Below are 144179 nucleotides of genomic sequence, written 5' to 3'. Positions count from 1 at the left end.
TGGATTCAATAGTTCCTGCTATTAATAAGTATAAAGTCTAACAAAGAGATAAAATACCCATAGAAAAAGTAAGAAAAATCACATATATATATATACACACACATACATACATGTATGCATGTATATACACATACATATATGTATACATACACACATATATGTGTATACACACATGTATATATGTATATGCTCACCCGTATATATATATATATATATATATGCGTGTGTTTGTGCCCCACCTTCTAACACGTCCGTTCTCCCTTCTCCCACACTATCCCCAGTCTGTTCCCCTTGGAATGTAAGCTCTTTGAGGGCAGGGTGCCTCGCCCTTCTTGTTTTCATTTATATTCCCAATGCTTACTTAGCATAACACCTTGTAAGTATTAAGTACTTAATAATTGCTTGCTGACTTGCCTCACTTGGGGTCACAAGGCCTAAGTGCCAAGGAAAAGCCTTGAAATCAGTTCTAATTCTGAGGTGACTCTCTAGCCATTAGGCTGTGTCTCCTCTCGGGTAGTAGGGAGACAGTAAAGAATTTGAAGCAAAGGAATGGCATGGTAATATATATTCATAAGAAAATCATTCTGAAAGGAGTAGGAAGGATACATTAGGAAAAAGAAAATTTGGAGGTGGAAATATCAAAAGGATGCTATTGTAAAATTCCAGACAGGTTTTTGAACACTTTCTAATTCATAAAGCCCTACCTTTAGAAAACTCTTTATGGGACAGAGTGAAGATATTTTACCTTTGAAGTGAATGAAGGTCCAGAGTAGTCCCTGGTACACAGTAGGTATTTAACAGAGAACTGAATTAAATTGTGACTTCTCCAAAGTCACACAAAAAAGCACCAGAATAAGGATTCAATCTAATGTGCCATTAAGGCAGCTACTCATTCCACTAACCTGTACTTTCTTTCCACTCAGAAACTGTTCGTACTTGATGCTTAGTTACCTAGTCAGCCAGAATATCCCTTTGGCATCCAGCCCTGTCTTTTTAATCCTATCATACAATTTCACTGTTCTCTGAAATTGCATTTGTGAAGTATTAACAAGGAAAATATCAGGAAAGTCAGAGCCATAAAATGATAACAAAGGTAAATGTAATGATGTTGACTGTATGGAAACCTTATCCTTAACAAGTAATGTTTGTTTAGTATCTATTGATAAGCTACTGAGCATCACATTTACGGCCTTTCTAAAAAATAACTCAATTGATGTTTTCTGTTTCTTTTATCACTGTAGTATCCTATATATCCAATATAGCAAATAGCATTTATTAAAAAGAGGGGAAAAATTCAGCACAACTGATTAATACATTGACAAAGTCTAAAAAGGTATAACCTATAACACTTGTGACCTCCTACTTCTTCAAAGTGGTGGGTTGGAGATTTCTTCTCATATCTCTTGATTCAAATCCGACTTGATCTTTGTTATTTTATAATATTTACTTTTGATTTTATTGTGTGTGTGATCTTGTTCTTTTCATTTACAGTGCTGTAGTTACAGTGTTTATTGTTTTCTCGGTTCTGATTGGTTCTATGTGAACTAAACAGTTCATATAGCTCTTTCCAAGCTTCTCTGTATTCATCATACACATGCACACATGCGCACACACACACACACACACACACACACACACACACACACCATTTCTTATAGTACAGTAATATTGCATTACATATGTGCCACAGTTTGCTTAGCCATTCCCCAATTGATGAGCCTTTACTTTGTTTCCAATCCTTTGCTAACACAAAAAGTGTTGCTGTAAATATTTTAAAATATATATCTGCTTTTTTATCAGTAGCTCCTTTGGTGTATAAGCCCAGTAATAGAGTCTCTAAAATAAAGGGAATGGACATTTTAATAACATTAATTGGATAATGAAAAATTGCTTTCCAAAATGGTTCTACCATTTCATAGTTCCATCAGCAGTGTATTAGTGTACCTATCTTGCCATAACCCCTCCAATATTATTGATAATTTTGGTCATTTTCGCCAATTTGCAGGGTATGGAGTGAAATATGAGGGCTCTTTTGGTTTGTATTTTAATTATTATTAGTGATCTAGAACTTTTTCATGATGTTGCAAATACTTTATATTTCTTTAGAGAACTATTAAATCTTTCATCATTTATCTATTGGGGAATAGCTGGCTATTAGTCACATATATACACACACATATATATGTATGCGCACACCTATATGTTTATGTGCATACATGTATATGTACATACATGTATACAGAATATAGATATGCATATGTCTATATGTATGTATATGGGTATACATGCATTTTATGTGTAGATGTATAAATAAATTTATATATAATTACACATATGTCTCTATATACATATCTACATGTACATAAATATATGCATGTGCACACTCACATGTGTATACACACATGTGCATATTTACATATATGTATGAGTTTATATATATTTGTCTTATAGATCAAACACCTAACAGTAAAATTTGATGCAAATATTTTTTTTCCTAATTGACCACTTTCCTTTTCATCCTGTCTTCATTTATGTTGTCTGTGCAGAAGGTTTTCAGTTTCAAATAATTTAAATTATCTATTTTAATCTCTTAAAATTGCCTGTATCTCTTATTTGGATAAGAATACACATCTAACCCATAGCTATGAGAGGTACATGATGTGTTTCTACATTATATATACATTTATGTATACATATATGATCATATACATACACATACATGCTATAGCATCGTTATTAATAGAGAAATAAAGGAAGCTAGGTGGTTCAGTGGTAGGATGCCAGTCCTGGAGTCAGAAAACTAATTTTCCTGATATCACATCTGGCCTCAGACACAAACTATGTTACCTTGGGCAAGTCATTAACCCAGTTTGCCTAAGTTTGCTCATTTATAAAATGAACTGGAGAAAGAAATGCGAACTGCTCCAATATCTTTGCCAATATCTTTGTTTTTCTTAAACCTCAAAAGGGATCATGAAATGTTGGGCATGACTGAAAAATGACTGAATTACAACATTAATATTAAGGGCACATACCATTTAGCATGAAATGTGCAGTTTAGGGTAAGGTGTTGTTTTAAATCTAATTTCTTTTGGTTTGCTTTCCAGTTTTTCCATAAGATTATATCATGCAGAAAAAATTTTCCCTAGGTAACTTAAGCTTTCCACTTTGTCACGCACTGCATTATTCATTTCTATCTATCTATCTATCTATCTATCTATCTATCTATCTATCTATCTATCTATCTATCTATCTGTCTGTCTGTCTGTCTGTCTGTCTGTCTGTCTGTCTGTCTGTCTCTCTGTCTCTCTGTCTCTCTGTCTCTCTGTCTGTCTGTCCATCTATCTATCTACCTATCTAATCTATCTATCATCTATTCATCCATCTATCTATCTATCTTATCTATCTATTTCTTCCAACTACCCTAACACTGAGAAAAGTCTCATGAGTAACAAATATCATCTTTCCATATTAGAATGTAAATAGTTCAACTTGAATAAGTTTCTTATGATTTCTCTTTCCAGTTTAGGTTTTCATGTTTCTCTTAATTCTTGGATATGAAAGTCAAGTTTTCTATTCAGCCGTGGTCTTCTCAGTAAGAATTTTTGAAAGTCCTCTATTTCACTAAATGCCCACTTCTTCCCCTGAACAATCATACTCAGTTTTTCTGAGTAGGTGATTCTTGGTTTTCATCCTAGCTCCTCTGACCTCTGGAATATCATATTACAAGCCCTTTGAACCCTTAATGTAGAAGCTGCTAGATCTTGAGTAACCCTGATTGTATTACAACAACACTCAACTTGTTTCTGGCTACTTGAAATATTTTCTCCTTGACATGGTGTAACAACAAACAAAGTGGGAGTTTTTGTTGTTTTTCTTTTTGGAGTTCAGTTTCCCAGGCTCAGGTTAAATTATGAGCATCTGAAGGCTCATTCTCCATTGAAACATCGTAGTTCACAGCTGTGCTGAGTCACTTAGGTTTCGTTTCTACTGATTCTGCGACAATCAAGAACTGAGTCCTTTATTATCTTTACTCTGAGGTGAGGTTTTGCTTTGGAGTTCACTCTTTGGAAGAAAACTCATGGGCCTAATAAGACTCTGGGTAGCTGTTACGCAGCATTCCAGCTTTGAAAATCCAGATATTAGTGCTTCTTTCTTTGGTATGTATGTAATGGTCAGATAGTTAGAGCTGTCTGTTGATCTGTGATGTATGTATTGTTTACGATCAGCCAATTAGAAGCCCTATCTGCTTGTCTTTACATCTCTGCTTATATTTTCTCTGTATTTTGTGAATGTAATTTGAAAAGATTGTTTTCAAGCAAAACCAGCTATTTTTCTTAGTAAAGCAGACTGAAGAACATGTGCTAGCAGCCATCCTGGGTATGCCAGTGTAGTTTCCATTATACTTGGGAACTCTGGAATTTGGCTACAATATTCCTAGGAATTTTCCTTTTAGGATCTCTTTGCAAAGACGAGTGGTGTATTTTTTCAGTGTATATTTTACCTTTTGGTTCTAGAATATCAGGGAAATTTTACTTGATAATTTCTTGAAAAGATGCTGTATAGCTTCTTTTTTGTTTGTTTGTTTTGATCATAGTTTCAGGTAGTCCAAAAATTTTTAAATTCTCTCTCCTAGATCTGTTTTCTGGCTCAGTGGTTTTTCAATGAGATATTTCACATTGTCTTCTATTTTTTTCACTCTTTTGGTTCTATTTTACAATTCTTGATTTCTCATAAAGTCATTAGTTTCCATTTGCTCCATTCTAATTTTGAAGGAATTATTTTCTCCTGTGAGCTTTTGGACCTCCTTTTCCATTTGGTCAGTTCTACTTTTTAAGGCATTCTTCTTCTCGTTGGATTTTGGACTTCATTTTCCATTTGGGTTGATCTACTTTTAAGTTGTTATTTTCTTCACTATTTGGGGGTCTCCTTTAGCAAGCTGTTGACTTGATTTTCATGATTTTCTTGCATCACTCTCATTTCTCTTTCCAATTTTGCCTCTACTTGTCTTACTTGATTTTCAAAATCCTTTTTGAATTTTTCCATGACCTGAGACCAATTCATATTTCTCTTAGAGGCTTTTGATGTAGAATTGTTGACTTTTTTGTCTTCTTCTGCTTGTATGTTTTGATGTTGCTTCACCAAAATAAGATTCTATAGTTTGAGTTCTTTTATGATGTTTACTCATCTTCCCAGTCAAACACTTGACTTTCTAACTCATTGTCAGTGTAGGATTCTGCTTATAATGGGGGTGGGAGTGGATGTACTATCCCAGGATTCAGGGATTTTGTATCAGCCCCTTGGTTCCCCACTGTCTGTGGACCCAGATCTCCAGAAGCAGCCTCTGTCACTGATGCTACTGCTACTGCTCTTTCTGCTTCCACTGCCGCTGACTGCTACCAGCACCACCAATGCTACCTTGGGGATTGGGCCAGATATGGCCTGGACTCTCTTCTTTTACCCATGTCCCATAGAGTTTACCCACTTACCTTTTTTGGCATTTGTGGGTTGAGAAGTATTGAAACTGTCACAGCTGTCAATTATTCAGTATCCCAAACCCTGCTCCAACCCATTTGTGTCAGTGCAGCCCATACCAGATTGTGTTCGACTCCCTGTACAGTGCAATATACTTTTCCTGTCAACTTTCCAGGTTCTCTTCAGCTGGGGATTTGTTTCACTCTCTCATTTAGTGGGTAGCTCTAGAATTTGCTTAGAGTCATTTTATACAGGTATGTGGAAGGCTTTGGGGGAGAGCTCAGGGAAGTCTTTCCTTTTACTCCACTATCTTGGCTTTGCTCCCCTCCATTTTTTATCATATTAACATGGCTTATTCATCAGTGCTGAATATTCTTCTAGCTATTTAGATTATTCTTTATTTCTTTAAGGAGTGCTTTGTAATTGTGTTTATATAAATCTCTTGTGTGCTTTGGGGATTTGATTTCTGTGTATTTTATGTATTTTGTAAATATTTGGGATGGCATTCCCCTTTCTATGATTGCTTCTTCTATTTTATTATTATCACATAGAAATACTGTTGATTTTTGAGGATTTATTTTGTAGCCTACAACTTTGCTAACACTATTACTTGTCTCAATCAGTATCTTTGGTCATTCCATGGAGTTTTCCAAGTAAACCACCATATCATCAGCAAACAGATATAGTTTTGTCTCTTCCTTATTTGTCCTTATTCCTTTCATTCATTTTGTCTTATTGCCATTAATAGCATTTTTAGACTCATATCAAGTAAGAATAGGTAGAATAATGATCCTTATTTCACTCCTATTTTTATTGGAAAGGTTCCAATGTAACCCCATAGCATATGATACTTGCTTTTAGCATTAGATAGATTTGGTTTTTTTACAGTTCTCCCTCCTGGGTGACTTATGTCTTTCTTTCTTTCTTTTTTTTTTTTTTTTTAAGATTTTGACATTCATTTCCGCAAAATTTTGAATTCCAATTTCTCCCCATTCCTCCCCTCATCCTACCTCATAATGCCTTGCATTCTGATTACCTCTTCCCTCAATGTACCCTCAGTGTACCTTCCCTTCTATCATACCCCACCATTCTCTTATCCCCATCTTCTCTCTTTTCTTCTAGGGCAAGAGAAATTTCTATACCCCATTGCCTATATTTCTTAATTCCCAGTTATGTGGAATAATAATTATCAACGTTCATTTCTAGTACTTTGAATTCCAACTTCTCTCTCTCCCTTCCTCCTTACCCATCCCCACTGAGAAGGAAAACAATTTAATACATGCTGTAAATGTGTTGTTTTGCAAAAGACTTCCAAAATAGTCATGTTGTGTAAGACTAACTATATCACCCTCCATCCTACCCTGTCCCCCCTTTTTTCTGTTCTCTCATTTGACCTTGTCCCTTCCCAAAAGTGTTTACTTCTAGTTACTCTCTTCTCCCATTTGCCCTCCCTTCTATCGTCCCTCTCACCCTACTTGTCCCCTTCTCCTTTATTTTCCTGTAGTGTAAGATAGATTTTCATACCAAATTGAGTGAGCATGTTATTCCCTCCTTAAGCCATATGTGAAGAAAGTAAGCTTCACTTTTCCCCTCTAACCTCCTCCCTTTTCTCCTCCATTGAACAATCCTCCTTATCTCTTTTTATCTTATCTCTTTTATGAATGATAGCATGACCCATTCCATTTCTCCCTTTCTCCTCCCAATATTTTCCTCTCTCACCACTTAATTTTATTTTATTTTTTATGGATATCAACTCTTCTGATTCAACTCAATCTGTCCTCTCTGTCTATTTGTGTGTGTGTGTGTGTGTGTGTGTGTGTGTGTGTATCCCTCCACCTACCCAAGTACTGAGAAAAGTCTCAAGAGTTACAGATATTATCTTTCCGTGTAGGAATGTAAACAGTTCAGCTTTAGAAAGTCCTTTATGATTTCTCTTTTCTGTTTACCTTTTCATGATTCTTGTGTTTGAAAACCAAATTTTCTATTCACTTCTGGTCTTTTCATCAGCATTTTTTTGGTTCTCCTTTAGCAAGCTGCTGACTCACTTTTCAAGTTCTTCCATGTCCTGAGCCCATTTCATATTCATTTTGGAGGTACTGGAAGCACAGCCTTTGACTTCCTCTGACAATATGCCTTGTTCTTTCTCATCTGAAAGGATGAAAGGCGACACCTGTTCACCAAGAAAGTAACCTTCTATTGTCTTATTTTTTTCTCTTTTTTGGGCATTTCTCAGACAGTTACTTGACTTCTGAATCCTTTGTCAAGAGGAGGGTCCCAGTGTTCTTCCTCCCTCCAGTACCTTGCTCAATGCTGAGATTCAGATCAGCTGCTCATTTCCCCCAGAGGCTTCCAGCTGAGCTACCAGGACAATGGACGCAGGCTGCTTCCACTGCCACCACCACTGTAACTGCCCATCCTGCTCCCCTCTTGCCCAGCTGGGAAAGGCCTCCCACACTGACCTTTGGAGGTTTCTTTGTCACTTGTGGATTGAAGGATCCGGGAACCTCCCTGCTGGGAATTCTGTCCCAGAGGTCTGTTCAAGTCCTGTTCTTCCCAGTGCTGTGTGGCCAGGGCTGGGCTCTGCTCTGCTCAGTGTCCTATGAGATAAATCTTTCTTGTTGGCCTTCCAGGTTACTTTTGGCTGGAAACTTCTTTCACTCTGTTGTTCTGTGGCTTCTGAGGCTCTAGAATTTGTTGAGAGTCATTTTTACAGGTATTTTGTGGGCTGTGGGGGAAGCACTAGAGTATATGCATCTTCCTACTCCATCTTGGCTCCTAGATAGACTTTTTTTTTAGAAATTAAAAGTAATCTTTCTGTTCCCATATTTTGTATGATTTTTTAAAACATAAAGAAGTGTTTTTACTTGTCAAAGACCTTTTTTTTTAATCTATTGAGATAATCATATGTTCTGGGATGTTGTGGTTTTTAATATGATTAAGTGGATTGTTTTCCTCATATTAAACCATCTTTGCATCCTTGGTATTAATTCTAATTGGTCAAAATCAATGATTTCTTGGATAAATCTCTGTAATGTGTTTTATAAGATTTATTTAAAATTTTAAAATCAATATCCATTGATGATAAAGGCTATAGTTATCTTTCTGTTTTTTATCTTTCCCTGGTTTGGGTATTGTCCATAAAAGGATTCTGGAAGTGTTCTTAACTTTTTTTTATTTTTTGAGAATAATTTGTGAAGTAGGTATGTATTTGAAATTTTCTTCCTTGGATATATTTTATCTTCCCAAGGTAGAAAATAAATGATTTGAGGTCAAGTTCTGTTTAATTTCTGTCTTTGTATCACCTAAACCTAACAAATGCAACTTGTACAAAGTGCTTAATGATTGCCCTTTGAACTGAATGGAAGATTAAAATCAGATTTATTCTGAGGAGCATGTCTTGATTGTTTTCACTCTTCTGAGAAACAAAGAAAAGCAGAATAATATTGCTTTTATTTTTTCCTCTGAGATTGTTTTCCTGGAAGTCTAGTAGAAGGCAGAATTTCTATCTTCCCATTTTTTTCTGACCTTTCCTAATGGGGAAGAGTAAACTGATGTTTTCTCTCTCTCTCTCTCTCTCTCTCTCTCTCTCTCTCTCTCTCTCTCTCTCTCTCTCTCTCTCTCTCTCTCTCCCTCTCTCTCTCTCTTTCTGTCTCTCTCTCTTTCTCTCTCTCCCCTCCCTTGTTCTTTCTCTGTCTGCCTCTCTGACTCTGTCTCTCTAACCCTCTGTCCCTGTTTTTATCTCTCTGTCTGTCTCTCTGTGTCTCTGTCTCTCTGTCTCTGTATCCCTCTCTCTCACATACACACAAAAACAACTTTTATGTTTAGTATTATTATTACAAATTATATTCCTAACCTATGTGAATATTTTTGATGGATCTGTATGTTTAGACTAGCTACTTAGATTTTTTTTCTGGAACATCCATGTGTTTTTGTCTATCTATTAGAAGCAAATTTGTGTATTTACTCAGTGGGCTTTATTCTCATAGTCCATAATGGATTTTCAGGGAATGCTGAGCAATTTTGAAATATTTCTTGTGGAAGAAATGTGGGAAATAAGTTGTTGCCTGGATGTGTGAAGGGGGATAGTCTTACCAAGATGCCAATTATTCTAGGTTCTCCCTAAATAGCAAAATCTAAGGAACAGTTTTAAGTAGTGATCGAAAAATTTTAATGATCATTTTCTTCATCTCTTTCTTGTACTTTTTCTCATTCTTCTAGTTGTGGTCCTCCTCCTCTTGGTTATCTTCCAAAAAACAGTCCTCATTACTTTACTGATCAAGAGAACTGAGGCTCAAATTGTTGGTGTCGTTTCTTGGTCTCATACAGCGTGAAAGGCCCAATCTATGAGAAAGTGGTACTCACAGGATTGATAGAATTCCTACCGCCTTGTGAGTCAGAATATCTGTCTAATTAAGTACTATGCATAACAAATTTGGAGGCAGTGAGAAGCTAAATTAATGTCGTAGCCTTATTAAACCTCCCTTTCACTTTTAAGTAACTTCATTTTATTTGACATTACACGATCTATGAGTTTTCACTGCATTTCATTGCCTCACTGGAATGGCCTGAGTTAGCCCTGAATTTGATAAGAGGGAACTCATCAAATGGAGTAGAGTGTGCCTTTCTCATTCCAACCCTTTCATAAAAATGATAACTATATGTTAGGTGCCATCTAGCCTTGGTGGAAAGAAAATGAGGTCTATGTTACAGCAGAGGTGTGTATTGATAATACGGTTTTTGTTTTAGTATAATCAAATGCCTCTGATTGAATAATGTGATTAAAGAAGATTTTCCCCACTCATTAATGGGCCTGGAAAGAGTTGTTGGAAGGCCCACACCTTTTGTAAAATTTCTTTTTTATAATGTTTATTTATTTATTTTTCGTTTTCAACATTCAATTCCACACCATTTTGAGTTCCAAATTTTCTCCCCATCTCTCCCCTTTCCTAACTCCATGCCTTGCATTTTGATTATCCCCTCCCTCAATATGCCCTCCCTTCTATGACACCCCTCCCTTCCCTTATCCCCATCTTCTCTCTTTCCTTGTAGGGCAAGATAGATTTCTATACCCCATTACCTGTATTTCTTCCAGTTGTATGCAAAAATAATTCTAAACATTTGTTTCTAATACTTTGAATTCCAACTTCTCTCCCTTCCTCCCTCCCCACTCATCCCCACTGAGAAGGCAAGCAATTCAATATAGTGTAGTTTTGCAAATGACTTCCATAATAGTCATGTTCTGTAAGGCTAACTATATTTCCCTCCATCCTGTCCTCCCCTCAATTATTCTATTCTCTCTTTTGACCTTGTACCTCCCCAAAAGTGTTTACTTCTAGTTACTCCCTTCTTCCATTTTCCCTCCCTTCTATCGTCCCTCTCACCCCACTTGTCCTATTCTCCCCTACTTTCCTGTAGTGTAAGATAGATTTTCGTACCAAATTGAATGAGCAGACTATTCCCTCAAGCCAAATCTGAAGAGAGTAAGCTTCATTTTTTCCCTTTCACCTCCTCCCTTTTCTCCTCCATTGAAAAAGCTTTTTCTTGACTCTTTTATGGGTGATTATTTGCCCCATTCCATTTCTCCCTTTCTCCTCCCAATGTATTCCTCTCTTGCCCCTTAATTTTATTTTTTTTTAGATATCATTCCTTCTTATTCTACTCAACTTGTGCTCTCTCTATTTATATGCATATGTATATATGTATATATATATACATATATATGTATATATATACATATATATACATACATATATATATATATGTATATATATATATATAAATGTATGTATATATATGTATATATATACATATATATATATATATATATATATAAATGTGTGTCTGTGTGTGTATAACCTCTCCAGCTAACCAAATACTGAGAAAAGTTTCAAGAGTTACAAATACTACCTTTCGATGTAAGAATGTAAACAGTTCAACTTTAATACATCCCTTATGATTTCTCTTTACTGTTTACCTTTTCATGCTTCTCTTGATTCTTGTGTTTGAAAGTCAAATTTTCTATTTGTTTCTGGTCTTTTCATCAAGAATGCTTGAAAGTCCTCTATGTCATTGAATGACCATTTTACCCTCTGAAGTATTATACTCAGTTTTGCTGGGTAGGTGATTCTTGGTTTTAATCGCAGTTACTTTGATTTCTGGAATATCCTATTCCAAGCCCTTCGATCCCTTAATGTAGAAGCTGCCAGATCCTGTGTTATCATGATTGTATTTCTGCAATACTCAAATTGTTTCTTTCTAGCTGCTTGCAATATTTTCTCCTTGACCTGGGAACTTTGACATTTGGCTACAATATTCCTAGGAGCTTCTCTTTTCTGATCTCTTTCAGGAGTTGATTGGTGGATTCTTTCAATATTTATTCTACCCTTTGATCCTAGAATATCAGGGCATTTTTCCTTGATAATTTCATGAAAGATGGTGTCTGGGCATTTTTTTTTTTTTTTTGATAATGGCTTTCAGGTAGTCCCATAATTTTAAAATTGTCTCCCCTGGATCTATTTTCCAGGTGAATTGTTTTTCCAATGAGATATTTTACATTATCTTCCATTTTTTTTCATTCTTTTGCTTTTATTTTGTTATTTCTTGATTTCCCATAAAGTCATTAGCTTCCATCTGCTCCATTCTAATTTTTAAAGAACTATATTCTTCAGTGAGCTTTTGAACCTCCTTTTCCATTTGGTTAATTCTGCATTCTTCTTCTACTTGTCTTTTTTGACCTCTTTTGCCAATTGAGTTAGCCTATTTTTAAAAGTGTTATTTTCTTCAGAACTTTTTTGGATCTGCTTTAGCAAGCTGTTGACTTGCTTTTCATGATTTTCTTGCATTCCTTTCATTTCTATTCACAATTTTTCATCCACATCTCTTATTTGATTTTCAAAATCCTTTTTGAGCTCTTTCATGGCCTGAGACCATTGCATATTTATTTAGGAGGCCTCTGATGGTAAGCATTTTTCTTCCTCATCAGAAAGAAAACACCTGTTCACCAAGAAAATAACCTTCTGTGGTCTTAATTTTCTCCCTTTCTTGGGCATTTTTCCGGCCAGTTACTTCACTTTTGAATCCTCTGTCAAAAGGGGGTATATTCTGGGGACCTGTAAGTTCTCAGTTCCTCCAAGGTGACCCAGTCAAGGGAGAGAAGTTTACTCCTCTCCTGACCTGGGCTCTGGTCTGGGAGCTACCAAAGCTTTTCTGCCCAAGATTTGCAAGTAGAATTCCCTTTCCAGAGCTCCCATCAGCTCCACTACACTGACCAGCACTCTTCCTCACCCCTGGACCACCACTATGGACTGAGAACTGGATCAGTGGTTCAATTCCCCCAGGGCCTTTAGACCGAGGGCTTCACAAATGAATTCTGTTGCTGCTGCTGCTGCTGCTGCTACCACTCCCACTGCCACCACTGCAGTCTGGAACCAGGCTAGGGGTGGACTCTGCTCCCTTCTCACCCAGGAGGAAAAACTTTTTCACTGATCTTTGAAGTTTCTTTGATGTTTGTGAGTGGTGGGATCTGAAAACTGCCACTGCTGCAGGAGATTTCTTCTCCAAGGCCAGTTCAGGTACTGTCCCTGCTCCAGTATGGCCAAGGCTGGGCTGGACTCCATGGGCTGTGCTCCACTCTATCCTCTGGTTTGATAGATCTTTCTTGTCAGCCCTCCAGGCTACCTTGAGCTGGAAATCTCGTTCACTCTGTTGCTTTGTGGCTTCTGCTGCTCTAGAATTTGTTTAAAGTCATTTTTTAAGGTATTTTATGGGCTGTGAGGGAAGAGCTAGAGTATGTTTGTCTTTCTACTCTGCCATCTTGGCTTCACCCCCTTGTTAAGTTTCTAATGAGCCACTGGTTCTCAAGGGTTGTGATGCCCTCTGGCTTTAAAAAATGTATAAATACTCTGAGGGTGAGGTTTTACTTTGGGGCTTACTGATTGAAATTGTTTGTTTGGCCAGGTAAGACTGTACAGCTGCTAAGGAGCTCTTCCTCCCCTTCCCTTTGAAAACCCAGATATTGATGTTTCTCTCTCTGGTAACTATGTATGTATGTAATGATCAGAGAGTTGGATCTGTCTGTTGATTTATGATGCATATATTGCTTGTGTCAGACAGTTGAAAGTCATATTTGTTGATCTGTATTCCTCTGCATTTTCTCTGAAGTTCAGGGTGCTGACCTTTTCCCTTAAACTAAGTGATTTATACATGTGCTTGGTTAAAGTGATTTCTGACCCCCCAACATTTGCCTTTCCTTTTGGAAAAGCAGATCTAAGAACCTTTGATATCAGGCTCCCCTGTATATATTAGAGTTCTTCCTTTTACAAGGTGACATAGCATTTGTTTAACTAAAACATTTATTAAAACCTATATCCATTCCCTTAATAGCACCATCTATAAAAGTACATGCATCTTCAGTATAGCACATGCAACTGTATTGAAGTAAAAATTTGTGCCACACAGAAACATGATTCTTGACATGGAAAATAATATGCATTCACCAAAACATTATTTTAAAAGGTCTTCAGTTGTACCCTAAGAAGCTGCTTATCTCATCTGTCTCAGTCCAGGTTCTTTCTCTCTCTCTCTCTCTCTCTCTCTCTCTCTCTCTCTCTCTCTCTCTCTCTCTCTCTCTCTCTCTCTCTCTCTCCCCCTTTCTATGTCTCTCCCTTTCTCTCTCCCTCTCTCTCTTTCTATCATGCATGAGAAAAAAAAGACCTTTTTAACTCTGTCTTCACCTCAGTTTTCTATTGTTCTCTGTATTGTTTTCAGAATCAATTTCAAGGTCCCCATAGATTGACTGTTGTCCTGTGTGCATGTCAACTGCAAGTATGGGATAAACAGATATTTCTTATTTGAAAATGAAAGGAAAACAGACTGAAGGAAGAGAATAAGATAGAATGGTAAAAGACTAGAAGGGCAGAATATGTCAATTAGGTTGTAGCTAATCAGAGTCAAAAATCTGTGTTTGGGTCCTATGTCTGACTCACAATGACTCTATCAAAATGACTTTGTGACTTAGTTTCTTTCTGCCTGTAACAACTATCCAAAACATTAAATTTCATGAATGTTCCTAATTTACTTTGACAGAAGGAGCTTGTTTCTAGGAAGGTCCATATATTGCTGAAATCATAATTCTTGAAAGGAAGAAAGAAAGAGGAGGGAGGATAGAGGAAGAGAGAGAGAGAGAGAGAGACAGGGAGGGAGGAATAAAAGAAGGAAGGAAGGAGAAAAGCAAAAAAATTGAATTTCTTAATTTTCCAAGTTTTGAAATATTAGAAAGAATTATATTATTTAAGCCTAACAATTAAAGGTTAAAATAATTCACTTGATCAGTAAAAGATTATGCCTGTTTATCCTATGAGCCAAGGTGAGACATAGGATTCAAACAGAAATCTTCCTAGAATTGAGAGCAAAACTACATCTAATTAGGGAAACATAAAAATCTTCAAACAACTGATAATCAGTGAATCTGCTGGCATTAACTATGTGATTTCAGGCAAATCACTATCTCTTAGGTCTTTGTCATCTCTTTTTGCTAAATGATGTTAGCCTAATTATAGAATTTCAGTATTAGAAGGGCTTACGGTGACCATGCCCCTAAATGGACCTCTACTACAATATACTCAACAATGGCTTGTTCAGTGTTTACTTGATCATCTCCACCTTATTGCCCACCATTTGACATTTGATAGCACCATTTTTATTTACATCAAGCCCAGACTTGGCTCTGTAACTTATATCTATTGCTGCAAGGTCTTCTATATGAACAACAGTACACCAATTGCATGGTCAACATCAGAACATTTAAATATCAAAGATAGGTATCCTTTCCCTTCTAATGCTTCTATTCCCTTGTTTAAACATCCCTAGTTTCTTCAAATAATTCTCCTGTGAAACGCTTTTAAGGTCCTTCCCCTTCTTTTGTACTCCTTTGGTCACTTTCTAGCTTATCTATGATTTTCCTAAAATGTGTTTCAAAGAAGTGAACATAATACTCCAAAGGTAAACTGAGTAGGGCAGAACATGGGGGTGGGGGGAGGCTAAGGTATTTTTATTGCTTGAAGTTATGAATCTTCTTATAGGCCAAGATCTCCTCAATTTTTTTGTCTACAATATCATATTGTTGGCTTATTTTGATCTTAGAGCCTACTACAAATCCCAGATCTTTTATGCATATAAGCTTCCCTTGAAGCATGCCTCCATGCTGTAAAGTCAATTTCTTGAACACTAGCATAAAATTTTAAGATGGGATGTTGTAAGGCCTAAATGAGATAATAAATATAAAAGTCAATTATTATTATTGGTCTCCAGTCATCAGGTCCCAAATCTGGTGACAACTTCATTATCTGAGACTTCTTACAAACTCCTGATGAGCTCAATCAATACTGATAGAATTATAAATATATATGCTGGTGAATATTTAATAATTGGGTTATCTAGAGGGAAAAAAGTATGTGCACTTTTATGTTTAATCTATGCTATTAATAATTTCCTAACAACAAAACAAATAATTCAATCTTGATTTTTAATGATCACTGATTTTTGAGTTGTAAATTGATTAATGTTGTTTATTCATTTTTTTCAGTTGTGTTCAACTCTTTGTGACTCCTTTTGGGGTTTTCTTGGTAAAGATACTAGAGTGCTTGGCCATTTCTTTCTCTAGCTCATTTTACAGATAAAGAAAATGAGGCAAATCAGGTTAAGTGACTTGCCTAAGGTCACACAGTAAGTATCTGAGGCTGTATATGAACTCAGGACTTCCTGATTCTAGGTTGAGTATTCTGTTCTCTGGGTACACTATACTCTATTCCCTGAGCTATAATTAGTCACACTGAAAATTTAGCAATTTCACAAGCAGGCTATTGTGGCTCCAGATATCCCTAGCCTTTAGATATCTTACAATTAAAGTCAAGTTAGTAGATTTTTATTAGATTAAATATATCTAGATAATTTTGAATTTTTATGCACAACATGGCAATTATTTAATTGTGTCTATGTCACCTGATACTTAATACATATGCCTTATATAAATGTATCCAAATCATTGATAGGAATAAGAAGTGGATTAGAGTTTAGACTTATAATTTCATTAGGTATAATACTCTGCAATTTCTAGTCTTAAAGTATAAGTGAAATAAAGTGAATTTTCCAGGGTCACACAGCCTGTATGTGCCAGAAGTAACACTTGAAACACTTGAACACAGACTTTTCTATCCTATTCTCTTTGTACTATAACATACAACCATTCAATGAAAAGAAAAATAGTACCCTAACAATCACAGATCTTGGATGCACCATGATATCTTCTTTCCAAACTGAGAAGAAACAGTTAATGACTGCTTTTGAGTATGACCATTCAAATAGTTTCAAATTCAGTTAAGTATAGTGTGTGTGTGTGTGTGTGTGTGTGTGTGTGTGTGTGTGTGTGTGCGCGCGCATATGTGTGTGTGTAGTCTGGCAAGATATGTTCTTGCTGAAAACACACAAGTTCATTCTGATCATTCCTCTAGATGTTCACTAACCATATACATAACAATACATTTTAAAATTTCCCCAGGAATTGAAAAAAGGTTCAGTGGCCAATAGTGTACAAATTCCTTTCTTCTCCCTTCACTTCTATTTTCTTTTTTTATATTAGGACAACATTTGCCCTTTTCTAGTACTTTGGTATACATGATTTTTAAAAGATATTAAATTACTTCCATTGTTAAAATAATAGAAGAAACATTCCCATTTTCTTCTGCTTTTCTGTTTTTGTACATTTCAATTCCAAATATGACACATTTCTTACAAGTTTCTTTTCCTGGAACAGAATTTATTTTGTGATTGAATTAAGTGTATTTAAGACCTGAAAAAAAAATTCTTACTTGAATGTTGTATGCTACGTATAACTCCTCTGAAATTATGCTAAATAGTGATAATTATTAAAATAAAACTCAAAGAAACCCCTCAGCATATAACCCTGAATTTCCAGCTGAACAGATTGAAACTAATACTTCATGCTTTTGCACCCTGAAAATAGGTTTAGTTCTTTCACTTTGATATGAAATGACCAGCAACTGTTCCCTCTAGGGAAATATTCTTGGCAGAAATTCTAGGAATCCTAGAGTCAATAAATAAATAAATAAAGTGGAAAACGCGGGAAAGATTTCCTGAATAAATGTAGAGGTCAAGAAAAGAATGATATATGTGGAAGTTTTCTCTTTTTAATGGTATCTGTTACATCTTTTTCTCAGGGCTGTCTTTATCAGAGAACTGTGCAACAGCATGGGCTCAATTTGAAGCTCTGTCATTCAAAAAGGTACAAATTTTTGGTGCAAGGCTGTAAATGTTATGGACTCTCTTTTAAAATCAGTAGCTTATACTGTTATATCAACTCTACAGTTGTAGCACAAGTTAAAGTAACTATAAACAGTAATGTTTTCAACTAATAATATCTCAAATAGTTTTTTTTTTTATCTTGTAATAGGTAAGTTCAGATCACCCTATAACCAGAGTGTAATGAAATTGTCAACATTTTCTTCATTTCTTCTTTTCCTGACAAATGGTGTGAACATATCACCTTTTTCTCTTAATGGAAAACCTAACTGGAATACATCAAAATGCTATTAGGTTTTTCATTTTCTTCCACAATTTAATGCTGGAGAATGCATGCAACCTTCATCTGTGAACCACTGTAAAATATTCCCTGTCCCTGATAAAATGACTGCAATGGAAAATCAGGGAGAATTGTTCTCTGTTTTGCTGTTCCTTTGTTACAGTCTTTCTGTGAGTGTATGCAGGGGGATTATCTGAGCTGCAGGAATACACATGGGTTATGTTAACCAAAATGTGTTTAAAATTTTACCCAAGTAATTTTAATGTGCAAACATGTTTAATGAGAAAACCTTCATGTCCAACATGACTTATGCATAGGCCGTATTTGGGGCATACTGGAGATAGCTGCAGCATCTAGTACTTAACATAAGTTTCAAAAAGCGCTTATTGCAATATTATGTAGGAGGGAGAAAAAAGATCAAGTGTTCTTACCCCAAGGGAAATAACTGTAACCTATTCATTGTTTAATTTATTTTGTCTCGAACTAAACCAATAATGGGATATAAAATAAATCTAAACGTGCACACATGAAATATATGTCAATGAAGGACTGAAGAGAAATTTTCTTTTAAGGGCAAAATTATATCTATGGTTTGTTTTGAGTGGTGCTCAGTACTGGGCTACAATGACAATTTGACAGGAATACAGAAACAAGGGAAAGACTCATCAACCTCTTAGTGAATATGATTACACTGCCACAGACAGAAGAAATCTTTATATTCCATAAACCAACTTAGGTAGGTTTCCTTAAAAATGGACTGTGTATTAATTATGTGTGTATGTGTGCGCACGCACACACACGCACACGCACACGCACACGCACACACACACACAACTTTCCCCCCTTGGTGAAGTTAGAGTTTTTGTGTTTGTTAGTTCTTTTGTTTTATTCTGTTTTCAAGGGAGCAGTTAGAAGGTTGAAGCACTCATCTGGAGTAGGCAAAACAAATTCCAAGGACATTTCAAAAGGGTGGGGTAAGAAAGTGTGTTAGATAGCAGAACTGAGAGAGAAAAACTTACAGTTTAAGAAATCACCCAGTTTTTTGGAAGTAAATCTAAACTTATTCTATAACAAGAGGCTAGAAATCATTGTTCCAACATACTAGCAAAAATTAGCTCTAATGATGCTAAACTTTTAAAACATTAAAGGACAAATGAGCCATTTCTGTCTGAAGTGTTATTCCATCTAGTTCATTGGTTATGTTTCTATCAGTGTCTATAGAGAGAGATAGTAGTTTGATTCCATAGGGACTACACAGATCAATGTACTTTTCTAGTCAAACATAGAAAGAAAAATAATATCTCAGAACTTGCATCTGATTTATCTTAAAATACCAATCATAATAGTAATCATGTTTTAATGAACCTATAATATGCTACGTATTATTATAAATATATGTCAATGTGACTATGGAAAATACACTTAGTGACTCACACAACTGTCCAGGACTGTAAGTTGCAGAGCAGGAAGTTCCAAATCAGAAGGTCCTGATATCAAATGGAACAACAGGTCCAGAAAAAAAAAGAAAAAAAAAAAAGCAAAGTTAAACAAAACAGAAGGCATCACTGCTATATACACCTGTACTTCATCAGTGTAAAGAACCATCAAAAAAACCCAAACCCAAACCATATTGTTCTGCCATTTAGTCTTAAAGAGTTCTCTGAATCTCCTGAGAGATAAACTCACTTGCTCAGTGTCACCCAGCCAGGATTAGCTAACAGGGGGTCTTTGAGCTTCTGCTTCTTGATTCCATGGCTGGCTTTGCCTCCCTCTCCTACTTGATGTTATTTTCCATTTTATGTATGGAACTAATGTCACAACATAAGAGAACATTGGTGAATTTTCTCTAATAAATGACCATTAAGAATCCATGCACATGTAAAACAATCGTATTTAAAGTGTGAAATCAAATTTGTTGTTGTCTTGATTAATTTCATGCAGATTTAATGACAACCTATACAGTAACTCTGAGATCTCTACCTAGCACAGTTTGAATCTGAAAGACTTAGGCTGAAATAGTAGTAGTAAACAGGTAGTTTTGCCCTTTTGCTTGGATCATCAAAGTTACATAGATATTGAATCAGAAAGAAATATTGCCAGTTCCCTGAAAAGAACCAGAGATCAAATGTAGAGGTCATTTGCTGGCACCTTTTGGTCTTGCTATAATAGCACTGCAATTGCATACATGGCAATTTACATAGTATTACCCATTATGCTTTGAGCTGCAATTTTGCTTTTGGATGTCACCCTAACTTGATTAACTCAGTTAAAAGAAAGCATTTTAAAAGCACTGAAATCAAACTTATTAGTATGATGCTATTCATTGTGGTGGTTTCTATAAAAGCAAAGTACAGTGGCAAATTGAATTAGATCCCCTGAAAATTTAACCATTATAAAATCTTTAGGGAGAACCTCACAATTTACTTAAAAAAAAAATGTGGAAAAATCCCAATAAAAATTAGTGACTCTAAGTTTTATTCTTTTGTACAGTTTTCAATGGTGTTATTCATTTTGCAGGACTTTTTTATATGATATTCATTTGTTTTCTTTTTAATTATAGATGTGAAGTAGCTACCTTCATTTAATTCAGCATTAGCTGCTCATAGTGGATGTTCAGCCTACTAGATACCTGTCAAAATTTTGGATTGAATACCCATTATCGAGATTGATAACAGTTATCAAACCTCCCAATACGTGTGTGTTCTTTTTTAAATATTAGCTGTCAGAGTGTGATAAGTTGCGTTGAGTTGTAGGGAGTACAGAGTAGAACATCTGACATAGGAAGGCTTGGTTTTCAAGAGCACACTTTACAGCTGAAGTCTCTGACAAAGGAAAGACAACATCAGTGTGTGCAGAGAGAGAAGCACTAGGGTTCAGTCACCACTCCAGAGAAAGGGAAGGGGTTTGACCTTCCAGCTTTCATCTTCTGGGATAATTTGTTTAAGTTCTGACTTCAGGAAATAAATGGAAGAAAAAAAGCATAAAAGATATGTTGAACAAAGAAAAATGGAGAGCTTTGTTCTATACGTGAAGGAAAGGAATATGCCAAAGACTTATGAGATCCTCAAAAATGTAATTTATGATATACATTTTGAGGAATGATGTAAAATAATACCTATCTATCCATTTTTACAAAAAGTTTTGCTTAAAAGTTACTTACATATATGAATAAATATGCTTCAGAAGAAATGTAAAGAGGTACATTGAAGTCGTTGTAGCATCATTTTAATCTTAACATAGCCTTTTTATTTGATCCTAAATAAGCTCAAATACTTTACATCCATTTTTTTCCTACACAAATTTTTACATTCATGTAGTCTAACTGGTTGCAACTTCAGCCTTTAGTGCTATCTGCAATGTACAGACATCTTTAATAAAGAAACTCTGGTACACTTTTTGCCTCTTTAATGGGGACTTTAAAAGTATATAATTGTCCTTTTGTCCATAGAAACCAACAAAAACACTTTTTTTTTCTGTGACAAAGGCTTGCTGCTAGTATTTATTATTTTTTATGTCTTTAAAGGGTACTGGTGAAGAGTTCACTTCTAGCCAAGTAAATGGAGGTGTTTTAATTAAGTGGGAAATTTGAAAAAGAGGAGGCTTTTTACAGAGGAGGTCTCAATTGCTTCTTGCCACCTTGCTGAAAAGGGCAGAATGTTAAAACAAACCTCCCATTTTTATTTTCAAAAGCATAAAAAAAAATCAGAAGCTAAAGATAATCTCTCCATTAGTATCATTAATAGTGTTGAGCTTTCTTGACATGCTTTAGAAGCAGACAGACTTGTCATGAGCATCACATTTGCAAGCACTGTCACAGCTACTGAAGACTGATAAAAGCACAGGAGTGTGTTAACAGTAACTGCAAACAGCCTTTGGGGAACAAAAGGCTTACCTAGACTGTGCCCAGCTATTCAAAAAAGCAGGTTGCTATATTATACTCTATCCTCTCTTTAGTGTTCATGGAATACTTGACCCAGACTCATTTTTTAAAGTACTGTCACCAAATTTAAATCCTTTTTTTTTCATTCCCTCTGGATTATCTAATCTGTTTAAGAAAGAACAACTAAGTGGACACATAGATCCAATGGGTCCTAGTACTAAGCTTTAGCTATCCATCTTGGAAGGTATTTTTGGAGGGGTCACCCCTTCCTTAAATTTTGTCTTTTTACCTCTGCTAATCTCTTGGCAGATATGTGACATAAATAGTTATATATTAAAAGCCAATGACATTAAAATAATAGCTAGAGAGGAACCCAAGATTTTCTAACAATTGTGTCACAAATTTCCTCAAGCATGTCAGGATCGTTCAAGAAGAACAATATGCAATACTGTTAGAAAAACCTTGCCTAACGAGAAAGTAATTTCTGTTTCAGTGTGAAGGTTGGCAATTAATCTGCTCTGTGTTGGGTGTGTGGTGTGGAGTAAGACACATTTTTAATGCACTGGGGAGTTGCCTTGCATTGGGCTGTCTGAGAGAAGAGGCCAAGTTTGTGTGGCTGCACTGTGTTCTCCCCAAGCAATGGCCAAGCAGCAGAATCAGGTTGAATAAGGAAGCAGTGAACTACGATACTATGTTCAGATTGTGTTCATCTTTGGGTCAAGCAAGTCCCTAACTGACATATTTTTATAGGATTAGGCAAAACTAACGAGGTTTGGCATCTAATTTGTTTTAAGCAGTAGCTTTTTGTGTCCATTGTCTAGATCCACTGGGAGTACAAGCTGCCTGCATATAAATATTATTATGTACTGATGTTTTTTTCTACATTGAACCAAACAGTGGGAAAGTTTGGAGGCCATAATTTTCTACCAAATGAAAGATTTATGGGTCAAAAAATTTTAATAGTAAAATATATTAAATGATACCACATCATTATAGATCTTATCAGCTTTTCAAGATATGGATATAATAGAGATAGTTAAGGGACAGAGGACTTTCCACTTTATGTGCCTTCTACGTTATGGTGAAAAGGGATACTCTGTATGTTACAGTGTTTGCAGAGAAGGTGATTTGACCCACAGCATAATCCCATCTCTCTATAATTCTAAATGTGTGTAATTCTATATAATTCAACAGATAGGAAGGAATACCACTGCTAAAAATGTGGTCACACGATATATATGAACTGTTAAATATGTTTTGGTGCTTCAGGACAGGAAGAATTATAAACTTTAAAAAAAGAAGTTGATTTAGCATTTTAGATACTGGCACATAATGATTAAAAGTATGATATTTACTAATTTAGGTAAAGTAAAATTCTTATTATTGTATTATCCTTTGTCAGGTGGTCAGAATGTCAAGGGGCGGGTGGGGGTGAGGGAAAGTGATTACATATTACCCACAAAAGCTATATCCGTTAGAATGGCTGTACCATAATATAGAGAAAGCAAAAGAAACCTTGACAGAGATTGAAATCATTTATTCAGGGCCTGAGAAATGGCTTAGTTTAAACCTCCCTTTTCACTGTCATTAACTTTGTTTTCGTTGCTCATAAAGTCCAAGACGAAGGAAAATCATAATGGAAAGCTCTCTGCCTATGGTAAAGAAATATATAAAATAAACATAAAATGATTTGGAGCATTTGAAACAATCCTGACTGTCCCTCTCCTTTCTGAAAGAAATCCAGGGACTTAATAGGCTTGTATCAGGTGTTTTTCTCCTCCAGAGCAGGCCACTCCAACTCCCTGCTTGGAAGCTCAGGGAAAGGAATATAATGTGGCTGTGTTTGACCCACTCACAGTCTACCTGACTCCTAGATAAAGATAGCAGGCTTGGTCCCTATTGCTTTCAGTTCTCTTCTCGAGATGACTTAATTCATCACAAACAGGGAAAGCAATAAAAAATAAGGTAGAAGCAAGTGCTTGAGCAGGGACATAAAATGCGCCTTATATATATTCAAATTCATATCCAGTTGTAGGAAATATTCATGACTAATATTAAACTAAGCCCAGAATTAGGCGAAATGCAACAGACATATATTGAAGTGAGCATTTTATTATGTGCCATGTCAGTCAGATTAAAGAAAAGAGTGCATGACACCGACAGGATATTGCATGTATATCAAGCAATCTATTTATATGTGACAGGGAGGGTTTGATTTCTGCAAAGAGTGACAACCCAATGAAATAACTGCTCGCCTTCAAAAGTACTACAGTATAAATGTACGCCCTTTAAGATGGAATTTTAAATTATAATTAACAAAATCTAGATAAATATGCTTGGGAATCAATAGTGACATATAGACTAAGAGAGGACAAAAAATACAGTTGCAAAGGTTGTTTAGAGTCTTTAGTGCCCACTCTCTACAAAATGGGCTGATAGAATTCAGGAATGTCCCTTAAAAATACAACAGAGGGGAATTTAAATGAAGTGATTATTTGTTGGCTCCACAAATGGCTTTGGAGAGAAGATGGAGGTGGGATGTCAAATTGACATTTAGGATCAAGTAATCTCATATAAGGGCTAATCTGCTGTCATTAACAATAACTTATCAGGAAACAAGTTTCTAAAAATCAGCAATAGCTGCTCCTAGCTAACTACTGTTACCAGTAATGTTACAAACATTACTTTCTTAGAGGTCTATTTTTGCTCCATTTTTATCTTCCCTGGCATAGTCAAGGGTTGTAAAGAAAAAAATACTCATTAGAATATTAAACTGTGTAATTACCTTCCCCCTTTTGGAAAGTGGCCTTTGCTCCCAAAAAAGAAAAAGATAAGAACTTAAGCCGAACCTACTAACTTCATTATCTATAAAGATAAAGTGCATTGAGACAGAAATTCTTTGAGTTCACAGTCATTACACTTGGGTGCTCATTCAAGGCACAGGGATAAGGGGGAAGAACAATCAATGGTCAATTGACTTTATTTCCTTTTGTGAAATTATAATTTGTATGACTTTTACATGTTTCTGAGATTAGCTGTGCAAACTACCCAGCAGCCCCCTGACAAGCAACTCATAAAGTATGTTAAATGAGAAAAGCAGAGATTTGGTGAGAAGCCTGCCTGACTTGATGCTTTGACTTATTGAAGGGAATGTCTGGCTGTTGCTCCTGCTCCTCTCCATTTTTATTTCAGGATCTTTCAGCAATATCCAAGTGGTGCATTTGGGGGAGCTACAGGACAGATGCAATCAGGGCTAGCTTTCTATATCAATAATGTCAAACTGTATTTTCTCATAACCTTTCCTTCTTTGTTCAGAAGGGGACTTCCATTTTAAACTGTAATCTATGACTTTTGAAATGGACATTAAGTAGTCTCGACAAGTTCTTCTGGTTGATTTTCTTCTTCCTCAAGATATTTTAAAAGTCATCATGGCAACATTATGTAGAGGTAAAAGGTAGCAGCCTTTCAGGAGACAATTAAGTTTCCCTTCCCCTCTGCTCTCTGGAGATTTCTGATGGGATTATGTGTTTAGAAGATGTTAATCAGAGGTGCACAATGATGTTACAATTCACATATATTAAGTACACATATCCAGACATTAAGCCATTTCTTTAATACCCAAGCTGACATCTTATTTGGAATACTTCCACTTTCAATTCTCATTCAACATTAAGCTTGATTACTTGTAACTTTCTAATGTACTTGCTAATGTCATCTTAATCTTTCTATGACATTAGCTGGTACAACAATGCAAAAGGAAATCTAAATAGCAGAACTATAAGAGTACAATATTCAAAGCATAGCAGAAACTTTCCTGCATTGCTTCTGAACGGCTTTCTTTTAAAAAAAAATTTTAAAAGATTCTAATTACAAAATGTAATTTGGTGTCTCCTGCAATTGGTGTGGTGTTTCCTTGCTGGGTACCTTCATCTGTGATTATTTCTATACATTTTGTTTTGACTTCAGTTATTAGAAAGTAAGATCGTTGGGAGCAAGGACTGTTTGCTTATGTTTCTATTCCAGTGATTAGGAGAGTACCCAGAACATAGTAAGCACTTAATTGTATTTTGACTTGTTTCATACAGGATATATACAGTATAAATAGAAGGTAGGCACTAGCAATGTGTGAATGAGGCTAGGAGGTGGTACTGGGAAAAGGCCTCCTACAGAAGGAGGGATTTCAGATGAGTCTTAAAGGTAGCCAGGGAATCAAATGAAGGAGAGCATAAAAGGTATGGGGCACAGCCAGCCAGTGAAAAGGTATAGTAGGGAAGCTGGTTGTGAGGAAGCAACATTAAGTAGGTCAATGACACTGGATGGTGCACAGCTAGGAGAGGGATAAAATATAAGAAGTATAGAAAGGTAGGACAGGTATGTGTGTATGCACATATGTATGTATATACATATGTACAGATACATATTTATATCTTCATAGAAATTTTAGGGAACCACTAGAATGTATTAAGTAGGTGGGGGTAGGGATGGCATGGTCAGAGCCATTCTTTAGGAAAATCATTTTTGGAGCTGGTAGTAGGAAAGGAGGAAGTATGCTACTTCATAGCAGGAATCAATCACTCAACAAGCACTTAAGTACTTACTAGTGCTAGATGTTGTGCTTAGCAGTGTCAGTACCTAACAGGCACTTACCTTGTCTTAATCTGTGATGAAGTCATAATCTATAGCCCAGAGGATCAAGGCTGATTTTGCCCAGAATTCTGGCTCGGGAGAATTCAAATAAACCTGGGTCTTCTATGACACAGTAAGAACTTTAATCTCCAAAATACTTAAGGGTAACTGTAGGAAGGGGGGAGAAGGAATCAACATTCCAAGTCATCTAAGGCCCAATTTGGAATGGAGCCACACCGTTCTCCTTTGTAAATGCACACATTTCATGAATGCCACGTGCCAAGTCTAACCACATCAGGCCATATGTGCCCTTCAAATAAAAAGCAGGAGGTAGTCATCTGTGAAAGTGATTTCAGGATTCATTGGTCTTACACCTGCAATTAGCCATGGGTTAAAACTTCTCTGGTTAAAACTAGAGTCTGGATTTTTTAAAATCTTTTTTATTTGGTTTTTGGTTTTATATAGTAGATTAGATACGGAAGAGAAAAAAAATATATGAAGTTAAAAGCATCCTCATAAGCTTTATTTTTTAGAAGCAGATATGTAGCAAAAATATATCTATTTAAAGAAAAGTATTAACCATAGTTCACGCCCCATTAACATTTTCTATTTGGGGAAAATGGCATAACAAATAGACAGCTAGGTGGTGTAATACATAGAAAATCTGGAATCAGGACTATAAGATTTCAAGTCCTCAGAACCTTACTAGCTCTGTTACTGGTTCAAGTCACTTAACATCTATTTACTTAAGTTTTCTAATTTGTAAAATGGGCTTGTTGTGAGAATCAAATGAGATCATAGTTACAAAGTGCTTGGCACAGTGCCTGCCACATGTGTAAGCACTATATGAGTTAGTTATTATCATTATCATACCAACATAGGTTTCAAAAGAAAAGCAAAACATCAAAAATCATCTAGTCACATTTCTTCATTTTATGCAATGAAAACTCTACCTTTTAGAAGTAAACCAATTTGTCATGGTCACACTGGTAGCAGAATTATGGTTCAAATCTTCTGTAAACTATGACTTTTCCATTCATGTTCTCTCTGCTTTATAGAGAAAACATGCCCACCAACACCCTCTTTGGGTGAGTCCTGTCTTTTTGAGGCTGATGCCGCTATGTAAATGTGCATGTGTGTGTACAGGGGAAGATCCATTGGTGATCTTTGCCTGCTGAATGTTGTTGAAACCTGTCTTCTGGCAGCCCTCCTGGTAGCTGAGGTTCCATTCTTCTGCACTGTTATGCATATTTGTCTAACCAGATGTAGAATTACTTTGATTTAAAAGACCAGTGATGGTATATATGAGAATGGTCTGACTGTTCTATGACAGAAATTGAAAGAATGGTTTATGATTGTGGTTAGAACTATACTACTCATGAAGACGGTGGTGTAAAGTCAGGAATTTTGCCAAATTTTTCCAACTCAACCCCTAAATAGCTTTAAAAAGTGGGTCAAATGAATTCTAAATCGGATAACTAATTAAAGATCAAAGTGAATCATTTTTCCAGCACAAGGAAGCTTAGGAGGGCAGGGTCTGGGGACACTGAATGGAGCTGGACTGAGATGCCATTGCCCTTGGACTTGAAGGTGATGAGGGCAATAGCTTCAGCAGCATCAGTAGTGTCAGCAGCAGTGGGAGTAGCTAGTGCCCACATTTGGGAAGAAGACTGCATACCTGGTCACAAAGTGACTACAGGCAGACCTGTGTGCTAGCACTGGGTACAGGATCAAGTTCCATGTGGCAGGTCCATCATCTAGTACAATCAGAAGTTCCCAAACTTATTCGGCCTACCATTCCTTTTAAAAAAAATCTCAGAGCTCCCTGAAAATCTGTTTTCTTCAACCGTTATTTTTAAAAAATTTTGCATCATTTAAAAAAATATAAAATATTATATTAAAATTATTCATTTTTAAGTTTAATAATTTATCATAAGTTTGTTTTTTTCCTGCATTGAAATTTTGATGATGAAATATTGTGTCATATCACCATATAATATCATATTCTAAACAAGTCATTATACTCACATATTCTTGCCAATGCACACTGAACTTTCTAACTTCCTAACACTCTCCTGCCAACACTTGCTTGTTAAGGCCTTTTGGCAGACTTAACCACTGATCAGTTGTAACTTGCACTTTGTGCATTTATTAAGAAAATAATATAATAGCTACAACTTTAACTCTCTTATACAACAAATGAAACACATGTGAATGGTTTTTTAAAATTTTCTTATCTTCTCTTCTTTCCATACATTCCCTTATTTGTTTTAAAGCCCCTCAAGTGCACCTGAGGCTACTACTGTCTCACTTCGAATGATTCCAGCTCCCCCTAGAGGGTGGTGTCACTGACTTTGGTAACCAAATTAGATAAAACAACTTTGGAAGCATCAAAATTTTACAGGCTGTCAGACATGACTGAGAAAAGAACAAGACACAAATATTTATGCCTCAGTGGGTACACAAGAACTTTTTCATCATTAGGGTATTTAGAAGAAGTCTACTTAGACAAAAGTTATGTGTGAATCTATTAGATTAGGATATTCTCAAAAAAAGAGTGAAAGAGTGAGAAACAAAGAAGCACTGAGAGAAAGAAAAAGAGAGATGAAAATAGAGAAAATAACCTCAGACAAAACAAAAATGAAAGGAAGAATTATATATATATAATCTATATATGAATATTCTACAATATTTATATATAGTCCATATATGTATATGTGTATATGCATATATATAGTCTATATGTATATGTGTATATGCAGATGTATATGTGTGTATATATGTAAATGTCGCTGTGTATAGATATGTACATACACACACATATATGCATGTGTGTGTTTATTTTTCCTTCTTTGAACCATTTCAGATGAGAATGAAGTCCAAATCTTCTCTATCCTCCCTCATTTTCCCTTCCATTATAAACCTTTCTCCTTACCCTCTCTCTCTCTCTCTCTCTCTCTTTCTCACACACACACACAAACACATACACACGCACACACATGACTAGAGTTTGATGTGGAAATTAATCTAACTCAAGTGGGAAGTTTGAAGGGGAAAGGCCTAAGAGAAGATGGGGATGGCAAAATTAAAGAACCCTAGAAAGCAAACTAAAAAAACTAGCCAAAGTTATGCAATACCTTTAGCAAAGTTGCACAGATTCATTCTGTGTAACCATTCACATTCACATGTGTTTCATTTGTTGTATAAGAGAGTTAAAGTTGTAGCTATTATATTATTTTCTTAATAAATGCACAAAGTGCAAGTTACAACTGATCAGTGGTTAAGTCTGCCAAAAGGCCTTAACAAGCAAGTGTTGGCAGGAGAGTGTTAGGAAGTTAGAAAGTTCAGCGTGCATTACAGATACAAAAAAAACCAACATTAATCACTAGCATTTCTTTATATTACCAACAAAAACTGGAAGAGAGAGATAGAAAAATACATAACTTCAGACAAGGGAAAATATGTGGGAGTTATTTTGCCAAGACACCTAGGAATTATATCAACACAATTGTGATACACTTCACACAAATAAAAACAGATCTAAATTATTGGAGATGTTTTAATCATTCATGGGCAGGGCAGGCCAACATTTAAAAAATGACAACACTATCCGCATTAATTTACTTATTTGGTTCCATAATAGGGAAACTACCAAACAATTACTTTAAAACCTAGGGGAAAATACCATCATTGATGTGGAAGAACAAAAGGTCAAGAAAATCCAGGGAATCAGGAAAAAATTTTGAAGGAAGGAGGCCTGCTATTACTCTGTGCCACATTTCAAACCATGTCACAAAGTGGTAATCATCAAAACAATTTGGTACTGGATAAGAAATAGAATGCTTGGTCAATGGAACAGAATTAATGCATAATATCAAGAAACAAAAGAGGAAAGTAACCTTGTTTTTTGATAAATCTAAAGATCCCAGTTATTTGGGTAAAAACTCACTATAAAATTGCTGGAAAAACTGTAATGTAGTCAGGTAAAAATTTGGCATAGACCAACATCTCATATGGAATGACAAAACTGGCTTAAAAGGGGGTAGGTGATTTAGAAATATTTTGAAAAACCACGATATCATAAAAAATAGTGTAGTATGGATAAAATTACCTGTCAGTTATGAACAGAAGAGTTCATGAACAACTAAGAGATAAAGAGGTTCACAGGAGGTAAAAATCGTAATTTTGTTTTAATCATCTGTCACCATAGTTGTTTTTAATAGTCAGGTTCTTTTTCATTGTTTTTTTTCATTTTTCTAGCCTATACCCTGACTTTGAACTTTATGTTAAAGTTGGACTCTGCTACCCTAGGTTTGAGGCATTGTCCCAAGTTTTAGGCTTTTTTGGCCTTTTATTTTCAGTTAGTTTTGGAAGGTTGTAAAATTGGTGCTTCTAAGATGTGATCCTGGGAGAGGTGTGGTCACTGATATCTTGATATGAGTTATGGTTTTTACTCACTTAGGGTCCTTGTTCCATTGCAGCCTGAAAGTCTTGGTGCTTCTTTCTGTTCTGGAAATGCAACCTAAAACTGGATTTGTGCAATGGAGTTGCCAAACATTGTCCTATGCCCAGTGCTAGCACAGGGAACCTCTGTCATCTCTTTCTGAATAGTTGTTCGATCCCTTTATTTTCTCTGTGTTGAAAGCTGCTACTACTGTCACAGCCCCATCCAAGGGTCACAGCTGATGTTGTCCATTTTCTCCAGAGTAACCCCACTACAGTGTAACAGACCTCTCCTTTTAATTTTCTAAGTAGTCTTGGGCTGGAAAAAATGTTTAATCCCAACCTTTTGTTGACTATGTCTCTGCAAAATGATAAAATACATTTATGATATTCCTACAATGAGAAGGTTCTGTGCTAACTGCTAGGAATACAGATCCAAAATGAAAAAACTGCCCTTGTGCAATTTGTATTCTACTTGAGGAGTATGTATATACATACATACATACATATGTATGTATGTATGTATGTATGTACATATACAGAATGATTTGAGAAATATTAGAGGCATCAGGAAAGGCTTCCACTTGGTAATGACACATGATATAATATGGTCAAGGATGTTACAAAACAGGGGTGAGAAAAGAGTACATTCCAGGCCTTAGAGACAGGCTGTGTTTAATGTTTTGAAGACAGGAGATGGAAGCAGTCATAGCAACTAGGGATGATCATGCATCTTCCTAGGAAATGTGAATTATCTGAGCCCCCAGTAGTCTCCACAGAGAAAAAAAAAACACTTGGACGTATTGTGAGTGAAACCAGATCGTTGGAGTGTGTATATGATTGAGTCTGTGTTAGGAGAATATCTTGACCTTCTATCAAGGGCTGGGTTATGTCAGGGAAAATCGATCACTGCAGACAGCTGTGAGCTCTTTGCTGGGCAGCTGTTACTTCTTCAGAGACTATCAATGTGTTAACACCTAGACTGGTCTCTGGGCAAGGACAAGCAGAGAATCTAGAGCTTAAGCCAATTCAGCATTCTACTTGTTTAACTTGACGTTAAAAGTTTTGGTGAAGAGAGAAGTTGAAAGTTATTCTTGTTAAATAGATTATTAGGTTGATAGCTTTGGTTCTGCTATTCATACTATCTCCCCTGTCTATTTTCAAAGATTTTTCAGAGTTGCCTGCCTAAGTTAACTTCTCTGGGAAGAAGAACAATGGGAAAGAGAAGAGGACCTTGTGACCTTGGTTTACATGTCTGGTTCTCTAAATGCTTCTGGAAAAAATGATATCAAATCTTGGAAGTGAAAGCAGAACACCTGATTCCCAACGATTTTCTTCCTACTTCTTCCTTCTTGATCCTCCAGTAGACAGGTTTCTGAAATGAAAAAAAAAAAAAAAAACGTCATGGGTAATCAAAAAGGAAGTTCCTCAGAAAAGACAGGTTTATTGAAAACCCAAGAGACAAACTACTAAGGATTCATCCAACTAACTAGGATGGTAAAAGGAAGAAGAATAGCCTGCTTATTTGTTCAAGGCCAATTTGACAGTATGATATGGGAAGCAACATTAACATACTGGCTCTAGTATGAGAATCTAGACTCAAACTTTGTTTCTGTTACTTAGCACCTGTTTGACTTTTGGTAGGTCCCTTAATTTTTCTGAGGCTTTGTTTTCTTATCTATAAAATGAAAGTGTTCAAACAAAGTGTATCATTCAGCTCAAGATCTATGATTCTATGAAAGGGCAATGGTTGGGAAAGTAGAAAAATACTTTGAGTTTTATTTCTACTCGAGGTTATCTATGTTGGCAAAGCCTACTTGCTTCTCTAGGTCTCAGGTTCTTCATAAATACATTTCTGAGATTCCATCAAGTCAAATCAACAAAACTTTATTAAGCTCCTACTAGCCAGGCACTGTGGTGAGTGCTAAGGATACAAAGAAAGCAGCTCACCACCACCACCATTCCCCCAAAATAAAACAATCCCTGATCTCAAGGGGTTGAGTCTAATGAGTCTATCTATCTCTATATATCTAATTCAATATAGTATATCCCATTCAATCTTGGATATCTTTTTGTCATTTTCTCTGTCTGTTCCTCCCTCAAACTATGCTCTGTATAACTTAATCTACTTAGCTTTAGAAACTCTGCTCTGTAGCCATGCTGCCCTAACTGATGAATAACCCAGAACAAATATAGAGAGCTCATTGTATCTATATAGCCTCAAAACCCAGTTTATGTTTTATATTCCATCTGACATTATATACCAGACAACTACTTGCAATTAATTGTGCACCATTGCACAGTCTCTTCTTCTCATACTCCATGCTAAAAATATACCTTTTGCTCTGAGAACACTAATTATATCAATATTGCCATTGTTTTAAACAAAGGTAAACCATTTGATTCTTTTATGGCTTCACTCACTATCTCTATAAAGTATAAACTTTGAAAATGTAACTAAACTTGGACTAGAATCCATGTGGCTTACATTGCAGCTTTACTTTGGAAGGACATTAATTACCAATTGTTTCAAATAATTTGTTATTGCAAATCAAAGTTTTATCAAATGAGTTAGCATATTTAGATGCTTTGTAAGTCTAAAAGTGTTACATAAATGCTAGCTTGTTCTTTCCATTATTATTGTCATTCCTATTGTGAGAACACTAGGAAATTATTTTTATACTTTCCTAGCCATGAGAAACAAGGATTTATTCATAGAATAAGGGTTTGACTTTCTTGTTTTAGAGCAGAGGTGTCAAATCCACAGCTGGCAAAATTCTTGGTAGCTGAAACCAAACTACATTGTAACAAAATAAATAAAAATATAACACATCATAAATAATGTTTATTTGAGTTTTTTAAGTCAATATGACCTCACAGGAATCCGTTTCTACTTAAATTCGACCCTATTATTCTAGAAAGCATTAAAGATGGTAGATGACAGTGTTCATCTTAATGATGTGATCAGACTCAAGACAAAACTAGGAGGGGAGGGTTGTGTCTCTCTGAGTGAGATGAAAGGAACCCATTACCAGATTCTTTAGATATGGCTAACACACCATTAAGTAATTTCTGAGTAAAAGGAAATAGACTTTAATATTTGGTTCAGTAGCAATTCTCAATTGAAGAATTACAGAATCTCAGAAGTAACCTTGAAGGTCACTGAGTCAAGTCTGTACCTGAAGTAGAATCTCCACAATGAAATGCATGACAAGTTAATGAATAAATCAATGGATGGTAGGACATCAATTAAGTCTTCATTATGTGCAAAGCAAATATGAATCAGTGGTGATACAAATGAAAAAGTAACAGTCTGTGCCTTTGAGTTCCACCTAATAATAGGGGTAAATGAGACACATAGGATGTTTCAATTGCAAATCAGATGTAAAAGCTCACTGGTCTCTTAGGTATACAGTACAATCAAATAAATATTCCTTAAATACCATGTATATATTTCATGCACTATACTAAGTATTGGGGATACAAAGAAGACAAAGAAATACAATATCTGTCCTCAAGGAGCTTACAGTGGAACGAGGAAAGGCAATACACAAGAAGAGAAGGTATAGCATGTGGGGGCCAGATGATAGCCATGGAGTAGAAGCTAAACTGCTGGTTGACTAGACTGCTGACCCCACTTTAAATGGGACCTTTGGGAAGAAAATTTTCTGTGACCTCCAGTCCTTCAATAGGCAGAGGCGACTGAGGGTATTGATGAAGTATGAGTATAGAATCTGATGTAGTCTCCATGATTATGAATTTTTGTTTGGTGAGCCTTCCCTGGGTTTCAGGGGTGGGGGTGGGGATGGGGATGTTGTGTGATAATGATGGACTCAAATCCAAGCAGTGTCGCTGGTGGGAAATGAGACTAGGAAATCGTAGGTATAGTGGCAAAGCAAAATCATAATATATTTCCATTAATTAAACTATATCTGTTAAACTGTTTTGTGATGCCATGGGGAGGACTTTGTATTGTGGTGTGCAGCAGTGCAAATGGAGGATACAGCACCAGCAGAGGAAGTTAACAGGTCACATATCTGTAAGGTTTGTTTCCCTGGACAATAGTTGTCAGGACCAGACTGGAATCTGGACAAGTGGTCTAAGAGGAGCTGCCCTTTCCCAGGGTTCCTCTGCTATCTCCATATGGTTATCAAATAGATGGTTATTGAGGCAGCACCAATGATTTCAACCACTTGGGGCATAGTGCCTCTTCTCTCTCCCTCAGGACACATAGTTACTTCAGTTACAGGCTGGTTGCCTGAACTGTCAGTTGCAGTTTCTCAGTAATTGTAATTGGTGGGGGTAGGGGCATCTCCAGTTGTCCTGGTCTACATTTGGCCACTGGACCCAGATGAGTACTGAGGTGAAAGTGAGGCTGGTGACTTTGCTCGCCTTACTTAAATCCAATTCAATTGGAAGTCATGGCATCATCTTCCTGATACCCTGCTCCTCTCTGAGAAGAAAGGACAAACTGTAACCTGTGAATAGTCCAAGTTGCCTTACTGAGGACACATCTGGCCACTTCTAGTCTGGCAAGTCATTTCCTCTCCTCCCCTCGCCTCCCCTCCCCTCCCCTCCTTTTCCCTCTCCTCCCCTCCCCTCCTCTCCTTTCTTCTTCTATTCTCTCCTTTTTCTCTTCACATGGGGTATCATGCCCTTACATGAGAGTGCTCTGCCCAAATGAAGGTAAATTTTGATGGCTGAAACTTGCCTTGATACCTTGGAGTTTACTGGCTAATTTTTTTTCTTAAAGACCATGCCTTAAACCTAATTCACTCTGGGTCTCATTATTTGGCTAACAATAGGGTCCTGGAGAAGCTCTACTTAATGGTTATTTTGGGGGTCCTGATGGCTCAGAGTGAATGTAAATAGTAATTGTTTGGTCAGAAACAACTCAGAGGATTATCCCTTCCCAGGTTTTTTCATTTGCTTGTTTTTTTTGTCTTTAAAGGGGCCATGCCTTGGCTCACTTCTTAAATAGCCCTAATCACTGAATGCCTGTTGCCTCAGTCAAGTGAAGACTCAGAAAGACCCTAACTTAAAAATTGCCAGGCCTAGAGGCCTGTGTGGGCTACCCGAGTCTTCTTACCTCACCTCTGAGGTCTTCGGTTGGCCAAAACCGGATGCTCATATGAGAGAAAGGACGTTCCAGAGTCGAACAAGGGTTGAGCTTTATTTCAGGGTCTCGGTTACAAGTGCAGGGGGGTCTTCCTTAGGAGGAAGAGGGGGAGATTTCCTAAGGAGGCTAAGATCTTAAGGGACTGGAAGTAGAAGTACAAGCGGGGAGAGAGGGGGAGGGGAGAGAGGAAAGAAGAAAAGCTGAGCCTACTGTCCTCTTGGCTCCTCACGTGCTAAGAGAGCTTTCAGGCTTCCTCAATCCTACTTAACCTTCAGCCGCATAGTTTGCATCTGAATACCATGCTGTTAGGTAACTAGGTGTGCCCAGATCCGGGACAATCTCGAGGGCAGGGAGATCTCTCTCCCATCACGTTTCTCACGGGAAGAGGAGGAATTACTCGAGATAGCTCAGTTCACCTCGATCCCCTGCCGTTTCCTGGGAGGGTCTCGTGAGAGCTCTAAGATTTAGAAGCTCCCACCTTTACCCACCCGAGACTGTCCACAGGGAATTGAGCTTCCAATCCCAATATCTCCCCTTCTTTGTTATGCGTGGAGCGCACCTGGCTCTAGAGCAAACAGTGGCTGGAGGCTGAGTGGATTAGGAAGGCCTTTAACATATGAGTACCCTACAACAAGACTTCATTCACACAGAAATCTGCAGCTAGCACAACTGACAAAGGGAGGCATCAAATAAAACAAAGATGAAACTAAATGGCTGAGTTACAACAGGGGAAGTGCAATCAACTGATCCCAAAGCATTTTTTAAGAGGAGCAGCTGGTGTTGGCGCCTTACACGTCACCACCCCCCTTAATCTTGCAAATGGATCTATACAGGTGGAAAATTGGTCACCTCCTCCCCCCCCCCCCACAATGTCCTGGGTTTGTGATATCAAAGTCCTCCTTCAGCTGGTGGAAAGAGATGCCTAGATGGGAAGCTGTCAGCAGCAGGCTCAGGTGGTGTATGATCCTTCTCCGGGGTCTCCGGGCTCTCCGGGGTCTCCGCCTCCTGCGTCTCCACCGTCTCCGACATCGGTTCCCACCTACGGATCCTTCTAATGGGAATCCACACATGACCTTTTCCTATGGAGACACAAACATACCCTGGACCCCATATTAGTATCTTATACGGATCTTTCCATTTCCCTGAGGCCATATCCTTTACCATGACCCATGTGTCTTTATATCCAGCCTGGGTATTACTTTCCTTGCGGGGTTGTCTTGGAAAAGTCACAAAATGTCTCATAGCTGGAGTAGTATGTGAATTTCTTGAGATATGCAAAAAATTGTGTGTATACACAGCTGTATCAAGCTCTGATTGTGTTAGGCGACCTTTTCCCCTTCTTTGTTTAGCGAGAATCGCCTTTAAGGTAAAATTGATAAGAATGCATAGCGGCTGTTTATTTTGGTATAGCTGCTGCCAGGTACTTACAAATGCTTGATTAACATCTGTAAGGAACCTGAACTTTACGGATTTTTTCTTTATAACAAACACAGGAGCATTCCAGGGTGCTAATTGCTCCTTAACCAGTATCTGTAGTGCCTGGAGTTTTTCTGGAGTCAGGGGCCACTGCTCCACCCAAATCGGGGTGTCTGACTTCCAATTCAAGCGTGGGGACTCCAATGCAACAGCAATGGCCCTTACTAAAAATTTGATAGCTTCATCCTGAGGTGGCTCATAATGTCTCTGCCCCAGATGTTAAAACTAAGTCCTGGAATCACCAATGGCCATACGGTCCCTTGGCGATCCTCTGCCTCTCACTTTACTGGGTGCATTGTCTCTAAGGTATTTTGGCACCCTCCTATTCCCCACACTGGTCTCTGGCTTTCTTTAAGCTTCCAGTGCCGGGGTACTGAGTGACCACTAGGGCAGGTCCTATCCGCTCCAGTATCAAGGAGGCCAGTCATGGGAATTCCATTGAGCCAGATTGTACACTCAGGTCTATTCTGTCCTATTTCCTTTAGTAACTGGATTTGAACTGAGTGCTTTAAAGGAAGGGCAATAGCTATGGGAAGCTGATCCTGGCGCCTCCCTGTACTTATTTCTTTCTGCCCAGGGGTAAGGCAGGCTCTGGCTAAGCTCTTCCAGTCATTAGGAGTCAGAACGAACTGACCGCTGAGAGTCTCAAGCATGGCTATGACAAAGGGTGAATTAGGGCCGTGCTTGGTACAAGCCTCTTTAAGAGTCGCCACTCTCTTCCACTCTATGGGTATGTGGCTCCTTCGAACGCCACCGGGGACACTCGGGTCCGCTATTTCTAGCACAGGAAATGTCCCTACGTCTTCTCCATTCTCTATAGCCTTTCTTATTCCCTTTTCCAAACTGGACTGTGGCCCTGGACTGTCTGACCAATGGAGCATGCTATAAGGAGGTGCAGAGGGAAGACACGGCGTATGCTCCCCTGCTTCTCCTTTCCCATCAGCTAGACGGAGCTCCGAACCTATTTTTTCTTTACGCTCCCTAATTTTCCGCTTAACTTTCTGCTTGCCTGGACTCTCCGTCCCTCCCGTGTTCTCCCCTCCCCTCTCTCCGCTTCCACTCTCATTCCAATCCCGCTCTGGCCTCTCCCTCCCTTCCAGCAGGCTCTTAATTACACCGAATATCAGGAAATCTAAATCCTCCAGCTCCCCAGGGTATTGTTGCTCATAAGCAGTCATTTGCTCTCCAACCGCTCCCCATTTTTCTCTTGATATTCCTGCCTGCTTGAGCCAAGGAGAAACTTTCCAAATCCTTTTACAAAATTCTCGGAGGTCATCTAACTCTATTGTGACCCCCGCCTTCCTGCATTCCCTGTGAAGTTTCTCAGCCCAGACCTCCTGTTCCTCTGGCTTTATTACTGGCAATAGATTCCCCATCTCTGCCCTTTTCCCATGGGTGTGGGAAGCTTCTCTCACTCTTTCTCTCCTTCCAAATCTAGGATTTGGGACTCGCTTCTTTCACAGACCCTTCCGGGTGTTCCCAAAGCACCCAGGATTATCTGCGCTCCCAGTCCTCTGTTGGGGCGCCAACTGCCAGACCTAGAGGCCTGTGTGGGCTACCCGAGTCTTCTTGCCTCACCTCCAAGGTCTTCGGTTGGCCAAAACTGGATGCTCATATGAGAGAAAGGACGTTCCAGAGTCGAACAAGGGTTGAGCTTTATTTCAGGGTCTCGGTTACAAGTGCAGGGGGGTCTTCCTTAGGAGGAAGAGGGGGAGATTTCCTAAGGAGGCTAAGATCTTAAGGGACTGGAAGTAGAAGTACAAGCGGGGAGAGAGGGGGAGGGGAGAGAGGAAAGAAGAAAAGCTGAGCCTACTGTCCTCTTGGCTCCTCACGTGCTAAGAGAGCTTTCAGGCTTCCTCAATCCTACTTAATCTTCAGCCGCATAGTTTGCATCTGAATACCATGCTGTTAGGTAACTAGGTGTGCCAAGATCCGGGACAATCTCGAGGGCGGGGAGATCTCTCTCCCATCACGTTTCTCACGGGAAGAGGAGGAATTACTCGAGATAGCTTGGTTCACCTCGATCCCCTGCCGTTTCCTGGGAGGGTGTCGTGAGAGCTCTAAGATTTAGAAGCTCCCACCTTTACCCACCCGAGACTGTCCACACGGAATTGAGCTTCCAATCCCAACAAAAAATACCAAGATCTCCCATTGTATCCTGGGCCATTTTCAGTTGTCCTGATCTATGTCTGGCCACTGGACCTAGATAACTGGAGGATAAAATGAGGCTGGTGATGTTGTACAGCTTTCTCTCACATAAATCCAATTCAATTGCAAGTCATGGCATCATCTTCCTGATGTCATGGTCCTTTTTAAGAACAAAGAACATCTCTGGTGACAGAGATGGTGGGCCCCTTGTCCATGGGAGTTGCTTCTCTACCTGAATACTGTGGAAGCTACCTGAAAGGTTAGCTGGTGGTCTGGAGGACATTGCTGTTCCTAGGTCTTTGGAGCCTATTTATCTGCGGGTGGTAGTTGTTCAGAATTTGGTTGTAGTAGCTAGGATAGCAAATACCTCCACAAAGATTTCTCTCCTCCCTGATTATTGTGGGTATTGAACAGGAAGCAGGGTAAGAAGTCTTGGGGGGTGGGGTGCTCTGCTTATAGACATATAATGGAAAAGAACCCACTGCCTATCAAAGCAACCCATTGGTTTTTTGAATAATGTTAATGGTTAAGCTTTGTTGACATCATTTTTTATTTTGTCTCTCTACAGCTTCCACTCATTGCCCTTATTTTGTACTCTTGGACTAAGAGATCAAGGTCTAATCACTGTTAAATATGCCAGTGCTAAAAGAATAGTATTCATAAAAACTCTTGTCTTTTGGCTTTGCTACATTACTAGAAATCATATATCCATCATTCCTTTGTTCTATCATCCACAGTTCCTCCCATAGTGCCTAAAACACAGTAGGGTGCTTGAAAAATACTACACCAATGATTATAAAGGTATAGAGAACTCCCAATTAAGAAACTCCTTCTACCAATGCAAATCAATACCTTCCTTGAAACTTATCTTTGAGAAGTGTTGCCTGAGAAAGGAAGGTTAAGTGACTTGCCCAGGCCAGATATTTATCCCGGAGACAGAACTTGATCCCAGGTCCACCTTCAAGGATAGCTCTCTACCTATCATAGCACATCACCTCTCAGTCTGATAAACTCTTAACTAAAAGAGATAGTCTGACATGACCATAGGACATAGTCAGGTGAAGCAGTGGATGTAGTGCTAGACATGGATTCAAAAAGAAAATTTCAATCTGGCCCAAGAAACTTATCACCTGTTCGACCTCTGACAAGTCATTAGCCTATTTATCAGTTTTACCATTTATAAAATGGTGATAATAATAATGTCTAGCACCCAAAGATGTTGAGAGGATATAATGAGGTATTTTTGAAGTGCTTTATGAACCTTAAAGTGCTGTATAAACATAGTTTTTATTTATGTGAAAAATTATCCTTTTTTTTTTACTACTTTTTCCTCTTATTGGCTTGTCCCAGAAATTCTGTTATATCAAGGAAGCCCAGGCCATACATTCATGTCTTCATTTTCTTCAAGCTGCATTCCTGACTGCAGATTTTCTCTACAATTCTCTTTCCTTTAAGCCCACTTCTTTCCTCCTATTATGTTTCACTTCACCTTTCAACTTACCTTTGTATGTTTTCTTCCCCAGTAAGAATGAAGGCATCTTGATGGTATGGGGTGACATTTTTTCTGTTTGTATATTATTCCCAGTGCTTAGTACAGTGTCTGACTTTTTAGTAAATACTTATTAAATGCTTGTTGTCTTGTTTACCTCTTCATTTTGTAGATATTCACTATCCATACTTCTGAACTCTAGAGGTTAGACAGAAATTGAAGTCAAAGTTGCTGGCCTATATAATTGGTGGTTCTATTCTCACTTTTTCCCTGAAAAGTCAACTATTTGCTCTTTTACCAGTTATATGATACCTCTGTCCTTCTCTACACTCTTAAAAATTACAATAATTATAACTCACGATTCATTCAGTATCCTGTACGAGATACATGAGCTCATCAAGGCCAGCTAGTGCTTTCCTCCTAACTTCCTAGCTATCTTGAGTATCAACTCTCTTTTCCCCAGTCTATACATATTGTTGTCCCCCAACATGCAGAATTGACCATGCCATACTCACCTGCATGATGTGTTTCCATGGATTCCTGTTGTCTCTAAGATAAAATAGAAATCTGTAGACATTGAAAGCCATGAAAATCTGACTGCAGCACAGGCTTCCTGGCATTTTATATTATTACATTTCAAGCACATAAATGTCATGCTGCCTTGTTGTTTTCCATTAATGACATTCTATTTCCCTCTTCTATACCTTTTTACAAGCTCTCCCCTAATGCCTAGAATATTCTCCTTCCTTATCTCTACCTCTTGGAATCTCTAGGCTCAATTCTGGTATCCATTCACATAAAGGGTACTTTCCTGATCCACCTCTCCCCATCCCTTTGGTAGTTAGTAATTTTCTCTTTTTCCCTAAATCACATACAATGTTTCCATTCCAAAAGATACTAAAAACATAATTAGGAGAACAGTGGATACCAGAAGAAATTTAGAAAGTAAGCAAGAATATGTCAGTTATAAATTGAGAGATAAAAAAACTGAAAGCATCACAAAATACAATATGAACTTTTTCATCCCAATCTCATATATCCTTCTGATTTTCATAACTTTCATAACTAATGTGTTAATGACATCGCTTTGATTAGTCACACAGACTTATAATATCAGTTTCCTTTTGCTCTTTCCTCTGGCTTACTCCCTGTATCTGATTAGGCACTACATCTTGTAGATTCTCCTTTTGCAACATTTCCCATGTGTTTCCTTCTTTGTTTTCCTCCCATGTCTATGCTAACTCAGGGACTCATTACTTTGAATTCTATATTATTACAATAGACTTACACGTGCACTGTGTACTTCACACTTCTCCTTAGACTCTAGCACACATTACAAGCATATTAATCTTCTTAATAAGTATGTCCAATCATGTCATTCCTTTTTAATGTCCTCTTATTTTTTGTCTGGACCTATGACTCCATTGGTGGAAATGACTCACATTAAGAGTTCTGAAAATGTCAGTGGTCAGCTCTTCTGAGAACTAAGTTAGAAAGATGATGATGAAGATGATGGTTGATGATATTGTCTTTGGGTTAAGTTCACAGAAATTCATCCAATAATATGTTCTCAAGAAAGTAGCAATTGACTGAGTTGTATGCATTAATTTATAGAAAAGGAAGGTATCTTTGATGGAAATTCAGGATAAAGAAAGCAGTCACAGAAATTCTTGATATGTTATCTCATAAGAATCCCAGATAAAGAGATCATTTCAGATTATGTAATGTTATACTCGATGGAAATTATATAACACATCATTGAAGCTTCAGACTCTTTTGTACTTAGTAAAAATCTCATAGGTCAATAATTTATAATGAGGGAGTGGTCATAAAAGGCCCTTTTACTTACAATACGTGGAGATGTGTCTTTCCTGTTGGGTTATATGTAATATTCTTGCTGGTTTCAATTCAACATATGGAGGTTTGATGACTGTACTTCAGAGTAGCTGCAACTAGAATAAGAAAAACTGAAGTTCATATTCTGTCTCAAATGTTCACTAGATCTGTAACCCTGAGCAAATTACCATTTATATTCTCCTCAGTTTCTTCATTAGAAAAGTAGGGAGAAAAATATCACTTACATTGAAGAGCTGCTGCAAGAATCTCAACCTACACCACTCAGATATTTTCAGCATTTCCCCCTTTTCCTATGTCTACCAGAAATTTCTATCCCTTTCCTTTACCCAGGCAAAGCCCTCTAAGTGAATCATTAAAGCCATCCTATCTCATCTCCAGCAGATCAAATATAGAAATCCTGGTGGGCTTTTAAGAACTTTACAAATTGACCCCTTCCTACCTTTCCAGTTTTCTTACTCTTTTCTCTGCTCCACGTACTGTAACATAGCTTTTTTTATTTTGTTGACCTATTTGCTGTTGTATATTACTTAACCTTTTAAGATCTTACCTTCTCATTAGTTTGCTACCATGTCTGGAATTCCCTATTCCCTTGCCTCTTCCTCCTGCTTTTTCTGGTCTCTTCAAGTCTTAACTGATATCTTCTATTAGAAACCATTCAGTTCCCTATATATTAAAGAAATGAGGCCTTTCTCACAGACACTAGTTGAAAAAATTCTTTCCCAGTTTTTTACTTCCCTTGGTTGCATTGAGTTTGTTTGCAAAAACTTTTCAATTTACTACAATCAAAATTATCCATTTTGCACTTCGTAAGGTTTTCTATCTCTTCTTTAGTCAAAAATTTCTCCATTCTCCATAAATCTGACAGATACACTATTCCTTGCTCCACTAATTTGTTTAAATGTACAAGGATACAAGTCACTCCCCAACTGATAAATGGTCAAAGGCAGTTTGCAGAGGAAGAAATTAAAGCTATCTATAATCATATGAAAAAATGCTTTAAATCACTATTGATTAGTGATGCAAATCAAAACAGCTCTGAGATATCCTATCACACCTATCAGATTGGCTAACATGACAAAATCAGAAGATGATAAATGTTGGAGAAGATGTGGGAGAGTTAGAATGCTAATTCACTGTTGGAATAGCTATAAGCTGATCCAACCATTCTGGAGAGCAATTTGGAACAATGCTGAACAAAAAGGTGTATTCCCTTTGACCCAGCAATACCACATGTAGCACTGTATCCTCAACAGATCACAAACATGGGAAAGGGTCCCACATGTACAAAAATATTTATAGCAGCTCTCTTTGTGGTGGCCAAAAACTGGAAATCAAGGGGATGCCCATCAATTGGGGAATGGCTGAATGAATTTTGGTATATGAATGTAATGGAATACTGTTGTGCTATAAGAAATGATGAACAGAAAGACTTCAGAGAGGCCTGGAAAGACTTATAGGAACTGATACTGAGTGAAAGGAGCAGTGCCAGGAGAACTTTGTACACAGCAACAACCACAGTGTGCGGGAAATTTTTCTAGTAGACCTAGTACTTAATTGCAATGCAAGGACTTAAAAAATTTCCAAAGGACTCTTGAGGCAAAATACCTTCCAAATCCAGAGAAAGAACTATGAAATTCAGTCACAGAATGAAGCAGACCATTTTCTTTTGTATTAGGTTTTGTTTTGTTTTATGATTTCTCCCATTCATTTTAACTCTTCTATGCAACATGACTAAAGTGAAAATGTATGTAACAGGAATATATGTGTAGAACTTACATAAACTTGTATACTGTCTCAGGGAGGCAGTGGGGAGGGAAGGGAAGGGAGGAAAAGAACCTAAGACATATGAAAGTGTTTATAGAACACTGAAAACAAATAAAATAATTTAACTGGAAAAAAACATTCATACTCTCTAATCCCCATAATCCATGCTAAATGTCCTCTCCGTATTTAATATATCTTGTGCATACATAATCACTTACATATTTACTCCAAAGAAATGTAAGCTCCTTTAGGGAGGGAACTATCTATTTCCTGCATTTCTTTCAGTTTTTGCATATCTAATGCTAAGCACTTAATAAAAGGTTGTTGAGTGACTACAAATCCATAAATAATGAAAATTCTAGGAGTACATGAATGATTTAAGCAGAAAACAGAGAGATGAGTCAAGCCTTTAGAAGGTCATGGTAAAAGCCTATGACCTATAGAAGTCTCAGTGGGGATAGAAAGAAAGGCATAGGTGTATGACATATCTCATGTAGAAAGTGAATTGATAAAGTTTAGTAACCAACTTCATATGAGAAATGAGGAAAAGAGAGAAGTAAAAGTGAGTTTAAGGATGGAAAATTGGATTGATTTTGTTATTCAGAGGTATAGAGGCAGCATTATATAATGAATACTCCTACTACTACTACCACCACTACTAGTAACAGCTAATATTTAGATAACATTAATGTGCCAAGCACTCTGTTAAGTACTTCACAAATATTGTCTCATTTGATCCTTACAAGAGCACCAAGAGATTGATACTATTATTTCCCCCATTTTCAGGTCAGGAAACTGAAGAAAAGAAAGGTTTAGTGACTTGCACAGGGTTGCAACTAGTAAGTAAGTAAGTATCTGAGGTCAGATTTGAACTTAGGTCTTTCTGACTTGAGACCTTGTGCTGTATCCATGTTTCTGGCTTAGATGTCAGAAATACCTCTGTTCACATCTCACGTGTGACCATTACTAGATATGAGATCTTGAGAAAGTAACATAAACTGTGATTCTCAATTTCCTTATTTTAAAAAAAAAACACAACAGAAATAGAGTAACTAAAAACAAACAAAAAAAATTTATGAGGATTGAATGATATAATGTGTATAAAGTGTCTTACAAATGTTAACCCAGAAATTAACAGTTGTAATTTCTGGGAAAACTGGAAAATAATATGGCAGAAACTGGGCATAAACTGGGTAGAAAACCTGATACTGTATGCAAGAATAAAGTTCAAATGGCAACACCATTTAGGTATATAGGCTGATACTATAAACAAATTAGGAGAGAAGAGAATAGTTTATTTGTCAGATTTATGAAGAATGGAGGAATTTAGGACCGAATAAGAGAGAGAACATTATGAAATGCAAAATGGATGACTGATTACATTAAATTGAAAACTTTTTGCACAAACAAAGCCAATGCAATCAAGGTTAGGAGGGAACCAGAAAACTGAGAAATAATTCTTACAACTAGCATCTGTGAGAAAGGCCTTGTTTCTAAAATACATATAGAACTGAGTCAAATCTACAAGAATGCAAGTCATTTCCAAACTGATAAATGGTCAAAGGATATGAACAGACATCTCCTGAAAGAGACCCCAAAAGGAAAACTCCTAGGAATATTTTAGCCAAATTCCAGAGTTCCCAAGTCAAGGAGAAAATACTTCAAGCACCCAGAAATATTGTGGAAATATAATCAGGATAACACAGGATTTAGCAGTTTCTGCACTAAGGGATCAGAGGGCTTGGAATACCATATTGCAGACGTCAAAGGAGATAGGATTAAAACCAAGAATCAACTACCCAGCAAAACTGAGAATAATATTTCAGGGAAAAAATGGAATTTCAATGAAGTAGAGGACTTCTTGAATAGACCACAGCTGAATAGAAAATTTTACTTTCAAATAATGAATCAAGAGAAATATGAAATGGTAAACAGGAAAGAGAAGCCATAAGGGATTCATTAAAGTTGAGCTCTTTACATTCCTACATAGAAAAATGGTATTTCTAACTCATGAGACCTTTCTCAATATTAGGGTAGTTAGAGGGAATATATATGTGTGTGTTTATGTTTATATATATATATATATATACATACACACACATACACATGTGTGTGTTATATACATGTATATGCATATATGTATGTGTACACATATATGCACACATATGTGCACATGCATACATATGCATACATGCATGTACGTACATGTATGTGTGTGCTTATGTGTGTACGTGTAGACAGAGGGCACAAGGTGAGCTGAATATGAAGGGAAAATATATAAAAAATAAAGTTAACTTTTGGGAGGAATGTACTTACAGATAGAGAAAGGGACAGGTAGAATGTAATAAATCATCTCACATAAAAGAGGCAAGAAATAGCTTTTGAAATGGAGAGGAAGAGGGGGGAGGTGAAAGGCAATAAGTGAACTAACTCATCTGATTTGGCTTGAGGACGGAATAACACATATTCAATTGAGTATGGAAATCTATTTTACCCCTCAGGAAAGCAAGAGGGAAGAGGATAGGAGATGGAGGATAATAGAAGGGATAGCATATTGACGGAAAGGGTAATCAGAAGCAAACACTATTGTGAGGAGACAAGTCAAGGGAGAGAATGGAATAAATGGAGGGAAGGACAGGACAGAGGGAAATGTGGTTATTCTTTCCCAACATGACTGTTACGGAATTGTGTTGCATGGCTACACGTGTATGACCTACATTGAGTTGCTTGCTTTTTCAATGAGGGTAGGTGGGAGAGGGAGGAAGGAAGAGAATGTGGAACTCAACAATTTTAAACAATAACTTTTAAAATGAATGTTAAAATCAATTTTGAATGCTACTGAGAAATAAGATGGACAGTTAATGGGATATAGAAATCTTTCTTTCCCTACAGGAAAATACATGGGAGTTGGTGGAGAGAAGGTGGGGGGGGTGATAGAATGGAGGATGGATTTGGGGAAGGAGTGGATGGGGTGCATACTGTCCTATGATGGGGAGAGAGGAGAAAATATGAAATTCAGAATCTTGTGGAATTGAATGTTGGAAACTGAAAATAAATAAATTATATATTTTAAAAAAAGAACAATGAAAAGAATGTGCATTCTTTTTCACTCAGCAATGCCATTTCAAGGGGCATATCCCAAAGAGATCATAAAAATGGAGAAAGTACCCACATGTACAAAAATATTTTTAGCAGTTCTTTTTGTGGTGGCCAAGAACTGGAAATCAAGGGGATGCCGATCAATTGGGGAATGGCTGAACAAGTTGTGGTATATGAACGTACTGGAATAATATTGTGCTATAAGAAAAGATGGAAAGGCAGGCTTGAGAAAAACCTGGAAAGAGTTATATGAACTGATTCTGAGTGAAATGAGCAGAACCAGGAGAATTTTATACATAGTAACAGCCACATTGTGTGAGGACTGTTTTTGATAGACTTAACCCATCACAGCAATACAAGGACCTAAAATATTTCCAAAGGACTCCTGATGCAAAATGCCATCCATATCCAGATAATGAACTACACTATTGAAATGCAGAATGAAGCAAACTATTTTCTCTTTTGTTTTATATAAATACACACACACACACACACACACACACACATATATATATTTGTTTTTCTTATAGTTTCTCCCATTTGTTTTAATTCTTCTACGCAACATAACTAATGTGAAAATGTGTTTAATGGAAATGTTTGTGTAGAGCCCCTATAAGATTGCATGCCATCCTGGGGTTGGAGAGAGGAGGGAGGGGGAGAAAATTTGGAACTTATGGAAGTGAGTGTTGAAAACTGAAAACAAATAAATTACTAAATTTGGGAAAAAACAGCTATAATCATTTCCTAGATTCAGAAAGAAAATGTTTGAGGAAAATGATAATAAGCTTTGTTTTGGACATATTAATTTTGAGAATACCAGTGGGATATTCATTTCTTGTAGACAGCTGAGTTTCTATCAAAAAAGAGAGGTCATGGCTGGAGATACTGATTTGGAAATCGCCTGTATAGAGAAGATAAATGGACTCAGGAGAGTGAATGAGTTTTGTGCTCATTCTTACTTCCTACCAGCTGTGCATACACTGGAAGAAATATTTAAGGAAGCATATGTTCTGATATTCAAATAAAATAAAAGAGCACTTAGTTCCATAATCAAGCTATGAGCTCAAATTTCTGTAACATTTTAAAGTTTGCAACTCTCCAAGGTACATAATACAAGTATAGACAATTTCACATATGAAATTTTGACCCCAGAGTGAATAAGTGACTCAGCAAAAGTCATACAGTTATTTAACTTCAGAACTAGGATTTGAACCAAAGTTTTGGACTATGATGCCAGTACTTTATCTAGTCTACCAGGTTAACTTTAAAAGTTTGCAGTTTCTTATGAAAACATATAAATCATTCATCTCTCTCAATGCCAGGTACAAAAATTACACTTCAGTACTCTCCTTAACATATCTTTCAGCATCATCAATTATATAGGACCTAATGATGGATCATGACATGAACCTCCATCTCTGTGTATGGTAAAGCCCAAGAACACATGGCATAAATTTAAAATTCAGGAGCAGAGAGATGAGCCTATTTAGAGAACATCAAAGACTTTTGTTCAAAAAGTTTAAATTCAAGGAGATACCATCAAGCATTATTTTCTTCAGACCAAATAATTTCAGTGTCTTCCATTTTCTTCAAAGGCATTATTTCTCAGAATTTTATGTTTTAAAATTCTTTCTTCATTTGATTCATGTAAGTTTTCTACTTTTCCCTTTTCAGAAACCATAAAACAAGTAAGTTCCAATAGGTTTTTCACCATGGTTGAATCATGCCAGGAGCAGCTTACCCAATTCTAGTTTTTCATCCCCAAACAATTCATTTTTCTTTGCTTAATTGTATCAGATGGAATTATATAAACTTTTTCATTTAGGTGGTTATTCACTAGGATTTTTTTTCATTGTCTTTTACCAACTTTACAGTACATCACTAACCAAAGCCAAAATTCAAGGGGAAATCTAGGTAAAGTGTATTGTTTCTTTCTCAAATTTGGCGAACTAGATAGTATATCTAATTCCATGAAGAATTAAAGACAGAGTTAAAAGAAGAAATAAATACTTGAAAAAAAAAACCATGAATCCTAGAATATAAGATGAGACTGAAATAGAACATGACAAATGAACAAAAAAGGTAAATAAATTCTTTCTAGAAATAAAAGTCTATAAAATATGCAAAATACTAATAAGAGGTGTTTGAGGGAAGATTTTCAATTAATCATTTGAGTGATAAGGAAAAGGGAATAAAAAACCACAAAAAGGAAGAACAAAACAGGTATCAATATGGTTATTAAAACTCAGAACTAGTAAAAGGGCTGAAAAAAGGTTGGAAGTATTAAGTATGAGGGAAAGAGAAGCAGTGGAAATTTAGTTGTCATAAAGTAGATTATCAAAAAACTAATTATAAAATCAAAATACTATATCAAATGAAGAGTAAGACCAAAGAAATTCCTAATTCAGAAGAAAACCGTATTATAGAAAGAAACTTAGGATAATATAAAGCGAATGTTGATCATTTAAATGTAAATTGGATTACACAATCCAACAAAATGAAACAAATATAAATTAGAAAAGAAATCAAAATTACGTAGTCAATTGCTTATAATAAACACATCTAAAAAGTAATGATTATTATACAATAAAATGAAACTCTATAACTAAATTTACCATTTTGGATTCCTAGAAAGAAGGAATTGCAATCATTTTATACACAGCAAAGCCAAAATTCATAGTGTGAAGAGATCAACAAAGATACTACATATTTAAAGGAAAGATGGACAACAAATCAATATCAATCTTGCATTTAAATATTTGAAATGCTATACTATTTAAACATATGATGTAAATTTTACCTAAATATGTAGAGATATAGCTAATAACAACATAATACTAGGACTTTAATCTCTGTTCTCTCTCTCTCTCTCTCTCTCTCTCTCTCTCTCTCTCTCTCTCTCTCTCTCTCCCTTCCTCCCTCTCTCTCTCTTTCTTGCTGTATATATTCAAACTAAGAGATTCAAAGAATTTTCTGAATGGGAATATTAAAGAATGTGCTTGTTTCATTAGGATCATGTAGTGCTTTTTCAAAAATTGGGTATGTATCATGACACAGATATGTTTCAAGAAAATGAAAAAGACAGAAATACCAAACATATTTTATAGACTATAATACAAGAAAAATGATAATTTGTTCACAGATCACAAATCGAAGTCACAAATATAAATATTTAATAATAATGAGAAAGAAAATTATATTAATAAAAATATTACCAAATCACCAAGATGCAAGCAAAGTAGGCTTCAGGAGCAAAATATTTTTTCATATAAATAGATTTAGACAGAGATATTGATATAGATATATTAATATAGATTTAGATACACATAAACATATACATTTATACACGCAAAATTGAAAAGGAGAGTATAGATGAATAATATGTATTAAAATTGAATCCCCAAAAATGTTCAAATCCAAAACAAGAAAAAAAACTGGATATTGAAAAATAAAGGAGAATTAGAGAAAATTAAAACTCAATTAGAATAGGAATGATAAACTATACTCAAAACCAGCTCTTTTAAAAAACAAATAAATGATTAAGAAAATTTCATCTAACCAGATTAGAATTCAGAAAAATAAATAAATGAGCAAATGAGCAGATTTAATTAATATATATTAAATATGTAATATGATATACTAAGTACCATATACTTATTTTGTGTTATATAGTCTATTATTCAATATTAATTATGTTATTTAAATAGCAGATAATGCCTATTAATATATTATGTTACTATTAAGTATTATGATACTATATTCATATCTGAAGCTATATAATACTTAAAACAATTGAATACCCAAAAGAAATCTTAAATTATCCAATCCAAGAAAAGGAGATAGAACTACTTATGATGGAACTGCCAGAGGGAGAAAAGCTACACTTCTTTTTACTGATGTACTGTTACATGTTAACACACCTGAGAAAAAATGGAAAAGGAAGAATATTTTAACCAAGCACTTTAGAAAGAAGGGAGTAGAAAAATCAATAAAAAGACAAATGAACAAGGAAAAATAACTATGAGATCAGAAGAAATAAGTATCCAGTATGTATTATTTTATGCTAAAATTTAAAAATATAAAATAAATGGAAGGGTATTTCCAAATATAGAAAATACTAAAAATAATAGAAAATTGAATAGAGAGATTAAAATTCCAATTTGAGGAACATAAATAGGAGTATTAAAGGCAGAAAAAATTAAACTTCCATGTAGTTATGAATAAGAATTCTATAAAATTTTACAGAATAATCACTATCTATCCACTCTAATAATTTACAAAATAATTACCAGTATTACTTGAATAATTTACAAAAATAAAAAAAATCATCTATTTAATGAAACAAATATAGTTTTCACATCTAAATTAAGAAATGATAGAAGAAAGAAGCCAAAATATTGGTTAATATACAGAAATACAGAAGCAAAAAATAGCATAAATGCTAAATAAGTCTTTGATGAAATATGCCAATAAACTATGTTGTTGTTCAGTGATTTCAACTGTGTTTGACCCTTTCTGACTCCATATGAGGCTTTCTTGGCAAATATATTGGAGGGGTTTGACATTTTCTCATGCAGCTCATTTTATAGGTGAGGAAACTTAGACAAACAGAGGTTAAGTGACTTACCCAGGGACACAAAGCCAGATTTGGATTCAAATCTTCCTGACTCCAGGCCTAATTCTCTATCCATTGAGCCCAAATATGATAATTTTATTTATATCATAAAATAATCTACCTGAAATCAGATGTTTATGAGGTATTCATGGAAAACTATCATCTTTGACATGAGGACTTACTGAGCCCTTTTCAGGGCTGCTTTGGTGTTCACCTGTTACCCATATCTCATCTGCTTTTCCAAGAAGCTGTAGCATATGTAGTAGCCACACCCCAGTAAAACAATCTGAACATATGTGTTAAACCAGGTTGAAGCTAACTCATAGACCTCAAGCCCATCAGTGACTTAGGGGGGTGTCCACCCCCAGTACATGAAAACTTTCCCTAAAAGAATGAACAATTGAGAACGATTTGCTCTATCATCTATGAAGGCAACTGAAACTACTGTACTGGAGTGTTTAGAACTTAGTCAGGCATCAGAGATGCAAATGTCATCAAAATCCTGGGCAATCACCAGTCATATTGAATTGTGTCCTGACACTGCATTTTGAAGACTGAAAGGGAGAATGTAAGTCTGATGACTTTGTACAACTCCGCCTCACTTTCACCCAATTCACATGGAAGTCAAGATACAATTTGTGATGCCACTGGATCTCTTTGAAAATTAAAGCATGAATCATGATCAGGGGAGATACAGTAGAAGCTAGCCCAGGAAATACAAGTATAAAATAAGGATACCTACTCTCCCAAGTATTATTTGTTATTCTAGAAATTCTAATAATTGGAATAATACAAGGAAAGACGGGTTAAAAGACAAAATTAGAAGGCAAAGGATATCTAAAGCAAAAAAATAAAACTGTTGATGAAGAAATAATTATTTCTATTTGATGATAGCAACTCAGAAAAATCCTAAAAAATATACATTTGGACTAATTAAAGCAATCAATGAATTAAAAATCTGTAGCTTACAACATAAATACAAAATCAGTAGAATTCCTAAATAATGAAACCTAAGAATTAATCTTAGAAAAGGAAATCCTAATTAAAATAACAAAAACGTACAAAGATATGTAGTTCAAAGTGTCGAAAAGGCAGTTGACAACATCAGGAGAGAGGTTAGGTTTAGTAATTTATCCACATTGACTTGATAATTGAATCCATGAAATCTGATAAAATGATCAAAATAAATAGTATTAGACCAGAAGAGAAAATTACCAAGGATAGAACCTAGAGTAACATCAACCATTAGTGGTTATGATCTGAATAAAATACAGTGAAAGAGAGAATTAAGAATTGGACAAGTACAGGAGAAATTAGAGGGAGCAGTGCTACAAAAATATGGAGAAAAAAGATAATCAGGAAAAGGAGGTAACCAACAGCATCAAAAATTTCAGAAAAGTCAAGAAGAGGAAGGAATGAAAAGAAGTAATTAAGTTAGGTGATTAAGTGATGGTAATTGGTTACTTTGGATAGAGCAGTCACAGGTAGAGAAGAATAGAGACAAAGGAAATGCTAGCATCAGTTATGTGGGGCCTGTTCAAGTAGTTTATCCACAAAAGGGAGAGATATGAGATAGCAGCTATCAGAGACTGGGAAATTTTGTCAGGGTTTGGTATTTTGTTTGTTCATCTTGTTTTGCTTTTATGGAAGGAGGAATGGATGTTTTGTAGGTATCAGGGAAGTAGCCAGTTAGACACAGAGAAATCAAAGATTAGTGAGAAAGGGAGGTTGAGAGAGGGGTCATAATGTAGAAGATGGAATGGAAAGTATCAGCTGTGTATGTAGACCTGTTATCTTGGCAAGATGAAGGGCTACCTCTTCATATGGGTCAGGGGTCAAGGAGAAGATATAGCATAAGGCTGCTGAAGGGTGTGAGATGAGAAAGAAAGGATAAGAGAGAATTCTTCACAAATAGTTTCATTTTTTTTCAGTGGAACATGAGGGAAGGTTTTCCATTGAAGAGTAAGGAGAGGGAGAGCCATATGATGTTTGAGGAAGGATGAAAAAGTTTGGAAAAGTTACAGTGGTGATTGAGTAGCGGATCAAGTAGGGAGATATAAAAGGATTGCTTTGGTGCAGGGTGGTCCCAGTTCATACAATGTAACATAAATTTGTAAAAACAGATATTATAGCTTTCACAGCCAAAAGTAAAAGAACAAAGGTTAAAGGCACTTGTATATGATAAAATATATAATGTTGATTGCATAATATTTTATAGATTTTACACAAAAATAATACAACTAGACTAAGGAGGTGAGTGTTTTAATAGAAAAAAAATTCAATTTCCTCAGAAAGCATTTTAGTATCCAAGAAATATAGACACCTAGTCAAAGTACCTAAGGCCAAAAGTCATTATCAAATGGAAAAGTGGCCAAAATGATAAAAACGAATAATTCTCAAAAGAAGAATTGCAAACTCTTATCAACCACATGACAAAATACTCCAAACCAGTAATAATAAAACAGCTTTCAAATCAAAGAATGCTAAGAACCAGAGAATTGATAATGTTTATAAAATCAGGAAATAGTTGATATTGGTGGTGTTATGCCAGGAAAGGGACACTAATACAAGTTTATTGGAGCTGTGAATTTTTACTAACATTATGTAAAGTTATTTGAAATTATGCAAATAAAATAAGTGTCCCTATTGTTTGCCCCATATTTCCAGTTTGATTCATATGCAGCAAGGAAGTTATTGACAAAATGTTTGGTGCAACATTTTTTTTTTTTTGTAGTATCAAAGAATTGTAAACAAAGTAAATAGTCTTTGCTTAGGAAATGAGTAAACCAATTCCAGTGTAGGAATATAATGCAATGATACTGTGATATAAGAAAAAATGAATATGATTATTCTATAGAAGTGTAGAAATACAGAAATGAATCAATTTCCAATTGATAGTGAAGTAAGAAAAGCCAAGGAATCAGTATATACAAACTTTCACAATGTAAAGAAATAGAAAATGGATGCTGTAAAATTACAAAGAGCAAGGTTAACACTAAAGTAGAGATTTAGGAACACACAAACATTTCCTTTGCAGATGTGGTGTGTGTATGTGTGTGTGTGTGTGTGTGTATGTGTGTGTGTGTGTGTGTGAAGTGTGGTCCACAAATGTGAGAAATTGTGTATGTTAGATTTTTTTGAAGATATACTGATCAATATTACTGACTTCTTTTTTGCCCTTAGTGGAGGGCAAATAGATGTTAAAGTAGATTGCTGTAGAGTGCTGTTAGAGTCAAGTAGAGTTAGTGTAATGTGCAGTGGTATGCCTGGAATCAGAAAATCTCATCTTCCTGACTTTAGGTCTTTCCTCAGGCACTAGTTGTATGACACTGGGTAAGTCACATAATGCATTTTGTTTTAGTTTCCTCATCTGTAAAATGAGTTCGAGAAGGAAATGGCAAGTCATTCTGGTATCTTTACCAAGAAGGCCTCCAATGGTATCACAAAGAGTTGAACAACAAGGGTATCTTGGGAGATGAGGAAGGATAAATGGGGGATTTTGGCAATGTAAACATAAAATATATAAGTAGAATTTATACTACAAAACGTTGTATGAATTAGAAAGCAGCGTGAATAACAGCATCTGACTGAAACTGTGGATGGAATGATGCAATTATTTATTTAATTTTAAGTGTTTATTTATTTTTAGTTTTCAACATCGATTTCCACAGAACTTTGAGTTCCAAATTCTCTCCCATTTTCTCCCTCCCCCCACCCCAAAATATTGTGCATTCTGATTATTCCTTCATCCAATCTGCTTTAACTTCTATCACACCCCTCCTTTTCCTTATCTCCATGTCCTCTCTTGTCTTCTAGGGCAAGATAAATTTCTATACTCTATTACCCATATTTCTTATTTCCCAGTTATATGCAAAAGCAATTCTCAACATCTGTTCCTAAAACTTTGAGTTTCAAATTCTCTTCCCTCCTCCCTCCCCACCCATCACCACTGAGGAAGCAAACAATTCAACACAGGCCATATATGTGTGGTTTTGCAAACGACTTTCATAATAATCATGTTGTGTAAGACTAACTATATTGCACTTTATCCCATCCTGCCCCCTATTTATTCTATTCTCTCTTTTGTTCTTGTCCTTCCCAAAAAGTGTTTACTTCTAATTGCCGCCTCCATCCATATTCCCTCCCTTCCATCATTCCTCCCCACCCAACATATCCCCTTCTCTCCTACTTTCCTATAGTGTAAGATAGATTTTCATACCAAATTGAGTGTTCATGTTATTCCTTTCTTAAGCCATATGTGACGAGAGTAAGCTTCAGTTTTTCCCTCTCTACTCCCCCCTTTTCCCTCCATTGAAAAAGATTACTCTTCTTTCTTTTATGAGAGATAATTTGTCCCATTCCATTTCACCCTTTCTCCTTTCAGTATATTCCTCTCACCTCTTAATTTTATTTTTTTACATGTCATTCCTTCCTATTCAACTCAACCTGTCCTCTTTGTCTATATATGTGTGTGTGTGTGTGTGTGTGTGTGTGTGTGTGTATAGCTCCTCCCATTACCCAAATACTGAGAAAAGTTTCAAGAGTTACGAATATTATCTTTCCATGTAGGAATGTAAATAGTTTAATTTTAGTAAGTCCCTTGTGGCTTCTCTTTCCTGTTTACCTTTTCATACTTGTCTTGATTCTTGTGTTTGAAAGTCAGATTTTCTTTTCAGCTCTGGTCTTTTCATCAAGAATGCTTGAAATTCCTCTATTTAATTGAATGACCATTTTTCCCTTGAAATATTATATTCAGTTTTGCTAGATAGGTGATTCTTGGAAATAATCCTAGTTCCTTTGATTTCTGGAACATCATATTCCAAGCCCTTCGATCTCTTAATGTAGAAGCTGCCAGATCCTGTGTTATTCTGATTGTATTTCTACAATACTAAAATTGTTTCTTTCTAAGTTCTTGCAATATTTTCTCCTTGACTTGGGAATTCTGACATTTGGCTACAATATTCTTAGGAGGTTTTTTTTTTTTTTTGGATCTCTTTCAGGAGGTGATTGGTGGATTCTTTCAATATCTATTTTGCTTCCTGGTTCTAGAATCTCAGGGTAATTTTCCTTGATAATTTCATGAAAGATGATGTCTAGGCTCCTTTCTGGATCATGGCTTTCAGGTAGTCCCATAATTTTTAAATTGTTTCCCCTGGATCTATTTTCCAGGTTAGTTGTTTTTCCAATGAGATATTTCACATTATCTTCCATTTTTTCATTCTTTTGGTTTTGTTTTATAATTTCTTGGTTTCTCATAAAGTCATTAGCTTGCATCTGCTCCATTTCAATTTTTAAAGAACTATTTTCTTCAGTGACCTTTTGAATCTCCTTTTCCATTTGGCTAATTCTTCTTTTTAAAGAATTCTTCTCCTCATTGTTTTTTTGTACCTCTTTTGCTAATTGAGGTAGCCTATTTTTAAAGGTGTTATTTTCTTCAGCATTTTTTGGGGGTCTTCTTTAGCAAACTATTGACTCACTTCACATGATTTTGTTGTATTGCTCTCATTTCTTTTTCAAATTTTTCCTCCACCTCTCTTACTTGATTATCAAAATTCTTTTTAAGCTCTTCCATGGCCATTACATATTTATTTTGGAGGTTTTGGATGCAGAATCCTTGACTTTTATGTCTCCTGCTGATGTCAAGTGTTATTCTTCCTCATTCTGAAAGGATGGAAGAAAATACCTGTTCACCAAGAAAGTAACCTTTTATAGTCTAATTTTTCCCCCTTTTTTGGGCATTTTCTCAGTCAGTTACTTGACTTTTGATTACTTTGTCAAGAAAGGGTTATGCTCTGGGGACCTGCAAGTTCTCAGTTCCTCCAAGGTGGCACAATCAAGGGAGAAGAGTTTACTCCTCTCCTGGCCTGCACTCTGGTCTGGGAGCTACCAAAGCTTTTCTGCCCAGAATCTGCAAGTAAAATTACCTTTCCAGAACCTCCACTAGCTCCAATACACCAGCCCTATTCTTCACCCCAGGGCCACCACTCCAGGTTGAGACCCAGATCAGTGGCTTAATTCTCCCAATAGCTTTAGGTCTAGGGATCCAAAAGTGGATGATGCTGGTGCTGCCATTGCTGCCACTTCCTGGGGCTGGGGGAGGACCCTGCTCCTTTCTCATCCAGGTGAAAAAGCTTTCTCACTGACCTTTGAAGCTGTCTTGGCATTTGTGGGTTGAGAGATCTGAGAACTGTCAGGGATTGCAGCTCTGAGTCCTGTTCGGCTCCTGTTCCTGCTGATGCCACATGGCCAAGGCTGTGCTCTGCTCCATTTCCTGTGTGATAGACCTTTCCTGTCAACCTTCCAGGCTTCCTTGGGCTGGAAATCTCTTTCAATATGCTGTTTTGTGACCTCTGCTACTCTAAAATTTGTTTAGAGTCATTTTTACAGGTATTTTATGGGGTGTGAGGGAAGAGCTAGAGTAGGTGTGTCTTTCTTTTCCGCCATCTTGCCTCTGCCATGATGCGATTATTTAAACGGAGATTTTGTTCTTGAAGTCAAAGTCTTAATGAGGCAAGAAAATGTTGGCTTATATCCTGAAATTTAAGGGAAAAGGTAGGGTATTGTATCAGTAAGCACCTCTACATGCACAGGGAAGAGACTGCTGTCACAGGTTTTTGATCTGCTTTTAAAAAGGAAAGGCAACTTTTGAGGGGTTAACAATCACTTTAAAAAAGCACAAGTATTATTCATTTAAACAAGCACATATGCCATTCTCCTACTTCAGGGGATTCAGAAGCCTGAACTTCAAAGAAAATAAAGAGAAATCAAAGATCAACAGACATGGCTTCCTCTGCCTGAATTTAACAAATGAGGGGTCCTTGGTGACTTCTTAGAGTGCTCTTCTGGCCAAACAAACACTTCCAGTCAGTAAACCCCAAAGTAAAACCTCAACTCAGAGTATTTATACCTTTTTTAGAGTCAGAGAGTATCACAACCCTTAAGAACCAGTGCCTCTTTAACAAAGAGCTTGGCCCTTCCTACAAATCTTCCCTAATCAATATTGGATGGGGAAGATCTTTAGTCACATTAAAATAATTAACAATACAAATGCATATACTGTTTCTAGTTAAAGAAACTCTTGTTTCTGTACTTTACTCCTATTAAAGATTCTTGATTGATAAAGGCAAGATTCAATCAGAGGTACTTGATTATACTAAAACAAAAACAGCATACGATCCAACTTTGCTTGCCCTCACAGGTATAGAGGATATTTGTGTATTGCTTAAATCTTTAGAAAGGAATAAAGAAGAGCTCCTGGATAGAAGATAGTGAATGTGGTAATCTGTTCACAGATGGACATTAAAGGAGGACAGATTGCTGAAGGATAGGGGTAGATAAAGGTTCAGGAATCAGAAGTATAGAGATTGTTGCACTTCAATCCCTAAATGGTCCTAGCATATCAGGAAGATAAAAGAAAGTTTACCCAATACTAGAGCCCAAAATTTGATATCTTATTGAGGGAAGTCACAAGGGGGAAGTCTTCTATTAATGAAAGAAGATGGAGGAGGAGAAGAAGAAGTCTTAGGTAAAAGAAAAATTGTTACTGAGAGAAACAAAGTTCCAGAAATCAAAATGAAATGGAAGAGTATTACAGGACTTCAGAAATTTAAGCCTGAGATGAATGCTGCTGTTGGTCAGTCATTTTAGCCATGTCTGACTCTTTGTAATCCTATTTTGGGATTTCTAGGCAAAGATCCTAGAGTGGTTTGCCACTTTCTTCCACAGATCATTTTACAAATGAAACAACTGAGGCAATCAAGTGACTTGCCAGGCATCACAGTTTGTAAGTGTCTGAGACCAGATTTGAATTCAGGTCATCTCACCTCCATGCCAGGTGATCTATCCATTGGCCACCTATCTGCTCTAAACGATGGATGAGGTAAAATGAAAAACAACTTTAGCAAACTTCCAAGATATAACATAAACTCTCACAAATCATTAGCATTTCTGTATATTGCTGAAAAAAGTGCAATAGCAAGAAAGGGAAAGAAAAATTCCATTTAAAGTTACTGTAGACATTATAAAATATTTGAAAGTCTACCACCAAGACAAACCCAGGGATTATATAAACACAACTGCATAACACTTTTCACACAAATAAAGTCAGATCTAAATAATTGAAAAAAAATCAATTGTTCACACTTAGGCAGAGGTAATATAATAAAAATGAAAATTCTACCTAAATTGATTTACTTATTCAGTGTTATATCAATCAAACTACTAAAAATTAATTTATAAAGCTAGAAAAGCAAGAACAAAATTCATCTGGAAGAACAAAAGTTACAGAATATCAAAGGAATTAATGAAAAGAAATGCAAGGGAAGATGACCTAGTCATACTAGATCTTAAATTATTTGTAAAGAAGTAATCATCAACACTACTTGGTACTGCCTAAGAAATAGAGTGGTGGATCAATAGAATAGGTTAGGTACATAAGACAGAGTAGTCAATGACTATAGTAATATACTGCTTGATAAACTCACAGACTCCAGGTTCTGGGATAAGAACTCACTATTTAACAAGAAACTGCTGGGAAAACTAGAAAATAGAATGGCAGAAACTAGACGTAGACCAACATTTTGCACCCTATGCCAAGATAAAGTCAAAATGAGCATATGATTTTGATATGAAGACTTACACTACAAGCAAGCTGTGAGAGCAAGGGACAGATTACCTAGCACATCTATGGAGAAGGGGAAAATTAATGACCAAATAAGAGATAGAGGAAAAATAAAATTAAGGGTTGAGAGAGGAAAATATTGGGAGGAGAAAGGGAGAAATGGGATAGGGCAAATTATCTTCCATAAAAGAGTCAAGAAAAATCTTTTTCAATTTAGGAGAAAAGGAAGAAGTTGAGAGGGAAAAAGTGAACTTACTCTCATCACATTTGGCTTAAGGAAGGAATAACATGCTCACTCAGTTTGGTATGAAAACCTATCTTACACTACAGGAAAGTAGAGAAGGGGATAAATGGGGTAGAGGATGATAGAAGGGAGGACAAATGGGAGGAGGGAGTAATTAGAATATTAATATTAGAATACTTTTGGAGAGGGACAAGGTCAAAAGAGAGAATAGAAGAAATGAGGACAGGATAGAATGGAGAGAAATATAGCTAATCTTACACAACATGACTATTATAGAAGTCTTTTGCAAAACTGCACATATACTGCCTATACTGAATTGCTTGCCTTCTCAGGGGGAATTGGTGGGGAGGGAGGAAGGGAGAAAAGTTGGAATTCAAAGTTTTAGGAAATAATGTTGAGAATTGTATTTGCATACAAATGGGAAATAAGAAATACAGGTAATGGGGTGTGGAAATCTATCTTGCCCTACAAGAAAAGAGAAGATAGAGATAAGGGAATATAGGCATGTGATAGAAGGGAGGGCATATCAAGGGAAGGGGTAATCAGAATGCAAGACGTTATGGGGTGGGGGGAAGAGAGAGATGGGGAGAAAATTTGAAACTCAAAATTTTGTGGAAATGAATGCTGAAAACTAAAAGTAAATAAATAAACATTAAAAAAGAGATAGAGAACATTATGAAATGCAAAATGGATAATTTTGATTACATTAAATTGAAAAGTTTTTGCACAAGAAAGCCATTGTAACCAAGACTAGAAGAAAGCAGAAATCTGGGAAATAATTTTTGCATCTAGAGTCTCTGATAACAGTGTCATTTCTCAAATATAGAAGGAACCGATTATATTTTTTACGAATACAAGTCATTTACAAATTGATAAATTGTCAAAGATATAAATGGGCAGTTTTCAGATGAAGAAATTAAATCTACCCATAATCATATTTAAGAAAAACTCTAAATCATTATTGATTAGAGAAATAAAAAACAAAAGAACTCTGAAGTACCATGTTACAATTATCAATTTGGCTAACATGATGAAACAGGAAAATGATAAATGTTGGAGAAGATGTGGGGAAATTGAAACAATAATTCATTGTTGGTGGAGCTGTGAACTGATCCAGCCATTCTGGAACTATTCCAAAAAGGGCTATTAAACTGTGCATACCCTTTGACCCAGCAATGTAACCTCTTGAGATGTATCCCAAAGAGATCACAAAAACAGAAAATTTACCCACGTGTACAAACCTATTTATAGAAGCTCTTTTTGTGGTATCAAAGAATTAGAAATTGAGAGGATGCCCATCAATTATGGAATGACTGAATAAGTACATGTATATAATGGAATACTATTGTATAATAAATGTACAATAAATGATGAGCAGGCCAACATCAGAAAAACCTGGAAAGACTTGCATGAACTGATACTGAGTGAAATGAGCAGGACTAACAGAACATTTTACACAGTAGCAGCAACATTGTGGCAGTGACTAACTTTTATAGACTTAGCTCTGATTAGCATTACAAGTATATAAGACAACTCCAAATGAGTCATGATGGAAAATATTATCCGCATCCAGAAAAAGAGATATGGAGTCTAAATGCAGATCAAAGCATACTACTTGTTTCTCTCTCTCTCTCTCTCTCTCTCTCTCTCTCTCTCTCTCTCTCTCTCTCTCTCTCTCTCTCTCCCCCCCCCCTTTCTTCTTTCTCATGGTTTCTCCCATTGGTTCTAATTCTTATTTACTACATGATTTATGTGGAAATGTGTTTACTGTGATTGTGCATCTATAGTCTAGGGGAGGGGAGAAAATTTGGAACTCAAATTCTTATGGAAGAGGATGGGGAAAACTGAAAATAATTTTTAAAAGGATGAAGAAGGATGAAGAAATGGTCTGTGATAACAGTGAAAAATTTTCTGTCTTGTTAGTGCACCATAATAATGAAACACAGATTTACAGAGCAACAGAGTATTTGATTTGCAAAGTTCAGTGACTTTCTCCTATTTCCTTAATATATCCCCAAAGTATATCAGACCCTGCGTATATTGAACAGAATTCATACTAGATGCCATAATTCTTAGTTACAACTCTGCTGCTCTCATGTATTTCTACTTTTTTCTCTGAGTAAGCACTTTGGCATTTCTCTCTCAACACATGAAGAATGTACTCATTGAATGTAAGCTCCTCAAGACCTATTTAATTTGGTTTTTTTTTATGTCTACTCCCTACTACAGTACATAGCACATAATGGACATGATAAATATTTGATGGTTGATTGCTTGAATAAATTGATTCACTGATGATATGGATTAACCATGGAGAAGTTACATGGAGAAGATTTTAACTTATAAAGGGTCATGGCTAGGGCTCTGGGTTGTTTGAGTAAATACAAAGATACAATGCAAAGAAAAATGTATTGGAAACTCAAAAATAGGGACTGGTTCTACCATCAAATAGTTGTGTGATTTTATATGTGATTTAATTACTAAATTTAGCAATTAACTCAGATGAGCCCTTATGTCATTAAGTGTTAGAGAATTATTATTCCAAGTTATATGATAAGGTAACTAGAGACAAACATTCTCTTTAAATTTTATACTATCATGGTAGATTTTACACAGACCAATAGAAATTTACATCAGAAAATGTGATACAGTAAATTCCAAAATAAAATAAATAATTTTGAGTCAAAGAAGCTACATTAAATTTTTATTGAATATATCTTTTTGTACTGACATTTTTTTAAAGTTTCTTTCCAGTATATTTCATTGAGTCTATTCCATTTTCACATTCATAAGTTGATGAGTTCACATTTCTTCGGAAAGGTGATGCATATCCCATGCTTTAACATGGCACAGATTCAGCATTCAATCAGGCTTCCAGAGTTGAAAACTGTTCTATTGACTGAATAGTACTACTTAGTGGAAAAGGGACTTCTGCCATTTTCTTTGCCTGCCAAATCTTAAGTACAAGAATGTGAACACCTGATACTGGCTGCTGTGTGAAATCTAGCAAATGATATGTGCAGAAGTAAAAATCACATCAAAATTATGCTCCCATTTCTTCAAAAAAAAATGGGCATTAGTGATATTTCTTCTATGAGTATGTAAGGGATTATAACTAAAACAATATCCCAAGGGTATGTAAGTGATAGGGGAGCAGCACGTCATGATAATACAGAGTATGTATGAGTCACATTAAAATTTACAAAATATTTTGCCACAATGCACCTTTGAAATACAAGCAAAGGCATTATTATTCTCATTTTGTACATGAGGAAAGTGGGGCTCACAACTTGTAAAAGACTGATCCTGAGTCACACATTTAAGTTTTGATAAGATTAATAAATTCACTTAGTTAATCATTATTTCAAAAACATGCAAGGCCAAGAAGACAGTGTTATGAATCAAGTTTGCTATATAGATGACAGAACCAAATCATAGGATCAAGTATTAGAACTGGAGTGAACCTAGTGATCACCAAATCCAACCTTATCATTTTGTAGTTGAGGCAAGTGAGCCTCGGAAGTTAAGATAACTAGCCCAGGGCCAGAAAAATGTGATGTATCTGAGATAGAATTCAAATTCACCTATTTCTTCCAGATTCACCATACTACCTGCCATGCTACCTAGCAGCCCTGGTTTTTTGGAAATTTGTAGATTTGCATTAGAGAGTGGGCACCCTTCCCAGACTACACATTCTTCCTCATGCTTTGTGGCCCAAGGATGCCACAATTTTCTTTGGTCCATTCCTCTATTTCTCCATTCATTCCAAATGCAGCCAGCTTCACTGAACAACAGTCTGAGTCATCTGAATCTTATAGTGGAGTTGGAATAATCTTTGTTCTCCATTTCCACTTCCAAATTCTACCCTTTCTTTTATTACTCATTAACCTCTCTGCTTTGTGTTTCACACTATATTTATCACTCAGTCAAAATCCTGGTAGCTGTTGTCTACAAACCCCTGGGTCAATTCTCTTTCTTCCTCAAAGAATTCAGTACCTGGCTTACAATTTTTCTCTCCTCCTCAATTTCTATCTTTCCACTATTCTTACACCATACTCCCTGATATAAACTTTTCAATTCAGGGACTTTGGCCTCTTGGCTGCTCCATGAACAAGATACTCCATTATCTGCTTCCAGGCATTCTCTTTGTCTGTCCTCTGTGTCTGGAATATTCTCCCTCTTCCATTCCAACTAATAATTGTCCTGACTTCAAGTTTCAACTAAAATGCCACCTTCCAATGAAAGGTTTCTCTGAGCCCTCTGAATTCCACTGTCTTTCCTCTGTTATATATTTCCTTGAGGACAAGGACTATCTTTTGACTCTTTTTGTATTCCCCAACACTTAGCACAGTGCCTAATACATAGTCAATGCTTAATAAATGTTTATTTCTTGGTTAATTGATCCCATGCTCATGTGCCCATAACAAATTGTAAATGACCCTGACTCATCTGGTTCATTTATCCCTGCTATTCAAGAGCTTATAAGAGTTATTAATAAGATCAAAGCCATAACATTCCATCTTTTTCAGCTGATTTCTCCAGGTGTGTGTGTGTGTGTGTTGTGTGTGTGTGTGTGTGTGTGTGTGTGTGTGTGTGTGGTATGCATCTTCCCATTTTGGACTAAGGTGTAAATTTCTATCTTGTTTACTTCTAGATATTCAAAAACATTTGCTGACTTCCTCCACCACAATCTCTATACATTCAACGAACAGAAATGAATTCTAAAGTAATTAGAACCATATGAAATATTGATTTCATATGAATCAAATTAAAAAAAATTAGAAATTTTGAAAGAAATACAATAAATTTTTAGAAATATCTCCAGATATATGTATGGGAAAATAAGAGAAGGGAGTTAAATCTTTACTGTCCTCTTAGTAATCTAAAGGATCAACAGTGAGCAGCTTTAGGCATTTCAATCAATCCTATTAGAGTTTTTATTTTGTTTATTTTTTAATTATTATTATTTAAAGAGCAGACTCTGTAGCCAATAAGGCCAAACCTAAATATTCTAGCACTACAACTCATGTAGAAAAAATTGTTTCACATTCTTTCTCTATAAACACCATTGTACCGCTGTCTACACACTTGTTCCTCTCCAGAACTCCAATTTAACTTTGATATTTTGTCTATACTTCCTTCCAACCCTACGTTCCTTGACTTGTACCCCTTTGAAAATGTACTTCTTACTGCCAGAAGAAAATAATACTGTCAAAACGGAATTACAGTCCCCAAAGCTTACACAGTTAAGTTTCAGAGACTTTCATTGCCAACAAAGAAAGCCTGAATACCTTGTTACATGTAATTAAATTTCTCCTGAATGAAGAGCATGAAACTAAGTGCATTAGGTAAATGAAAATGTCTGGTTGCCTTTTGACAATGTGATTTATGTGAAATTTCTTACTCATATCTGCCACTCCTTACATGCAAGTTATCCCTGGTAATTGTCAACAGATGCGCCGTGGATTTTTCCATTGTTTTATTATTATGACACTAGTGTGATAGGATAGGAGGACATAGATATGAGATGATAAGAAAGCCGAGTTGACATGAGTGCATAAAATTTGCATTATGTAAAATTATGCATTATTAGGGAGATATTCAAACCTCTGCATATAGAAATTTTTTAATAAATGCCTGTTGCTTGACTTGACTTCCATCAGGTTTCCTTCATGTTCCATTTGTGGGTTTAAGATATGATAAATTCTCAGAAGAAACATCTCCTTTGGAATACCTATTGACAATGAAGAATTGAAATTTCAAAAACTAAGTATAATACCACTAAGCTCCACTAACCCATAAAGGAAGCAGAAAGAGATGAGATTTGACTAAAGGGCTGATCCAGGACTAAAGACTTCCCAGCGTTGGGTAGTATAGGAGAAAAATCTAAGTGATTTGGAGTGCCCCAGGAAATCAACCTAAACCCACCATCAACTCTGTTTTGGCTGCTTTAGGGGCCAACCCATATAGCTAGATATTTCTAGGTAGTTGACTGAAGAGGAAAACAGATGGCTTAGCAAAAAACACAAAGTTTCACAATGCCTTCAGAGAATACACTAATAACGTTTGCAATCTGAATTCGTGCTGAGTCCTGAATGTCTGAACTACCTGTGAGTAATTTCACAAAAAACAAACAAAACAAACAAACAAAAAAACCAAAACCTGACACGATATCTTAGGAAAACCTAAAGATGATAAATGGAAGCTGCAATTGGTGGCAATGGGAAGATCTATACAACAACGCTGTTGGAACCAGAAAAGGCTTGTTCAAGAAACCAGGGCCAACACGGCCCTTGGTAACATAGTACCCAGATGCCACAAGGCACTCACTTACATACACTAGCAGAGTCAATGTTTGATTCTGTTTTCTTGTCCTAACCTATAATTGAAGGAGATACATTTCGCCTACTTTCATTCTACATTACAGTAGGATTCAGACTCTGGCCTGATGCAAAGTCTTAATCTAAGAACTAAAATTGTAACTATGAAAATCAGAAGAAATAAAATCAAGTAAACCACAAAAAAATAAAAATGTAAAGTAAATTGAACATATTTCTAGGATTAAATACACAAAGAAATAACTACCAATTCATCATACCTAGAATATTAAATAAAATCGATTGTTCATATGAATTCCAATTATGAATAGAAGAAAAGAACACAAAAGAAAGAAGACAATATTAGAACATTTCAGCTGAGAATGAACCATAGTAGCAAAATAAAAGAATTTGACATTAAGGAAAATTGAATGGATTAAACTGCACTTGAATTAAGGCAACAAGAAATATTAAATAGCTAGAAGAATAAAAAAGCAGAAGAATCGATATGTCAACTCTAAAAAAACAAACTAAACTAGAAAACAAAGAAAGAGAAATAAAAAATATAGAACTCCCTGAAAGCTGTAACAAAATAAATAACTGCTGGGGATGGAAGCTCAATTCCATGTGGACAGTCTCGGGTGGGTAAAGGTGGGAACTTCTAAATCTTAGAGTTCTCACGAGACCCCCCAGGAAACGATCGGAAATCGAGGTGAACCGAGCTATCTCGTGTATTTCCGCCTCTTCCCGTGAGAGACGTGATGGGAGAGAGCTCTTCCCACCCTCGAGATTGTCCCGGATCTGGGCACACTATTGTTATCTAACAGCACGGTATTCAGATGCAAACTATATGGCTGGAGAGCTTAAGTAGGATCAGGAAAGCCTGAAAGCTCTCCTAGAGCGGGAGGGGCGCGGACAGGACAGAAGGCTCCGCTTTTCCTCTCTCCTCTCTCCCCTCCCCCTCTCTCCCCACTTATACTTCTATTTCCAATCTCTTATTGTAAGATCTTTGCCTCCTTGGGAGATCTTTCTCTCTCCCTCCTAAGGAAGAATTCCCCTGCACTTGTAACCAGAACCTTGAATAAAGCTCAACCCTTGTTCGACTCTGGAACGTCCTTTCTCTCATACAAGCATCTGGTTTGGCCAGCTGAAGACCTCTGATAGAGGTAAAGTAAGACTCGGGTAGCCCTCAGGCTTCTAGGCCTGGCAAATAACATGGTTAACATTTCTAGAAATAAGAAAATACTATTATAAATAACTAGTGCAAGACTGTAAAATTAAAATAAAAAAAATTCATTAGACACTTTCCAAAAGAAACTCTTTGTGGAAGAGAGAGAAATGTAATAGCCAAGGTGAGATTAAAGAAAATATAGTTTAAGCAACAAGACAGAAAGCAAGAAAAAAACAAAACTCTCAAGGTCACATGACACCTAGTAGCAACTAAAACAAAGGGAAAATATTTTGAAATATCACCTACCAAAAGAACTAACTAAAAATGCTTAAAACAAAGAATAATAATTCAAAGTTAAGTATAATTCCACAGAAGGGAAAAAATGAATCTTTATTAGAATAAAGAACTTTGAAGTACTGTGAGAAAATTACAACTGAATATAATTTTTGAAACATAAAAAATAAAGAAATCATAAAATGCAAATTGGTAAATTCTACATTTAAATAGTTTGAAGAGGTGAGGAGTTGATAAAATATTTATATCCCAATAGGGGAAAAAAAAGACCTTTGTCTTTTTTTACCACTTTAAGAGTCAAAAAATGGATGTACTAATGAGCGTTTTAGATCTTAAGTAGAAGGTTTGTGGTTTTAAATTTTTTTCTTTAATTTTAGAGGATGAAGTAAAGGGGGAAGTAATAGTTCAGGAGAGAAGAAAAGAGAAAGAAAAGATTTACTATTTCTCATAAATTGAATGAGTAAGTATAAAGGTAGGCATGAAAAAATGTTCACTCTCACCCAAAATGAGAGAAGAAACATTGAACAACACACAAAGAGGCTAGTTAGTCAACAAACATAAACTGTTTTGTCCAGTTATGTGCCAACAAAACTAATAACTTAAAAGATGCACAGCACCACCTACAAAAATGGACAAATCACAAATGAATTTTATCAAATATTAAATTGTCAATAAACTTTAGAATGAGAAAATCATTTGGAGAAATGGAGAAAGAAAATATTCTAATACATTACTTTTATTAAACAAATATGTACCTGCTTTCTAAAAAAAAGAAGTGGATATAAATAAAAAAATCTATCAAAACTGATAGAAAAGTAGCTCTAATGAATTTCGGATAGAGTATTAGCAAAAAAACTACAAGGAAATTTTCAAAAGATTGTGTACTGTGATTAGGTTGGATTTAAAAAGGAATAAGAATAGCTCCACATTAGTAAAGTCTAAAATACAATATGCTAACAAACTTAATAAATATTAGATTGCAACTATTATAAAATCAATAGTTTCATAACTTTTGAAAAATATCACTCATATATGCAAAAATTACTAGGAAGCAGAAGAATAAGTGCATCCTCACTCAGAGTAGGGAACAGTATATATTGAAAAAAGAATACCTAACATCGTCTGTAATGCATAGACTGCAGTTCTGTCATATAATATGAGGAGTTCAAGCAGAAAATAAAGGTATCCATTGCCACAAGAAGTCGAAACACAGTTATTACCACTTACAGACTGCATGATGGTTTACTTAAGAGCTCTAAAGATTGAAGCAAAATAGATGACAATAATTAATAACTTTAGCATAAAAATGTAAAATAAGATCACTTACATCATGAGACTTTCTGTATATTATAAATGAAATAGAAGAATGAGATACAAAAAACAAGATTCCATTCAAAATAACTTAAATATATAAAATATTCCACTTGAATTTCCTATGAAATTTTTAAACTAATTGGGATTCCACTCACCAAGACACAATTAGAATTTATATGAATAAAACTACAAAACACTTTTTAATAGAACTGAATGAACCCTCAAATTGAAAGATCTTAATTGGTCATATTTTACTTTGCCAATATCATAAGTTTAATTTAATTTACAGAGTGTCATATCAATGAAAGTACTAAGAGGTTATTTTATAGATCCAATTGAAATAAAACAAACTTCTTTTGGAAAACACTCAAAGGAAGTAAATAAAAACAAACAAACAAAAACCAACAAAGTAGGAACTGAAGAGAGAGACCTAGTGGTCCCAACTCTCAAGCTGTACTACAAATGCACAAACATCACTACATCTTCTTCCCATTCAACAAACTCCAGTGGCTTTCTGTTGTCTGTAGGATCATATATAAAATTCTCTGATTTTTAAACTCTTCCATAAATTGGCTTCTTCCTATCTTTGCAGTCTTTTCTCAACTTATTCCCCTTCTACTGAGAAGAATTTTGTGAACTGGTGAATAATGAGCATCAAAGATTTATTTCTAAAATTGCATCATCATCATCATTTTAAACTTTGGAAGTGCTTTACATATAATAATCCTCACAATAAACCTGTGAAATGACTACTATTATTATTGTCATCATTTTATAGAGGAGAAAGCTGAAGCAAGCATAGGTTATGTACTATCATACAGCTAGCAAGTATCCATGGTAGTATTTGAACTCAGCTCATCTGTTCTCCAAATCCCACACTCTGCCTATTGTACCACATGGCTTTTGAGGGAAAAAAGAGTAAAGATTTAGTTGAAAATACAAATAAAATAATTTGTTAGTTTTTTATAAAGCAGATATATAATAGATGATGGAAATATTAATGCATACACACAAACACATGTCTTTTAAAGAATGTCTTTCTAGACACACATTAATATGTATGTGAGCCACTACATGACACAGGTTCACACTTTTACAATTCTCTTTTTTATTCTTCTTGACTTGCAAATGTTTGTGATTGTTGATGATTGTTGAATTTAAAATTAAAATCACCCTTTTAAAAATCTTTTATAAAATCCCTTCTCTTTCATGAAGTCTGCTCAGGCAACTACAATCCATAGTGATTTTCTCTTCCTTATATTCACCACTCATTCATTAGGAATTCAGTATGCTACTGACATGAGATTTCTGGAATTATCATTATATTTTATATAATTTCAATATTGTACTTATCTCCACTGTACTCTAAGTTCCTCTAGGGGTTGTTTTATGCATGTTTCTGTTCCGTCTTCAGTCCTTGTATGCCTAGCAGACTTTTTATCATGTAGCAGATGCTTAATAAATATGCATTTGTTGAACGTAGTATAAAATTGAAATTGGTGACCAGACCCAGCCCCCAAAAGAACTATTTAATATTAAAATTTATTCTTTAAAATTATAAAAACATTATTTGAGATTTTCTCTTCATGCCTAATTGCTAATGATTTCTATTTAGTTGAACCCACCTCCATTTTACACATGCAATTACTGTATCAAAGTTAAACTAATTTTCTGCCTTGTATCCCTTGTGCCCAGCACAAAACCAGGGATGTGATATTTACTTCATTAATACTTGTTTATGGATTCTGTATTTGGAAATTTCAGACTTTTTACTTACAACCAAAGCCAAATTGAAATTCAGTTGACTATAAACAAAAAAAGATTTCATATAAACCCTGAGAAAATGACACAATATTCATTCAAGTTTTAGAATGAAAATCAACTTACTAAAAATGGTTGAGTAAGGAAAGACTTAAAACCTATACTTATGGTGTATTTATTATGATAAGAAGACTGTAGCTCCCTGTCACTACCAAACAAATAACAGTTAACTGAATGTTCATTTTACTGATTTCAACTTAACAAACATTTAGTGTGAGTTCATCCTGTGGTAAATAGTGGCCAATCTCCAGAATTTTATTTCTCTGCCAAAAGTTAGAAGCAGGAGAGATGGCCATGGAATTTGTGAATTTCCTACATTTATGGCACAATCAAACTAGTGAGAATTGCTTTCTTCAAAGCAAATTCTTCTCTCCTGGCCACCACCACATGGCAAGGATTGCTATAGGTATCTGCATACAATAGATGCCCTATCAGTAAACTCACTGAAAACTCATGGGTCTGCTGACTCTGAGGCTGAATCTAACCAGAGAGTAAGATGAAATATATACTCAACACATGCATTCTTCCCTGGAGCGTATTGAAAAAAATGGCTCTTTTATATATTTCTCCAAAAATTCCTTTCAGCAGGGAACATGCAACTACCAAGAGTTCATTCAATAGATAGTGTTTCTGATACTTAATAGTTTCAGAGACTCCTCATAGTAGATATACATGAAAACCAAACAACTGAATGTGAAGGAACATAACCAGTAGACATCCTTTCTGAGGAACTTTGCATAGTGACAAATCCAGGGATTCAAGGCAAACTTAGGAAATCCTTTGCACATCTTATCAAAATAAATGGAAAATTCAAGCAAAACACTTTTTAACCTAAATTATGCAAATCATGGCTTTTAATTGGTTCTTTGGTTTTAGAGATTTGGTCTCATAAGAATGGAAAATACATATACTTATAAAGGACCCAGGTATTTAAATCTAGCAAATAAGTTCTTTCCCTCCCTTAAAATTTCATGGAATAGCAAAATGACAGGTGAGATGTCACCTGACAAGTACTTTGATCTCCTCAGAAAAGAAGGGCTATGCAAATACAAGACATTATTATAGGACAGTTATTGGAAAATTGAAAAAATAAAGAAGGCAATAAGATTGAAAAAGGTTTTCAGGAGTGAAACTACCACCTTCCTGCTCGTTTCCTATTTACACACACAAAGATCAACTGATAGAAAAGAGTTGGTGGTATTTAATAATGGCATTTAACAGGAAGAGAGCACTGAGATGGAACTAGAAATATCTATATAGTAGTCTGCAGCTGAAGACCAGTGGCCAATGCATTAAGTGGCCTGACATCCATTTACACATTCTTAATGACATGTTTTGTAATATTTAAATGCCATAGCCTTTCATTTTCCCCTAGGTTCCGGCAAGCAAAACATGAGAAATCCCTTTTGCCTATGAGAAATCAGAGAGATATACAAGGAGAGGGTTGGCCTCCAATAATGTGTAGGTAAAGTGTTTTGCTACCTGCTGGAACTAATTTGGGTAATTCAGAGAGATGTTTATTTGTCACAGCAGTTTCTGAAATGTATATTATTATCAATGGGACCAGGGATTTTCCTGAACCAGAGTGAGGAAAAGCAGTTCACAGTGAGGGAAGTACTTCACTGTGTCACCTAAAGCATCTCTTTCAGAATGGTAGTCAAGTTGGGCATGGGGAAATCATGTTTATGTCTGAATAACCTTTTCTCCAAAGTATTTTCCTGATCAGTACAGTACCTTGCAATTTCTCTATGGCTTTGAGGTAACTTATCTTAGACTATGATAGAAGAGGAAAAATTTTACAAAATTTCAGGAAAATAAAAAGCATATTATCTTTCCATGAGCTCAAACTGGTCCAGGTTGAGTCTGATGTGATTGTGTTTAGAAGTGGAATTTATTTTTAATGTATATTCTATTCAAAATCTAAAAGAATGCATCTGTTTGTGCTGGATTATTCATACCAAGATATTTTTTGCTTATAACTAAAAAGTAGACTGAAGTAGATAGATAAAAGGTTAGATACATAGATAATATAAAGCAGGGGTGCAGAATCTGTGGCTTTGAGGCCACATATGGCCTTCTAGGTCCTTGTGTGTAGCCTTTTGACTGAGTGCAAATTTTACAAAATGAATCCTTTTGTTAAGGATATTTTATTAAGGGGATTTGTTCTGTAAGGTTTGGATTCAGGGCCTAAAGGACAACATATGCCCTCAAGGCTTCCTCTACTATGATTAGTCCCACCCTTGCTATAAAGTATATGTGAGTGCATGTGTGTGTTTGTGTGTGTATGTTTGTGTGTTTTCTCTTTTTCAGTCTCCATAGGGGTTCCTGCAGGTAGCAGTCTTTTTTAAAGTTATCTTTGTTTTATTTTGTTGTTCCCTTTTCTTTTTAAATTTGACATGTCTTTTTATTTTTGATCATGAGAAAATCATGACTTCTAGGCAATACTTCATAAGCTTCTAAAATGAAACACGTAAATAATAAGACTCTAAGATCCTCTTCATTTAGTTCTCATGATTTAATTATGTGCACTGAATTGTTTCCCAAACATCAATGGAAATTTTGTCCATCGCAATGTCTGTTACTCTATTATGCTCGTTGAGCCCAGAGGAGTGGGTGTGAGGATTTACTTCCAATGCATCCTAACATGTAGGTACTGACCATGGATCATCTGTACTCTTAACCCTGGGATTTCATTTCACTAAATCATGAGTTTCAAATGCAACCTTGTAATTGTAAAAGGTCACTACTCTTTTTGTGTTCAGTATCTTTATGAAGACTCATTTTTTCCATTCCAGTACCATAAACACCAAGGATGGAACAAGCCTTTGGAAACATGATAAAAAAGGTTGAAATAATAGTAATAATAGCAACAACAAAAGGAAAAATAACTAGCATCAACTGACACTGTTGTGGGTTTGATTTCCACAAGAAATGTATGTCGTGCTTCATCAAAATTAACTATGTCATGTGTTCAGGTCTCTGACCCTCTCCATATCACAGTCATGCCTGCTCTATCAATCACTTTGGGCTCCAAAGTACTTTTAGGTATTTGGCATGTTTCTCTTCCTCTGTTACCATTACTACAACACCCGACTGGTTCTTTCTCTATTTCTCTCTCTGATTGGCATACCAGTTTTGTTTAGCTACTTAACTGGAGTTTTTGTTTTTTGTTTTTTGTTTTTTTTTGCAAAAGGACATTTATTTCAAAGATATAAGAACACTACAAGCATTTTTGTTAGTACCCTGAAAGCATACTCTCCCCTAGACCACCTTAGTATATGAGGTAGGAAGATCAAAAATTAGCTCATTTCCTAAATAGCATTATTCTCACCATGTCCATATCCAAGGGGGCCATCATTGCTAGATGAGTCCTCTTTTCAGCTTTCATTGCCATGGGTCTTCAAGGTTACTACCAAAGATTGCTTCTTGCTCCTCAAAACAAAGAACATATTCTATCTGTAATACTCAGTCTATAATCCATGCTCTGGAATACCAATACACAAGAATACTCTCATGACTTTTTAACTTACTCATGAGGCTTCTTTCCTTTCACATATGAATGAAAATGATCACATTGATGTGATATCCCCTAACATGATACAGATGGCGAGAAATCCATCACTGCTAGTCTTGTACAACTTTCTTCGAAGTCCTCCCAAAGATTTACAACAGTGAAATCAACCACTTTACAGGAAACCTGACTTATTTTCTCTTATTTTCATGAACACAGAGGTGATATTTCTTCCTCAATGTTACCTTATAACTAGCCCATAATTTTTACTTATATATTTCTTTGATATCATCGTTTTTTGAACCGCTTATGTGAAATATTCTGTGACATGCAGAGGTTGCTTTTGGTCATTATAAGACTCTGATATCAAGTGATATTCAGTTTCAGCTCTTGGGAGACAGGAACATCTTATGATTCACAATCATACAACAATGTGAACATATTATTAAAAACACAGGAATTTGTCTTCAGAATGAATTTGGAGTAATTAAAACAAAGGAGCAAGGACCCAAAAACAATCTAGACCTCTTTTCTCCTCTTAATCAATTCTGGACCCCATATAAAATATGCTTCATATTTCCAAGATATAATGTAAAAAAACCTATTTGATATCTATATGTCTGCATATCGTAATCTAGCCAATAAGTGTTCTTCCCTATTCCTTCCTTCCTTTATGTATTGAGCTGATACGAATATCATCCAGGGGACTTTACAATGTTTTGAGATGTAACAACAAACAGAAAGTAGGACAGGAATATCTGTAGGGCATTACCATCCATAAGGAATTTCTCTTCCACATAGATGGTGTGCTAGATGTCCTTCATGACAAATGTTAAAAAAAAAAAAGAAAAAGAAATAAGGTGTATGGCAAGCAGGCATCTTTTTATGTGTCTCTTGTTAATGATTAAAAAATTTTCTTTGTTATATGTTTCAAAGACTGTCATATGTCCTCCTTTTTGAGGAGAGCTTTAAATAACATAAAAACCTTTAAAATCAATTGTTTTTATTATTTTATTCCAACGAACAATGAGATCTCCAATTCTCTCTTTTTACTAATGGTATAATTATAAAGTTGTGATATAACCTGTGGAACCCATTCCATTCGCTTCTCATATACTTATCAACAATGTCCTTGAAATGTACATAGGAACTGAAGCCTTACATAAGGAACATAAGGTCTCATATTTTTTCATACATTGTAATCTTCTATAGCTTCAAATACCTCGAGTGTCTATACTCCCAAACCCTTACTTTCTCAGTGTACATTTTGTCTACTACAACTGATTTTCCCATAGTTCTTCTCTATAGTTCCATTTTCATTCATTTTATAAGCACCATTAGGATTTATATTAAATTCAAAACATGGGGATCCCATTGTAGTTAATGATAAAAATGTTGGGGATTTTTTAATATCAACAACTTTATGAATCATTTTCCATTTTCTGTTAGAATCTTCCTTCTAATTCATCCTTAGTACATATACTAAAGCACACATAATTAGAATATTCATACAGAATTGTACATAAGATTTATGATTTTTTTAAGTGCAGGGAACCCCTCCACTAAATCATGAGAGGTACATAGAAGTTAAGTGAGTTGAACAGTATCACACAACTAGTAAATATTGTTCAATAATTAACCTAAATCTTCATTATTTCCACCACTGAACTCTCTCCTCTATGCCATATTCCTGTTATTTTCATATTTTCTTTATGAAATATAAGCAGAAAACAACTTTTGTCAACAATTAACACAAACTAAGAACAAGTGTGATTATGTGGCAAGATAGTTATTCTGGCTTTCAAAAAGTCATATTAAAAGAACTGAGCAATTACATTTTTATAATTCTATAAATATTTATTAAGCACCTATAATGAACTAGGCATAACAGATACAAATAATTTAGGGAGTATATAATGTGTCTGAGTTTGAGTGAATATAAGGAAATTTGAGACAAGAAAGAGAATTAACTGAAAGGATAAAAAAATGGCATCATGAAAGAAATAACAAGTGAGCTAAAACTTGAAGGATGCTAACAGTTCTAGGAGGAAAAGGTGAGATCAGAATACAATCCAAGCAAGAAAGATGGTCTATCCAAACCAAAAGACAAGAGACAGAATTCTGAGTTTACAGAACAATGAATAGGCCAGTTTGCAGGACAGTAGAAGTTGGATTTTTGTATTCAAATTCTATTGTCTTCTGTATCTTTGAATTTTAATATTGCTTTGATTGATAGCCCACTTAGATCTTTATGCTACATGCCAGAGTGTAAATGTAACCTCCAAGTTAGCACCATTCATTTTGCTCTAATTCTCCCTATATAATCAGAGTTGTGCTGCTCTATGCATAGCAGAATGCCTTAAACACTTTGAAAAGAATTTTATTTTGCTCTCTTACTGAGTAAGCAAACTATTTTATAGTGATATTTTTGTTGCTAGACAATTTTCTCAGCCTGGTTCCTTCCTTCCAAGACTACAGGGAACAATAATATTTCCTACAGAGAGTCATAGATAAGACACCTCCTACAGGGAAGGTGAAACTAATTATTACTGCCACCTACCTCAGACACACAGGTCAGAGAACTGAGTGGAAATTGTTAAAGACTTCTTTTTTTTTTTGGAACTACTTTATGATCATAAAAACAAATACCTCAAAGATCTCAGGCTTGTACAAACATATAAGCAAAAAAACAAAACAAAACACCTATGAAATAATCAGTTTTCTTCTAAAGTAACTTTTCTTTAACAACATTTTAAATGCAAATGGAATAATGTAGTGTTTCTCTCTGAGAGGTAAGATCCCACACTGTGAAATTATGAGGTAAGTCAAGCCTTAAGGATACTCAGCAATCTCTATTTGTCACTAGAACATTTTGTTTTGTTTTGGTTTCCTGAGGAAGAACAGTGAATGCTTCTCTTCTCCATAACCATGACCCTTTGGCACTAGTGTGATGGGCTGCCTTCTTAACATTTGTGAATGAGTTCAGAATTCCATTAGAATAGATGGAGCATGTTTATGAAGACACATCATTTTACCATTTAACATATGCTGAACTTGTGTGAATTCCATTTTTCTCGGTGCAGAAGTTGTATTAACTGTGCAAATCCATGTCACGAACACCACCCCAACTGTCTGTATTTTATTAATATGTGATTAAGTAAATGTTGACTAAGCTGGGGCTCAGACTAAAAGATTTTCAATGAAATAATAAAGAAACCAAATGTAGCTTGTCTGACAGAACTAAACTAAACAAATTCAGTCTTTCACAGACCAATATGTGATATTTTGAGAGACAATTGCCACATAGTGGTACAAGGTCTACTTCCTAGTTTTATTGCTGGTTGAAATTGCCCAAGATATACTCAGTATTCAAGGAATTTCCTGTGACACGAACATGACTGGAAAAATAATTTTCAACATTAAATTTGGTGAACTGCTTGAACTTTGTTAATATTTTTTGCAGTGTTCAACTCATTTTTATTAAATTGCACAGCTCTGGCAGCAGAATGGAGACCAAAGATTGAAAGCCCGGATAGGTCAAAGGAAAAGTTAGCCTGCAATGGCAAGCCTGTTAAAACACTAACAAGAAAATTAGGGAGGAAAAACAGTTTAAAAAAATATTGTGAGTATCTTTGATCAGCTGGTTGAAGAGAAGTAATATGACAAACAGGAAATTACAAAGAATAACTATTTTGACTGTAGTGGAAATAGAGACTTAGGTAGCTACAGTTCAAACTAGATGCAGCATATTTTCCTGGAATTTAAAGGAAAAGTATCCAGATGTCTAAACATTCTACTCAATGAGGCTTTTATTTAGATTTTGGCAAGCCTTCAGAACGCTAGTAGACACGTTTAGCTGGAAGACTTTTTCCAGCATATTTACATAATTTCATACATATTTTATGCTTCTGCATTGCATCTTTTAGCAATGATCATATTTAATTTTAGGATTCTCTGAAAATGTTATATTTATACAAATTATCTCATTGCTTCTCATAGAAATGCTTCACTTATAAAGTCAACATTAAAACCTGTGAACAACCATTGCAAACAGTAGCCAGAGTAAACTCACATAATGACATTATTAAACCCTCAATTAAATGTCTCAGACTAATTGCACTGTACTGTTCTCATACGGGAAAAATCAACTGAAATAATTCTGTAATACTAGCTCTTACTTGTAGGCAAATACCAAGTATTTTTATTCAGATTCAATGCTTAACATTTAAAATAATATTTCTTTTAGGCTTAAAAAATTTGAACAGTTCTCATTGTAATAGTAGCATTATAACACCTCCCTCTTAGAAGTATATAGAACAGAAAAGTAAATGTTTAAATAATCTTAATTATCAAAACCAGCAAATAATTAGAAAAGATTATTCTCAGATTTCAATAAACTGGTTAAACAAAAGTTTTCCTTCCATTCATTTCCCTTCCTTTCACTTTGCACAGGGATCTTATATTCCACATGTGAAAATATAAAATAAAAAGATGTGAATTTAATTTTTGAGAACTTAGAACCTAGCAGGGAGAAGTTATCCATGTGTGATCAACAAAGAGCAATTCAAGTTGAAATATAAAGAAGGGTCCGGTAGGGCTGTACACATTGAATATCCATAAGTACTGAGGGAGAACAAAGCCTTGAGATCTCAGTCAGAGAAAAGGCTTCTTGGAGATATGCTTTGACCTACATCCTGAAGGAAATGATGAATGTAGTTAAGTTGGAGGAAAAGAGTTAGGAAAAGATGGGAAACCCAGAGGATCTTCAAGAAAAAGGAAAATACTTTTATTAGGCTGTTTTAATGGAACAAGAGTAGAGGGCCAGGGATTGAGTAATTAAAGAGTCAGGGGAGAAAAAAAGAAAAAAAAAAAAGAAGAAAAAAGAAAACCCAAAGAATTTAGAGGAAAAAAAGAGTACTAGATCCAGTTCCTCTATACTACTTTACAGAGGACATTGGATGCTAGGGCTGTTTTGAGGAAAATTGTCTGTCCCATGGAGTACACAATACCTACCACCTCCATCAACTACTCTACTTTATAAAGGTATCTTTGAAAATTCAGCAGAATTTTCGAAGAATGTGAGTTTCAGAAACACCATGATGCCTAGAACAGTGTTAGATGCAATACAGTGCAACTAACGATTGCTGAATGAATGAATTTACACCGATATTTTTAAAAAGCACGAAGACTTACCCCAAAGAACATGGAATTATCAGCCCAATTCTGTTAAACCTCTAGTAACCCACCAATCAAAATGACTTAATACTTTAATGTTATCTAATTTTGAAGAAGATATTTGTATGCTTTTTAGAATGACATTTGAGTGTGTTTTCTATATTTTGACAAATTACTGTAACTGAAGACATGGGTTGGAGTTGTGGAACCCTTGCTGATGCTGATAGAAGCAACAGCAAACTCATTTCACTGCAAAGGCCATGTAAAGTAAATCTTGTCCTGAGTGTTATTGTCTCATATTTTTTACTAAGTAAAGACAGTGAAAACTTTCTAAGATACAGAAGAGTCAGAGGTTGCACTGAACAATGTTAAACTATTATATTGCTTTAATACCAATAGAATAATAGTTTCTTTAAAGGAAGCTATAGTTTTATGACAAAAATATTTAAAAAATCAGTCTATGTTCTTTCCGAGAAACACAGACTTTGAGGCAAGAAGATCCTTCTCCTAAGATTCTTCTCTATTTCCCCATTAGTTTATCTTGTGGATAGTTTTATACTGCCATTACTTGATTCTTCTTTTTCATATTTCATTTTTAAAATATGGAGCCAGTAGTAAAAATCTCAGAAAAATATTTTTTCTTCAAAGTATATCACTGATCTATTACGTGAAGTTGGTAGATCATTTGAGTTCCACTTTTCCTATCTCTAAAATGGTTATTTTATATTTTGAAAATGTTTTGGGGTCTGATTAGGGTTAAGTAATGAGTGAATATGATATTGAAGTGAGCTGTTTGTCTCTGATTTCTCCAAATGTAATTAATTTTATCTTTGCATACATGATTATCAAGGCAGGGAATTTCATTAAACAAATTTTGGTATTATTTTCCTTTTATGACAGTGAGGCCCTGATGATGACTTTCAATGAAAATATCTCAGTTTTATATAAATTACAAGAATAAGATCTGCTCCATAATTTTCAAATTAAAAGTGTGAATCATAAGTGTTCAAAGAAGCACAAATTGTCAAAAGCTGCTTTAGATTGCTTCAAAATTCTATTAATCATAGAAGAGCAAAATGCAACAACTCTGAGAATCACCATATTTTCAATTAGCAAAGGGAATTTAAAATAACAAAATTCAGTGTTGGTGGGACAATGGATGAACAAGTATCTTGTTGTACTGCTAATTGAGCTATGAAGTAGTGAAGTATTTTTGAAAAAAATGATAATAAACATTAATCATTAAAAAGTACATAATACCATTGATCATATTACTGAGACTATGGCTGAAAGATATGTTTTTTTTAAAGGTATTCACAAAAAGAAATTCATAGCAGCCTTATCTGTAATAGAAAAATTGAAGCAATCTAAATTCCTATGGCTAGCTGAATAAATGATTCATATGAAGAAATGATAACACATTTACTTTATACAAATGACAAATATAAATACAAAAAAATTTAAAACATTAAAATTAAGGAAACCAAATCAGAACTAAAGATACCCTCTATAATTATGTAAAATTTAATAATAAAAGCTATAGTGGAATTGGAATCAAATTCTTTTGACTTCAGATCAGTGTTCTTTTCAAACTATGATAATCTTTGGATAGAAACATTCCAATAAATCAAATAGGACCTCCCTCGTAACTCTTATTCAATGCTTGTATAAAGTTATATGTAAATTACTTTCTTTCCAACAAAAAAAAAATAACTCAAACCATCTCTATATAGCTTAGTTTTTTGGGGGGGGATGAAATGCTAGGCTAGTTAGCAAGGATACCTGGGTTCAAATCCTACTTTCAAAATTTAGTACCTGTTTAGGCTTAGGTAAATCACTGAACTTGTTTCCTTTACTGTAAAACAGAGAAAGTCAAAACTGTATCAATTAGACAAATGTACTGTTGTGAAGGTGACATGTATAAAGATCATTATAAACCTTAAATTCACAAATAAAATAGATCATCATCAAAAAAATCTTATTTGGGTCTTACCTTTTTTAAGATATTCACGTAAGTGTGGTATGAGCAAAAATCGTCATGTCATTTTTATAGTTAATATTCAAGATATTGATGTACAAATGAACAGCTTTTTTTATATTTATGATGTCAATTCATTGTACACTCAGTGGAAACATCTATGGGACAATTTTGGGTCCATAAGGCAACAGGCAAGGCAAAAAATCATTCATTAACCATTTCATATGCTCCAGGCTTTATGCTAAGAAATAGGGATATAGATATAAGCAAAAAGAAAAGCAGCCCCTTCCCTCAAGATTACTTAAAATTGGAGTTAGAAGCAGAGACAAGGAGTGAATTATGTATAGATGACCTGGACCAATCTCCAGAAAGGGGACCCTGGGAAGAACTCACTTCTGGGAAAATGGGGGCTGGAGAGGAAATGGGATTTTCTGAGGTGAAATAAGCAACAGATAGAGTATAATACATACATACATATGTATATTTATATATATGTATGTATGTATGTATATATATGTAATCCTGTTCCCACACTGTTTTGTTTCCAATAATCCTATAGTTTTATAAAGCCTTTCATTTCATGTAGCTAGAAGATGACGATTATTTCATATACTAACTCCTAGGAAAATATATGGTTCTTCAATTTATAGTGTTCCATGTTATATCCAATCATTTGTGGCAAAAATTCTATCCAAGTAATAAGTAAATTCCAGTTAGAGTTTATATGCTGAATTCTCAGGAATACCTTGGAATTTATATCTTTTAGTACAGGGATCTATCATGTTAGTTTCTGAAGGATAGAGAGCTTTTGATGTATAATTATACTCACTTGATTATATCTTTCTCTTTTAGATTTCAATTATTTTCATTTGCTGGTTATATGTCACAGAGTTTCAAATATTTACTCGTATAACTATCTTTAAAAGGGGAGTCTCAGATCCTTAATTAAAAAAATTTTCTACAATTTCTGATAATAGTGATGTGATCCTGAATTACTAACATTGATTCCTCCCTTAAATGTTACATGACTCATCATTTCGTTTAATACTGTTTTCAGTGTATCACAGGTGGAATTCATTTATATGTTGGTTCTGTAGTATCTTTTGTTCTCCTAGATCTTAATAGTTTCATGGGTTCATTGCGTAGAGGAAATAATTTTTGCTATATTTGACAGATCCAAGTGGTATGAATAGGTGTAATAATTCATGATTTCTTCTTACTGTAGTAGTAATAGAAGGAGGAGGACAAACAGGTGGAGTAGAAGTAGCAGCAATAGTAGAAGTAGTGAATACTTGTCTTGTTCAATGTAAAATAAAATAAAGAAATCTAAAAGAATCAACAACTTGGGAAAGAAGGCACAATAAAAATACTGAAGAAAACAACAACTAAAAAACTAACTAGGCCAAACAAGAAAAGAGGTAGAAAAATCCAATGAAAAGAATGCCTTGAAAAGCATAATTGGCCAAATGGAAAAAAAATGTGCAAAAATTCACTGAGGAAATGATCTCCTTAAAAAATAGAATTGACCAAATGGAAAATAAAGTACACGTGTTCAATGAAAAAATCATTCCTTAAACTGTAGAATTGAAGAAGCGAATGATAGTGACTTTATGAGATATCAAGGAAAAGTAAAAGAAGATCAAAATAATGAAAATAAATCACAAATATGAAATATCTTATTGGAAAAACAATTGACCTGGAAAATAGATCTAGGAGAGATAATTTCTTTTTTTTACTTTCATCTTTCCACCCTAGAGATTTCTACTGCTAGACACAGATAGGTCTACACACACACACACACACACACACACACACACAAACTTATGTGTGTATATTTGTATATACATATATGCATATACATGCAGACACATATGCATATGTATATATACTTCTATTTATCATTTATTTTTCTTGATGCAGATAGCATCTTTCTTCATATGTCCTTTATTTTTAATTTGTGTATTTATAATGGTCAAAATGACTTAAGTCATTCAAAATAGTTCTTAAGACAATATTGTTGCTATTGTATGTAATGTGTTCCTGGTTCTGCTCACTTAACTCTTGGATGGCAAAGAATTAGAAATTGCAGGGATCCACATCAATTGGAAAACGATTGAACAAATTGTGTTGTGTGCTTGTCAGGGAATACTATTGTGCTGTAAAAATGTCACCTTTTTTTTTTGTATCACTCTCATTCTATTTCTAATTTTTCCTCTACCTGTTACTTGAATTTTAAAACCCCTTTTGAGCTTTTCCATGACCTGGGGCCAATTCATAACTTTCTTTGAGGATTTGGTCATAGGAGTTTTGACTCTGTTGTCTTCTTCTGGGTTTGTGTTTTGATCTCACCTATCCCCATAGTAACTTTCTATAATCAGGGTGTTTTTAACCTGTTTGCTTATTTTCCAGACAATTTCTTGACTTTTAAAGAATGCAGAACTTACAGGTCCCCAGAATTACTTCTGAAAACAACTGCAAAAAAACTAAAGAAATGAAAAGAAGGCCCTGAAGCTTGGGACAGAGCAAAATGGTACAAAAGTTCACTGTAAAAAATACTTTCTTCAGATCTGGCCCTAGCAAAGCAGGGGCAAACCTGGGGATGTCTGGATCAGTGACGGCAATGGCAGTTTATGGACCTCTTAGCCCACAGACAAGAAGGGGGTCAGACAACTGGTCAGAAGGGAATTACAAGAGTTGCATAGCTAGCACCAGGATGTGCAGTTTTGGGATATCCACCCCAAACATCCACACAAACTATCAGTGCCCAGACTGTGGTAGAGCATTCCAAGCTCATATTGGTCTGATCAGTCACAGTTGGACACACTGAGATTTCACTTTATCATGGTAATGTCATTTTAGGTCCTCTTCAAAGATGAAGGACAACAACCAATCAACCAGCTGGCACCAAGGGCAGAATTCAATTGCATTGTCTGTACATGGATCAGGCTCAAGCAAGAAGTAGCAATGTGGTTCTGACACCAGAAGCAAAGCCAGATCTTAGCTCTATTCTCTTGTTCAGTCTAAGCCTGAAGTAGAATAAATACGGAAAGAATTTTTCCATTTTGTTCATCAGACCAAAAGTGAACCGGGAGTTTTCTCACTACAAGTCAGGAGAGTTTTTAGATTAGGTAGACAGTAGCTGGGTCCAGAAGCAGTCTACTGGAATACCAACCAGGTCAAGCACACTAGTCTGTTTAGCACACCTAAACATAGGTGAATAACTTGCAGAGGGCAGACAAGGTTAGTAAAAATTATACTTTTTCCTAAATCATAACACTTTGATAGCACTCAAAATTGGCATGTCTTCAGTCTAAGCTATCTCTAATAGTCTAGAATTATATAAAAAAGCAGAAAGTGGACAAATAGAGAATTCCCTGCAAAAAGTTAACAGAAGGCAGGAAAAATATGAAATCTGAAATCAGGAAGTAAGCTGGAGGACAGACCACTCATCACAATATAAATACGTATTATGATCACAGGGATTATCAAAAAGATATTGAAAATAAAATTATAAAGCATCTCTAGGAATGATTCTACAACACTTCCAAATAAAGTCTCAAAAAATATAAGTTGGACACACATCTGACTAGAATTCCTGAAAGAGATGAAGTGTTTAAAAGAATAAAATGTGTTTTTAGAAATAAAATGTGAAAGAATTGGAAAGACATTAGATTTATAGGGCAAAGAATTAAGAGCTTGTCAGAAGAAGCATTCTTTTAACTTCAATCTCTCCTTTCTACTTTGGAGCTGTGAACTGGAATCAGGTAGTAGATGATGGACCTGCCATGTGGAACCTGATCCTGTGTCCAACGCTAGCACAGAGGTCTGCCTGTAATCTCCTTGCGACCAGGTATTCAGTCTTCTTCCCAGATTTGGGCACTAGCCACTCCCAGTGCTGCTGCCTCTACTGCTGCTACTGCTACTTTTGCCATCATCATCTTTAAGCTCAAACCCCATGAAACCTCATATACTTCTCTTGAGGCTTGTGTTTTAATGTCAAATTTTATATTGACCTCTGATCTTTTCATTAGGAAGTCTTGAAAGTCCTCTGTTTCAATAAATGTCCATTTCCCATCCATAAATGAATATACTTAATTTGTCTGGGTATGTTATGCTTGGTTGTAATCCTATATCCTTTACCTTCTGGAATATCATATTCTAAGACTCTTAGGTGGAAGCTGCTAAATCTTTTGTGACCCTGACTGTGGCTTCATGATATTCGGATTTTTTTCTTTTTAGTTGCTTGTGATTATATATATATATATATATATATATATATATATGTGTGTGTGTGTGTGTGTGTGTGTGTGTGTGTGTGTGTGTGTGTGTGTGTGTGTGTGTGTGTGTGTATCTGGGAGGCCTGCAATTTGAATATAATATTCCTGAGAGGTTTTATTTTGGGATCTCTTTCCAGAGGTGATCAGTGGATTCCTTCAAATTTACATTCTAGGCATAAGATATCCAGGCAGTTTTCTTTTATAATTTCTTGAAAGATGATGTTTAGGTTTTTTTATCATGATCTTCAGGTAGTCTCATAATTGTTAGATTAGCTCTCCTTGATCTACCATATTACTTTTCCAATGACATATTTCATGTTTTCTTGTATTTTTTTTTGTTGTTCTTTGGATTTTGTTTTAATGTTTATTGATGGTTCATGGAGTAATCAGGTTCCACTTGCCCAATTACAATTTTTAAGAAATTCTTTTCTCCAGTGAATTTTAAAAATATTTCTCCATTTGGCCAAATCTGTTTTACATAATATTTTTTTTCAGATTTTTCTGTGCCTCTTTTACTAAGCTGGTAATGCTTTTTTTCTTATTTTCTTGCATCACTCTCATTTATTTTCCTAATTTTTTTCTCTACCACTCTTATCTCTTTTGTATCCTTTATCCTTGTGGGATTTGTGTCCAATTTCTTTGGAAAATTTTAGTGCTAACAAGATGGTATAATTCAGCAAGAGATATGGTCACTGCTCCCCTGGTCTATGCTCTGATCTTTACCTAGAAAAGATGCTTGCAAATGAAAGACATGCTGCTAGTATTGACCCTGGAACTGTGACCAGATCCTTTGCTCCTTTGAAGTCACAGAATTTCTGCTCACTTGTGACAAATCATAAACACTCCTCCCTGCACTGGAATTGCAACTCAGAACTACATTTGGGCAATGTTGTTACCAAAAAGTATCTAGTTCTCCTCTTGCTGCTGCCCATGCTTTGGGCGCACTCCATTGTCAGAAGCCTCTTGTCTAACTTCCTAAACTTGAACTGTAAAAATGCTTCACTCTATGTTTTGTTGGCTTTGTTACTCGAAAATTCAATTTAAGAGGTTGTTTTATAATAGTTCGGAAAAGAATTGTGGAAGATTTAACGGAGTTACTGCCTCTGCTCTATCATCTCTTCAACTATTTTTTCAAAACATTATTTGAAAGAGACCAAAACAAGATGGCATAGTAAAGGCAAAAACTCACCTGTACTCTCCTTCCAACCTCTCTAAATACCTTTAAAAATTATTCTGAAGAAATTCTAGAGCATCAGAACTCAAAAAGATGGAGTAAAACAAATTTCTAGCCCAAGGCAACTTGGAAGGTAGGCAAGACAAATCTTTTAGACCAGAGTAAGAGAAGAGTGGAATCCAGCTCTGACCGTGTCCAAGCAAAGCTGGAGAAGGTTATAGGGCAACTGAATCCCTCATAGGAGTGATAATTTCCAGATGCTTCAGTCCATACATGCTAAAAATAAATTAGAAGGTCAGTAGAAAAGGTCCATTTTGGGTGAGAGTGAAGTGTGGTTTAGCACAGGCCCCATCAGCACAGCCATAGCCCCTGCAAACCAGGAGCAGGCCTTGGGAATAATTGAATCAGCAATAGCAGCAGGAGAGGTTACTTCCAGAGGTCTCAGCCCACGGATGTCAAACAACCAGCCATAAGGAGATTGCAGGTTTCTTTTTACTAGCACTGAGACAGAATTCTCCTACCTTACTCATACTTGGATCCAGGTCTGAGGTGGCTGCCCCAGGTTGGGGAGGAGCACCAGCAAAGCAGAACTTAAAACCACAGCAGAGGGGGGATCCTTATCATAGTTTCAGGGCAGAAAAGTGTGCTTCAGTCACAGGCTAGAGAATAGGCCAGGAAAGTAGTAAACACCACTGCTTAAATCGTACCACCCTAGAAGAACTGAAAACTAACAGGGAGTCCCAAGAAGTATCTTTGAACACAGTTGCACAAAATCCCTGAAAATTGGAACAATGTGCCTTCCACCCTGGAAGCAAAATCTTACCTTAACAAAGACTTAAAAGTCAATTAATAAGCTGGGAAAATGAGGAAGCAAAGAAAAAAAAATATCTGATTATTGAAAGTTATTGTCATGACAAGGGAAGATCAAAACATACACTCAGAAAATGACAAAGTCAAAGCTCCTACATCCAAAGCCTCCAAGAAAAATATGAGTTGGTCTCAGGCGATGGAAGAGTTCAAAACAGATTTTGAAAATCAAGTAAAAGAGATAAAGGAAAAACTGGGAAAAGAAATGAGATTGATACAAGACAATCGTGGAAAATGAGTCAACAGTTTGGTAAAGGAAACCCCTCCAAAATACTGAAGAAAATAATTCCTTAAAAAAACAAAATATGTCAAATTGTAAAAGGTCTGTAAAAGAAACAAGGAAAAGAATGCCTTACAAAGCAGAATTGACCAAATGGAAAAGGAGGTTCTAAAGCTTTACAAAAAAAAATAATTCCTTGAAAATTAGAATGGAGAAAATGGAAGCTAATGACTTTATGAGAAATCAAGAAATGATAAAACAAAATCAAAAGAAGAAAAAAATAGAAGACAATGAATGTGGAATATCCCATTGAAAAGACAACTGACTTGGAAAATAGATCCCAGAGAGATAATTTGAAAAGCATTGTACTACCTGAAAGCTATGATCAAAAAAAGAGCCTAGACATTATATTTTAAGAAATTATCAAGGAAAACTGCCCTGATATTCTAGAACCAGAAGGGCAAACAGAAGTTGCAAGAATCCACCAATCACCTTCTGAAAGTGATCCCAAAGTGAAAACTACCAGGAATAGTATAGGCAAATTCCAGAGTTCCTGGGTCAAGGAGTAAATATTGCAAGCAACCAGAAAGAAACCATTTGTGTATCATGGAACCTGTAATGGCAATTTAAAAGGAAAGATCTTATTCATTCATCAATAACCTCATGTAATCTGCGTGAATCATCTGGAAGCCTAAGTCACATATAATGGGAGGAGCTTGCTGAATGGGTAGTACAGGAAGGGTGGAACAGAACTAGAAGGAAGTGCGTAAGAGCAGTTGAGGTGGAGAAGAGAAGATGCAGGCTAGCAAGCCCACAATGTTCATGAGTTTTTGTTTGTTGGAAGTCCCCAGAGTGGGGCTGAGGGCTGGACTTGGGAATACCTTTGTCTACAACAGTGTTAATGTGCATTAATTTCTTGGCTACCATGACAGATTTGACTTTCTGGTGTTGGGATTTGGCTTTCTGATATCTGAATAAATGTTTTTCTTCTGCCTTATATATGGAGAGTCTTTCATACTTTGTGATTCAGAACTATGCCAGCATATTCATAGCTGTCTTTGGTATGGTGAATATTGCCTGGGTGGTACAAGGCCATAGTCAGGATAACACAAGACTTAGCAGCTTCTGCAAAAAGGATCAGAGGGATTAGAATATGATATTCTGGAGGGCAAAAGAGCTAGAATTACAACCAAGAATTACCTACCTAGAAAAATTGAGCATAATCCTTCGGGGGGGGGGGGGAGGATGAAGTTACAATGACATAGAGGAATTTCAAGCATTCTTGATAAAAAGACCAGTGTTGAATAGAAAATTTGACTTTCAAATACAAGACTCAAGAGGAGTATAAAAAAGATAACACATGAAGGGAAATCATAAGGGACTTAAGTTTATACTGTTCACATTCCTACATGGGAAGATGATACTTGTAACTCATAAGATCATTCTTATTTTTAAGGTGGTTAGAAGGAGTATATAGAGACAAAGGGCAAAGGTATACATTGAATATGAAGGGATGATATCTAAAAAATAAATTAAGGAATGAGAGAGAGGAATGTATTGGGAGAAAGAGAAAGGGAGAGGTAGAATCAGGTAAATTATCTCATATAAAAGAGGCAAGGAAAAGCTTTTTCAGTGGAGGAAAAGAGGAGAGAGTTGAGGAGTGCCTGAACCTTATTTGCATCTGAATTGACTCAAAGGGTTGGAATAACATAAACACTCAGATTGATCTTACCCTACAGAAAAGTGGAAGGAGATAAAGATAGGCAGAGAAGAGGGGAATGAGAGAAGGGATGGCATTTTGGGGTAGGAGGTAGTCAGAAGCAAAATACTTAAGAGAAGGGACAGGGTAAAAGGAGAGAGAGAATAAGGAGAGGGGGATAAGATGGAGCTTTTAATCTTTGTTTTCTTTTACAATGTGACTATTATGAATATATTTTTCATGACTACACATGTATGACCTATATGAAATTGCTTACCTTCTCAATGAGAGAGGGATAAGGAGGGAGGAAGGGAGAGAATTTGGAACTCCAAGTTTTTAAATGTTAAAAATTGTTTTTTAACTGTAACTGGGGAAAAATAAAATACTAAATAAAAGCTTAAAATATTATTTGAATCTAAGTCAAGCATTATATTTTGTATACTTGAATTCCAAATCTGCCAATCTCTCCTTCAAAATTTTGCTTCTGACTTTTGTTACAAATGATCTAATCTTTATTTTGTCTTTTTAAATTCCTCCTTATGAGTTCTTATTTATATCTTTATTTTCTATCATTTCTTCTTTTAATTTTTTACTGACCTTCAAAACAATTTTGAATAAAATTCTTTTTTCTATTACCATTCAAGGGGATTTGGTACTGCTTCTTGCATTTCTAAAACCTTGAGTGGCTTCATCAAATCATTTAAATTACTCTGTATGTTTTCTCATGTGTAAAATGAGTAAACGAAGCAATCTCTAAAGTCCCTTCTAGCTGTAAAAATGTCTCTAAGTTAATATTTACTATTTTTGTGACCCTGATTCCAGGAAGTAATTATCTAGTAGTAGGAATAACATAATATGTAGCAAAATACACTCATTGGTACATACTCCTTTGATACTTGTTGAATAAATGAAAGAATATCTACTGTCTTTCTATACCAATCCATAATTTTCAAATGTACTTAATATACTTATGTAACTGTGACATATATTTACTCATATATATTAGTCAAATATATGTAGTTTATTAATTATATATGTATATAAATATATTATAGAGACAGATAAATACATAGATATAGATTTAGAGTATGGATATGAGTATGAGAATAGCTGGGCAGCTAGGTGGTACAGTAGAGAGAGCTCAGTATTTAGAATTAGGAAGACTCATCTTCTTGAGTTCAAATCTGGCCTAGGACACTTACCATGTCATTCTAGGCAAGTGATTTAAATCTGTTTGACTCAATTTCCTCATCTGTAAAACGAATTGGAAAAGGAAATGGCAAATCACTTCAGTATCTTCCCCAAGAAGACTCTGAATGGAGTCACAAAGAGTTGAGTATGGCTGGAAGAACTAAACAACAAGAATGTAAAACAAAAACAAAAACAAAAATATATGTAGATATAGATATGTTGTAGAGACACAGAAATAGCTTGGATATAAATATAAATATAGATGGCCAAAATAAAGGTGACTTCACAACCATTGCTCTGTGATACTGAAAATAAATATCTTTTAAAAAATTAATACCATGTATCACTAGGTTTTAATGGACAAAATAATGCTGGCTAAACTGAAAGGTAAAACAATTCTTTTCTTGAGAGGTGTTCCACATAATTAATCTTTATATTTCAGGTCAATTCAACAAATATTCACTAAGTTCCTACTACATGCAAAGAAATTTTTGATTTAGTTCAAGTCTACAAACATATATTAAGTGCTAGACATTATGCTGTCTTGGGAATAGGAATTGGAATATAGTAAGGAAACTGAAGAGTGAGGATGAGATAAGGTACATCTGGGTGAGATGAGTCACCCAGACTTTTGAAATGAGTCAGTTATTCACCCTAGAGAGTAATTAAAACTTAATTGATCTGGCTCTCCACTTTATAATGGAGGTTTGAAAAGGAATTTGCCAATCAGATGGTGAAGTCACAGGAACACAGGGTACTTCTAATATGAAAAGTAGTCTAGGGGTGGAATGAGCTTCAACAGTGAAGTGGTTTCTTTTGATTGGCAGTAAACTGATATGTTATGGTGTGCAATGGAAGTCATCTGAGCATACCTTGCAGAGGCTTTGAAACTGGGAAAAAAGATCTGTGAGGATCCAAGAGATGGGCATATCAGCAGTGGGAATCAGATTATAGAGAGATAGGTTATCTTACTAATGGGAGACTGACATACGGATAGTGGGGGTTTTTTAAGTTTCCATACTGCTTTATATGAATTATATTATTTAAGCCTCAAAATAACCTTCTGAGATACACTATTGGATTAGTATTCCCATTTTTTTTAGTTGTGAAGATCAGGCTAAGAAACTTTAAATTACTTATCAGAGATATCATAACTACTGTCAGATATGGGATTTAAATCCAGTTCTTCCTGACTCCAAATTTCTAAACTAATCATTGTCCCTAGTGTCAGAACAGTATAGGTCAAAAGAGGGGCTAAATAGGGAAATACAAATTAGAGGAGAAATATCAACATGAATTTAATTTTTTTCAGAAATTTAATTGCCATGAAGTAATATGTACTGTTAACCTCCAACTCCTTGATGATCAGTCCCTATCCCAATTTCTTTATATTATGAAACTAATTTTTTGATAACCCTAACAAGTGACATTGCTTAGGCTAAGCTGAAACAAGGCATAAAACCCTTACTCTGTTATACATCATTTTGACTTCTCTGTCAGTGATGAATACACAAAACACATATTTTGTGTTTTTCATTTTAAACTCATTTAGACTTTCTAAATGGGACAGTAAGCTTCAGAAAGACAATGAAGAACAAAATCAATTCCCATGCAGATCAGGCAGCTGCCATTTTTTTCATAGATGCTTTCAGTTCAATTCCATGACCAGATACAAAATTTTATTCTAAGGAAAATATTTCAAAAATTATTTTCTCAGTATTACATGGAATGAAGATTTTTACCATATATTTATGCAATTAAATTGGAAATGTACCTTTTCTCACTTACTGGAAATCTTCAGGAATTAATGAGAAAATGTCAGTAAAACATTTAAAGAAAGGCACTGTATAAATACAAGGTATCATTATTATTAATAGGATAATCAGACAAAAGATGGGCAACATACGATTCTGGATCCTGTTCAGCATTATAAGTAGCTGAGGAAATTCAAGTTGTGACTAAGTTTAGGAAAGTTTTAATCCTGTCTGAAAAAAGAGAAAATAAGGTTTAGAAAGTTTAGAAATCAAAGAAATGAAAAAAATGAAGTAGTAAATAATTTCACATTTTTTTTTCCGTCATCCATTAACTTCACACCAAACAATAAATAAAAAGTTAAGTAAAATTACATTCGTGTTTGAGAGGTTCCAAAGTGTGGATAGAGGCTATTGTGTCAGTTGCAAATCTCTCATATGTTGATACGTTGTGAAACATTGTTAATATGTATTTGCAACTCTCGAATCACTTCTAGAAGCTGGTGGTCAGCTTCTTTCACCTCTCAATATGTATACTTGTTGAAATTAATATTAAATTGGGAGAAAAACCAAAAATGGCAAAGGTATGGAACTACTTAAGTTCTCCCAAATTCCCTTCCAAATAATGTTAACAAATAATACCTCAAAAGCAATTCTGGAGCAGCAGACAACTGAGACAACTGAGAAGGTCAGAAGAAAGTTTTGACTCACAGTGAGGGTGGAATGCAGAGCAGGAGAGGCTAAGAAAACCTAGGCCTTGTCCCAGTAACCCAGCAGCAAGCCCTGGGGGCAACTGAATCATCAGCAGCACTTGCAGTGGATTATGTAGATCTCACTTCAAAGACAGTAAGGAGGATCAGGAAACTGGTCAGGCAAAGATTACATGGGAGCCTTTTTTTGGGCACTGGAAGCAGGTCTCTATTGCATTGTTCATATGTCATTACTGTAGAAATCACAGGACAAAGAAGAGTATTAACTCACTGGACCATGCAATTGCATGGAAATGGGAACCCTAGACAAAGTTAGAGGATAGAAAAAATTGCCTTTTGTCACTCACAGACCAGAGCACAAGGCAGGAGAGCAGTGGCAATACCTGACCTTATGTCATACCACCTTGGAAGAACAGAAAGCTTGAAGACACCCAGAACTAGCTGTACAAACAACATGAAGTTTAGGACACTGATTCCTCCACCCAGTAATCAGAGTCCCACTTTACCATAGAATTATAGACTCTACCTTTTCCTTTTTTTGTCTCTCACTGCTGAATGAACTGAGCAAGTTTAGTTTTATTTTCTTTATGTGACAATCCAGCTTCTAGAATCATTAACAGTCACTAGTGAGAACTCAACCCAGCACTTTCTTTATATTGCCTTATCTGTTAACACCTACCTAGCTAATTGCTTCAGATCAGTAGAGCCCTTTCTCTCTGTTCCCTTGAGAAAATCTCTAAATGCCACCAGAAAGGCCTTGCCACATAGTGTGCTATGCTGCCATATTCGGCCATCCTATTGATCTTCCCTCTATCCTCAATAATGTAAATGATGTGAGCTACAATACCATTCTGTTCAAATACATCCAAATATTCCCAAACACAGTATTCCAGGCTTGAATCAGGCTGGGCTGGGAGCTCAGATGCTATACTGGAATGAGACGAAACACTAATAAGTCATTTAACAATGAACAAAAAGAAGTTTGCATGGAAAGAAGACTCAGGAAGGGTACAGCACTTAGGTGGGGTAGACTCGGTCACCCTTGTCTTCATACAGAAACTCAACTGGTCAGCAGATCAGAGTGTGGTGATTCACATTTCTTCTGAACATCCACTAAGATTTAAGGGCAGTGACTTCACTGGAGGCTGAACTCTTTTACGCACTTAAGCAGTCAAGAAGCTGGGTCAAATTGGGCTTGGGCCAGATAAGGTATTCGGACAGTTTTCTTGCTTTTTAGGGAAAGAACTAGCCAAACGTGCATTTCAAGAGACTCTCTTACATATTTTTCTTACTAAACCCATCTCTATAAAGAAAAATCTGTCTATCAAGGTGGAATTAAGGGCAGTAACTGGGATTGAGGGAAGCCATAATCTTGACCTTGTCTGTAACACCCATAAAACCAGTGTTTCAAGTGTAGGACCCAGAGATGGGAGAGTGCCTCCTCCTTTTCATTTTTATCTTCAATCAAAGAAACCTCCAAACCTAGACAGCAAAAAGCTCCACTTATTATGGTTCTAATCTAGCCTTAAATCTATCATTATCCTTTCTAAATAGAATGAATGAGTAGAAAAATGATTATTAAGGGCTCAGATGATATGTGCTAAATACTGGGAGTACAAATTCTTTTATTTTTAAATTTATTTATTTAAGTTTTCAACATTCATTTCCACAAAATTTTGAGTTCCAAATTTTCTCCCCATCGCTCCCCTCCCTCCACCCCAAAACGCCTTGCATTCTGATTGCCTCTTCCACCAATGTGCCCTCTCTTCTAACATCCCTCCCTTCCCGTATGCCCATCTTCTGTCTTGTCCTGTAGGACAAGATAAATTTCTATACCTATTACCTTATTTCTTATTTCTCAGTTGTATGCAAAAACAATTCTCAACATTTGTTCCTAAAACTTTGAGTTCCAACTTCTCTTCCTTCCTCCCTCCCCACACATCATCCCATTGAGGAGGCAAGCAATTCAATATAGGTTATTTATATGTAGTTTTGCAAATGACTTCCATAATAGTCATGTTGTGTAAGACTAACTATATTTCCCTTCATCGTGTCCTATTCTCTTTCCATTCTCTCTTTTGATTTTGTCTCTCCCCAAGAGTGTTTACTTCTAATTTCTCCCTCCTCCCATTTACCCTTCCTTCCATCATTCCCCCACTCTGCTTATCCCCTTCTCCCCTACTTTCTGGGAATGTAGGATTGATTTTCATACTAAATTGTATGTGCATGTTATTCCTTTCTTGAGCCAAATGTGATGAAAGTAAGCTTCACTTTTTCCCTCTCCCCTCCCTTCTTTTCCCCTCCATTGGAAAAGCTTTTTCTTGCCTCTTCTATGAGATGTAATTAGCCCCATTCCATTTCTCACTTTGTCCCTCCAATATATTATTCTCTCACCCCTTAATTTAATTTTTGTTACATATGATTCCTTCCTATTCAACTCACTCTGTGCTCTCTCGCTCTCTCTTTCTCTCTCTTTCAATATATGTGTGTGTGTGTGTGTAAAATCTCTCCAACTACGCAGACACTGAGAAAAGTTTCAAGAACTACAAATATTGTCTTTCCATGTAAGCATGCAAACAGTTCAGCTTTAGCAAGTCCCTTGTGATTTCTCTTTCCTGTTTACTTTGTCATGCTTCCCTTGATTCTTGTGTTTGTAAGTCAAATTTTCTTTTCAGCTCTGGTCTTTTCATCAAGAATGCTTGAAAATCCTCTTTTTCATTGAATGACCATTTTTCCCTTGAAGTATTCTATTCACCTTTTCTGGGTAGGTGATTCTTGGTCATAATCCTGGTTTCTTTGACTTCTGGAATATCATATTACAAGCCCTTCAATCTCTTAATGTAGAAGCTGCTAGGTCTTGTGTTATTCTGATTGTATTTCCACAACACTCAAATTGTTTCTTTCTAGGTGCTTGTGATATTTTCTCCTTGACCTGGGAACTCTGGAATTTAGCTACAATATTCCTAGAAGTTTTTCTTTTTGAATCTCTTTCAGGAGGTGCTCTGTGGATTCTTCCTATATTTATTTTGCCCTGTGATTCTAGAATATCAGCACAGTTTTCCTTGATAATTTCATGAAAGATGATGTGATGTCTATGCTCTTTTTTTGGTCATGGCTTTCAGGTCGTCTCATAATTTTTAAATTATCTCTCCTAGATCTATTTTCCAGGTAAGTTGTTTTACCAATGAGATATTTCATATTATCTTCCATTTTTTCATTCTTTTGATTTTGTTTTGTAATTTCTTGGTTTCTCATAAAGGCATTACTTTGCATTTGTTCCATTCCAGTTTTTAAAGAACTATTTTCTTCAGTGAGCTTTTGAAACTCCTTTTCCATTTGACTGATTCTGCTTTTTAAAGCATTCTCCTCCTCATTGGCTTTTTGTACATCTTTTGCCAATTGAGTTAGTCTATTTTTAAAGGTGTTATTTTCTTCAGAATTTTTTTGTGTCTCCTTTAGCAAGCTGTTGACTTGCTTTTCATGATTTTCTTGCATTGCTCTCATTTCTCTTCCCAATTTTCCTCCACCTCTCTTACTTGATTTTCAAAATTCTTTTTGAGGTCTTCCATGGCCTGGGAGCATTGCATATTTATTTTGGAGGTTTTGGATGCAGAAGCCTTGATTTTTATGTCTTCCCCTGATGGTAAAAATTGTTCTTCCTCATCTGAAAGGATGGGAGAGAATACCTGTTCACCAAGAAAGTAACCTTCTATAGTCTCATTTTTCCCCCTTTTTTGAGCATTTCCCCAGCCAGTTACTTGGTTTTGGGGTCTTTTGTCAAGAGCAGGGTATACTCTGGGGACCTGTAGGCTCTCAGTTCCTCAAAGATGGCACAATCAAGGGAGAGGAGCTACTCCTCAGGGGCCTCCAGCTCTACCATGCCCCAGGACTGTGCCTAGGGTTGAGATTCAGATCAGTTGCTCTATTCCTCCAGGGGTTTTAAGCTGAGTGCTCCAACAATGGACCGTGGCTGCAGCTGCAGCCACCACGGCTGCCACTTGAGGCTGGGGCTAGGGGAGGACCCTGCTCCCTTCTCACTCTGGTTGAAAAAGCCCTCTCACTTACCTTAGATACCTGTGGGTTAAGGGAACTGGGAACTGCTACTGCTGCCAGGGATTCTATCCCTCGAAGCCTGCTCTGGTTCTGCTCCTCCTGGTGCCATATGTCTAAGGCTGGGCTGGGCTCCACTCCATGTCTGATGAGAGAGACCTTTCCTGTTGGTCTTCCGGGTCACCCTGGACTGGAAATCTCCTCCACTCCATTGTTCTGTGGCTTCTTGGACTGTGGGGGAAGAGCTAGAGTATGTGCATTTTCTACTTTGCCATCTGGGCTCTGCCCCCTAAGAACTGTAATTTTTAGGGCAATTAAAAAGTATTAGGGTGCATGATAATGATTGGATAATATCTAAAAATAAATTAAGGGGTAAGAGAAAACTATGCACTTGGAGATGTGGTGAGAGGTAAAAAAATGAAATTATCTCACATACAAGTGTTACAAAAGTTTTTTTACAATGGAGGTACAAATGGTGGAGGTGGGGTGCAATGCACAAATTAACTCTCATCAAAATTGATGAAGTATTAACATCCATATTGAGATGAGTAGAAAATCCATCTTACTCTGCAGGGAAGTCAGAGAAAAGGAGGATAACAAAAGGGAACTGAGAGAAGGGAGGAACATTTGAGGAAGATGGAGGTCAGAAGCAAAAACCTTTCAAGGAGGCACAGGATAAAACAAGAAAGAAAGAAAAGTTAACAGGAGGGAAAGCAGGATGGAAGGAAATACATGGTAATAATCAGAACTATGAATGTGAATGCAATGAAGTTGCCCAAAAAAGAGAAATGGATAAAAAAAAAAAAAAGAATCCTAAAATATATTGTTTAGAAAAAAAAAACAAATCGAAACAGAGAGATACACAAAGAGTAACAGTAAAGGATTGCAGCTGAAATTATTCTCCTTCACCAGAAGTTAAAAAAAAAAAAAGATGATACAATCATGGTCACATATAAAGCAAAAGTAGTTCTAATTAAAAGAGATATGCAGGGAAACTACACATATTGCTAAATGGTACAAAAGAAAATGCAGCAATAACAATAGTAAACATATATGCACCAAATAACATAACATTCAAATTCTTAAAGGAAAAGTTAAATAAATGTCAGGAGGAAAAAGAAACGTTACTAATGTCAGACCTCCAATTTCCCCCACTATAGTACTAGATAACTCTAAACAAAAATAATTTTACAAAAGAAGATAAGGAGAGGAATTAAAATTGTAGAAAAGTTAGACATGATACACCTAGGGAGAAAACTGAATGGGAATGGAAAGGAATATACCTTTTTCAGGAGTGCATGGAATACTCAAAATGTTACCATTTAGTAAAGCATAAAGACCTCACAAAAATGCAAAATACTCCAGAAATATTAGATGCATCCATTTCCAGCTCTGGAAACACCATTTAAAGTTTATATGATCAAATCCTAAAAAATGAGAGGTCAAAGAACAAATCATAAAAACAATAATTTCATTAAACAGAATGACAACAATGAGAGAACATACCCAAATTTATGGGATGCAGCCAAAACAATACTTAAGGCAAATTTTATATCACTAAGTGCTTACATCAATAAAATAGAGAACGAGAAGATTAATGAATCTGATAGCACCCAAAGAAAGTATAAAAAAATTAAAAATCCATATTTAAACACTAAATTGGAAATCCTCAAAACCAAAAGGGTTTAATAAAACTGAAAGTAAGAAAACTTTTAACTAATGAATTAACTAGGTGCTAGCATTATGAAAACATAGATAAATCACTGGTTAATTTGAAAAAAAAGAAAGAAATACAATTAGCAGTATCAAAAATTAAAAGGGTTAATGCAACACCAATGAAGATGAAATTTAAACAATGATACAGGGTTATTTTGCTTGAACATATATCTAAAAATCTAACAACCTAATTGAAATGGATGCATGTTAACAAAAATATAAATTACTGAGAGTAATAAAAGACTAAACTATTTAATGAAGCTTATGTTAGAAAAAAAAAATGAACAAGTCATCAATGGCTCCCTAAGGAAAGCATTTCAGTACCAAATGGATGCAAAAATGAATTCTCTCAAACATTTAAAGAATAGTTAATTAAACACTATAAAAAACTATTAGGAAAATGGTCAAAGAAAGAGCTCGCAAATTCTTTTCATGATATAAGTATGATGCTGATACCTCCCCCAGGAAAACAAAACATAGGGAAAGAAAGCTATTGAACCATCTCTTTATTGAATATCAATGCAAATATTTTAAGTAAAATGTAAATGACAAGGTTCTCCAAGTATTCATAAAATTTTTATTTAACCTCCTTAGGATTTCTATCATATTTTTCACATGGAAACATAGGCATTGATGATAATTGCAAGATGCTTCCTTGAAAGGAGCAATCACCTTGTCATGAATCTTTTGTTCTTTTATTTTGTTTAGCATACAAGTTAGTTGACTAGATGAGTTTTGATTGCAAAACCTATCCCAGCTTCACTATGCTCCAGTTTCACTGCAGCCACTGCACTACCACTAATAAATGTGTATCCAACTCTGACTTTGGTAAGCTAGCCTTCATTTATGAGCCTTATTTCAGTCCGAGTTTCTATTTGGATGTAATATTTGTTGAGTTTTCTCTAAACAAGAACTGTTCATATTTTAAGTCTGCTATATTTCATGTTATCCGTAAGTGTGTATACATTCTAAGTACTCATGATGCATGGAATAATTTTTGCAAAAGTTTTTTTGCACTTTTTTTGTGTTTCACCCTCAGGGTGGGATCCCCATCTGCTGTGGTAAGTAGGCAAGGGTTGGGGGGAGCAGGCAATTTTTAGGATACCTCTTCTAGCTGCTTTCTCACACCAGGAGGTGAACAGTGTGGTCCTTCAAAAAAACTGCTCAGACATCTAGATTAAATAAATAATATACCATTGTTACTTTAGTCCAGTGAGAAGAAGACTATAGGGATTGGGTTGCCTGTGTACAAGGTTGTGACTACAGCTCCCAGTGTATTACTACCTATTGCTTTCTCACTTACCTGTCACCACTGTACTTTACAGTAAGGAAAAACAGCAAAAAACTGTTTAGATGATGTGTTTTGATTTGTGCCTAAATTGAATTTAAATGAGGCTGCATTGTACAAAATTTGCATCCTCACTCTCAAATTACAGTGGCAAGACAAAAGTCAAGATGACTGGTGGTGACTCAGGGGGCAGTGGATGATCCCGGCATCTTTGATATCTAACCAAGCTCTAAATATTCTACTAGTTAAGAAGAATATGTAAGAGTTTCCTGTACAATATGACATTTTAGCAAAAACTTAGAAGAATCCAGTGAATGCAGTAAGGAAAGAGGAGGAGTGAACTATTCAGGCATGAGTGAGAGCCAGAAAATATGCCTAGAGATTGGAAATACAGTGAATGCCTTGTTTCTAGAACATCAAGAAAGTCAGTGTAATGTAGTCCACAAGTGCATGATTGGGAGTAACTTAAAGAAGTCTGGAAAGGTAGGATGGAATTAAATTAGAAAGCCCTTTGAAAGTCAAACAGACAATTTTGTTTTTGAACTTAGAGATACTAAGAAGTCACTGGTATTTCTTCAGTAAGTGACATGATTGGAATTTCTCTTTTAACTAAATCATTTTGTTGAGTGAATGGATAATGAATTTGAGTGGGAAGAGACTTAGACTGAGGGTGGCAGGGACAAGATGGGAGTAGTGGTCAGCTCCTTATGTTTATTTCCTGCTGCAAAGTGGAATCTGTATTCATTTATTCATTCATTCGAATTGTATGGAGATGTCACTTTAGTTGGTGACCTAAGGGTGGTGGTGTGTGCTATTATTTTGTCCTTTTGGTTCCTAAAATAAAACAGCTCCTCAGTCTCATCATTGTTACTCTTCAAAAAAAGGAGAAGGGCATCTGGGTGGCACAGTTGATAGAGCATAGCACCTGCCCTGGAGTCAGGAGCCCCTGAGCTCCAATCCCAACTCAGGCAAATAGCAACTGTGTGACCCTGGACAAGTCACTCAACCTCAATTGCCTAAAAAGAAAGAAAACAAAATCACAGAAAAGAAATCTCAGGTCTTGCTGGCATCCCTAAAATCTGTCTGACCATGTCATGATCAATAAGCTCCAGTGGTTCCCAATCAAAAGGAAAAAAGCTCTTTCTCTTCACCATTTTCTTGCTCTTCACAGCCATGAAGCTACACCAGGTACAAGATCCACTGAGTCATAGGTGGCACTATGTTCACATGTAAGATTAATGGGATATAAGATCTTCCCTTCATATTTAATAGGCCTCACATGAAGTCCTGGCACAGAGCCATTTAGGCTCTGGGCAAAAGGGATTTCCACACCTTCCAAATTAACTGCTGATTTCAAATCTTCTTGGCACTGAGTCAATCAAGTGCTGAGTCTTTGATTGGAAACAATATTGTATTGTTTGGAGGGAAAGATATGGTCTGAGAGAGAAAGAAAATAAGAGAAGAACTTGTCTAGGGGAACTTGCTTGTGGGGAAACTTGAAGGAGAAAAATGTCTACCAGTACCTTACTAAATCTTATCCTAATAGTAATATTCTGAATAAATATTTTGTTTTTGCCTTGGAGGGTTATATTTTGCCAACAAACTCTTGGAATACATATGCATATTCATAGTAGTTGCTATGGGTATCCCACTGGTGTTACACCACACCAACTGGAAGTTTTCCACTTGTTGAATGCAAAACATAAGTCTACATTCCTTTCAAAGAGGAAACCTTGGCAAATCAATTGAACTGCCCTGTATAGAAGAAAGCACAAGAAGGGACAGCTAGAAAAAAATCCAAAGAAAAGATTTTGCCCAGCTGTTAAATTCCAGAAGTCCATCACTGCAATTTTTCTTGTTCATATAATGGCCAAGAGGGAACAGAAAATTAAAGTACAAAAGACCCAATGAAAACAAGCTATCAGGGTTGCCAAGGAAGCAAAAAAGGCTAGGCAAGCAAAGATAGCTGTATCTGCTGCTAAGGTTCTATGAAGGCAAAACTGAAACCAAAAATTGTGAAGTCTATGAAAGTTTCTGCAACCTGAGTTGGTGGAAAATGTTAATTGCCACTAAATCAGGTGAAATAAAATAAAATTTGTAGCAGCAACAACAACAAAAAATGTTGGGCAGGTGTTGGGAGAGTTGTGAATTGATCCAACCATTCTGGAGAGCTATTTGTAACTATGCCCAAAAGGCTATAAAACTGCATACCCTTTGATCCAACAATACCCATACTGGGTCTATAACACCAAACCCCCCCCCCCAAAAAAAATGGAAAAGGACCTATTCGCAAAGAAATGTTTATAGCGGCTCTTTTTTTGATGGCTAAGAAATGGAAATTGAAGAGCTGCCCATTAATTGGGGAATGGCTAAACAAGATGTGGTATATACTTGTGATGGAAAATTATTGTACTATAAAAATGACAAGCAGGATAATTTTAGAAAAAGCAACTGGAAAGACTTACATGAATTGATGGAAATGAAGTGACCAGAACCAAGAGAACACTGTGCACAGTAACAGTAATATTGTTTGATGAAGAACTGTGAATATCATCACTATTCTCAGCAATACAATGATCCAAGATAATCCCAAAGGACTAATGATGAAGCATAATATCTGCCTCTAGAGAAATAACTGGTAATATCTGAATACAGACTGAAACTTGCTATTTTTCACTTTCTTTCTTTCCTTTTTTTTGTAATCAAATCTCCGTATACAAAATGACTAATATGGAAATGTTTTACATGATTGCACATATATGGCCTATATATGATTCCTTACCATCTCAGTAAGGAAAGAGGGGAGAGAGGAAGGGAGGGATGGAATTCATACCTGAGAATTTTAAATGAAATGTTTTTAAAATTAAAAAAACTAATGTTTCATAGAATTTTCTAAGAAATTCTGCTAGTTATGGGCCTTTGCTTTCCCTTAAGGAGTTCATTTATAGCTTATTCAAATAAAAAAAAAAACAAGGATTAGGTATTTAGTTATTCTGTTTCCTCTTCTGTTATTCTTGGTAATTTATAATTTTGCAAGTATTCACATATTACATTTAGATTGTCATTTTTATTGGCATAAAGTTGAGGGAAGGGGCTCCTAGTAGTTATTTTAATTTCATCTTTCTTGGTTATGTATTCTTCCTTTGCATTTTTGATATTGGTAATTTGGCTTTTTCCTTTGTAAAAACCAAATTAGCCAATGGTTTACATTTTATTTCATAAACCAGCTCTTGCTTTCATTTATCAGTTCAATATTTTTGCTTTCAATTTTATTAATCTCACTTTTGACCTTAATGATTTCTACTCTGGTATTAAAGTGAAGATTTTAAATTTTTTTGTTTTTTCTCTTTTTTTTACTTAGAGTTTCCATTTGTTGATGTGCTCTTTCACCTCTTTGTTGATGTACAAATTTAGAGAAGTAAATTTTTGCCTCTCTACTGTTTTGGCTTCCTTCTGCAAATTTTGGTATGCTGTCTCATTTCCACCATTGTCTTTCATGAAATTATTGATTGTTCCTGTGATTTGTTCTTTGAATAACTCATTATTTGGAATTAGGTAATTTAGTCTCTAATAAAATTAAATCTTCTTTATAAAAGGAATTTTTTTGAATGTATTTTTTATTGCACTGTGATTGAGAAGGATGCATCTCCTATTTCTGCTTTTCTTCATTTTTTTAAGTCCTAATAGGTGCTCAATTTTTGTGAAGGTGCCAAGTATAACTGAAAAATAGTTATATTCCTTTCTTTTCCTATTCAATATTCTCCTGGCAGTTATTATATCTACCCTTTCTAAAATTCTGTCTTTGTCCTTAACAGTAATATATCTCAGGAATCTTATATTATGGCAAGACTGGATTTATGTCAAGGGTGGTTCAATATTAGGAAAACTATAAGCAAAATTGACGACATCAATTAAAAATGACAAAATAATATGTTAAAATAAGAATTCCTTTTCTTATAAAATACAATACTCATTCCTATTAAAAACATTAGTAAGCATAGGAATGAATGGATGTTGACTTAAAATGATAGGTAATATTTACCTAGAACTAAGAGCAAACTTTGTTTGTGACAGAGATAAATTAGGAATCTTTTTAATAGGACCAAAGGGGAAGCAAGGATGTCTATTATCAGGATCATTAATCAACATTTCATTAGAAATTCTAGCTACGGTAATATGACAAGAAAAAGAAACTGAAGTAGTAAATATGTATATTAAGATTAAAATGGCTCTTTTTAAAAATTTTTTATTTATTTAATTATTTAACTTTTAACATTCATTTTCACAAAATTTTGGGTTCCAAATTTTCTCCTCTTTTGTCCCCTCCCCCCACCCCAAAACACCAAGCATTCTAATTGCCCCTATCACCAATCTGAGTTATGGGGGCACCCCACTCCCCTCTCGGCAAGCCGAGAAGACCCTCGGGGCCCGTGGGTGGAGTGACCTGTGCAACCGCTGGAGATTCTGTCCCTGAAGCCTGCTCGGATCCCTGCTTTTGGTTCTGTGGGCCCAAGGCAGGGCTGGGCTCAGCTCTGGGTCCGCAGCGTGAAGGACCTTTTGGGAGAGGTTTGCAGGGCTCTCTGGAACAGAATTCTTGTCCACTCCGTTGTTCTGTGGCTTCTGGTGTTCCAGAATTTGTTGGGAGTTCTTTTTTACAGACATTTTATGGGCTGTGGGTTCTGGGCTAGCGTATGTGTGTCTTTCTACTCTGCCATCTTGGCTCTGCCCCCAAAATTGGCTCTTTTAGGAGATGATGTGATGGTGTATTTAGAGAACCCCAGTGAGTCAACTAAAAAGTTAATTGCTATCCACCTTTAGGTAGAGAACTGATAGACTCAGCACAGATTGAAACACGCTTTTTTTTCTTTCTTATTGATATACACATGTATACATTAATACAGACATACATGTATACAAATATTATTGTTTCAACATGACTAATGTTGAATGTGTTTTACATGACTTCATATCTATGCTGAATATTGCATCTCTTGTCTTTTCAATGTGTGGTAAAAGAGGTAGAGGAAAGGAATATTTGCAAATGAACATACTTTTTTTTTTAAAAAAAAGTAAAAAGTATTGAATTTAACACCTAAGAGATTATTTGTAACTTTTGAGAGAGCTGTTCAGAAGGAATGATAAGGTCAGAAGCTGGATTATAAGGGATTAGAAAGAAAGAAGAGGAAAGGTGTAGGCACCTATTGTAGACAATCTTTTAGAGGAGTTTAATTACAAAGATCAGAAGAGATATTGGATGATACTGGGAACAGAATGCTTGGTTGAGAGTTTTTTTCTTTTCAGGATGGAGTTGACATGGACACATTTGTAGGCAGTACTGAAAGAGTCAGTAAACATGGAGACATTGAAAACAAATGGCAGATCAAGGATGACAAAGGAGTCATGCACTGAAGGAGATGAGTTGGGATTGCTTTTACAGGTAAAGGAGAAAAGTCACTTGCACATGTGAGATAGGGGGTGAAAGAGGATACAGTGGAAGAAGAAATTTAATTGATGGGGAATGGAGAAAAAGGGACTTAAGATAGCTCACAGGGGATGGCATCATTTTTTTCTATAAAATATGAGGCCAGATTCTCAACTGAGAAGGTGGGATAAGGTAAACCATGGAAGGTTTTAGGAGGTATATAAAGGTTTGAAAGAGGCACTATGGAGAGTTTATTGTTTATATCTTAATATTAATATATTTTTGGAAGCATAGTGACTTGCAACCACCATAAACTCAATTGTTTTTCTCCCTTTATTTCATATTTCTTTTTATAAATCAAAGAGTTTGTACCATTTCTATTCTTTTACCCCATTATAAAGTAATATTAACTTTTTCTGGAGTCATTCTCATAAAAATAATTAGCATAAGAATAGATGACGGCCAACTGTTTCTGAAACTATTGAGGATCTTGAATTTGTGCCAAGTCCAACCTACACAAAGCACTTTCATAAGTTTAGAAAAAGAAAAAGACTATGCACAAAATCAAATATAAGTTCCCTCTCCAAGTAGTACCCCTATATCATTAAGGTCAACTATAATGTAAAACAACTAGCAAGCAACATTAGAAACAAACCTTTTCTTATAACCAAAACTGACCCAATTTTAAATCACATTTCTGCCAAAAATTTTTCATGCTTCTCTCTCATGGGTACACTAGAGCTTGGATCTTCATATCAGTCACAGAAAGATGCACACACATGTGCACATACATGCATACACACATATATGTATATATATATACACACACAGAGGGAGAGAGAGGGAGAGAGAGAGAGAGAGAGAGAGAGAGAAAGAGAGAGAGAGAGAGGGAGAGAGAGACAGAGACAGAGACAGAGAGAGAGAGAGAAAGAGAGAGAATTAAATAAAATATAAACAATGAGAAAGAATGAAAGAGAAGGAATCTTTTTTGCCTGGAGGGGCATGCCTTTCAACTAGAAGCACCAAATGAAATCATAGCACCTTTCACATTCTGAGCAATTGCTATTCCCCTGAGATCAAACCATATGAAACTAATTCCATAAATACCATGGAAGAGATGTTGAGTTTGGCTATCACCCTTAAGAAGTATAACAGAAATACATAACACACAATTATAAATTAGTGATCATTTACTGATAAATGTTAGGGAATATTTAAATGCTTTGTCCTTTTATCAACTGAATAATGGCTCATTTCTAAATATTTTAATAAGATCTCTAGCTAGGTTTGTTTAATCTAATCTGCAATATGTATATTGCATATACATATATACTACACGGGTGTACTAGGGAAAAAAAAAACCTTACAATCCAAAGCAGAAAGGCAGAAATATTAAATGCATCTTTTTCAGATCATGATGCAATAAATATAGGGCCATGGAAAGATAGACTAAAAATGTATTGGAAACTAAAGAATCTTATCCTAAAGAGTGAGTGTATCAAACAACAAATATTAGAAATAGTCAATAACTTCATTCAAGAGAATGACAACAATGAGACAATATACCAAGATTTATTAGATATAGAAAAAGAAGTTCATAGAGGAAATTTTATATTTCTAAATGTTTACATGAATAACACAGAGAAAGCAAATGTCAATGAATTGGATGTGCAACTAAAAAAACTTAGAAAAATAACAAAATAAAAATCTCTAATTAAATACCAAATTAGAAATTCTGAAAATCAAAAGAGATCACTAAAATTGAAATTAAGAATACAATTGAATTAATAAATGAAATGAAGATGTAGTTTTATGAAAAAACAATAAAATAAATAAACTTCCATTTAATTTGATTTAAAAAAAGAAAGGCAAGGATTCTAGGAAGATGTTGGAGTAGATCAGAAAAGTTCAAGCTTTCAAGATTTTCTCCCACAAAAGAGATAAAATAATACTTCAACATTAACAAAATGGAGGAGGAGGGAAAAATAAATAAGAATAGGGGCACAACAGCCCTTCCTGGGAGCTCCTCATGGGACAATCTGAGAATATTAGAGGAAAATTTCAGCATGAGGTTTGGTCGCTGGGAAGAGTAAAGACTTCCAGGTCAGGGTCTGCATTTAAAAACAAGTGGCAAACCCTGTGGTTAGCTGGTTTTGGAGGCTGCCTCAGCCCCAGGAACCAGAATTTTTACCCCTGAGAACGTGAGGGAAGTTGGACATCTGAGCTGGGGAAGATTGAGGAAACCTTCGCTGATAAGTAATGCTAGACCTAATTGTGCTATGGAGAGGGGTAAAGGCAATAAGCAACCGGCATATACCTGGTGAGTGCAGGTGCAATGGGATGCAATGCCCTTGACTCCAAGCACTTACAGGAGGCTGGAGGTTTGGCTTCAATTCCAGGCTGGAGGAGAGAGCTGAAGAACTGAGGAAAGAAGCATCATTCCCCATACTCCTGGACCAGAGTTGATTACAAAAATTTAACTATTACTATAGAAAAGTGCACAGGTAAAGGAGAAAGAATTTAACTATAGAAAGTTATTATGGAAATAGAGAAGGCTAAAGTTCATCTTCAGAGGAGGATATTGAACCAAAGAAATCCTCTTCTATCCCAAAGAGTAATGTCACATTGTCACCTTCCCAGAAAGAATTTATAGAATAAATTTAAAGAGATTTTTAAAACATGATAAGAAGCTGAGGAAAAAGAACAATCCAAGAAAGAAAATCAATCAGTTAGAAAAGGAGATCCAGAATCTTGAGGAAGAAAATGACACCTTGAAAATTACAATTGAGCAAAGTGAAGTCAGTGAAGTTATAAGAGATCAAGCAAAAATTAAACAAAATATAAAGCATGGAAAATAGAAGATAATATGAAACATCTTATAATAAAAACAACTGTTCTGGAGAACAAATCAAGAAGAAAAAACACAAGAATTATCTGAAAGCTATGATACAAAGAATATTGATACAATAAGAAAAAAAATAATTAAATAAAATTTTCCTGAAGCATTAGAACAAGGGGGAAAAGTGGAAATAGAAAAAAAAATCCATTGATCACTACTTAAAAGAGATCCTATGAGGAAAATTCATAGGAATATTGTAGTCAAATTATAAAACTCCCAGTTCAAGAAGAAAATATTAAGAGCAACAAGAAAAAAAACAATTAAAATATGATGGTGCCACAATTGGAATCACATAAGACCTAGCAGGGTAGACACTAAAGGACCACAAATCTTAGAACATTCTATATTAAATAGCAAAAGGACAGGGGTTCTAGCAGAAAATATCATATCCAGAAAAGTTAAGCGTAATCCTGAATAGGAAAAAATGACATCTGATCAACTGTCAAACATTCAAGACTTTGTTAAGAAAAACTGAACTTCATATAAGATTTAATATGCAAGAAATAAGAGAAACATAACATACATACCAAATATTAATTACAAGAGATTCAATAAGGACAGACTGTTTATATTTTGTATATGTAAAATATATATCTAAGATAGTCATTAATAATTGAGTAGTTCATAAGAAAAATTGGAGTAGATCTGAGTGTGATATGACTTTGAAAAGTCAAACCATTTAGGAACAGCTAAAAAGAGTAATTATTTTATAAAAATGAGATACAAAAAGAATAGTCAACACACAGGGATTAGATGAAGTAGGAGGGCTGGTAATTCTGGTAACCTACTTTTATCAGGAATGAGTTTAAGAAAGAAATAAGCACACACATACACACACATATATACATATACATATGTATGCATATTATATATACATACATATATGTATGTATGCATGCACATATATGTGTATTTATATATGTATGTTTCTGTATACATAAGAGTATATAAGCCTTCTAAATTCAGAAGAAATAAAGCAATAAGGAGATAGGAAGGGACAAGACAAAAAAAGAGGAATCTCTGGAGGGGAGGGTGAGGGAATTGTTTACAGAGGATTACAGAAGGGTGTTTAGATTTATGGAAATGGGAGGATAGGGGAGGGATCCTTAGAGGGGGGATAGACTAAGTAAAAGGAGAACAAGGTAGCAGATAGAAGTAAAATAGAGGAGTGGGGAGGGATAAGAAATAAGAGATACAGAGAAACATTAAAATTAAAATCATGAGTAGAATTTGTTAGGGAAAGTATATGCCTATATATGTATATGTGTATGTATGTATCTATATCCATGTATAAATATATCCACACTTAATTTTAGCCTTCATGGGGAGAGAGGGGGAAAAGAATGAAGTAAAAAAGTGTACAGCAGAGAGCAAAAGAAAACTTGCAAGGAAGCAAAGATGGACAGTTCTCAACACAGTGTGTAGTATTTATCATACAAGCTTTCTTGAAATGAAAATATATCATTACATATTTTGAATCCTCTCTTATGTTCTGCTAGGAGTTATTCAGCAGATTTCTTGTAGAATTTTGAAGTGGAAAGGGAACTTCACATATCTCTAATATAATCCACAATCCAGAAAGAATTACAGTTTCAAAATGCCAGGCAAGATCTGATTCATCCTCCACATGAACAATTCCAATGAGTGAAAACCCATTGTTTACCTTCTAAGACAGAACATTACACAGCTTAGTGAGCTCTAACGGTTAAGGATTTTTTCCTGACCTCAAGTTTTAATTGCATCTTTGTAACTGCTGGCAGACCTTCAAATATGTAAACTATCATGGCTACAACTGTTCACCTTTTCTCTGATTTAAATAAATCTTCTACATTTCCTTCATCTAAGCCTCATATGATACGGACTCCATCCTGGCTTCTCTCCAATATATGCTGTTTCATTTATTAATGCCCTTCTTAAAATGTGACCTATACCCAAAAATAACAACACAATTCTTAGGAGATAAGAAAACCAATCTGTCTGCTTATCTGAGTATTAAGAAAGCTTTCTTGTTGGGTTAATTCTGCCTAATTCACAAAAAGAATATGAGGGAAACAGTGACTCTAAATAAGAGTAATAAAAGGGAATACGTATATGGCTATTGAATCCTTGAAGACAATTTAATTAGCTTACATTATAAAAGAGAAAATAGGTATGCAATAAAACTTTCAAGTATCAGTCAGTATATTCCAATAGAAAGACTGATAACTAATGTTAGAGAACAAATTTCAACTCTCAAAAATAAAAGCAGACTTTATGTTTCCTACCTATGTGGACTTTGGAAAGTTCATTAGCTTCTCTAGGCTTTAGCTACCAATTTTCAAAGTAGATGACCTGTGAGGTTCATTTTGACTATAAATTTACAATATTAAAAGTCGTAAGATTCTTTGTAATGCAAAATCTATTAGCCTTCCACCTCTAAGGTTCTTTAATTTCTGAATTTGTAACTTTTAAAATACGTACCTAGCATTTATTAGCTTTTCTTTTAAAATTAATACTTTGACTACATTCAATGACTGATTATCAATTTTTTATTTGCCTTGCACTATCAAAAGCACTTTGGTAGGATGAGAGCACTAGACAGGGAGTCTGCAACCCCTGGTTCTAGTTCTGACTTTATCATAATCTAATTATATAGCATTGAGCAAAGCACTTAACCTCATTGGGCTTTAATTTTCTCATCTGTGATGTGAAAGGTCAGACTATATGACCTCTAGAGTAAACTTGATTGAATAAAGCAAATATTTATTCCATGCTCATATTAGTCAGTGAATTGATACTTGCTTAGTGGGATCAAAATATGCATAAAGTATGCCTACAGCCCTCAAGGATTTGTAATTTAGTGGTTCCTTCATACTGTATATGTTCAGTATTCTGCTAATAAGAGGAAATGAACTGGAATGAGTATGAATTTAATTAGACATATGGAAGAATTTACTGCCAGACTGATTAAACACAATAAAAAGGTATTAGAGGAGATTGTGATAATGACAATTCAGGAGATCTCCAAGAGCAGAATTGATTTGCATTAGGTTTGAAAGGTTCAGGTCTTCACTTTCCTAGTAAGTAAGTCTATATGAATTTGGAGGGCCCCTTTCAGTAAAATAAATCTCTGATTCCCTTCCCAATGTATTTTATAATCTGATTCTTTCCAAAGGATTAGCTCTTCCAGAATTCTTAAAGTCAACATTAGAAAAGTACAAATGGATTACAATGGGGAATTTCTGAAGTTTTTGGTAGGAAGAAATGATTGCTGTTTGGAAAGCAAACAAAACTCGTCTACTCCTTTCTATCCAGTTCCATCATCATCTATCTCATTGTGTTTCTAAATTAGTCATAAGAAGTTATTGGCTATCTTGCTGTAATTCAGTACTGGCTACTTAACTTGGGGCAGGGAAGTGCCAAGACCAACATTAAAACAAATTATGTGCTTTGAACAAAACAATCTGTTTCTACTAGTTGGTTCCTGTTTCTTATATCTTTTCTCTAAGACTCATTGTGCCGAGTAAGGAGGAATCATCTTCCTTCAGGTCTAGTACTTGTAACAATATGAATTCAATTAATGAGATGATTATCAAATGACCATAGTATTATCTTTGTTAATCATAACCTAAATATGAATAAAACTGTTTCCCTGATAAGAGTATGCAGTACCATGTTAGCAACTATTCTTTTAGTCTTAAATTATTCATATTTCTATGAATGCCAAGTAAAGAATAACTGAATTTTGATAGAGTTTTTCAAACATTTCACCAATTGATCCTAACAACAAACTTGTGAATAAGAACTATAGGAGTGAGGAAACAAATTCAAAGAGGTTAAAGTGTTTTAGCATGATCTCATAACGCATAAGAATACAGGATGTGACTGAGAACTCTTCTGACTGCCCTATTTACTCCTCACTCGTTATACCATGCCACCAGGATATATTAGATTGCTTGGAATCTTAATCCTGTGGGACTATGACCTATCAGAATTCTAAACACTATATTGATTATCACAACATTAAAAAGGATTTATAGCTATTATCATTGTATAGCATTTATAATATTAATTTATAATAATATAGAATATATAATTATCTAACAATGTAACTATATATGCATATGGAGAATGGGCAGGGGACTGTGTGTGTGTCTGTGTGTGTGTGTGTGTGTGTGTGTGTGTGTAAAATAACTTACAGCTTATCTATTACAATCCAATAATTTTAACAGCAAAAAAAAAATAATAGCTGAACTAGAGAAACTAAGTGATTTGCGTAATGTAAAACAAGTAAGAGACGTTACAGCTAGGATTTGGACCTAGGGCTATTGACTCTAAATTCTGCACTTTCTACCCCATGCCACACTGACTTGGGATACCAAAATAAAATTTTATTACTAATCAAGGTAATTTCTTGTTAGTACTTTAAATTATATCTGCCATTACTTATAGTTCCAGAAAAAAAATTAAAAGAAATCTCCTTTTCTTTGCATGTTTAATGATGCTGATTTCTAATGCCACTATAAATAATTAAAAAGCTGATTGAAAACATGGTTTGTATTTGCTCTGGTTCACATCATAGTCTCCTATATATTTTTATTCTATCATTTGATCATTCATTGAGAGACAGTTCTTTAGAATTTCCCATAAAAAGTCATGGAGATGAAGAAAATGAAATGTGAACCAATTAATTTAATTAGAATGTTTTATTTTTCTCATAAACTGCTGACTGGTTTAATGTAGTATATGGCATATGTTGCTATTGTTGAATTGCTTCAGTCATGTCCAACACTTAGTAACTTCATTTGGAGTTTTCTTGGCAAAGGTATTGGAATGGTTTTCCATTTTCTTACAAATGAAGAATTGAAGCAAACAGGGTTATGTGACTTGCCCAAGGTCACACAGCTTGTAAATGTCTGAAGCCCGATATGAACTCAAGATGAGTCAGACCCAGCACTCTTGTCACTACACCACCTAGGTGTCTTAGATATGGCATATATATACATATATGTATGTATGTATGTATACACACATGTATATATGCATATACACATACACATATATGTACACACATAATGTACATATATACATATACATGTATGTAAGTATATATACATCACACCAATGTATACACATGCATATCCACAAAGCACATATGTGTATTCATATATGCACCACATTGTGTTGAAAATAGGGGAAAGTACATGAATATATAAACACAAAAAGAATATATGATTTAACCAGTATGGGAAACTCCCATTCCATTTCAGTAGTACCTTATTCCAACACAGATTGCAACAAATCTATGACTCAGATAAGCATGAGGGGTTTGTGAAGTACATTGTCCAGGGTCCACTGAAATGCCTGGCTATCCTTGGGTATGGCAAAATGTAGTAAATATAGAGGGCTCATTCAAGAACGTCATAGTGAAAGGACAGAGAGATAGAAATAGAGAAATGAGAAAGATAACAAAAAGGAGATGAGATAGAGGATTGAAGAGATGATAGGAGATAGAAAAATTTAGGACAGATTGAGGAGATGAGCATATTTGAAGGCAGTGATGAAGAAATCTGTAAATAGTGAGATACTGATGATTAGAGAGAGTGAACAATTGACTATGGAATATTCTAGAGAATAACAGTAGTGATGTGATCATATATACATTTAGAATGATTGACTTTGACATATAGTAGCAGAAAGGATGAGAAAATGATAAATGATGTCAAGGGGTTTTGGAATAAAAAGAATAGGAGAAGAAGGAACCCACTTCAAATAGATTCAAATTTTTTCTCAATGTATTAAGAACCTATTCTTTGCTAGTCATTTTATTTAATAAGTACAGAGAAAACAAGTAAAAAGAGTTTCTGCCACCAAGGAACTGAAATATATAAATGTTACATAAATCTTAATATATAAGATAAATACAAAATGATTGGTAATCATAGTGGGGATGCACTAGAAGCTGGAGAAGTCAAGAAAAGACTCAGTGGAGGTGGCACTGGACCTGAGCCTTAGAGGAAGTCAGATATTCTAATAATAAAAGTTTGGAAGGAAGACTATACCAGGCATGGTGAATAGCCTGTCAAAAGTTGAAGAGATGGGAGATGTATATGTAGGAGGAATGCCAGATAAATCATAATGCTTTAATTATCGAGTATATAGAAGAAAGCATAATGTAAGAAGACTGGAAATGTAGAAAAGAATCAGATTGTGAAAAAATGTGAAAGAGTATTTTGAATTGGATCTTGGTGATAATAGGGAGTCACTGGAATTTGCTGGGTTGATAAGGTCAGACAAATTCTTTTTTATTTTATTTATTTTAATTTTTCATTGTTCTTACTATTTTTAGTTATCAACATTCCCTTCAACAAGATTTTGAGTTCCAAATTTTCTCCCATCTCTCCCCTCCTCCACCCCAAGACAAGATGCATTCTAACTACCCCTTACCCCAATATGCCCTTCCTTCTATTATCACCCCGTTCTCTTATCCCCTACCCTGCCATTTCTCTGCAGGGCAAGATACATTTCCATATCCCATTGCCTGCATATCTGATTTCTCAGTTGCATATAAAAATAATTATTTAGCATTTGCTTTTAAAACGTTGAAATATTTTCTGCCTTCCTCTGTCCCCACTTACCCTCATGGAGAAGGCAAGCAATTTGATGTAGGTTATACATGTGTAGTCATGCATAATAGTCATGTTGTGAAAGACTACATTTCCTTCCACTCTGTCCTGCCCCCCATTTATTCTTTTCTCTCCTTTGACCCTGTCCCTCCTGAAAAGTATTTGCTTCTAATTACCCTTCCCCCAGTTTTCCCCTTTCTATCATCCCCCCCTTATCCCCTTTCCTCCTATTTTCCTGTAGAGTTAGACAGATTTTCATACTCAATTGAATGTATATGTTATTCCCTCCTTAAGCCAAATCCAACGAGAGAAAGGTTCACTCATTCCCTCTCACCTCCCCTTTCTTCCTCTCCAATTTTAAAGCTTTGTCTTGTCTCTTTTATGTCAGATAATTTATCCCATTCTACCTCTCCCTTTCTCTTTCTCCCAGTACATTACTCTCTTACCAATTACTTTCATTTTTTAGATATCATACCCTCATATTTAACTCTCTCCTTGCCCTCTATGTATGTGTGTATGTATATGTACACATAAACAAATAAGTATATGTTTATATATACACATATGTACACACACGTATGTATATTCATATACATGCATACATATGAATGTGTGTATGTATATATGCATGTATATACTTGACTTTAAACTCTTTATTAAGATAGGACTCTGCTTTCAGAATGGAGAGCAAATTGTCCCATGTTTCAGGGATTTTGTACATCTGTTTTCAGAGATGCTTCTGGGGACACTTAAATTTTCAGTTCTTCCAAGTTTGTATGTTCAAAGGAGAGGTCTTTACTCCTCTCCTATCCTGTGTTTTGGTCTGTGAGTTATCATACGCACTCTTTTTCTGCCTTAGAACTGTGAGATTGATTTCCTCTCTTCCATTGTCACAAGCTCTGCCACACCAGCTCTCCTTCTTACCCCAGGACTACCACCTAGGACTACACTATATTGAAGTATGGGCAAAGCAAGAGGACCCTGCTTCAGTGTTATCAAAGTGATCCCTTCAGTCCCTTCTGATCAGCACCATGATCTCCCCACCATCTGTGGACTGAGAGCTCCAGAAGCAGCCACTGCAGCTATTCCACTGCTGCCACCACCAACTCTGCCCCCACCACCCTGGGGCTGGTGTCAGAAGATACTCTTCTCTCATCTATGTCTGACAGATCTTTCCTGCTGACATTCTGAGTTGTCCTTGGCATTTGTGGATTGAGAAGTCTGGAAACCAGCATAGTTGCCAATACTGCTTTGACCCTGCTTGTGCCAGTGTGGCCCACACTTATCTGTGCTCTTCTCTCAGACTGATGCAAGAGACCTGTCCTGTCAACCTTCTAGGTTGTCTTGGGCTAGAAATTTGTTTCACTCTGGCATTTTGTGGGTTCTGCTGTGCTAAATTTGTTTACAGTTATTTTTACAGGAAATTGGAGGAGTTTGGGGAAGAGCTCAAGCAAGTTCCTGTTTTTACTCCACCACCTTGGCCCCAGTCCTGCTCAGAATTATCCTTTAGAAAATTCCTTTAGCAGCTGTACAGAGGATGAAGACATGGTAGACCTGAGGTAGAGAAACCAGCTGGAAAAGAGATGGATTTGATGGCAAAGGCAATGAGTTCTTTTTTGGGAACATCAACTTTGAGATGCTTCTGGAGTATCCAGTTTGACATATCCAACAGGCAACTGAAGATGCATGACTTGAACTCAGAAGAGTGATGAGGGCTTGATAAATAGATTAGGGAGTCACCTACCCAGAGTTCATTATTGAGGAATGTGGAGCCAAATGAGTGAAGAATGCCGAAGATGGACATTCAGAGTTAGCAGGTATGACTTGCATGAAGAACCAGGAAAACAGATTGAGGAAAGGTCATGGGGTTAGGATAAGATGAATCATAATAACTCAGAGAGTAAGATTAATCAAAAAAATCTGTTTATCATTGTCAGATGCTACAAAGATCTTAAGAAGGACCAATATGAAGAGGAGTTCATGATATTTGAGAGATTACTGCTAGTTTTAGAGAGTTCAGTTTTATTTCAATGGTAAGGGAAGATGTTAGATTTCATACGACTTAGAAAAGAGTGAGAGGAAATCATCATTGGAAACCACCAACTTCAGGGAAGTACCACAAAGGATGCAGAAATACAGCTCAAAAAGAACAATATTACAGAGAAATTCACAGAGTGCTTTTAGTCTGCTTAACAAGGTTTCAAATTTGGGGATATTTCACAAAAGAGAAATCAACGGTATTACTGTTCTCCAAAACAGCTCTGTTTCACATGAATACAATGCTTTGTGGGGAAAGAAAACATTCATTTTCTCAGTTTTGTTCATCCTGGTCTTGGGCTTACTATTGGTCGCAACCAGATTTTTCACCTGCAAAGACTTTGGACATATATCTTTAAAGTTTCTTATGTGCCCCAGTTTCAAGTCCCAGAAAGACTTCAGAGACTGCTCTGATTTGCTTCAGATGGTACTAAGAAAACACTTTTTTTTGAGACTTCAAGAACAGGAAGAAATACTGCATATGTTTTGCAAAAATTCCTTGAGAAGAGAAAGCTTTGATTTTTCATATTTTGGAAGACCATTGATATAAAATCAAACCTTCTTTACATTATTAGAAATAAAATATTGAAGTAATATGATAGACAAGTTTTGAGACATGCACAGAATAAATCAACTAAGCATCTTTTACTACACACAACTCACTGGAAAAACCATACGCATTTCAAATGTGTCACAACACAAGTTTTTTTTCAAGCTCTGTAATTCAGAATTTTCCTATTTCAGCCATATTTTTAGACTACTTTACAAATATCATAGCAAAAAATCATTGTGAATTCAACATAAATATTTCTAGGTATATTTTACACAGATCATATAACTCTCATATCATTTCAAAAATAATATGAACCATAAAAATGCTAGGTTTTGTTATGCATCTACTTACATCATGACACAGAACATATTCAAACAAAGTAACAATTCTTCCTTATGTATGCACCAGATAAATTATTATTCATGAGAATAGGAGTTCTGAAAAGGTTTCAGTGTGGGGTCACTCCATTGTCCAGTAGGTTAAAGTTATATGGTAGATATGACAAGCAATTTTACTAACAATTAAAAGCAGCTAATATGCTGTCATGGATGCAGACAAACCCAAACAAAATATCTTAATGAAGTCTTCATATATACCTAAAGTTATAACAGGAGTAAGTCAATTGACAAGTATTTATTAACTCTCTGGCATGTGTCAAGCATACTGCTAAGCAACATTGATATAAAGAAAGGCAAATGTTAATTCTTGCTCCCAAGAAAAATATACTAATGGAATTTTGGTCGTTTTCATAGATAATTTTAATAGAAATCAAAGGTTTTGTTATATTTATCCAATAAAATGTCTGTGATTTTATCAGAAAATCTCATGAGGTAATTTTTAAAATGTAATAAATTAATAGTAAGTTATGTCGTAAAATAACTGTCTTATGGTTGGAAAAACCATAAATTGACTAACCCACCTATTCCTCCTTCCTTAGATTTCAACTTGATTAGAAATGTCATGTGAGTTTTAGAACTGGTGGATTGGGATTCAAACTCAGTCCTTAAAACTGTTAAATTTCTTCTAATATACATGTCCCCCAAATATCCCATCAAATCAGGAGGGATTGGACTAAGTAATTAAATTAAATTAAAATTAAATTAAATTAAATTAAGATTCTTCATGCAAAGTATGCAGTTGAAAATTCATTACATTATTAAAAATAATGTTTTATGGTTCCATTTTATTTTAACATAATAGTAATTTTCAAATTGATTCTCCCTATGTCCTTTATACAGTGAAGTATTCTTTAAATGACATAATTATATTCTTAGCATCAACGTAAATGAACATTTACTAACACAAGGATCAGCAGAGGAAGATTTCATATACCACCATGAATCACTATTGAGAAAACTTTGCTTTGTTAAAAAGCAAACAGAACTTCCTGATGTTGCCTTCTTTGTATCTATTTAATACTTAACTGCAAAGCCAAGATAGCAAGGTAAAGGAAGAGACTGGCCTAAACTCTCCCAAATTACCCTCCAAACAACATCAAAATAGTATCTCAAAATGAATTTTAAAGAGGCAGAATGACAAAAGAATGGGTTGAAATAATTTTCAATTCTAAGATAACAGAGTGATGGCAGCAAAAATCTGTCTCACTGGGGTGAGAGTAGAATACAGTCCAGTGAATGCCACATCACCATAGAACATGCATCATCAAACAGGAGTAGGCCTTGGGGTCAAATGAATCTCTAGCAGCAGCTTCCAGAGCACTTAGCCCATATATAATAAAGGCTTGGACAAATGGTCAGAAGATTACACTGGTCCCTTTTCTGGTACTGGGAATAAGACTGTCTTGCATTGACAATATGCAGTTCTGGGTCACAGTCCCAGAGTGAGGAGGAGCACTAGCAGAGGTATGGACCCTGAAAATGGCTCCAAGGTGGACAAAAAGTGATTCTGGTCACACTAAGACCAAAGCAGTGACCAGAAGAACAGAGATCACACTTCTCCTTAGATCATCTTTGGAAGAACTGAAAATGTATAGACCCCCAAAACTAGTTCTGAAAACTAACTCATGAAAAAGCTTAAAGATTCCCAAAACACTCTCTCCATTATAGGCAAAGGCCAACTTGCACATAAAATTAAAAGTCAAGAAGTAGAGTGGGAAATGAGAAAACAATAAAAAAGAACCTCACCATGTAAAGTTAGTATGGAGTGATACTGATCATTCCTGCCATCCCTCTAAGTTGACATAAATTTGAAAATTGTTTCAAGCCATCCATTTTTGATTCTGCCTAAAGTTACTATGGAGATATGGAGAAGATAACCCAAACTTAGAATGTGCAAAACCTTAAATAAAAATGTGAATTGGTCTCAGGAAGGAGAGAGAGACAGAGATAGAGAGAGAGAAAGAGAGAGAAAGAGAGAGAGAGAGAGAGAGAGAGAGAGAGAGAGAGAGAGAGAGAGAGAGAGAGAGAGATTATTTCTGGAAGAGCTCAAACAGGATTGTGAAACTCAAATAAGAGAGGTAGAGGAAAAGTTGGGAATAGAAATGATAGAGATGCAAGAGAAATCATAAAAAAGAGTCAACAGTTTGATAAAGGAACAACAAAAATAAAAGTGAAGAAAATAACACCTTAAAAATAGAATTGGCCAAACGGTGAAAGGGGGTACAAAATATCAAGGAAGAATATATTTTCATAAAAATAAAAATTAGACAAGTGGAAGCCAATGACTCCATGAGACATCAAGAAGCAATAAAACAAAATCAAAGGATGAAAAAAATAGAAAATGTTCAATATCTCATTGGAAAAGCAACAGTCCTAAACAACAGGTGAAGGAGAGGTAATTCAAGAACTATTGGACTATCTGAAAGTCATGATCAAAAGATAGCCTAGAGATCACCTTTCAAGAAATCATCAAGGAAAACTCCCTAATATCCTAGGAGCAGAAGGCAAAATATAAATTGAAAGAATCCAATAATCATCTCCTTAAAGAGATGCCAAAATTAACATTCCCAGGAATATTATAGCTAAATTCTAGAGCTCCAGGTTAAGGAGAAAATATTGCAATCATCCAGAAAGAAACAATTCAAATACCATGGAGCCATAGCCAGGATTACACAAGATGTAGTTGTTTCCAAATTAAAGGATTAGATAGCTTAGAATATGATATTGCAGAGGGCAAAGTAGCTAGAATTACAACCAAGAATTGCCTACTCAGCAAAACTAAGTATAATTCTTTAGGGAAAACATGAATATAAAATGAAATAGTAGAATTTCAAGCACTGATGATAAAAAAAAATCAGAGCTGAACGAAAAAAATTCTCATGATAACACAAGGCTCAAGAGAAGCATGAAAAGGTTAACATGAAAGACAACTCATAAAGGACTCAGTAAGGTTTAACCATTTATATTCCTACAAGGGAAGATGGTACTTATAACTCTTAAGAACTTTATCATTATTGTGTCAGTTTAGGAGTATGCAAAGACAGAATACACAGGTGAGGGTTGACTATGATGGAATGATATCCAAAATAAAATAAAATTACAGATAAGCAAGAGGAATGTACTGGGATAATGGGGAAGGTAGAGGTAGAATGATGTAAATTATCTTTCATTAAAGAATTGTTAAAGAGCTTTTAAAGTAGAGGGGGAGATCAAGTGATGAGTAATGCTTGAACCATGCTCTCATCAAAATTGACTGAAAGAGGTAATACACTTAGGTGGGTATCAAAATCTATTTTACCTTACAGGGAAGTAGAAAGGGAGGGTGATAAGAGAAGGAAGAGTGCTGATAGAAGGAATGGAGGACTGGGGAAGGTGGTGGTCAGAAGCAAAACACTTTTGAAGAGGGACAGAATGAAAGGAGAGATGTGAATAGGATGAACTCATCTATAAAACTGAATCAAATAGCGGAATGAATTACATGACTTAGACATACAGGATGATACCATTAGCAAATTAGGGGAGTGTGGAAGTTTACCTGTAAGAGAAGAATTTATGACCAAACAAGAGATAGAGAGTATTTGGGGATACAAAATGAATTATTCTGATTATCTTAAAACTTTTTATACAAACCAAACAAATGCAACCAAGATTATAAGGAAAGCAGAAAACCTTAAAGGGCAGTGGGGAGTTTGAGGTGCAGCACATATCTCTGATACAGGCTGGATTGCTAAAATATATAATGAACTGATTGTTATAAATACATGCAGTTCATAAATGGTCAAAGAATATGAACAGGTAGTATTCAGATGAAGATATCAAAGGTATCTATATAGTCATGTGAAAAATGGTTTAAAGCACCATTTCTTAGAGAAATTCAGATTGAAAATACTCTGAGGTACATCCTCACACCTATCAGGTAAGATAATATTTCAGAAGAGAAAAATTACAAATGTTGGATAAGATGTTTCAAAATCAGGATGCTAATGGTGAAGCTGTGAACTGATGCAACCATTCTGCCCAAAAAGCTATCAAACTGTGCATACAATTTATCCCAGGAATAGCAGTATTGGTATTTTATCCAAAAGAGATCAAGAAAAAAGGAAAAGGAACTATATGTACAAAAATATTTATAGTCACTTTTTCGGTGGTGACAGAGTTAGAAACTGAGGGGCTGTCCATTCATCGTGAAATGACTGAACAGACTGTGATATGTGATTGTGCTGGAATAGTATTGTGATATAAGAAATAGTGAGTGGGCTGATTTCAGAAAAACCTGGGCTTACCTGAACTGACACAAAATGAAGTGAGAAACCTGAAAACATTATGCACAGTATCAGTGATATTGTATGATGATCAACTGTGAATGACTTAGCTCTTCTCAGAAATAAAATGATCTAAGACAATTCTGAAGAACTTATGATGAAAAATACTATCCATTTCCAGATAAAGAACTGATAGGATTTGAATGCAGATCGAAGTATTTTTGGAAAAAAAAAACTTTATTTCTTGTGTGTGTGTGTGTGTGTGTGTGTGTGTGTGTGTGTGTGTTTGGTCTGTGCTTTCTTTTTACAACATAACTAGAATAAGTTTTGGAAATATGTTTTGCATGACTTCACATGTATAATTTATATCAATTTTTTTTGCCTTCTCAGTGACAGAAGTAGGGGATAGAGAGAGAAAAACTGGAACTCAAAATTTAAAAATATATATGCAATCTTATTTTTATGTATAATTGGGAAATGTTAATAGTATTTGATTGATACTTTTCCTGTTTTATTGGGGGATGGATAGTTTTTTAATATTATCCTCCCAATCTTTACCTCTTAGAAAACTAATAAACCTTTTCTCTTCTAATAAACAAATATAATAACACCCTCTATTTGAGCCAAATCTGGTGAGAGTAAGTTTCAAACAATGCTCTTGAGTCTCCTTTTTTCCCTTCTACTGTAATAGGTCTTTGTGCCTTTTCATGTGATGTAATTTATCCTTGTATGCCTCCTTCTTTCATCTTCTCCCAGTACAATCCCTTTTAACCACTTAATTAGCCTTTTTATAATCAGAACAAAATCAGCTTATACCCATGTCCTCTGTCTATGTATAACCCATTTAAATGTTGAAATAACAGTACAGTTCTCAAGAGTTATTATTGTCACCTTCCCTTGTGGGGATGTAAACAGTTTGCCCTTGTCAACACGTTTTTTTCCTTTTTATTTACCTTTTATTGCCTCTCTTGAGTCTTATATTTGAAGATCCGATTTCCTGTTGAGCTTTGGTCTTTTCATCAGGAAGATTTGGAAGTCTTCTATTTCATTGAATATCCATCTCTTCCCCTGAAAGATTATGCTCAGTTTTCCTGGGTAGTTGATTCTTGGTTGTAATCCAAGCTCATTTACCTTACAGAACATTGTATTCCACACCCTGTGATCTTTTAATGTACAAACCACAAGGTCCAGCATAATCTTGACTGTGGTTTCATGATATTTAAATTGTTTCTTTCTGGCTACTTGCAGTATTTTCTCTTTGACCGGATAATTTTGAAATTTGTCTAAAATATTCCTTGGCATTTTCAATGTGGGATCTCTTTCAGAAGATCATTAGTGGATTCTTTCAAAGACTTTTAGTCTCTGGTTCTAGGACCTCAGGGCAGTTTTCCTTGATTATTCTTCAAAGATGCTGTACTGGATCATTTTTTCATCATGGCTTTCAGACAGACCAATAATTTTTAAACTGTCCCTCCTGCATCTATTTTCCAGGTCAGCTGTTTTGCCAATGAGATATTTTACATTTCCCTCTCTTTTTCGTTCTTTTCTTTTTGTTTGACTCATTCTTGATATCTCATAAAATCATTATCTTCCATTTGCCCAAATATAATTTTTAATGTAATGTTTTCTTCAATTAGATTTTGCACCTCTTTTTTCCATTTGGGCCATTTCACTTTTTAAGGAGTTCCTCTCTTCAATGAGTTTTTGCCTCCTTTTCCATTTGACCAATTCAACATTTTAAGAACTTGTTTTCTTCAATGTACTCCACCCTCCCCCCAATCTAGTCAATTGTATTTTTAAAGACTTGTTTTCTACAATCAATTTTTGTTCTTCCTTTTCCAAGCTCTTGGCACTCTCCTGCATACCTCTGATTTCTTTTCCCAATTTTTCTTCTACTTCTCTTTTTTGACTTTTAAAATCCTTCTTGAGCTCTTGTAAGATGGTTTTTGGTCTTGAAACCACTTCATATTCTCCTTTGCAGTTTTGGATGTGGGTATGTTGACAAGACTGATCTCTTCTGAATTTGTGCCTTGATCTTCCCTTTCCCATAAAATTCCCATAAGAATCTATGGTCATTGCCTATTTCTGCTATTTGCTGATGGTGTTTGCCTATTTCCTGGCCTGTAAAGTTGAGTCTTCCCGCTTGAACACAAGGGCCACTCACCCCAAGCTTCTTATGCTGGGGGTCCAGGAACTGGTCACTGCCTTTGTGTGCTGGGGCCTTAGGTAATAGCAGCTGGAGGTGTAGGGGTATGGCAGATTAACTGGTACTGAGCTTGGGCAAGAAAAACTGGAGCCCTTGGTGAGGGTTCTGGGACTTGGAGGATACTTGCTCAACTGGCCTTCTTAAAAGCACTTGAATGTTTGACTGCTGGAAGATGTCTGCCCGCACGGAGTTGTGATTCCTGGAGTGGTGCTGAAGCAGTGGGAGGTTTGGCATGTCCACCATTGCATGTGGTGATGGTTTTCTGTGCTGGTGTCTACTGATTTCCCTGTCTATGCCAAGGCACTCAGGGGTTCTGGTGTTAGCACTTGCCTCTTCCACCACTCTGATGCTCAGAATCTCCCCCTGTTTGGCTGAAGTGGGGCTTGCCACTGTCTTCCTGGGATTCTTCCTGTCCTGTACTGCCCAGTGCAAGAGGGGCCATTCCCATTAATCTCCCTAACTTCCTTGGTTACAAGAGTGCTGTACCCTATTCTGCTGTCTCAACTGTTCAGGGTTTTTCTTCGGGTGACATTTTCTGGGCTTTCAGAGGTCGATACAGGAGAGTGAGAGCAACTTATTTCTTGCTCTACCATCTTGGCTCCCACATCTAACTTTTCTAAAATTCCATTTACCTCCTTCATTTCTTTCTTGTTTATTTTGTAGCTAGATCTATCTACTTCTAGGAGGGGTGGTTGAGGTCCCCCACTAGTATAGTTTCATTGTCTATTTCTTCTTGTAAATCACTTAATTTATCCTCTAAGAATTTGGATGCTATACTTTGTGGTGCATAAATACTTAGTATTGATATTACTTTATTTTCTATGGTACCTTTTAGCAGGATATAGTTTCCTTCCTTATCTCCTTTAATTAGATCTATCTTTGTTTTGTCTGTGATCAGGATTATTACATGCTTTTTTCTTTACTTCAGCTCAAGCATAATACATTCTTCTCCAGTCTTTTACCTTTACTCTTTGTATCTCTCTGCTTCAGATGTGTTTCTCTTAAACAACATATGGTAGAATTACAGTTTTTAGTCCACTCTGCTGTCTGCTTCCATTTTATAGGAGAGTTCATCCCCTTTGCCTTCACAGTTATGATTAGTGTATTTTCCTCTATTCTTCCTCCTCCATTTTCTTTCTATTTCTCTCTCTGTCTCTCTGTCTCTAACACACCCACACACCCCCACATCTCTCTTCTAAAGTCTATTTTCCTTCTGACCACTGCCTTCTTTAATCTGCCTTTCATTTCATAACCTTACCTTTCTTTCTCTTATCTCTTTCTTCTCCTACTTCACTTTTGGTCAAGATAAAAGAAAGATTTCATGGTCTATGCAATTATTATTGTCTCTATTATTACTTATTTAAATATTTGGTTAATTTATTTTCAGTATTTAACATTCACTTTCATAAGTGCTAATTTTTTTCCCTGTCCCTCCCCACTCCCTTCCCAAGACAGCATGCAATCTGATATGGGTTCTACACATATATTCCTTTTAAACACATTTTCATATTAGTCATGTTGCATTGAAGAATTATAACAAATGGGAGAAACAATGACAAACAAAAGACAAAAGAGTCTGTTTCTCTCTGCAATTCAACTCCCTAGTTGTTTCTCTGGATGTGGATGGCATTTTCCATCATGAGTCCTTTGGAAAAGTTTTGGCTCCTTGTATTGCTAAGAAGGGCTAAGTCTATCAAAATCAATCCTTACACACTGTGGCTGTTACTGTGTAGAGTGTTCTCCTTGTTCTGCTCACTCAGCATCGTCATATAAATTTTTTCCAGGTTTTCCTAAAGTCTGCCTTTCCATCATTTCTAATAGCTCAATAATATTTCATTACGTTCATATACCATGACGTGTTCAGTCATTCCCCAATTGATGTGCATCCCCTTGTTTTCCATTTCTTGGTCACCATAAAAAGAATTGCTATAAATATTTTGGTATGTGTGGGTTCTTAAGATAAATTTCTATATCCATTTGAGTATGTACATATATTTTCCATTCTTTGAACTTATTTAGATAAAATTGAGGTTCTAACATTGCCATCTACCTTCATCACTTCCTCTCCCCTGTAAATGATATGGGGAGAGGTGTGGTCATTGCTTTCCTGGTCCACAATCTTATCCTGACCTGGGAAGTTTCCAGATTTCTTATGATTTCAATTGATACTGCTTCTCAAGGTCCCAACTCCCTTGGGACTAAAGACAATACTGTTCTTCATGTTCCCATATCCCTTGTGATTGGAAATGATACTGATATTCAGGGACTTTTCCTTTTCAACTTAAAGTGCTCCTGTCTGCCTTTGAGTTGCGACCATGACATGGATAAAGACTATGGAGTTACAAAACAATATCTAGTCCTGCATGCAGTACTAGCACATGTACTCACTCTAATCACTTTCTAACCAGTTCCTAGTGCCCCTTACAATCTCTGGTTTAAGAGCCATTGAAGCTTCTTCTGCATCTGTCACAACCATGAAGTCACACCACTAGTGTTGCATCACTAACTTCCACTACTCTGCCACCTCTGTCACTGATCTCTCCTTCCAACTTCTTAAGCTGTCGTACTCTACAAGAATGTCTTACTATGACTTTTTGTTGGTTCTCAATCTCTGGAACTCAATTTGAGGTATTGTTTTAAAGTCATTTGGAGGGTAACACTGCGAAAGTTTCACTGTAGGCTTTTTTGACTTCACCATCTTATTTCTGGTCATCTTGTCAAAGATCTTGTAAGGCAAACACTTTCAGTGGTGAGCTCTACTTCTCCTGGGTTTGAGTGACTCACTTTAGAGGTAAGGAGAATTATTGTGACTGTCTATAAGCTTAATTATGAAACTTTAGCATTTTGGGGGGGTCAGGTTAAAAAAAGCCTGTTCTATAGTCAATGTTATGCTTACTTCAGTGCTTGAATGAGAACTAGGTATGAACTATGATGGAGAAAAGTAATGAAAATTGACTCCTATTTTGTGTGTGTGTGTGTGTGTGTATGTGTATGTGTATATGTGTATATATATATATATATATATATATATATATATATATATATATATATATATATATATATATATATATATATATATATATATATATATATATATATATATATATATATATATGATGTATTTTAAATACCTTTCTTTATTCAAACCTCACTTTTGGTATGTTGATTCTGTAAAATATTATAAACATATCAAACTTATTTTTAGAGTTCTATTCTACAGAAAATCTATTTCCTTCTGTTTTCTTCTGATTGGGTCTTTTTTTCTGTCCTTCCATTTTTTGCCTTTCTTTCTCCACTGACTTATTCTTCATCTCTCCCTTATTTCTATTCCCAGAGGTAATTCTTTTGTTGTGAAACATACTCAGGATTAATTAAATAAGTGGTTCCACAATTCATAATAGAGAACTATTATGCTTCTAAAATTTCTAGTTAACATTTTAGGGTAGTTACAACAATATGTTCAAAACCCATTGATTCTCAGCTAAAGTGTTCCTCCCTCTTCTGCTTACCTCAAACAATGAATACCTCATGCATAGAGATGATGACCGGCTGGTTTTAATTACAATTCAAGGCAGAATTAGGGAAAAAATATTTAGCACTATATTATGGTTATAGAGGAGACATGTAGAAGAATGCCTGACAATAAGAACTGTCAAACACTACAATTGATTACTTAGAAAAACTGAAGTATCTCTTTTTTCTCAGACAAATTTGTATTAAATTGGCATAGTTTAAACATGGTTCCTCCTTAAAATTTCAGAAATGACTGTGTAAGAAGGGATGGAAAATTCAACTTAGGCAGAGGAGTCAGATTTGGGTATTTATGAGGGAAAATATGGGCTCTTCAATTTTATAGATCAGGAGTTTTATTTTTTCCTTCCCTTTACCCCAAATCCTCAGAAAGCCATTGAAAAGGATGAATTAATGTTGGGGCCAAAAGGTTGGAGTATAAGCAGCAGATGAATTCTCAAAATATTCCTCCAAAGAACTTAAATTCAATTCACGTGCATGGCATGGCATGACCTGCCTGATGTCATAGTTCTCTTCAAGAAAGAGGGACAAACAACAACCTGTATGAATCATAGTAGGAAGAGCTTCCCCACTGGGGACACAACTGGAACTATAAAACTGGGCAACACAGCTCCTTCTTTTTTCCTTCCTTCCTTCCTTCCTTCCTTCCTTCCTTCCTTCCTTCCTTCCTTCCTTCCTTCCTTCCTTCCTTTCTCCCTTCCCTTCTCTTCCTTTCTTCCACATATGTTATCATACCCTTACCTTGAGGTACTCTGGTCACTGGAATGTAAATTTTGATGAATGAAGCCTTGAAATATATCTTAGGGTTTAGGGGCTAGAATTCTTTCTTAAGGATCATGCCTTAAACACAAATTACTCTGTCTCTCATTGATTGGCCAACAATAGGTCTCAGACCAAGCACCACTTGATCATTTTTTGGGCTGTGATTGACTCAAAGTGAATGTAAATAGCTGTTGCTTTTGTTTTGGCCAGAAACTTGGAGGATCTTCCCCTCCCAGATCTTTTTTAGACTAGGTAAAATAGGCCATTCTCTCCCTCATTTTTTACCTCACCTTAATTACTGAATGGGAAATTTCCTTAGTGAAAGTAAGACCTGTTAAAAACATTAGCTTAAAAAGGCCAAAGTCTCCCATTGCATCCAAGGTCATCTTCAGTCATCCTGATTTATATCTTGCCATTGGACTAACATGGATATTAAGGAGAAAGTGAGGCTGGTGACTTTGCACAGACTGCCTCACTTCAAGCCAATTTACTTGCATGTCATAGTATCACCTCCCTGATGTTATGATCCTCTTCAAGAAAGAAGAATGAACAACAAAAACAATGCCTTAAATCACATTTTGGAATGGCAGAGCCAACAAAAGCTCAAGGTGAGACATTTTGTCCAGTATAAGACAATTAAGAATATCAGTAGGAGTTATAAGACACCTGGATGAAAGTTTGTCTGGAGCACATACCCCAGGGACAGGCTTTGGAGAGAACAGTAGCAATACCAACAGCAGAAGTGGCAGCAACAATTTCAGAACAAGTGACCTTACACTAAATAGAATTGGCACTGGATGACAGGATGACAAGAAATATTAAGGAAAACTGTCACGATATCCTAGAAAAAGGGTAAAATGAAAATATATAGAATCTACAACTCACATCTTGAAAGAGATCCCAAAATTAAAACTCCCGGTAATATTATAGTAAATTTCCAGGCATCGCAATTCAAGGAGAAAAGGCTGCAAGATATCAGAAAGAAATAATTCAAATATCATGGTACTACAGTCAGCAGTATAGAAGATTTAGCACTTCCATGTTAAAGGAGCAGAAGGCTTGGACTATGGTATTTTGGAAACGAAAGCAGTCAGGATTACAATGAAAAATAACTTCTCCAGCAAAACTGAATATAATCCTTCAGGGAAAAAATATTTAATGAAATAGAGGTCTTTCAAGCATTCCTTACGAGCAGATCACAGTTGAATTTTTTTTAAAAAAATGGACATGGAGGCCCAAGGCTCAATTTAACCATTATAAAGTAAATATGAAAGACAAATAATATGAGACAATAAAATTAAACTCTTTACATTTCAACATGGGTAGACAATACTTGTTAACTTCTAAAATCTTTAGCACTATTAGGGTCTACATAGACAGAGGGCATAAATATGAATTGATTATGTTGGAATGATTTCCAAAAAATGAAAAAGAAAGAGATGCAGTGGCAGCAGGGGTGAAGGAGAGGTAGAAAGGGGAAATTTTTCTCACATCAAAAAGGCCTTCAAAGAATAGTTTTATAGTGGAGAAAAAATGAGGAGTGTAGGGGCAATACTTGAACCTCTCTCATCAGAATTGGTTCAAAGAGGGAAGAGTATATACATATACACACTTAATTGGGTATGGAAATATAAAAATCTAACCGGATCAGTAAGGAAATAGGAGAAGAGAATAAGAGATATGGGTGGATGATAAGAAGGAGGGAGGATTAAGAGAGGCAATGCTCAGAAGTCAAACAGAGTTTTGAGTAGGAACAGGATAAAAAGAGATGGATAAACAGAAGAAAATATGATGAAGAGAAAGAGGTATTTAATAATCATAACTGTGAATGGGAATGGGATGTGTTCCATGAGCTTCATCATAAAATGGAAGTGGAGGGTGTAATGGATAAGAGACCAGAATCCAATAATACATTGTTTTCAAGAGAAACGCCTGAAACAGAATAAAGTTAAAATAAAGGGATGGAGCAGAACTTATTATGCTTCAGCTGAGGTAAAATGGCAGAGGTAGCAATCATGATTTTAGGCAAAGCAAAAGCAAAAATAGATCTAATTAAAAGAGATAATCAGGGAAACTACATTTTGCTGAAAGCTACCATAGACAATGAAATAATATTTTATTTTTATTTTTTTTATTTAACTTTTAACATTTATTTTCACAAAGTTTTGGGTTACAAATTTTCTCCCCTTTTATCCCCTCCCCCCACCAAACCCAAGCATTCTAATTGCCCCTGTGACTAATCTGCTCTCTCTTCTATCCTCCCTCTCTGCCCTTGTCTCCATCTTCTCTTTTGTCCTGTAGGGCCAGATAGCTTTCTTTACCCCTTAACCTGTATTTCTTATTTCCTAGTGGTAAGAACATTACAGTTGATCCTAACACTTTGCATTCCAACTTCTTTAGCTCCCTCCCTCTCCACCCCTTCCCTTTGGAGGACAAGCAATTCAATATAGGCCAAATCTGTGTAGTTTTGCAAATGATTTCCATACTAGTTGTGTTGTATAGGACTAACTATATTTCCCTCTATCCTATCTTGTCCCCCATTACTTCTATTCTCTTATGATCCTTTCCCTCCCCATGAGTGTCGACCTCGGATTGCATTCTCCTCCCCATGCCCTCCACTCTATCCTCCCCCCCACCCTGCTTGTGCCCTTGTCCCCCACTCTCCTGTATTGTGAGATAGGTTTTCCTATCAAAATGAGTGTGCATTTTGTTCTTTCCTTTAGTGGAATGTGATGAGAGTAGACCTCATGATTTTCTCTCGCCTCCCCTCTTTATCCCTCCACTAATAAGTCTTTGCTTGCCTCTTTTATGAGAGATAATTTGCCCCATTCAATTTCTCCCTTTCTCCTCCCAATATTTCTCTCTCACTGCTTGATTTCATTTTTTTTTAAAGATATTATCCCATCCTCTTCAATTCACACTGTGCACTCTGTTTCTATGTATGTGTGCGTGTGTGCATGTGTGTGTGTGTGTACTCCCACCCAGTACCCAGATACTGAAATGTTTCAAGAGTTACAAATATTGTCTTTCCATGTAGGAATGTAAACAGTTCAACTTTAGTAAGTCCCTTATGACTTCTCTTTGCTGTTCACCTTTTCTCTTCATTCTTGTGTTTGAAAGTCAAATTTTCTTTTCAGCTCTGGTCTTTTCATCAAGAAAACCTGAAAATCCTCCATTTCATTGAAAGACCATTTTTTCTCCTGAAGTATTATACTCAGTTTTGCTGGGTAGGTGATTCTTGGTTTTAGTCCTAGTTCCTTTGACTTCTGGAATATCCTATTCCATTCCCTTCGATACCTTAATGTAGAGGGTGCTAGATCTTGTGTTATCCTGATTGTGTTTCCACAATACTTGAATTGTTTCTTCTAGCTGCTTACAATATTTTCTCTTTCACCTGGGAATTCTGGAATTTGGCCAAAATGTTCCTAGGAGTTTCTCTTTTTGGATCTCTTTCATGCGGTGTTCTGTGGATTCCTTGAATATTTATTTTGCCCTCTGGTTCTAGAATCTCAGGGCAGTTTTCCTTGATAATTTCGTGGAAGATAATGTCTAGGCTCTTCTTTTGATCATGGTTTTCAAGTAGTCCCAGAATTTTTACATTTTCTCTCCTGAATCTATTTTCCAGGTCAGTTGTTTTTCCAATAAGATATTTCACATTATCTTCCATTTTTCCAATCTTCTCGCTATGTTCTGTGATACCTGTCTTTCTCATAAAGTCCTTAGCCTCCATCTGTGCCATTCTAGTTTTGAAAGAACTATTTTCTTCAGTGAACTTTTGAATCTCCTTTTCCATTTGGCTAATTCTGCTTTTGAAAGCATTCTTCTCCTCATTGGCTTTTTGAACCTCTTTTGCCAATTGAGTTAGGCTAGTTTTCAAGGTGTTAATTTCTTCAACATTTTTTTGGTTCTCCTTTAGCAAGGAGCTGATCTGCTTTTCATGCTTCTCTTTCATCCCTCTCATTTCTCTTCCCAGTTTTTCCTCCACCTCTCTAACTTGATTTTCAAAATTCTTTTTGAACTCTTCCATGGCCTGAGCCCATTGGGTGGGCTGGGACACAGAATCCTTGATTTCTGTGTCTTTGTCTGATGGTAAGCATTGTTCTTCCTCATCAGAAAGGAAGGGAGGAAATGTCTGTTCTCCACGAAAGTAGCCATCAATAGTTTTATTTCTTTTCCCTTTTCTGGGTATTCTCCCCAGCCAGTGACTTGACCTCTGAATATTCTCCTCACACCCACCTCGTCTCCTGGTCCTCCCAACCAGCGTTTGGGGGCTGGGATTCAAATGCTGCTTCCCGCCTTAGGGCTTTTGGCAGGGGCAGGGCTGCTATTCAGTGTGAGAATTAAGTTCAGATGGTCAGGTCAGGGCAGGGCCGCCTCTCAGGCTCAGTTCCCTCAGGGGGTTTATGTACAGATCTTCCACAATGGATCCAGGCTCCCGCCCGCTTGGGGAGCCCCTGTCTGCAGCCGTCTCTCAGATTCTATCTCCCGGGGGGGGCCTGAGCCATGGGGGCACCCCAGTCCCTTCCCGACCCGCCAAAGAGACTCTCTCACTGACCCCTATCACCTGTGGGTGGAGGGGCTTGTGCTGCTGCTGGAGATCCCGTCACCATAGCCCGCTCGGATCTTTTCCTCATGGTGTCGCGGCTGCTGCAGGGCTGCACTCAGCTCCCAGTCCCGGCGCCCAGTCCGCAGCGCGAAGGACCCCCCGCGAGAGGTTTGCAGGTCTCTCCAGAACAGAAATCTCCCTCGCTCCAATATTCCGTGGCCTCTGGGTGCAGAATTCACCGTGAGTTGGTCCCCTCTAGCCATTCTGTGGATTGTGGGTTCGGAGGTATGTGTATGTGTGTCTTTCTACTCTGCCATCTTGGCTCTGCTCCCCATGAAATAATATTTTAAAGAAATATAGTAAGTTTTTCTGATAAAGTTCTTATTTCTCAAATATGTAAGAAACACAGCAAAATTTATAATAAAAAAAAAAAACATTCTCCAATTGACAAATGGTCAAAAGTTATGAAGAAAGAGCTTTGAGAAGAAAAAAAAAAGCAAAGTTGTGCATAGTAAGATGAAAAAGTTCTCTAAATCACCATTGATTAAGAAATGCAAATTAAAACAATTCTGGCATACTGCCTCACATTGATCATAAGTGGCAAATGCTGGAAGGGTTAAGAGAAAATAGGTATTTTCCCCTATCTCCAATCAGACTAGAATAAGATAAAATAGATTTTGATTGGAACACTGTATTCAACAATATTTGTCACCTCTATGGGATAGTAGATTATTGCACTAGCACCTAGGAAGATTTGAGTTCAAATTCAGCCTCCCACAATTACTAGCTATCTGACCCTGGGCAGATCACTTAATCTCTGTCTGCTTCTATATCCTCAACTATACAATGGGGATAATAACAGTATCTTGTTCCCAGGGTTATTATGAAGATAAAAAGAGATCATGTCCATAAGACTCCTTAAAGTAACTTAAAAATCTATTTATTTTTATTGCAGCTACTATTATTATTATCAGTCTTGTGCCTTACACATCCATTCTTGCTGGTCTTTATGATTCAGTGATCATTTGTATAACTAATGATTTTGATCTTCGTTTACCTTATAATCATCTCCACTCTTAGTACTCTTTCCCTGGAGTAAGCTAAGAGTTGCATTAACCATGATTCAGTTGGCATGAGGAACTTCCTTCCTATCAACATCACCCCACAATGAGATGGGGAACAGGAATAGACCCTGGATTGAATGGCTATCTGGAGAGGAGAGGGATATCTGAGAAATATAAGGCATGCACTTCCTTCTCCTATGGAACCCCCTGAATATGACTAAATAAATGTCCATCTTCATCTTGTCTGCCTCTACTCAAAGCTACTGAGAGGCTGCTGCAGGCAAAGAAAGGAGATATTTCTCCCTATATCTCTATATTTTCTTTATATATTCACTATGTAACATGATGTGTCTGCATAAGTAAAACAATAATTTGACGGTATATTTCAGATCCTTAAGTAAAATAACAATTTGATTGTATATTTTAGATCCCAAGGTGCATGAGACTAGACTAGATTTTGAGTATGGACTGAGGATGCTCCTTTGGATTTTGAAAATCTGACAACTACAGAGAACAAGCAGCTCCAGCATACCCCTGCCCAGGTCTTGTTACTGACTTCTAGTTATGAAGCTGTGAGTCATGATGCTTCCAAGAAAAGAATAAAAGCACTGATCTCAGGCAGGAGGATGGTGTGATAATGTGATTCAGGAAAGATTTTAATCATGGGCGGGACCCAGAAACATAAGTAGGGAACACCAACCAGCACCACAGTGACCCAAGAAAGAGTCAACATCTGGAAGGGATACATGCTTTTGCCATGTGGTGATTCTCTGCTAGCCTGAACAATGTTGTGCAACCATCAGTGTTCCTTAAGCAAGGCCAGGTTTTCCTCCACTGTCATCCCACATTCACCTTAGCATCTCCTTCCTTACTTCATTGTCTCACTTCTTCCACTCTTGCTTCTAAGACAAATTAGGAGCTTTTATGGTGGGTGAGACTGGCAACGAATGTAAGAGATCCTCTTCTTTAGATGAAAGTAAACATCTTTCCTGTTTGAGAGATTGGTACATAGACTTCTCATTACCTATTTGGAGACATGCTGTTTAGATGCATATCTTGATAGGCTCTGTTAGCAAGTGGTCTCAGCTGGTGTTTAGTTTATAAATCCCATCCCTACCACCATGTCAGTGGAATTTCCCCCAGGTTGAAGAATTCTTAGTTATGATCATATTTGGATTTATCGCTTATGATCTCTTATTTCAGTCTAACCTATTACTGTGTTCAATCTGTCAAGCAAGTATAATTGTGAGATCCTGTTCATCATGAAAATAAATTGGCATTCTTTTACTATGTTTGTCTATTTGTGCTGAGTCTGATGGCTTGACTCTAAATCCTTCATTTTAAAGACATCTATTCATCAATGCAATGTGATTCTGATTGTAAATGGTTTATATATTGTGGCACCATTAGATCGCTCAAGAGATAAATAGAAATATATCTATATCTATATACATCCATCCATACATCTATCTATCTATCTATCTATCTATCTATCTATCTATCTATCTATCTATCTATCTATCTATCTATCTATCTATCTATCCATCCATCCATCCATCCATCCATCCATCCATCCATCCATCCATCCATCCATCCATCCATCTATCTATCTATCTATCTATCTATCTATCTATCTATCTATCTATCTATCTATCTATCTAGAGATTGAATGATTTTGAGAACTGGAACATATGGATGATGATCAGCAAACCCAGTAAAGGGAGTATAATGAGGATACTACAATCAGGGAATACAATAGTGGGAAACTTGCTTAATGAGGGTATTGGTACCAAATTACATTATTCATAGGACATTCTGATTAGAGATAAATGCAAAAAGAAATGCATATTTCTGGGCGGAAGATTTAATTTGCATTTCAAATAAATAATCTATTACTATAAGCTTTGACTTAGAAAATGAGTTTTCCGATTGAAAAAAGTTGAGCCACCCCTTAGTTGAACAGAGTGTAGGTGGACCAAATGGATTTCACAGACTGATTTGAAGGCAGTACTGTAGCTCTGTCCTAGATTCTAAAAAGTCTCTTTGATCACATCCTTAGCCTAGCCTAGGGGATTTGTAGTGTGTTCCTTACTGTGCATTAATATACTTTTAAGATCAAAGATTACTATGTAATGAATGTTTAAGAAGTAAAATATGTCTGTACACAAATTTATTTTCCTTCTAATTATCTTTATCAATTAGCTCACAAAACTAACTTTCCATATTTCACCATGTCTAAATGTGAACAGCTCTCTAAATCTGCTCATCCTCTTTAGAGAGAACACTCTTCAGTGTCTAAAGACTTAATTCCTGACCTCTACTAGCTATCTTACAAATATTTAACTTTTCAATGCCGTGAAATCATAGAATTATAGCATCAGTATGGGTGGATTCTTCACTACAGACTGCTTCTCTCGTTCTTGATCCTCTCTCCTGCCTTAGTTTCTCAGACACTGAGCTTGCTACCTCTCAGACAGCTGCTTCTTTATTTTCCTTCTATAATGTTAGTATTTTTTAACATAAACTTTCTCATGGCTACATTCCTGGCTCTCTTCACATTATTTCTCTTTTTGATACTATTCATTCCTGTGTTTCATTGCCACTGAGAATATGCTTTCCAAGTCTCTGTCTTTAATCCTGTTATCTCTAATCCTACATTTCAAAGAGCCAGCTGGACATTTTTATTTCTGTCTATCACCTCCAATTTGGCACATCCAAAACTGAATTTGTTATCATCCAATATGGCTGTTAGAAGGGTAGTCAAACATAATGTAACCAAGTCCTATGAAAAGGAGGGGCAAGCTAGCATATCTAAAGTTACAAAGCACTTTAATGAAGAGATAAAACACAGCACTTCCAAGGTAGCCAAATCAGCACCACCATTTCCCTTCAGACCCTACTAGAGGCAGCCCAGCATCCTGAACTTGGAATAGCAATACTTTTACCACAGTGACTACAGACATTATCCTGGGAAACAACCCATATAAAGATGCATTCTGGCAACTACTTCTGTCATAGTGACTTAATATGCAAAAAGAAGTTCTCACTCCAAAGTCCTTGGCACTGTCAAATGGTTTAATATCAAATACTGATATGATTTGTCAATAGAAATGACCTTAAAGAGACATAATACTATCTACACTTTAAGGACCATGGAGACATCCCATCTGACTTGTAGGCATAACCTTCTGACTTCTCCATTCCCTATGAGAATGTCAGCTCCTTTAAAGCAGAGACTGGCTTACTTTTCTATCTGTCTGTCCAGTGCTTGGCATACAGTACACAATTAATAAGTGCTTTCTTGCTTTTTCAATGCTAAGCACATGAGATTTAGAGTCAAGAAAATTTAAGTTCCAGTATTGCCTCAGACGCAATACACTAATTGCATGATATCGGATAAATCATCTAACCTCTTGGAAACAACTCCCTTTCCTACAAAATGAGGATAATAGAAAACATTTCACAGGGTTTTGTGAAGAAACTATGATAATACATGTGTAAATTATTTGTTGAACTCTAAAATATTACATAAATGTTAGCTTTCACTATTGTTGTGTAGATCAAATTAATGAATGAATGTAAAATTGCTTTAAACTGTAAATCTTTACATAAATGTCAAACTTTCTCTAAACTTCCTTTTTTTCCCCTGACTTCCACATTTTTGTTAATTTTGCCATTCTTCCATGAGTTACCCAACAGAGAAATTGAAGTTGCTCTTGACCCTATCATATCATCACCATTGCTCCTCTCTTCTATCCAATGCTCAGTCATCCATGAGGTCCTTTAGTTTTTATTTCCCTCATATTTTTATACTAATGACCTCTTTTTCATTACCATTACTGTCACTGTAAACAAAGATCACCATAACCTCTTGAAATAACAATCTTCCTACTTCCACATCAAACATTTAACTGTATAGTTCCAGTAAAATTTAAATCAATCAATGAATGAAAACATATTTATTAAAGTGCTTACTATGTACCCACTATCATATTAAGAGGGGATTCAAATATAAAAAGAACTGTCTCTTTCCTTAAAAAGTTTATGTTCTTAGGAGAGAAAATAAACTACACAGGGCACTGTTGTCCTAGGAAGGGAGTTTGGATCTAGAGTCATAGGGATGATGTGTCAATATATTGGGCAATTAATTGGCAAGCCATATCCAAAAACAATATCATATAGGAGGTGGGAAGGTAAGGGTGCAGTAGTTGGGATGAAGGTATCAGGCATATAGAAAAATGCCATTTTTAGATAAATGGATAGCATATAAAGGTGAAGCATGGTTTAGGAGCTGAGGTTGGCTTCATGGTTTAGAATTTGCTCCTTTGGTCAGCAATCAAGAGGGCTGGGACAAAGGGTAGAATATTTGAAAACTACAGGATTCAGGGTAAAGATGTTATATTACCAGTCCAAAGGAGTGTATTTGTCCAGAGAAGGAGAAACATTGTAGTAGTGACATGTAGAACACAAGACATCATGAATGGGCAGCTAGATGTCTGGGTGTGATGAAAAGGATAACCAAGATCAAATTCTAGTTCCACTTGTTGCAAGTCATTAAAGCAGTTAGGTGATACAGTAGAGTGCCAGATCTGGAATCAGCAAGACACATCTTCCTGAGTTCAAATCTGGTCTCAGGCATTTACTAGCTATGTGACTGCAAGCAATCTTAATCTTTTTTGCCTCAATTTTCTCATACGCAAAATGAACTGGAGAAGAAAATGGCAAGCCACTTTAGTATCTTTACCAAGAAAACCTCAAATGGAGTCACAAAGAGTCAAACATGACTGAAAGAGCTAAAGAACAATAGAATGATTCAGTCTTTGCAAAATGAGGGGTTGAGTTAAATGATCTTTAATCACACTCCTATTTCATGTTTCCGTACTTTTTCTAATCTGTATACCATAGTGCTTTATTATTAGTTGTTAAATAGATAGAATGCATTAATTCAGGGAAAAGTCATGGAATTTTAGGGACATCACTTAAACTCTCTGAGTCTTAATTTCTTCATCTGCAAAATATCTCAATTATCAAAATTAAACTAAAATATCTCAATTCATCTCAAAATATCACTTTTAGCTATAAATATTATTATTTTATGCTACTACTTCTATTTAAAAACCTCCAGTGAGTTCTCATTGTCTCCTGAATATATTCAATATTCCTCCCTTGGTCTCCTACAATTTGTCTTCAAATTGTATTTCAAATATTATTTCATACTTCACTCAATCAACTACTTTACCATTTAACGGAACTGAATACTCGTCTTTCTCTGAGAATACCATGTGATTTAGTAGCCTTGGACCTTAAATCATATGTATCCCAATCTGGAATAAATGCTCAGCCCATTCTACCTGTCTTTCAAGAGTCAACTCAAATGCTTTTTAGGAAGCCTTACCTGATACCTTCAGCCAAAAGTTTTTTTTTTTCTCTCTGTCTCTGTCTCTGTCTCTGTCTCTGTCTCTGTCTCTCTCTCTCTCTCTCTCTCTCTCTCTCTCTCTCTCTCTCTCTCTCTCTCTCTCTCTCTCTCTCTCTCTCATTTAGGTGGGTGGAGTGAAAGGTTGTGTGATTAACCTCTGTCTTCAAGAACTTCCAAAGCTTCCAGAGAATGGGGATTTGTCTATGAGAGATGGTACAATACACTGAATGGAGAGCTGACCTCCTAGCCAAGGACACAAGGGTTCAATACTGGGTCTGGGTTGACCCTGGGTAAGGCACTTACTAATCTGCATTAGTGATCCATTTCTGGAAATGCAGTATGAAATGCTAATTTCCTTACCTTATTTTGAACAGGCATAAATATTTTCTTATTAGTTCCTATTGGTTTACTACATGATCACAAAAAGCCTTTTAAATGGATGCTGAGCAAAACAAAATATGTATACAAAAGACTTGGACAAATTAATTATTTCTCCTCCTCATCATCATCCTCTTCCTCCTCCTGTAGCTTCTCTCTTAGTCTCTTCCTCTCCCTGGTGAGAAAAACTAAATAACTGTGGGCCTACTGGTTGAGGAAGGGTTTTGTACTCTTATTAATCAGTTGGCACTTTTTTGCAATCAACTCATTGCACTTTTAGCCCATGTGTCTCTATTGTTTTTAATTCTTTATTAATATTAGGTAAATGAATATTGGAGTATATGGAGATAAAAAGACCAGGTTATGACCTTCTTAACTTTAAAATATAGGATTATCATCAGAGATCCAGGTGTCAGAATAAATAACAGAACTTCCTGCTCATAAGTACCACACTCAAGATGGATGAAGAATCAGCCCTAAATAGTGACTGCTTGACCAATTATCCCATGTATTATTTCTTGGAAAAAAAAACAAAACTGATTTGTCCATCATAATGTCACATCTGCAAGCGAACTTAAGGATGGGCCTGGAGACAGGGGTGGAAGAAAGGGGTGTTTTGTAGCAATCATTTTAAATTTGAGTCCATTCTGCCCATGCACCAAGGTGTGTAGAGGTAAAGTATGCTCCTAGTTTGGAACATCATTTTATATCAGTCCTTGATATAACTTTTCAGTAAATATCCATCTATGAATGCTCATTGTTCTTTAATATTTAAATGACATCAGGGAAATATTAGCTGTCAATCAACAGAGGAACACACTGATTAGGCATTCATGAATGAATTATGGGGGGGAAATCTCTTAGTTTCTCATGTTACACCTAGAACCTTGAGGAGAAATGTAATAGCTGAAATCTGGGGACCCATTCTGATAGTTTGAGTGAGAGAGGGACAGTGAGTACCAATAAATGAAATTTATCACAGTAGGTTATTCTCCTTAGAACTCTTTTTAATGTTATTGGTACAGCTATTTTTTCCCCTTTTGGCCCTATAGAGAGACATATAAGGTGTGATTCTGATAAAATAAGCCACAAATAAGGAAGTGTCTATCCTTAGACACATTGCTTTTGTTTTAAGTTAAAGTCTTTATCTTCACCAACCCAAGAGGTGAAAAGACAGCTAGGGCATTTACTAGTTTTAGAATGATGCATGCATTTTATGCAAACTATATTTTAATACTTCAGAATAAGATATAAATGGAATGGAAATGAACATTTATTTCTGTAGTCATTTCCTAGAACACACAGTACTTACAGTCATAACTTGATGTGAATAATGTTGATATTAATTATTAGTGCTGTTGTTTTAATTGAGTAGAGAGTCTGATGACATTTATTCAAACTCTGATCAGTTCCATTTGCTAATTGTTTGGTAACACTTTACAATAAATGACACAATCACTATTACTTTCTTTGGTGTTCATTGTGGGAATATGAACCCTGCTGAACTGTTTTGGTATTCATGTGGATGTAAAGTATAATTCCACAGGAATCCCTTTGTAATTTGCCAGAGTCTTAATTAAAGCTACTGTACAAATATGAGCAGATAACTTACATCCTGCAATGAAATAGGGAAAGCCATGTATTTCAACTTCATAATTATATTATTTTCCATTTTTGTAACTAGTAGCTTTGTGTATAGACAGATGAGGTAGACACATGTATGAATATGAAGATGGAACATGGTTGTTGCTTTTACAGACTATTGGGTTACGGATCTAAAAAGCTGAAATTAGCTTAAGTAACATCATGGCATCAAACATTGTGACATTCTTCCTTTGCTACCACCTCACAGTCTCGGGCCTCCCAGATATTGGTAAGACATTAATGCCTTAAGAAAACATGCAGATATTCCTGATCTTCTCATTGCAAATTGTCATCAAAAGTCATTCTGGAATGCTATAGAAAATTAACTCATGACTGTTGTGAGAATATAGGGTATAAAAGAGAGACAGTTTCATCCTCACAGAGTATATTTAGTTTAAGATTTTTTTACAGTCAGGTTATTTTAATTCCAATCTTCTAGATATATCACCTTGAACAAGTTATTTCTTCTCTTACAATCTCAG

The sequence above is a fragment of the Notamacropus eugenii genome, chromosome 4 (assembly GCF_028372415.1).
Source record: "Notamacropus eugenii isolate mMacEug1 chromosome 4, mMacEug1.pri_v2, whole genome shotgun sequence".
NCBI lineage: Eukaryota > Metazoa > Chordata > Mammalia > Diprotodontia > Macropodidae > Notamacropus > Notamacropus eugenii.
The sequence above is the reverse complement of the archived record's forward strand: the minus strand, read 5'-3'. Positions refer to the sequence as shown.